This window comes from Castor canadensis, chromosome 1 (genome assembly GCF_047511655.1).
Source record: "Castor canadensis chromosome 1, mCasCan1.hap1v2, whole genome shotgun sequence".
Classification (NCBI taxonomy): Eukaryota; Metazoa; Chordata; class Mammalia; order Rodentia; family Castoridae; genus Castor; species Castor canadensis.
The window spans coordinates 132,701,563-132,836,591 of record NC_133386.1 but is presented as its reverse complement, the minus strand read 5'-3'; the positions used below and the strand labels follow the sequence as shown (position 1 = coordinate 132,836,591).

Genomic DNA, 135,029 nt, shown 5'->3' with positions numbered 1-135,029 from the left:
GTCCCCACCCTCCACCCCCCTTTCTGGAGAGATAACACCAGACAACCCAACAAGGGACAGGAAGAAGAGGTGGAGGTCCAGCAGATTGCGACTATAGGAGATTGATGAGTATGGGAAGGGTAGCAAAGGCCAGCAGGGGCAGTGAGTAGCGGTCAGAAAGAGGAAGCTGTGAGAAGAGGAGATAAGGAAGGGGACAGAGAGCTGGCCGGCTGTGGCCCTGGGAGTGTGACTTGGCCCGCAGCATCCTGGAAAGGAAAGCACCCAGGCCAAGCTCCACAGAGCTGCACGACCTGCTGCAGGTGGCCCCGGACGTCAGCCACCTCAGAGCCAATTTGCAAACCTGTGAAGCCTGGGTACTGATTGATAACCAGCCTCAAACCTAGACACAGTTTGAAAGGACTTACTTGTGGTTGCTAGGCCCTTCCAGGGTGCCTGCGCACAGGAGTGCCCGGCAGAGGTTACCCCTCCCTCGTCAGGCTTCTCGGTGTCCTTGGAAATCCTGGCCCCTCTTAAGATCCTGAGCCCTGTTATAAGCAGCAGGTGGCTTTCTCTCCTTTTTCAGTGGGGATGAGGGTGATACCCAGAGGCTGAGAAGGGGCTGCTGTGGGTTCTGGGTCTTACTCCATTCTCTCCTACCTCCTAGCAGGATCTTTTTGTTGTTTGTTGTTTGTGGTACTGGGGCTTGAACTCAGGGCCTACACCTTGAACCACTCCACCAGCCGTATTTTTGTGAAGGGTCTTTGAGATAGGGTCTTGAGAACTATTTGCCCAGGCTGGCTTCAAATCACAATCCTCCTGATTTCTGCCTCCTGAGTTGTTAGCATTACAGGCAACCGGCACCTAGGATCTTGAGCGGCCCTGCTTTGTCCAAGATCCCTTCTTGCTTTGCAGATAGTGGAAGAGTGCTAATTGGCCTGATAGGTCCCTAATACTAGAGTATTAATAGGAGGAAAGGAAACTATTATTTACTCTGATGCAATTGTGGGTCTAGAGAAATCTCCTGTAATTATGTTCCAAAGCAGTTACCTATGCTGTTTATGTAGAGTTGATAATAATATCCCACTATAATTACTATAATTATGTCCAGATTGGGGGGCGGTGGAGGCAGATTAGGCAGGCAGGGTGGTCCATGTCTGTGCAATGTTAAGAGCTAGGAAAAGGTGGATTAAGGCTCAGAACCCCAACCTCCTCTTCTTAGCCTTAGGGGCTCTCCCCTCACTCTTTCCAGGAAAGGAGAGAAAACTACCTGCTGCTTCTGCAGAATAAGGGATGTTGAGAGGAAAGGACTAGAGTCCTCCTTGATGGCAGGAAGCTTACTTTGTTAGCCAGAAAGGCCCCTTGACAGGGTGGAAAGCTGGATCCTGCCTCTCTTCACATCAGTTTCTCCACCTAGAAAACAAAACAGGGGTTCTACCAAACCAGGTGGTCTCCAACGGTGCTCCTGGTGCTGATGCCCAGAGCACCTGAATTTTAAATTTCAGGCAAATTCTTCATTCTACTCATAAATATTTGTGTTTATTTTGTCGTAACAAATAATGTTTTAGATTACTTCTGAGTAAAACAATCCAGAAAGATGTACCAGATGGTTCCAGGTACCCCGCCCCCACACCTCCTCATAGCTCTTCCCATTCCAGTTTGGAAAGCATGGCTCCAACAGTTAGGGACACTGAACAGATTGGTGGAGTCAACTTGCAAGATGTCAAGTACATCCCCACTAGCCTGTAAACTTCACGAGGGGGTGTGTGGCATGTCTGGCGCTCTGTGATGCCTACAAGTCTAGAAGATAAATGCTCTTTTCCCTTTTTAAAAAAATAAATGAACATAGCCACTTGGGAGGCTGCAATTGAGAGGACTGAGGTTCGGGGTCAGCCTGGGCAAATAGTTTGTGAGACTCCACATCCAAAATAACCAGAGCAAAACGCACTGGTGGTATGGCTTAAGCAGTAGAATGCCTGCTTTGCAAGCGCAAAGCCCTGAGTTCAAACTATGTTCCCAACAACAAACAAAGTGATACTTAAGGAAGCTAAGTAGTTTGCCCAAATCCATAGCTTCCTCTTGACCTTGGCCTCTGAACTCCCATCCTCTAGCTCTCCCCAAAGGGAAGTTAATACAGAGTAGAACCAGAATTTGACCCTTGATTTAACTGTTTATTCAATAACTGTTTAGTTGATGTGCAACAGGTAGTTCTAGGACTTTACAAATCAGTAGATAATCGTAAAGCTAGAGTGTTTGTTCCAGAGAGGGATCTAGGTGGGGGAAGAGGAGTTGGGAAGGGATCTTTGCTTTACCTGTCAGACTTTATGAAAAACATAGTTATGTATTCTTTTTTTTTTTAGTCAAAATTATAAAAACACAAAAATAGTAATATTGAGGCGAACTCCGTATGTCAACAGTGTAATTTCAGACAGTAGTAAGTGTTAGGAAGGAAATAAAACAGCAATAAGGAGGCATATACTTAGAAAAGGCTCTCCAAGGAGGTGACCTTTGGGCTGAGACCTACAGACAAGGTGCCAATGATGTGAGGGGCATGTCCCAGGAAGACTGCCCAGGCTGAAGGATCAACAAGAAACAATGTGGCTAGGTTTGGTGCACTGGGAAGGCAGGTGCAGGTGAGACAGGCAGGGGCCAGATTACAAGGGGCTTGATGTCAGGGCTGGGCAGTGTAGGCACCCAGTTTAGGGAAAGGGCTGATGAGTTGCAGTCTCTGCTTCACATTTCCCAAGGTCACACATCCATTGTTGGATGGGGATAATTTGTACAAGACAAGAAAAGGGCCAGATGTGTCATTAGTACAGTAACCACAGTGGTGGCTTGGACTAGGATGGTAGCCCCAGAAATGAAGACAACAAAGGGCTCCCTGCTGTATTGGAGGTACAGCCAGCAGCACCTGCTGAGGGACTAGCTGTGGGTAATGGATCCAGGGCCACTCTGAGGTTTGGGGCAGAGTCCATTCTACTCTGCACATAGGCCACCTCCTTGTGGGTGTCTCTAAGGGAAATCATGTTTGAAAGGACTAGAGAGTTCTGTCCTTCCTGTCTCAACTCACTTCTAGCACATCCTCTGCCATGACACCGGAGTGACTGTACTAAAAGCAAATGGCTTCCACTACCAAGGCCCATAGGAGATGGTGGTCTCCAACCATGCACTAAATCAGATCTGTCATGTGTCTGAAATTTACCATTCATGATAAAAATGTATTATGTTAAAAAAATAAGAAAGCCCCAGCACTCAAGAGACCGACGCAGGAGGATCGTAAGTTCAATGCCAGCCTGTGATACACACACACACACACAGAGAGAGAGAGAGAGAGAGAGAGAGAGAAAGGAAACATGATTCTTGCTTTATAGACTGAAAAATAAAAACAATAAAAGGCTCTAAGAGGAGAAGTGGCAAAGTCGAGGACATAGCAAATGAAAGACCGAAATGAAAACCTAAAGCTTGTGCTTAGCTGGTCAGATACTTGAGTGTCAGACTGCAGCAGAGGAATGAGTGGGTGGGTGAGTGGGTGGTGAGTGCTGAGCTCTCCATTGAAGAAAGAATTTGTGCTGACTGATGTGCTTGTGATATTAGAGGTTAAAACCAAGGTGCTTCCCTGCCTCTGCCCACCCAGAAATCTAAGCGCCATCTTTGACTCACCCATCCCTTGCCCACATCTATCTACATCAATCCAGTCCTGGACTTCTACCTACCATCTCCTGATCAGGCCAGGGAAACCAACAGGCATCAGGACTGCTGGGCCTGGAGGGTCCGGTAAGGAATTTGGTCATCCTGCAGAGGTGAATGAAGAGGTGTTAAAGGATTTAAGCAGAGGTGACATGCGCAGACATGTGTTTTGAGAAGATCTCTCTGGTTGTTACGTGAAGAATGGATTGGACATGGACCAGAGGGGGTGCAGAGCGGAAGATCAATTAGGTGTCAACGGTTCAAGAGAAGAATGATAACTGCATTCCAGGAAGAGGACACACAACAGCTGCAAAGCCAGAGAGGAAAGAAAGGGCATGACATTTGGGAGGAATTCAGGTGGACCTGTGGCCAAAGCATAGGATGGGGAGAAGACTAGAAAGGAAAATAAAGGAGGATTGGCATATCCTGAGGAATAGGCTCAGAAACGGGGCAGTTCTTCAACATGGCAGGGCTGTTTTAGGTTTGTTTGAGAACTCTAAGCCAGGTGCTAGTGGCTCACAACTGTAATCCAACTACTCAGGAGGTAGAGATTAGGAGGATCAAATTCAGAGTCAGCCTGGACAAACAGTTTGAAAGACACTATCTCAAAAATACCCAACCCAAAAAAAGGGCTGCCTCAAGTGGTAAAGTCCCTGCGTAGCAAGTGTGAAGCCCTACATTCAAACCCCAGTACTGCCAAAAAAAGAACTCCAGTCTTGTCACATAGCCCACTGGCCTCAAACTTGAGATCCTCCTGCCTCAGCCTTCTAAGTGCTGGAATTACAGATGTGTGTCACCACACCTGACTCATATGGAAAAATGTTTAATGTTTTCTTGATTTGACATACTGACATTGATGAAGATAATATAGAACTCATGAAAGGACAGTATAGTGAGACTTTCAATGACAAACTAGTTAAAGAGTAAAATATTGTTTAAGAGCTAGTAGGGTGGCTCAAGTAGTAGAGTGCCTGCCTAGCAAGTTTGTGTCTCTGAGTTCAAACCTTAGCACTACCAAAAAAAAAAAAAAAATGCAAGAAGAGCAAAGATAAGTTAACATATATAGTCAACAGACAGATAGATCTGAAATCTTTTTTTGGTAGAACCGGGGTTTGAACTCAGGGCTTTGGGTCTGCAAAGCAGCTGCCCTATCACCTGAGCCACACCTCCACTCCGGAGATCTGAAATCTTTTTACAGCTCATATACAAAAGAAACTTATTAAAGATTTGTTCCAAATTTGACAACCTTCAAAGTTTATGACATTGACAATAGCACATTTTTAAACTGAAAGAAACCTTTATAAACTATTAATAATAATAATAATAATAAATAAGCCAGGTGCCATTGGCTCGTGCCTGTAATCCTAACTACTTGGGAGGCTGAGATCAGGAGGATCAAGGTTTAAGGCCAGCCTGGGCTAATAGTTCACAAGACCCTGTCTCCCAAATAATCAGAGCAAAGTGGACCGGAGTTGCAGCTTCAGCGGTAGAATGCCTGCTTTGTAGCTTTAAGCTCTGAGTTCAAACCTCAGTCCCACCAAAAATAAATAAATTAATTAAATTCCACAAATTCAAGATGACCACACAGTAACTTAACTGCCTGTTCGAGAACAAACCTCAACACTTTCAGCCAGGGTTGGTGGAGCATGATGGTACTCCTCGCTTCTCCAAAGGCAGAGATAGCAGGATTGAGATTCAAGGCCAGCTGGGGCAAAACATTAACCAAACCAAACCAACAAACAAGCCAGCTATGGTTATACACATCTGTAGTCCCAGCTACACTGAGGCATAAGTAGGAGGATCTCAGTCCAAAACCAGCCCTGGGCAAAAACTGATATACCTTTTCTGAAAAATAACTAAAGCAAAAAAGGGCTGGGCACTTCTCTAGCAAGCAGAAAAGCCTGAGTTCAAATCCTAGTGCTGCAAAAAAACAAAACCAAAAACCAAAAAAAAAAAAAAACCCTCCAAAGAAAGATGAGAAATTTTTCAGTTATATCCAAAGTGCAATAACAAAATAGAGCGTCATATAATCCATAATGTCCAGAATAAAATTAAAATTGGCCAGGCATGGTGGCACAATCTGTAATCCCAGCACTTGGAAAGCTGAGGTGGGAAGATGCATAGTATGAAGCTATCCTGGGCTACAAATTGAGACACTGTCAAAAATAAATAAATAAAAATTACTATGGTGGGTACCAGTGACACATGCTTGTAACCCTAACTACTCAGGAGGCAGACATCAGGAGGATTGAAGCCAGACCCTGTCTCAAAAGTATCTATCACAAAACATGGCTTATGGAATGGTTCAAGGGGTAGGCCCTGGGTACAAATCCCAACACTGCAAAACAAAACAAAACAAAAAATTACTAGACCCGTGAAAAAACAAAACAGAATAGGAAAATGTAGCCCATAGTTAAGCAAAAACTAAAAATAAAAAAACAGTCAATATAAATGGCTCCAAGATAATCCAGATGTTAAAATTATTACACAAGAAATTTAAACCCAAGTATTATATGTGTGCTCAAAGTTTTAAAAGAAAATACATTCACTCATTCTTTTTGGGGGGGGATGCGGTTGAACTCAGAGCCTCATCCTTGCTAGGCAGGCACTCTACCACTTGAGCCACTCCCCCAGCAGAAAATCACCTTCATTACAAGTAAACAGTCACATAAATTTCAGCACAGAAATCTGGGAAGAAAACTTTTTAAGCAACTAAATAGAAAATTTTGAATTCAAAATGTAGTATTTGAAATGGAAAATTCATTGTTTGGGCCTACTACTAGATTGATGTCTGTAGAAGAATGAGTGACTTTGGAGAAAGTTCTGAATGATCTAATTTGAAGACTAAAGGGAGAAAAAAGATTGTCTAGCCCATTTGAGGGACAAAAGTCATGTAATTTCAATCCCAGAAAAAAGAAATGAGAATGGGATAGAAAAAATACTTCAATAAGTAATGACTGGGAATTTCATAAATTTGATAAAAAACATCACACTCTATCCCCCAAGGAGCTCAGCAAAAGCCAAACAGGATAAACACAAAGAAAAGAAGATCTAAGCACATAGCAGTCAAACTGCTTAACAACCAAAGAGAAAGAGAAAACTCTTGAAAGTGGCACAGAAAAAAGACACATTATAAATAGATTATACACAGAGAAATGGTACAGATGAGGCTCAACTTCTCATGGGAAACCAAAGAGGCCTGAAGACACTGGAATGCCATCTTCAAAGTGCTAAAAGCAAAACCAAACAGAAAACCTGTCAATCCACCAAAGTAAAGATATTTTCAGATAATGAAAGCAGAGAGCATTCAGCAGCAGCAGACCTGCAATACAAAAAATGTTAAATGAAGTTCTTCAGGCTGAAGGAAAAGAACACCAGACAGAAAGTTAGATCTTTGGGATCTGAAGAGCACCAGAAATGATAAATATATGGACAAATATAAGACTCACCCCTGTGTTTTTTGGTTTTTGTTTTCTGAGACAGGGTCTCACTAGATAGCTCAGGTTGGCCTCAAACTCATGATCCTTTTGCCTCTGCCATCCAAGTCATGGGATTATAGGCATGCCACCATGCCTAGCTTTTCTTCACTTTCAACTAACTGTCAAATGCAAAAATAGTAACATTTTATTGTGGAGTTTTTAATGCATGTACAAGTAAATGTATGAGGACAATAGCACACGGGGCAGGGGACAGGTGGGAATCCATTGTTGCAGGTTCACATATTTCATTTTAAGTAGACTGTAATAGGATGCACACCTTAGAGCAAACCATTTAAAAATATAACAAGTTACCTAGACAGTGGCTTACACTTGTAAGCCTAGCTTCTTGGGAGGTTGAGATCAGGAGAATGGTGGTTGGAGGCCAGTCTGGGGAAATAGTTCCTGAGACCCCCATCTCCAAAACAACCAGAACAAAATGTACTAGAGGTATAGTTCAAACAGTAAAACACCTGATGTGCAAGCTCAAAGCCCTGAGTTCAAACCCCAGTCCCACCAAAATTTTAAAAAATGAAATATCAAAAATATTTGAGTAACCAGAACGAGGACAGGAAAGGAGAAACAAAGGAACAAAAACCTGATGGAATAAAAACATAACACCAAAACATACATAGATGATAGAACTAAATCTTGCCTTATAAAAATGACATGAAACAGAAATAAACTATGGCATGCTTAGCTTCTATCTCCAGCATCCACCCCCAAAAGAAATGGACTGACATTCCTATTAAAAGAATTTAAAAAACTCAACCTAACTATATAGTGCCTTCAACTGATGTGCATTGAATAGGAAGATTGCTAGAAAACAAAAGGGTGAAGAAAGATATAACATGAAAATGTGACATAAGAAAGCTGGAATGTTTATATTAATGTCACAGAAGGCAGACTTCAAGACAAAGATTACTGTCTGAGATAAAGAGGGTCAGCTAGTCAGGAAGTCATAGCAGCCATAACTGAGTATGCATTGAAAGGAGCTCCAAAATACACCAAGGAAAAACTGACAGAGTTGAAGGAGAAATAAGCCCAAAACCATGTTGGAAATTTTAACATTGCTCTCTTGGTAAGAACATTTAGACAAGTATAAATAAAATGACAAAAGATGCAGCCAGTACCATCAAGTACCTTTACCTAACTGATATTTATAGGAAACTACAAACACAGAAAATTCACCACGATAAGCTGTACACTGCCTGCCCCCCAAATAAACTGAAATCTTACAGACTACATTCTATGAATACAACAGAATTAAGTTAGCAACCAATAAAATTAAGATTTGTAGGGCTTCACATGAATCAAAGAAGAAATCACAAGAAAAATGAGAATTATTTTAACATAGAAAAATATACTAATCTATATTAATAGAGATTGTGAGTAAGGGAAAATTGAAGTCTCATTCCACCTCATCCCACAGTGCCCTATATCCCCCGGCCTCTAAAACAAAAAAGTTTTTGGTTTTGGTTTTTCCCCCCACAGTATTAGGGTTTAAACTCAGTGTGTTAGCTGGGCACCAGTGGCTCACACCTGTAATCCTCCTAGCTACTCAGGAGGCAGAGATCAGGAGGATCACAGTTTGAAGCCAGCCCTGGCAAATAGTTTCATGAAACCCTATCTCAAAAATCCCTTCACAAAAATAAGGCTGGTGGAGTGGCTCAAGGTGTAGGACCTGAGTTCAAGCCCCAGTACCACAAAAATAAATAAATAAATAAATAAACAAACTCAGAGTGTCGAGCTTCTAGGGAGGTGCTCTACCACTTGAGCCACTCTTCCAGCCTTTTTTTCTGTTGGATATTTTTAAGATAGGGTCTCCTGAACTGTTTACCCAGGCTGGCTTCAAATAGCAATCCTCCTGATCTCTGCCTCTCAAGTAGCTAGGATTACAGACGTCAGCCACCAGACCTGGCTTGCATTGGCTATTTTTGAGATAGGGTCTCAATTTATTCCCCAGGCTGGCCAACCCACCATCATATTTATGCTTCCTGAGTAACTGGGATTGCAGGCTTCTGCCACTGGCAGAATTAAACATTCATTTTTTTACTGAAAGAAACTAATTTAAACTTGAGATTATAGTAGATCCATAAAACAAGAAAGAACTGCTAAAAAAAAGAATTGATCAATAAACAAGAGTTCAGAGAAATGAAAAACACAATTCCCAAAGAAAAAGTATAATTAAAAAGTGTAACAAGGTATGGTGTCACACACCTGTAAATCCAGCACTTGGGAGGCAGAGGCAGGAGGATCAAGAGTTCAAGGCCAGCCTGAGTTACATAGTGAAACTCAAAAAAGAAAAGAAAAAAAGATGAGGCATGTCAATGGGATTCAGGAACCAACTGGGAAAAACTCTGAAGAGTCAAATCTGGAACTATTTGAGTAATAAAATGAAGAATGTCTTATTGGAGTAGCACCCAAAGTCTAAAATAAACAATCATGAGTTCATCCTGACCTAATAAATAAATACTCTGGAGAGACAGGACCAGTCTTCCTTACAGAACGCAGACTAAAATATGCAGATCCTCTCCCTTGCAGAGGGCCCTGCTGGCCCTCCCCTGTGAATGTGTACAGGACTGAGTGACTCACTTCCAAATAATACAGAAGGGGAAAAAAAATAGAAAGTCTAACTTGGAGAAATCTGACAATGACTGTTTTAGTCAAGTGACTGAGACTACTGTTTGATACGACAGGATAAGTTGGGCAGTCACCTTTGTTGGGGGTGTTTGCCTACAAACCTAACCCAGGTGTCAGTCATGAGAAAAATTCCTAACTGAGTGACTGACATTCTACAAAACACCTGATGGTACTCTTTAAAACTGCCCAAAGTGATCTTAAAATACAGAAACAAAAAACATGGGAAAGGATGAGATTCTGGCTCAGTAGTAAAGTGTCTGCCTGGCAAGCACCAGGCCCTGAGTGCAAAGTGAAGTACCACCCAAAACAAAGAAGAAAGAAAAGAAGAGAAAAACAAGACATGGAAAGACTGAGACACTGTCACAGAGGAGACCAAGGAGACACTAGGACTGAAAATCCCGTAATACCCTGTATTGAATCCTGGAACAGAAAAAAGGGACATTATTGGAAAAACTAGTGGAATCTGAATAAAATCTGGAGTTTAGTTAATAACAATGTATGTAATGTTGATAACATGAGAGCAAACTAGGCAGAGATTGTACGAGAACTTTGTGCATTATTTTGTAACTTTTCTATAAATCTAAAATTATTCTAAAATTTAAAAAACTATTAAAAAGTCTAGAAGCAAAAATCATAATTCTGCAAAAATAGAGACAAAAAATAATTTTTTGTGTATCTTTTTTTTGTTTTGTTTTGGTGGTACTAGGGTTTGAACTCAAAGCCTCACCCTTTCTAGGCAGGCACTCTACCACTTGAGCCACTTCACCAGCCCAAAAAAGAATTTTTTAAATGAAGAGGGGGAAAATTGAATCATGAAGGGTCAAGAGGCTTGATATCTGTCTAATGAGAACTACAGAAATAAAAATGTAAAGGCAAGGAAATGAAGAAGTAATAGAAGAAAAAAATTCCAAGTAATCAAAATAAAAGTAGTAAGTCTTTAGATTGAAAGTGTCCTCTGAATGCTGAGCAGATTTTAAAACTATCCCCAGGGATTCATGAAATTTCAGAAAGTCTAACACCTGGTGGAAATTAAAATCAAAACAAACCGATTATCTATATGTGAACAAAGATCAAATTAGCATCAGGCTTCTTGGAAGCTAGGCTCTATTGCATAATGGTGTGCTAAATTCTGAGGGGAAATGTTTTTGAACAGTCAAACTATGAAACAAGCGTAGGCGCAAAGCAGGCTTGTGAGAACTAACAAACCTACCTCCCATGCACTCTTTTTGTTTGTTTTTTCTATGTTTTTCTTTTTTTTTTTATTTGAGACACCCTACTAAGGCTGTCCTCAAACTTGTGCTCCTCCTGCCTCAGCCTCCCAAGTGCTGAGATTATAGATTTACACCACCACACCTGGCCTTCCATGTACCATGCACTCTTGCTGAAAAAAAGTTATTAAAGTTTGTACTCCCAGCATATGAAGGGAAGATATGCTGTAGTCCTTTGGTCCTCAAAGGATAGTTCTAGAAGCAGTGTCTGGGAACATGGTAGAAATCCAAATGCTCAAGCCCTACCCTGACCTACTGTATCAGAAACTCTGGGAATATGTGCAGCTGAATGCTTTAACAAGCCCTCCAGGTGATCATGGTGCATGTCAGGTTCAAGAACCCCTGGAGTTGTGGATGGTGCTGGCATTCCACTTAAACCCCCCTCACCAGTCCTGTACCCATTGCCTAGCTGCTGTGAATTGCTGCCCCTGCCTCAGGGTGAGACAAGCTCCAGAGTTTCAGTGGGCTGAAGCTAGACTCCCTGCTTAGCTGTCTCCGTCCTTGCTTAGCTGTCTTCCCCACTGGATCCTTCTTTCCTCCCTCCTCTTCTTCTGGGGTCACTTCTCCAGGTGACCTATATCATCAGACTGCCTGCTATGCTTTGGATATGGTTTGAGTGTATCCCCCAAAGATTCCTGTGTTGGAAGCTTGGTCCCTGGTTTGGTGACGTTGGGAGGTAGTAGGGCCTTATGGGGGAAGGGGATGGAGTTTAGGTCATTGTCCTCAGAAGGGATTAAGGAAGTCTCTTAGGTCCCTAGCTTAGTTCTCTAAAGAGCAAGTTGTTATAAAAGCTTGAGCCTGATCCCTGAGTCATTCTTTGGCTTCCTATGTTTCTGTGTGCTCTCTCCCTTTCACATGCAGTCCTGCCATTGTGAGGCCCTCACCAGAGCCAAACTTACACCAGCACCATGCCCTTGAATCTCCAGAACTGTAAGCTAACTGAACCGCTTTTATTTATTAAGGACACCGCTTCAGTATTTTGTTATAATAACAAAACTCAGACTTATATACTGTCTAAGGCATTGTTTCTGGAGATTTTGATCTCAGACACATAGTTACTAAAAAACAGTAAAACAAATTCACACATTCTCACTATCTGTGGTAAGAACTATTTACCTAGAAATGTTTGATTTAAATTAGAACCAGAAAAGAGAAGGCTCCCGTAATGATGTCTTAAAGAAAAAAGTGAATTTCAGTCACTGGATAATACAATTGAGAAGCTAGAAGCTCTTAGTCATGGGTAAAGAAGGCACCTGTTTTTTCTTTCAAAGAGGAATAGGAAAAGTGCCGAGATACTACAGGAAGGATAAAACTGTCCTGTGAAATTGTGATTCAGATATGAAAGTGTGGCAAGATTTTAAGCAATCGATGACATATAAGGAAAGAGAAGTATTTGATCTGAACATTTGAAGTTGTCCATTAGTTCTTTTTTTTTTTCTTGGCCTTATTTTATTTTATTATAGAAAAATTCAAACTTATGTAGAAGTAGAAAAAAAATAGCAAAATGAACCCCCACGGGTCCCTCACTCAGTTTCAATGGTTGTCAAGATCTGGGTAATCCCAACTGTCTAGACAGCTTTCAGATTCCCCTAAAGGCTCTGTGTGTGTGTGTGTGTGTGTGTGTGTGTGTGTGTCCTTTTTTTTTTCACAGTTGGTTTGTTGGAATCTAGATCTAGGTCTGTGGGTTACACTGGGTTGTCACGTTTGTTTTTTCTTTTTTTTAAATGATGCTGGGGTTTGAACTCAGGGTTTCCCATTCGCTAGACAGATGTCTACCACTTGCACCACACCTCCAGCCCTTGTCTGTCTCTTCATCTCAGGCTGTAGGATACTCCATTTGGGGACCACCAGGTTGGGGGTTTGAAACTATATTTCCTTCTCTTCTGATGCAGTCACCGTCCAAAATCTGCAGATACTGTTTTGTTTCTGCTTGAAGGTCAAACCTTCTTTCTTAGTTTCTATTGTCTCCTGAAATAACCATTGCATAGCCTTCAAGTTCAGGGTGCTTCAGCAGCTCTAGATCTTCAGTTTCTTTGGAGTCAAAAGAATCTCCAGTTTATTTATGTCTCAAGGACCTTCCCTTGGTGGTCCAGTCAATATGGGAACTTGGAATCCCCTGTTCCAGCATAAACACAGGGGCAGGTGTCCAATGTCTAGAAGTCCTCTGTACTATTTACCTAAGTTTATTACGAGCTCCCCTGGTTACACATGCTATGGATACTTGAGTGCCAGATGGGATTACAAACACTCCAACAGTGCTCTGATTTATTTATATCTGGACCTCTCAGAAAGTCCAGGAAGTTTAGTTTGGGAGCAAAAAGGCGTTTGGAGCAACAGCCACAACAGATCCTCAGAAATAATCTACAGTCATGGATCCCAGGTTTTGCTGTAGAGCCCTCTGGACCAAGAAGATGAAGGAGGTAGCTGGCCTGGGCCCCCAGACTACTACTATGGAAGTGCTGCTTCCTGCCCAACTTTGAGTCATGGGCTCTGGACGTTACCCTTCCCTCTCTTTATTGGGGTGATTGTTGTGGGGGTTGGAGGGGAAGAAGAGGAGGTGAGATGAGCACAAGATGAAAGGAGCATTAGACTAAGATGCCTGAGATTTACTAAGTTGACAGGGCAGAATTTGAATCCAGGTCAGTTTGGCTCCAAACTTTAACCCCTTCTTCTTCTTCTACCCCCATGGAAACTGGAAGCCAGGAGAAGCCCTAGTGGTGTCTTGGGTGCTCACTGAGGACCTCAGAGACAAATGCCTGGAGTCAGAATGGCTGATTCCAGCAGCCAAATGGTTGACTCAGACAAATATCAACAGACACATCCAGAAACACAAAACCCAAAGTCAATCAACCAACAGCAGTCCTTTTGATAGGTGATGAAAATCAAAGAATTATTTGGGTCAACCTCTCTATTTCCCAAGATGCCTGAAGGACTTAAATCTTAACCAGGTAATTTTGGGGACAGGAATGAGGAGAGCAAGTAGATGTCTTAAAAATGCCATATACTGCACTAAAAACCAGGGACTCCAAGAGAAGTAGATAATGCCTTGTCTTCAAGAAAACAGTCCCTGGGTGTTGTCTTCTGGTGAGAGAACTCTCTCCACAGACAGAGTTTTCATCAAGTCTCTGACCTCACTGCCAACACTCCATGGATGAGTTTCTTTTTGAAAATTATCCCACTTTTTCTGTCACCTGACAAATCTTTAAGTCTTTACTGGTTGTGCGGGTTTTAGAGAAGGGGAAATCGTAGTCAGGAAGGGAACTTAGAGGAGAAATGATGCATGATGCTGGTTAGTAGATTTTTTTTAATGCCTTCCTGGGTGAAGTAAGGGAAGCAGAGGAAGAGAATAAGCAGAATTACCTTAGAATCTTCTCTAGAAACAGGGTTGCAACCTTGGAAGAGGTGATGGTACCAGGCAGGGAGGATCTGAAGCCTTCAAAGATCTTTAAGTATCCCTAACCCTATAGGAAGGAGGCCAAGTTCAAACAGTTGTTAGGAGCATGTGTCCAGGCTCCAAGGGCTCATTCATTCTTTCCACATGTATTTCTTGGATGCCTGCACTGTGCAAGGCTTATCTGAAGCACTCGGAGACACTGCAAGAATAAAAGTTTAAAAATTCCTTCAGGGAGGGGTACTTTTGGGAGGGGGAAGGTGAATGGAAGAGATGAAGGTGAGGGAATATGGTTGATGGGCTTTGTGTTCATATATGAAACAGAATGGTGAAACCGCTTGCAATGGCTTTAAGTGGGGCAGGGAGGGGGTTGCAGGAGGAAGATGGTGGTGGCAATCTAACCAATGTATCACGTAAGGCTATTGGGAATTGGCACAATGAACCCCCCCATACACAAATATATTAATAAAAATGAAAAAAATCCTGCTCTCTTATGAAGCTTACATACCAGTCAGGAAATAACAAAAATTAATAAGATGAAATATAAATGCACTTACTCTTGCCCCAGCAATCCCATTGATGGGACGTTAGCACAGACCTTTGTCTGCACAATAAAAATTATCCTGACCAAAATGTCCATGGTACCAAGGTTGAGAAACTCTGCCCTGGTGTGCTAGAGCACACAGAACCCTCCCCATGCCCCCTCATGCCCCCTTCCCACCCCCAAGCCATGGAGAGACTTGTGCACCTGTCACAGGTGGTAATCAATGCCAAGCTAGGAAGTTAATGGGAAAATAGTATACAAACTTTTGTGAACCTTCTCAACCCTGCACAGGGGCAAACTATGTATTAAAAAATATAATGGAGTCAGTGGCAGTGTCTCACATCTGTAATCCTAGCTACTTGGGAGGCTGAGATCAGGAGAATTGTTTCCAGGCTAATCAGGGCAAAAAAGTTAATGAGACCCCATCTCAACCAACAGCTGGGTATGGTGGCATGTGCCTATTGTCCCGGCTATGGCAGGGAGCATAAAATAGGAGCATCTCAGTTAAGGCTGGGCTGGGCAAAAAGAAAAAGTGAGATCTTATCTCAAAACTAACCCAAACAACAAGGGCTGGAGGGGTACGAGCACCTGCCTAACAAGTATGAAGCCCTGAGTTCAAACCCCAGGACCACCACCAAAAAAAAAAAAACAAAAACAAAAAAACCCTAGACTTAGAGGAAGGAGGTTAAGCTCCAAATGATGTTAGGAGTATATCCATGTTTGCAAACATTTCTAAAGTTTTAAATCTTTAAGTATAAAAGTAATGAATGAATGAGTACGAGTGTATTCCTTAGTATTAAAAAAAAAAACTTTTAAAACTTGGAAATATTTTGCAAGACCCCATCTCCAAAATAACCAGAGCAAAATAGACCAGAGGTGTGGCTCAAGCAATAGAGTACCTGCTTTTCAAGAGAGAAGCCCTGAGTTCAAACCCCAGTTTCCCCCTCCAATATACAAAATTATATATATATAAAATTTGCATTTCCCTTATGATGCTGGAGATTGACTATCTCCAGAGGCTCATTTTTATTCTTTTGTGGTATTCAGGATGCAACCCAGGATCTTGCACATGCTAGGCAAGTGCTCTACCACTGAGCTACATCCCCAGCCCTATTTTTATTTTTAAATGTTTTAAAATTTTAATCAATATATATGCACATGATACATCATTCAAAAGGGTAGTTAGTTAGTTCAGGGAAGAGCTGGGAATACACTGGAACACATAGGCATAGGCAATGACTTCCCAAACAGAACTCCAATGGCTCAGCAACCAAAAGAACAGATTGACAGATGGGACTACATGAAACTAAAAAGTTTCTGCACAGCAAAGGAAATGGTCACCAGATTGAAGAGGCAACCCACAGAATGGGAGAAAATCTTTGCTTGCTGTACATCTGACAAAGGATTAATAACCAGAATTTACAGGGAGCTCAGAAAATAAACTCCAAAAAAAATCAATGACCCAATGAAGAATGAGCAAATGAACTTTCAAAGGAAGAAGTACAAATAGCCAAAGAACGCACAAAGAAATGCTCACCATCCCTGACCATAAAGGAAATGCAAATCAAAACCATGTTAAGATTCCACCTCACTCCTGTGAGAATAGCTAACATCAAGAGCAGAAACAACAACATACGTTGGCGAGGATGTGGGAGAAAAAGGACCCTCATGGAATGAGGGAATGTAAATTAGTACAACCACTATGGAAACAGTATGGAGGCTGTCAAAAAACTAAAAATAGAACTGCCATATGATCAGCAATACCACTCTCAGGAATACACCCGAAGGAATGTAAGTCAGGTTACAGTAAAGACACCTGCACACCCATGTTTATTGCAGCACTGTTCACAGTAGCTAAGCTATGGAAACATAATATGGATTGAGAAAATATGATATATTTGTACATAATGGAATATTATTCAGGCATAAAGAAGAATGAAATTTTGTCATTTACAGGTAAGTGGATGGAACTAGAGAACACCATGTTAAGTGAAGTCAGCCACGTTCAGGCTGAAGTATGTTTTTGTTTGTTTGTTTGCAGTGTGGAGGTTTGAACTCAGGGCCTCACGCTTGTAAGCCACATTCAGAAAGACAAAGGTCACGTGTTTTTTTCTTATTTGTGGATGATAGATTGAATACAAATACAAGTATCATCATATATACATGTAAATATATCCAAATGTTTCCAGACTAAGGGAGGAGGAAAAGAAAAAAATGCTAGAGAGTAAATACATCACATCTGTGTAGGGACAAAACACACTGAAAACAATACAGGGAAGGAGGAAAGGTGTGAGGAAGAACACTGGAGGGTTAGACTGAGTTAAACACAACATATTTACAGGTAAAATACCAAGGCACAATCTTCACTGAAAACAGACACCTAAGCAATGAAGAACAGAAATGTGTAACAGGTCATGTTAAAGAGAGGGCAAGGGGAAATGAAGGAGTAAAAGAAGGTGAACATGTTGGATGCACTTTCTACAAAAGTGTGAGTATGGAACATTGAAACCTGTCAAAGTCACCTTAAGAAGGGAAATGGGATAGGAAGGAGAATAATGGAGGGGATGAACCAATTTGGGGTATAATATGCATATGTATGGAAATGTCACAAGGAAACATATAGCTATCATGTACTATATATACTATGCTGTGTAACTATCATATACTCACAATTTTCTTCTTTTTTTTTTTTTTTTGGTGGTTGAACTCAGGGCCTATACCTGGAGCCACTCCACCAGCCCTTTTTGTGTTAGGTATTTTCAAGATAGGGTCTCATGAACTATTTGCCTGGGCTGGCTTTGAACCACGATCCTCCTGATCTCTGCCTCCTGAGTATAGCTAGGATTACAGGCATGAACCACCAGCACCTGGCTACAATTTTGTTTTTCAAAAAAAGGAAGGTAAAATAGGTCCTGTCTGGAGGTGGGTACCAGTGGGAGAGGAAAAGGGATACGGAGAGGGTGAAGGAGGGTGAATATGGTGTATATATTTTGTATTCATGTATGAAAATAGAACAATGAAACCTACTGAAACTGTTCTAAGAGGGGAAAAGGGGGATGAGGGAGAAAGATGGAGGGGGTGAATCTAATTAATATATATTGTAAGCATATTTGTAAATGTCACAATGTAACTATACAACTATAACATGCTTAAAAAAAAAAAGGTACTTAGTGAAAAATCTGACTCCTTCCCGTCGGTCTGAAGCCCAGCCCTGCTCCACGCCACAACCCCATACAGAGACCAGAGACCATGTCTAAGCAGTTACTAGAGTTTCCTTCCAGAGATATTCATATGCATAACTTTTCAGTTTTTACACAAATTGTAGCATTTTCTATACCATTCTGCACTTTACTCTTTCATTTTAATCCTGGAAAATAGTGTAACCCACTGCCCATGGACCCATCTCTTCTCATTCATGGTTTCACAGTATGCAGATCAATAGACATTTTACAATTTGTTTCAACAGTTCCCTAGCATTGGAGATTTTGGTGGCCTCCAATCTTTTGCTACATATATAATTTCTTACATAGGGGAATGTATGTGTAAGATAATTTCCTAGAAGTAGAATTTCTGGTTTAAAGGGGACCAAATTGCTTTCCATATCAATCTGCTGATTATGTCATGTTATGATTATAAAGAAACTCTTTTTTCTTTTTTTTTCCAGGCAGTCTTGCTATGTACCCCAAGCTGGCCTCAAACTAATGATCCTCCTGCCTTAGCCTCCAAAGTGCTGGGATTATAGATGTGTGCCACAACACCATCTACTACCTTTTTTCTTTTTAATTCAGAGAAAATTATAACATAGTCATTGTTTTTAATAATAAGAAATCATCATTTTTGCACATATTGCCAAAAATACTCTTGACACACTGAGGCACAATGAACAAAGCTTTTTTTTTAAGGCACACACAAAGTAGGTAGCAGAGCCAGAAACCAAGCTTTGACCTACCAGGCTCCAGCTTAGGCCTGGTCCTGGTCCTTGTCACCATGCAGAAAGCTGACAGCCTGGTATAAGGAAGCAGATTCCAGCTTAATTCACTGGTAATGTCACATGACTGATGCCTGGGAACAGGCCAGAGCATGCAGGATAGATCAGGGCAGTGGCTCAAAGGGCTTCACAGAGGTGAGAGCCTTTCAGATGATACCGAAGAGCTGAAGGAAGAGATTTTGCTCATAAGAAGTAGGAAAGGGTGCTCAGGGGAGCAGGACCAACGTCCACAAAGACATAGAATGCTGCAAACCAGCCAGGGAGAGGAGCACAGTTGTGCACAGTGGGGAGGCTGGTCTGGGGCTGAGACCAGTAGTGAAGGACTCAGAAGCTTGGCTCTGCCGTGGGAGGCTGAACCCTTGAGAGGTGGCACAGGGTGGAGCTCAGACTCTGGAGCATGACAGTCTGGATGTCAGTCTCACCTCTGCCCCTTCGTAACTGATGATCTGTCTCCTCCTCTGGACAACAGAGAGTGCATTTCTTAAAGTTGTTAGGAGGATTACGTGTTTAAAGCACTAGAAGAAAACAAAGCAGGAAAATCTCTGATGTTTGACAAGTACTTGGCAAGTGGTAGCCACTTATGAGCAAGCAACTAAATTGTTTTACAGAGGGTGTTTTTTTCATTGATAATCTTTTTTTTTTATGCTATTAAAAAATTTTAGTTGGCGGTTCACACCTATAATCCCAGCACTCAGGAGGCTGAGGAAGGAGGATCGTGAGTTTCAGGCTGACCTGGGCTGCATAACAAGACTCTATCTCAAAACAACAACAACAAACAATTTTTGGTTGGCAGAGAGTGGTGATGATAGGCTCCTCTTGGCTGGCGGTAACAGGAGATGCTGTTGTCACAGCCCAGTGCAACCGCCACAGACAAAGGTTTGCTGAGAGCGATGCCAGCCCATCTCAGTGGCTGGCAGTTTCCAGTCGTTTGCATATATTGCCAAACAGTAATTGTTGTAGTGTTGAAATGCAGTTATGCAATCATAGACTTTTTAAGTTAACATTTACTTCACTCTTACTTAATCCTCACAACAGTCTTACTGGATTTCATAGGTGTGGAAACAGAGAAAGCCACACAACTAGGACCCCTGCCCCCTGCCCTCCAGGCTTCACGAGTCTACACCTTCTCCCACCTCTCTGCCTTCTCCACAGGAAACTGGATCAAGAATCCAAGAATACAGTTACTGTTGATGTTGCCTTCCCAATCACTATGCTTTTTTTTTTTTTTTTGGTGGGACTGGGGTTTGAACTCAGGGCTTTATGATTGCAGGTAATCTATGGCTTGAGCCACACCTCAAGATGATCTAAAATCTCCAACATCCTGAATCCTGCTCTGGTCTTAGATCTGAGGAAGCAGAGGGCTGAAGGAGCTATAGAAATTAACGTGGGCTCAGTTGCATTCTAGAAAACAGTTGTGGTGTAACAAGAAGGAGGCCTGAGGGGTGAGGAGAGAGACTGCAATGCCTCCTGGAAGCATTTGTGCAGGTGTGGGAAGCCAAGGCTGCAGGCAGCACGGGAGGATCCTTCACAAGCCCTTTGTTTCCTGATGAAAATTAACTATCTATAGCTACAAGTGGCTACTGAACCCTTGAAGTGTGACAGCCCTAATTAAGAGCTGTAATACAAAACACATAACCAATTTCAAAGACTTAATATCAAAAAAAGTAAAATATCTGATAACTAATAATAACTAATTATAACGTTTTGAATATATGGGGTTAAATAAATATATTAAATTGCCATCATCACGTGCTCCTTTTAAAATCTTTCTGGAGTGACTACTAGAAAACTTGAAGTTGCAGAGTGGTTCACGTTACATTTCCATCAGTCAGCGCTGGTCCTTAACCCGCTTCTAGACGATCTGCGCCCCCCACCCCCCACTTTCCTAGATGAGAAGCTGTGGGCTGGTCAAGCAGGCTTGGCAGGTGAAAGTGTCCCCAGCCAGGCTTTTGAAAGTGGGGTCTCTCCTGCAGCAGCGAGCGCCCAGGGTTCTGCGCCGGGTCCGCTTCGGTCGTGTTTTGCCGCCCCCTGGCGGCTGCGCTTCCAAGCTGCCCTTCCGCTCGGCGTGGACTTGCTGCCTTCATTGGTGGGACTGTGCTAGAATTGGTATCCTGAAACACTTTGAGGTCTCCAGCCATTTATCTCACTTACCTACTATCCTGTTTTGATTTTAGTTCATTAAAATGGCATGATAAAAGTAATTTGGGTCATTTCCTCGTCCTTATCTTTCTTTTCCTATTTACTGTCTTGGCCAATCACCTCCAAAGGTGTAAGTACAATGAAGAAGTCTTAGCCGGGCACCAGTGGCTCACGCCTGTAATCCCAGCTACTCAGGGGGCAGAGATCAGAAGGATCGCAGTTCGAAGCCATCTTGGGCAAATAGTTTGCGAGATCCTATCTCAAAAAAAACCCAACACAAAAATAGGGCTGGTGGAGTGGCTCAAGGTAAAGGCCCTGAGTTCAAGCCCCAGTATCACAAGAACAAAACAAAACAAAAACGAAGAAGTCTTAGTTATCTCATAACCTGTCATCTATGCCTTCTGGTTGGTGGAAAGTTAACACTTAGGTGTGAAAAACGATGCTACCTACCCCTTTAAATTCCTAGATGTCAATACTGTAAGTAGTTGGATTTGGGGAGCTGGAGTTTGGGTCTGGGAAGAGTTTCCTTTTGTTGGTAAATGGGTTAATAGTGTGATAACAGGTTAAACTTCATTGTAAGGACTATGGAGATTGTATATGAGAAGTATATAATGTACACAAGTTTTAGCACAATGGCCCATTATAAACACACAACAAATGTACCTATTAATATGTGAGATTGTTATCTGTATAAGCTGTCATTTTTGAGAGTGTTATTTGTTCCAGTATGCTAGAGTCCTGATTCAGAAGGTTCTCTTTTGTGAGATGGGGTCTCACTATGTAGTCTAGGCTGGCCTCAAACTCACAAACTTCTTGCCTTAGCCTCTCCAGTGTTGGGATTACAGTGTGCACCACCATGCTCAGCTAGACTCTTCATGATGAGTAAATAATGGGAATGGAAATGAATTAAATCTCAACAGGTCACTATGCTGGGAAAACACCAGCTTGTCAAGATCTTCCTAGAAATTACCCAGCTAGACCAAACCAGAGTCAACTCAGCCAACTGGGGCAAGGAGAACGGACAGGGAGGAGGTCACAGATCAACTCCACAGAGAAGTCCTCATTTTCCAGGGTGCTCAAAGATATTCCCAGGGTTGTGTGGAATGGAAATGGAAGTTCAAGACGCAAATGAAATAACATAAAATCTGCAACTGTTCAGGGAAAATTTATTTGTATCTTTCTAAGTGGATAATTGTGAGTATCAAATTATCATTCCTATGGCTACAGGACATTTAAAAAGAGTGACTAAATGCTTTATTTTAAAATGTTGACATATGATCATGCTGAAAATGATAGTTTTTGCAAGTTTAATTAATTACACTTCTGGTGAAAAGTTACACCTGAAGTTCTGCATAACTTGGGCTGGGGTGTGACTCTGTGGTAGGACACTAGCCTGGCATGCACAAGGATCTGGTTCAGTCTTCAGCACTGCAAGAGGGGAAAAAAGTTCTTCAGAATTTCAAACACACAAAAGAAAACAGAATCCTTAGGAGGAGAATGTGAGCACCAAGTTTTGAGTGCTCACATTTCTGGGTTGTAGGGTTATACAATCAACATTCCTCAATGACATCTAATTTCCAAAGCACTTGTGCTGTCTTACAGTCCCCTGCAGAACAGGAGAGATGCACTGCACGCCATCTTCCCCAAGGTGTGGTGACTATGTGGAGGTCTGCAGCTTTCCCATCATCTCTCTGCAGGAACCCAAGGCTAAACAGAAGTTACTGGAAGCCAGAATCCCAGCACTTTCCAGCCTGTGAAGTCAGGGTCTGGAGAATTTGATTAGCTGGATCTAATGGCTTTCATCTAAGAAAAAACCCCCTCTGTGCTGAGCCACCCCTGTCCTTCTTAAGACCTGATTCCCAGTCCCAGGTAGCATTGGCAATGTGCCATCCTTGGCTCTGGCCTCTATTTAACCAGCTGCCCATTCACAAAGACTTCCTCTGGGCAGGAAGCTGAACAACTGTAGTGCTGGCTTGTTATCATCTTGTTCCTGTCCTCTGGACACCTCAGTGAAGTCACACCCTGCATTCAGTCCCTTGGAGGCACAGGTTTCCAGGTCTCTCACTAGGTTACCAATATCAGCGGTGAGGAATAGATGTGCCTCTGCACTATCAACACACCTGGAGGTACCGCAATGCACAGGTGTGCTGAAGGACTTACGTATGGATTTCACAGGCAACTCTTGGAAGCCAGCCTCTTGCTTCCTGCTTCCATAGAGCCATCCACCCCACAGTTATGTGCTATTGCACATCCTCAGACTCTTCAATGTGGTACCCACCAAAAATGCCCACTTGGTTAGGGGCTGAGGTGAAGGGGTGAAAGGTACAAATTGGGGACAATGGTATCCCATTCCTTTCCTGGAAAATAAACTGACATCATTGCCAGTTCTGACTGCCAGCAGATGTGGTATGCACAGTGTTAGGGAGCCAGGGTTGGAAAGGTGGCGTTTTTCACCTTCTAAAATTAAAGTGGACAGCTTCCCATCTCTGGGTTCTCCAACTGTGTTCCCAGTCCTTGTTAAAGTCACGAAAAGACAGCTTGTCTTACCTGCCTGGCTCTGAGACTGTCCCCCCATCCTAACCTTTGCTGGCCTCCTGGCAGGTCCTTCCTGCAACTGTCCTTGATCCCCATCTCTCCAGACTAGATGCTGGTCCCCCAGTGCTGGTCTCTCCCTTGGCCATGCCTTTCTGCTCCAGCAGTCTGATTTCTGACTACCTATTCCCACCTCTTTCCTTTGGAAGAACTTTCTTTGCCATATACATCATAGTAATACGGTCCTTTTGCTTATAGTCAAATAGTGTGTGTCCCATGTGTGCTAAATGAAAGGTACTGGATTCTTGGTCTTGTACAAAGAGCAGAGGTGACCCATTTGCTAGTGGCAGGTAATACTTGTTGAAACAGACTCACCGAAACCACTACAGAGTAATGTAAACCTAAATCCCAAATTGTTTGTTTGCATTAAAAGCAATAGTAATCTGTCTCTCCAACAAATACTCTCCAAGTGCTGGTACTATGCCAAGAAATATTTAATTCAATCATAGAAAGCCTGTAAGGTTAATGATAATTTCCCCACTTTCCAGGGGAAGAATCCAAGGCTCAGCAAGTTTGAGTCACTTGCTTGAGATCACAGAACTTGAAGTGGCAGCACTGGGAGGCTTCACACATCCAGCTGACTGCAAATGTCCCCACTTCCCACCTCCCGCTGAGCAGCCACTCCCTCTCCACCCTCCTGGCATGGCACCAGCCTCCTTCAGCACACCTGTGCTGTGTTGCAGAGTCCCCAGGTGTGTGATATTGTAGGGCATGTCCTTTCCTCACTGTGACTTCTAGGGAGAGATCTGGAAACTTGTGTCCCAAAGGTAACACTATTCTGCCATTTGCTCGCCTCACACTAGTACCCAAGAACGGTGATTTTGCTGCTGAAAAGGGAGATTTGTGTAGGACAACCACTCAACCTTGCTGACTTAGGTGTTTAGCCAGAGTGAAGGGATGGCATTCCAGATTCTTGTCTCCCAAAGTCAAAGAAGGGTCTTTGCAGACAACAAAGGGTGAGCATAGAGGCAGGAAAGTTTATTTTGGGAGAGAATGAAAGCTCCCATGGGACGGGAAGGGTCCCTGAGTGGGTTGCCAGAGAAGTCAGAGATTTTTATCCATTTTCTCCAGGGCTGTGTTCTTTCTCTATGCTAATTAGGTATGCAGAAAGCAGCATTCTGGTTAGCTGTGCCTGCAACATTCTGATTGGTCACACACTGGTCCTCACACCTTCCTTAGTCTGGTCCCTCCTGCTTTTCCTTCTTTCCAAACTTTAAGATCATAATGAAAGTTTCCAGGCATCCCCGCTGTCTCACTGCTACCCGCTGCCACAGCGCACTGGTACTGAAAGCCAGGATTAAAATAGCTGCCAATGCCAGGGTGCTGGTTGTCAAAGTCCAGATCAATGAGCCTCCTACTGAAGTGCTTAGAGCTGTACATCTCTGGCTTCTGAGGACTGGAGCAATACTAGGCCCTAGTTCTCGTGTCTGCCACTCCAGCCCCTAGCCTTGGGCACTCAGGGCACAGGACTACTAAGTCCAGAAGAACCTTCTCCTCATCCATCCACGATTCCTTTCTAGGTACAGCAAGGGATCTCAGCCGCCTGGTTGGTAACATATGGAAAGAGGTGCTGTGATGGTCTGTCTCATTTCTCTGGCTCTAGGGCTCCAGATAGAATCCTGAATTCGCCTTAATCTGCCTCCTCTGTCCTTCTAGAGCTGATCTTCTGGGCCAGCCTGGTGTCCTAAGAACTCAACTGATCATAAAACTTAACTGTGGGTTTCCCAGTGCCTCAGGGAAACAGGGTAACAAGATTGATTTTTTTTTTTTTTTTAAGCAGTACTGGGGTTTGAGCTCAGGGCTTCAGGTTTGCTAGGCAGGTGCTCTACCACTTGAGCCACACCTCTACCCCACAAGATTGAGTTTTACTATCCCTCATAAACCATTTATTTGTTCATTAAGTTTGTGAAAACTTACTAATTGCCCACCATCTTCCAATCACTGTGCCAAAGCTCCTAGAAACAAAATCAAGTAAAACACCATTGATCTCTGTGGTTGAAAAGACTGTAGAAGTACTGTCCAACAAAATGTAAGGAAAGCCTCAAATGTGACCACATATGTAATTGTAAATTTTCTAGTAGTCATGTGAAAAACGAGCAAAAAGAAAGAGGTGACCTCAACTTTAGTAACATTTTATTTACCCAATAGATCTAAGATATTATTGTTTCAACATATAATCAATATAAAAATTATATATTTTATATTTTTTCACACTCAAAGCTTGGCAATTTTCTTTCTTTCTTTCTTTCTTTGCATTAGTGGGGTTTGAACTCAGGGCCTACACCTTGAGCCACTCCACCAGCCCTATTTTTGTGATTTTATTTTTTTCAAGACAGGGTCTCACGAACTATTTGCCTGGGCTGGCTTCAAACCATGATCCTCCTGATCTCTGCCTCCTGAGTAGCTAGGATTACAGGCGTGAGCCACCAGCACCCGGCTTGGTTTTTCTTATAATGAAAAATTTTTTCGCATATTACTTGTGAGATGAAAACAGGAAAAGAAACAAAATGGAAGGAGTCACAATCATCCAGATTTCTGATCACATGGCCACTTGTGAAACTGTGGTGTCTCTGCCCAGAACACCAAATCCTGGAGGTAAGCATAGCTCTCTCTCAGGTGGTATAGCTTCTCCTATCCATTTACGTTCAGACATATTTTATTTTACTTAAATATTATATAGTACACGTTGTTCTCCAACTTGGTTTTTCACGTAATGATATTTCTTTGTGCTCCTTTCATTTGAGAACTTAGTTCTACTTCATTCTTTCAATCACTACGTAAGTTCCTGTTTCCCTACTGCAGGGCTTTTTACTATAATTTATTGTTTCAGTACTATTAATAATGCTATAAAGAGCACTCTTGCAGCCATCTCCAGGTATATTTGTGTAAGCAGTTTTCTGGGATGGATAGAGGAATGTATTTTTCTGGGTCAAAGGGAATCCACATCTGAAATTTCAGTGGTTCCGGTCAAGCAACAATTCAAAAAGGAGGCATCAATTTACATTCCACCAGCAGAATGAGGATTCTGATTTTCTCCCCCTTCCATATCCTATAACTTTTTTGTTGTTCTATTGGAATTTGAACTCAAGTCCTCACTTTTGCTAGGCAGGCGCTCTACCACTTGAGCTACTCCACCAGCCTCCGGAGCTTATTTTTATTGTGAGTACAGGAGTGAGTCTTTTAACAATGATATAAAAGCAGTAAAAAAAAAAAAACTTTCAAAACTTATACTATAGTATTCTTTTATTCATACCCAAAGACTCTGGCTGGTGGAGTGGCTCAAGTGGTAGAGTTGCCTGCCTAGCAAGCATGAGGCCCTGACTTCAAATCCCATTCTGAAAAAAAATAAGAAATAAATAAAATATCAATATACATATCCAGAGACTCAATTTGAGGCCCACTGATCAATTTTAATTAACTTAATGAGAATGCAATGATGTCATTGTGACTCACTGGGGCGTTAGATTCAAAAGTAACTGACAATCAAATATGGTCAGTATTACCCTGGCACGGCAATCCCTTACGAGTTGCTCTAATGGGACCAGATGTATCTTCTCTCGGTGAATCAGGTTTGGCAGGAGTTTGTGGTTCTTTGGTTGAACACCAGATAAAGTAGTTAGCTTGTTCAGGGGTCTTTCAGGGAAAAACGTAAATGTCTGAACCCTAAGCCCATGGGGGAACAAGGCTAAACTGCCTGTGACAACACACGAAACACCTCTGAGTCAGGCCATCTTGGAGTGGGAGACAAGCATGCCCACCCTCCCACACACCGTTTAAACTCTTTCTTCTTTATTGCCAGGCTCCTCCAGCTGGGTAAGTCAGATAAGTTCAATGCTTTCTAAGAGGCTCCGCTTTACTGGTCTTGCAGTGACTATTCTCAGAAACTGTGGGCTAGACTGGCAGAGTTGCTCAATTGATAGAGTGCCTGCCTAGCAAGCATAAAGCCCTGAGTTCAAACCCCAGTACCAGAACAACAACAACAACAAACTATGGGCTATATTCATTTGACTATGGTGAATCTCATCTTTGATTTTTAGGAATTTCTGGAAGGTACATTTGCAGTGTTCATAGCCTAAGCATGGCCCAAGTGTGGCCACAAGCCATGCATGTTCTCAGACACAGTCTTCTTCACAAATGTAGGGACAGTTCTATGACACCATTCACTAACCAGGTAAAGCCTTTTTTACATTTTGGCTACCTAGGAGAGATTAAGACACTTCTACAGTCCCTGCTTCTAATTATAACTCAGTGCTCTTTTATAGCATTATTTTGAATAGAATATTTTTTCCTTACCATAGTCTTACGTAAGACAAAGAGGCTAATGATAAAGACAAAGTCTTTCTTTTCAGGCTTTCTCCTAGGACCAGAAGACAATACTGAAACAGGCAGCCTCCTGGTATTGCTGGGGGAAGGACAGCAAACAAGCTTAAGAGATGGCAACTGGTATGGGGATACGGTCCAAGTGGTAGAGCACCTGCCTAGCAAGATTGGGGTCCCAAACTCCAGTATTGTGAAAAAACAAACAAAAAACCCTAGAAGTGACATCTGACTCAGGAACTTGTCACTGTCTAATCTTCAACGTTGAGGCTCTAGAATTTGGTTTTGTGAACATCCCAGAAAAGACACTGCTTACAAGCAAATTCATAGAATCATGCTACCAGAAACAGATCTAAAAACTAGAATCCATGCATGGATTTGTTTGCTCATCAAACTTCTACCGACACTGGGCTGGGCCTGGCCTACATTCTGGATGCAATGAACAAAATGGGATTAGTCCAGGCTCTTACAGAGCTGAGTCTATTGGGAGAAACAGATCTTCTAACTAGTGAGATGAATGTTATGGTAGGGGACATACAGAAGCCACTAGCAGAGGCACAACCCTGGAGGAAGTAGCACATTCAACATGGGGGATGGTTGGGAAGAAGGGCCAGGAACATCTGGGGTATAGGATTGATGGAAGGCAGTTCTTGCTTGTACAAGCTACTGGGGAGAGGGTGGGTTAGAAAGGAGGTTGACTGCTGAGAATGAGAAGGAAATTCTGGGTTCAAACTTCGACAAAATGTTAGGTACTGTGGGAGAATGAAAGGCATATCAGAACGAGGAAACACAGGCTGTTCACCTAGAAAGACTGAAGTGGGCCACTGTGACTCTTGCACACAAGCTGGGGTGCTCTCCTGCAGTGCTCACTTCCCTAGTGAAGACAGAAGTCAGGCTGGCAGTCACCAGTCATGGTTTCAGCAACCTGGCGCTACTGAATTTACCAATCAGAGAGCTGAAGGGGAGATGAGTGAAGAACAGAAGGAGATGACAGATGGAAGGGGAGAAAACCCTCACCAAGAACTATCACCAGGCATCCACCAGTGAAGCCAGAAACTGTGGCATCATCTTCAGTTGTCCCTCAGCCTCAATCCTACAATCAGGATGTAGCAGATCCACAGTTTATCTGTCCCTTTGGTTCATCCACTTCTCTTCCTCTTCCTTCATCCCTCTGCTCCGCTCTCACAGAACTCTATTAATTCCGTGTTGATAGAATAGGTTACTTTACATCAGAGTTGTCTTAGTGCTGGAGTTAAACGCAAATGGCTTGGAAGACCAGAAAATAATTGAGAAGCTGCCAGGGACTTCAATCAAGCGAAGTGAGCGAACACATCAGTGGCACATTGAACAGCTCTTTTTCAACTAACAGGGAAGGAGAGTGCTGCCATTTGGAAATGCGGACCCATTATTTTGCCAGATCTTCCTATATTCTAAAGAAAAACGTAAAATTGTTTGATAGGCAAATATCCTGATTTTTAAATGAAGGAAAAACACATCAAAAATAAAATTGTTGGTGAAGTGCTTAAGAGTGAAGTGCACTGATGCCTGCAATTTAACTTTGAAATGCATCAAAAGATGCATTGGTGGGTGGATAGAGGAATGGGTAGATTTCATAAAGCAAATGCTGCAAAGTTTTGTCACTCCTACATGATGCATATATGAGTGTACACTCTACAGTTTAAAAAAAAACTTTTCTGTATGCTTATAAATTTTCATAATAAAGTTAAAGGAAATTTTTTTTGAGCTAGGGTCTTTCTGTGTAACTAAGGTTGGCCTCGAGCTCATGATCCTTCAGCCTCAGTCTCCTGAGTGCTGGGATTACAGGTGTGCACCACCATGCCCAATGGGAAATTTTCTTTTTTTGGTAGGACTGGGGTTTGAACTTAGGGTTCGTGCTCACAAAGCAGGTGCTGTACCTCTTGAGACACACCTCCAGTCCATTTTCCTCTGACTTGGGGATGGGGGGGGGGTCTCATGAACTATTCGCCTGATCTCAGCCTCCTAAATAGGTAGGATTTACAGGTGTGAGTCACGGGCGCTCAGCTGGGAATTTTTTTTTTAATTGTAAAATAATTAGAGCACATGAACCTCTACTAAGGCTTTACAAATTCAAACGCACTTAGAGGCACAGGTAAATAAGTAATAATTTTTTACTCATATATGAAGGGCACAGACTAGTCCCGAGGACAATTAATAAATATTAGGTACTATTATTATCGTTTGGAACAGAGGAAATGGACACATATTGGAGGTGATGCGGAAGCCTAAATGATTTCATTGAAGGCTTCCAGAAGATTTTCATTAATGAGTACAGTCTTAAAGGTGTAGGAACCGGGGCTCCATGCTGGGTAAACTATGTTATAGATGCAAATCTCCATGTCACAGCCTCACGTCGATCGTTTTTAAACTTGAATTACACTGCAGAGTTCTCTGCAGCTCCTCCTCTGCCTCCAGGAGTCTATATTGCGCTTCTTCCCTTTACGCCTACTATACGTAAAACTACATTTCCCATGAGCACGCGCAGGCGTCGACGTCGCGCAGCTCTTTGTCGTCATTCCGCGCCCTTTATACTCACTTCCGCCCGCGCGTTACTTCCTTTCCTTTGGGCTGCGTGCGGCGGCAAGATGGCGGTGCAGATTTCCAAGAAGAGGAAGGTAAGACTCTTGGCCTGGGCCTGGGAACTGTGGCGCTGCGCGGGTCCGGGACTTCTCGAGGTTCCTCTGTGAGACCGGCGGCCCCGTGCCCTGCCCCGAAAAGCTGCTTCGGCCTCCTGGCGTTGCTGCGGGCCACGGATGGCAGTGGATTGAATGCGAGGCCGGCGCCTGGCGGCGCAGTGCGGCCAGAAAAGGGGGAGACAGATTCTGCCGGTTCTGGATGGAGATGGGCACCGGAGAAGGAGTTTATGAGCAATTTTGGTTCTCCAAAATTAGCAAACGCGTGGCTTTTGGAGGGCGCGAGCCATCAGATCTTATCCCAGGGTTTTGGAGAGCGGAGGCAGCAGTTTATGTCTTAGCGCCTGCGTGCCGCTTTCTGACCCCAGACGCTTCATTGGAAAGCTTGCTTCGGCCGGAGACCTGGGGACTTACCGGGTTTAGCTTCTCATGGCATTGGAGAGAACTGTGTTATTAAAACTATTACCCTTAGAAATAGACAGTTTGCAACTGTGCGTCTTACATAGACATTAAGATTAAGCCCTTACTCTGTTCTTGGTTGGGATTTAACTCAGTTCTCAGGTATGTTAAGGTAGGATAACATAGCACGGATTCTTACGGTGGTTCAAGTTGTGTGTACACAGCTGCACTCACCTCCTTTGACAAGTTGCTTCTGTGTCAAATAAAATGTAAATGTGTCACTTCGGGTAGCTTTTCGTTTTACATGTGTAAATACAAATTTTTAGACCCTTCGATGAAGAGATGATGACGAGTCTGACTTGGGGGTGTTACCTTTGGCCAGGCAGCCCCACTCTGTGCTGCGTTCTGTGGTACAGTTTGAAGGGCCATGGTCAAAGAAACTTCTAAAGATGACCTAGAGGCATTTGTCTGAGAAGGGTTACTTCATTCCTGTTGGAATGTGGGTACTAGAACATTGATTGGAGGTGTTGAGTTTTGATGGGGGATGCCGGTTTGACGGAAAGTAACCCTGCATACATCTCCTAATTTTGAACTAACTTTTTTGACCAGTTTGTTGCTGATGGCATCTTCAAAGCAGAACTGAATGAATTTCTTACTCGGGAGCTGGCTGAAGATGGTTATTCTGGAGTTGAAGTCCGAGTTACACCAACCAGGACAGAAATCATTATTTTAGCTACCAGGTAAAAGCTCACTTGACTCTCATCAATAATTTTTGTATATACTAAGGTGGCTTGTTCTGTATAAACTTAAAGGGAACAGAAGGCCAGTGACTCCTGCCTTAGAAATTAGTTTTTTATTAAAGCTGCATTTAAAGATTTTACCTTAGTTTTTGGTTTGTATTAGAAGAAATTTGTGAGTCATGAATTGTCATTTACCCCCGCAGGACACAGAATGTTCTGGGTGAGAAGGGTCGTCGGATTCGGGAATTAACTGCAGTAGTTCAGAAGAGATTTGGCTTCCCTGAGGGCAGTGTAGAGGTGAGTGATCCTGATTAACATCAGAGATTATTGTGGATTTGGAAGTGGCTCTTTAGAATGGTACTTCTAAAAACCTATCAACATGACCTTGGAGAGTTTCATTGTGAGTCGATTGTTGCAAATGTATTGCTATCTTGCTAGGCATTTTGGTACATGCCTCTGACTCCAGCACTGGAGAGACAGAGGCAGGGTAATCACAAGTTCGAGGCCAGCCTAGATTACATAGCAAGACCCTGTCCAAAAAAAAAAATTAAGCAGTTTGCCTGATTTTACAGGGGTTAAGATTTCTGGTAGTTAAAGGATTTTACATACTAGAGTATAGACTGTTACACGGGATAGATTGACTATCATATTGTTCCCCCTGGTGTGAATGAGCCGGGGATGGGAAGGTAATAAGGAATGGTTCAGCCTGTGTTATTACGTACCATGTGGTGTAGTAGAAGTGCTTCAGCCTCTAAGGGATACTATACATGCCACATATAATAAGGTGGGGTAGAGAAAGATGCTTGTGTGATGAATGTGCTGGCTTTTAGTTGAAAACAGTGGTGAAACTAACACGATGTGCCTTGCTTCGTTTTAAGCTTTATGCTGAAAAGGTGGCCACAAGAGGTCTGTGTGCCATTGCCCAGGCAGAGTCCCTTCGCTACAAACTCCTAGGAGGACTTGCTGTGCGGAGGTAAGTATCCTGAGCCCTTGTAATCTTACACTTCATAGGGATTAGAATATGGTGTGCCTGCCATTTTATTAGCACAGGAACTCTTTATGTGATACAGTCATCTAGCTTTTGCCCCTACTGAACTGGTGATCTAACGCTACTAGTAAAGATGTAAAGACTAATGGGTGGGCAATGTCGTTATAGAGAAGTGTGTGTGCGTTGAGAGTGGAACAAGTTGCAGGGAGAGGACCGACTGCTTTTGATCCCCGTGATGAGCCTTTCAAAAGGACTCTGGCAGCCAGGCAATAAGGAATAATTCAGCCTGTTACTATGCTTGGGTTATCTATCTATAGGTAGAAGATGTGCCTTAGCACTTGTGGACTGCCATGAAATTTCAAAGCCAGCTAGAAGTCACTCAGATCCATTAATGCATTCACTCTTATGGGAAAGGTAGGGAGATACAGTTTGATGGGAGAGATCTTAAAATCTAGACACTAAAATTTCTGTAAATTGTATGCGGATAGTAAGTACTATGAGTGATATTATACACATGGGGGGATTGCCCTTTGGACTGGGCCTACTTGTAGGGTTTCAGTAGGAAGTTTGTTGTGCGGTTTACTCATTGTAAAGTGAAATGAATGCCTTGTATGGATAAAGAACTTAGCACTTAATATGGAATCTATAAGGGTATGGGGGGTGTCGGTCAACTGAGGGATGACTTGAGTGTTGTGCTATAGAAAGTTGACCTGGTGGAGGTAGTCTTGTAGGGAAGAACATGCAAAAAAGGCCTTATCTGGTTTGAATGTCAGTTCACTGCTTAGGACAGTGTCAAAACTGGTTTCTGGGCTGGCATCACTGCATAACTAGGACATTTTTAGACATTAAATCTCAGTTTCCACTGAGGAACCCACTAAATGAGAGACTAGAGGTGTGGCTTACCAAACCCTCCGTGATTTTTGTAAACAGTAAAGTTAGATTTGGAAATTCTGAGGCCTAAGCAAATTACTGAACTTCTGACACTTGGGTCTCCCCTCTGTGGAGAATCAAAGGGTCAAAAGTTAGCTGTTCATGTAGGGTCTCTTGGGTAAACTAGTGCGTGAGTTGAACTGTCACTTATTGGACCATACTCTAGTCAAATGTGTTCTCCATTAAAGGACTATCAAAAACAGTGAATACCAAGTCTTGTTTTTTTAAACTTGGTGGAGTAGGTAGATAAATTCTTTCTTTGGTAATAACACAGCTCCACCTCTTGTTCTTCCAAAGGGCCTGCTATGGTGTGTTGCGATTCATCATGGAGAGTGGTGCTAAGGGCTGTGAGGTTGTGGTGTCTGGAAAACTTAGAGGACAGAGGGCTAAATCCATGAAGTTTGTGGATGGCCTGATGATCCACAGTGGAGACCCTGTTAACTACTACGTTGACACAGCTGTGCGCCATGTGCTTCTCAGACAGGGTGAGTAGTTGGGCACGTTTGTACTCCTTGGGTTGTAGTTTAGGCTCCTGGACTGTAGGGATTGCATTGCAGAGATAGTCAAGTCAGTAGTTGGTTTGTCCTTGCCTTAGACATTGGTGTACCCTTCAGTGATGACACGATGACGAGTCAGAAAGGTCACATCCTGCTCTTGGTCCCTGTCAGTGCTATGTTCTGTGGTGCTGTTCATGGCTTCCTTTTGCAGAAGTGTCCTATTCATTGATTGATTTAGAGGCATTTGTCTGAGAAGGGACTAAGTCCAGTGGTGCTTGAGTAGACTACTGTTCTCTTTTGTCTTACTTTATGGTGGGTACCAGGAAACTCTAGCTAGGTCCTAACTCTGATGCTGTTTAGGTGTATTGGGCATCAAAGTGAAGATCATGCTGCCCTGGGACCCAAGTGGTAAGATTGGCCCCAAGAAGCCCTTACCTGACCATGTCAGCATTGTGGAGCCCAAAGATGAGATCCTGCCAACCACCCCCATCTCTGAACAGAAGGGCGGGAAGCCAGAGCCTCCTGCTATGCCCCAGCCAGTCCCTACAGCATAACAGGTATGCTACTGTGTTTGAAATCTTTTTCTTTCGTTACCTTATTTAATGAGGATTTTCAAGGCACTCATTACTAATTAGCTATTCTATCCTTTTGGACCTCTGTTGAAATAGTAATATCAGTCCCTCTGCCCAATACTTCTGAGGGTTTTGTTTCATTCACTCTGTTGTATTTATCAAAGTAGGAATATGTACTCAGGCAAATTTTTTCTTACTATGTGCTTTATTTGGTTTCAGGGTCTCCGACAGCTGTCCCTGGAGTCTGGATGAGGCTCCATTAAAGACATTTAATAAAATCTTGTACAAAGACATTAGGTCTGACTAGACTGTCTGTCCACTGTTCAGACTGAGTTAATGTTGGCCCATGGAACATTGCTTATCCTCTTGGTATAAGCTATATTTGTGGTATTTGCAAGGACTAGACGTGGAAGAGAGGACCCAAGCACAGCTAACGAGAGAAATAACTTGTGGGACCTCGAAGGCTCCTGGCTACAGAGCAACACCTTGACTAATTGTCCTGTAGTTCAGGATTACAGGTTTAGAAGAAGTATTTGATTTCAGAGGTTCTGGGGATTGAACCCAGGTTTCTTGGCACATGGTAAGCATGTACTGTACCACCGAGCTAAGCAACAACCTCAAGATTACATTTTGTCACACTGTGCTACAAGTATGTTGTTTATCTGTAGTCATTTACACAACTAAAGTATAAAGGGAATTTGCCTGTGTCATTGAGCTTAAAGCTCAGAAGTAAATTTACCTAAGCAATATAAAGCCATCATTAGAATCTACATTTCTAGATCTTGTACTCTTAGCCATTATACTTTAGAAAACAAAAAATACCAAAAATACTCAGTGTATCTGTCTTAATGTTTTGAAGTTGCTATTTTTATCTTTATTTTGTAAGAAATACGGTTCTTTTAGTTTATGTATTTGAAACTAGAGGACAAGTTGGCTTGAAAATCCTACAAGACTGGTAAAATGTTAGGGTTGCTTGCAAAGAGAGGACTTCTTTTTTGTAATGATAGTCATTATGGGCCTGGGATGCAGCCTGGATGGTAATTAAAAACCCTGGCTCCACACATCACCTAATACATGCTGTTTGATTGTTCAGTGTTGTCTCAACTAGACTGAGCTGCATCAGGGCAGACTTAACTGTACAGTGTTGTTTGTACTGCTTTGCATATGGTAAGGGCTTAATATTTCATTGAATGAGTAAGTTAGGTTGGGAAGCACACTGACAAAAGTTTCTGTGCTCCCTGTCAACTATATTAAAAAGTTCATATGTGTTCAATCTGTGGTTGATTAAATCCACAGAACTCATGGATAGGAAGAGTTATTTATAATACCTGTGGCTAGAAATATGTATTAAACTGTTTTTCATCACTCATCGCTTCCCCCACTCTGGGATGATGCTTCCCAGGAATGATGTTTTTGTCAAATGGAAGGTTTCTTGGTTGTTGGGCCTCAGTAACTAAATGCATGCATAAGTTAAGTGACTGATTCTGTGTGCCCACCCCCAGATAGGCAATTCTTAGGTTTGTGCCTACAGTGGTAACTGGGGACATTTACAAGATTTTATTTATCTAAGGGCAAGGGGTTAGAGTTTGGCTCAGTGGAACAGGGTTTGCCTAGCAAATGTAAGGCCATGTTCGGTCTCCAGCCCCCACACACAAATACAGCACCCTACCACTGAGCCCAGCCCAAGTGTTGCTGTTTTAACTAAGCTGCTTTATTTTTGTATGTGTTGTTTGAATTTGTGATGGCACAGTTCAGTTAAGACAGGATTATTTGTAGTGAAACTAGTTAAAACTAATTTAAACATTCACAGTCTCCTGGGTACTAGACATAAAATGATCATGGTAATTTGGTTAGGTGATCTTTTAAATTCCTTCCCTAATGAGTTTCTGTAAACTTTGGTCCACTTGAACTTTGAGTCTATGGGACAAAGTAGTAGTGTTCACTTCCCACCACGTGGCTTGCAAAAGGAAATTGTTGTGCAGTAGCAGTTTGGAGAGGAAGAAATAAATTTGCTGAACTGTGACACAAAAGTAAGCAAATTGTCTATACAGCACAATACCCCTCTCCCCTAGTTGGTAAGCTGAGTAGCCAGTGCTATAAAATTGTCTTTAGAAACCATGGTGGAAATAACAGCTGCCGAAGCCTTTAATGGACTTTGCACCAAAAGGTTACTGTTAGGCTCTTAGCAGTTAGGTTTTTGGTCATTAGGATTACTGGAAGGAGACCCAGAGGGCAACTGAGAATTGGGGAACTGTTCACTGGAGAACTAGTAGAAACACAGATGAGTAGGCAGTGGTAATGGAGGGATCTGTTTGTGTGTAGGTGGGGAAAGATTTGAACTCAGTCAGAATCAGGTGTTGGAAAACTTTATCACATAGGTTGTGGAGCCTGCAGTGGAGTAATGAACATTCCCCCGAACTATGATCACATTACCAAGGGGAAGTCCAAGAGGTTTCTGGCACAAACCTCTAATATTTCACTTCACTTCTAGCTGAGAAATTAGACAAAGGCAATGAAGATGTCAGCTTCAGTGAAGGGGTTGACACCTTTTTCTGCTAGAGCCACTACTAAGACCCCTGAGAGGATGGAGAAGCTGAGTTTTGCAGTCAGACCTGGTGACACTGGGCCTTTCTAACCCTGATAATCTCACTGGGATATTCAATGTTTCTTCTGTAGTATATCTGGACATCTAACAGATTGAAACCCAGTTCTTCAAGCCAGTGTAGATACAACAGACTTAACCAGTGCTTAGCATAGTATGAGCAGGGCTCACCTCAGTTGTACTTTCCTATTTCCCATAGCTCATCTGCCTATAGCTAATAGCACAGCACCTGACTCAGCAAGCACCAGCTGTTACATAGAGTTAACCCTTATGCAACATGGGGATTAAGGGCACTGACGCCCAAATTTTTACTAACAGCCTCTGTTGGCCTTACAGGCTGTTCCACTATACACTGCTACTTCTCTGATGTTCTGCCTCACCTCAGGTTCAAACAATGGATCCAGTAGGTCCTAGGCTGAGCAGTCAAAAATCAAGAGCCAAAATTTTTCCTTTAAGTAGTTTCATTTGGTTATTTTGTCACAGCGATGGAAACTGACTAATAGAGTATATATACCCCAAATGAGCACGGTCCCACAAATAAGATTTTATTTTGCCTATCATGTATGAAGCTGGAATTCATCTTGTAATGGTACCGGTTTTCAAATAACATCTCTAACAGGCTCCAGCTTATCACTGCTTCTGTTTTGTTTTTTGCACTTGCATTGTCAACACAATGCTTTTGAAGTTTTTGATGGCTCATAATTTTGTTGAGGACAGCTATTTTTTCTTTTTTGGTGGTAGTAGGATTTGCACACTCTACCACTTGAGCAACTCTCCTGCCCAGGCTGGCTTCAAACTGCCATCCTGATCTCTAACTCCTGAGTAGTGAGAATTACTAGCACCTATCTGCTATTACCTTTACTCCATACTTTTTTTACTCCAGACATTTTTTATTTTTAGGTATTTAAAGATCAGGGGCTGAGGTTGTAGCTCAGTGCTCACTTTCCTAGATATTTAAAGATCAGTTATGGGCCTTGGTGTGACTGAAGTGGTAAAGGGCCTGCCTAGCGAGCACGATGAGGCTTTGAGTTCAAACCACAGTACCGCCATAAAGAAAAACTATAAAATATGACCAGTCCATAGATTTAAAAAATTTCTAGGGTTAGTGTGGCTCAGTGGGAGAGTGCTTATTTGGCATGGGCAAGGCCCTGGGTTCAACTCCCAATACCACAAAAACTACAGCATCCATTTCTTGCAAGTCACTTTTGTGCACAACTACCTTTAGCATGTGTGCCTACAAACTAAACCAAGTAACCTTTGGTGCATAAGCACCATAAAGATGAAAGTGTTGTCACAGCACTTTTGTCACAAAATACTGTAATAATCCTGCTGAATTATTTCATTGGATAAAAGACCATACCGTCTTTTCCATCTGGTTTTAAATTTTTTTTTTTTTTAATCTTTTTGGCAGTGCTAGGGCTTGAATTCAGGGCCTTGGACTTGTTAGGCAGGTGCCACTTGAAGCCACACTCCAGCCCTCTTTGTCTTTGGAAATGTTCTCTCACCAACTTGTTTGAGAAAACGAATCTGTTTATGTGACTTGACTTCACTATCCTTACAGACTAGAATGCTACTGTTTGCTTTCATTTTCTGGTTTGTCTGATAAGTGAACTGTCCTCTGTCAATTTTCTTTTTGTCGTTATGGGTGGAAAATGAGAAATCCTGGGTCTCAACTGATATATCCAGACTTCTGAAAGATGATACAATACTTTGGGAGATGCACCAAGTATGACGTAATAGTTACTGTTTAGGCACTACTGCATCTTCAATCTAGACAACACCATTTTACATTTTAGTTTTTTCTAGGATAATTGAGAATAATTGATAATGAAATATTTTTCTAGGATGATGAAATAGTTTAGACACAGGAAAAATACAAGATCTCAAAATGGTGTTTTGGATTTATAAGAGTCCAATGACTAGCGAAGCCCTGACTTCAAACCCCAGTACCACCAAAAAAAAAAAAAAGAATCCAACGAATCCATATGGTAATTGCAAGACAGACTGAATTATATTCTATTTTTTAAGATACAAGTAAGTTTTCTTACTGTTACTTGGAAGATCACTAATAGTCATAAAGCATCAAATCTTAGAACTCACTAGCACTTACTACTCAATAAAGAAACTTGAACTAGATTTGTTGATGCTATACCACAACTTAAACCTGTTCTTAGCTAGGGAGTCGGACAACCTGTGTGGCTAAAGGATTTGCACTCTGGATTGGTACAAGGTCTGGCTTCCTAGAGTATAATAGAAGGCATTCAGAAGGTAGCCTGGAGGGCCAAGGGACCGAGGACTAGGAGCAAGGAAGGCCCTCCAGACATGGTCTCTTTCTAGGAGATTACGATGAATGGGTGTTACACTTGATGTTTCTGTGGATCTCACTTGAGAGACTTAAAACCGTGTCTCCCCTCAGCCAGTTGGAGGTCCCTAAGGGCAGGGACAGTATCTCATCCGGCCATGACTTCCCTTGGTGGAAATCTCCCATAGAACAGTGCTGTGCTCAACACGGATTAACAGCCTGAGTGAGGTAGCATGGAGAAAGGCATTGGAGGTGCCTGAACCCAGGTTTGAATCCTGGCTCTGCTACCACTTACCATCCCAGTGACAAGCAAGTCACTTCACGACTTCTTATTTGTGGAGGCAGAGGCAGGCAGCAGTAGTGCCTATCTCACAAATTTGAGATTCAGTTTCATTTATTCAGCAAGTGGCTTTGTTTCAGGCACTGGAGGACACAGGTGAAGCTGACACTTTTCCTGCCTTAAAGGGACATCCTACGTGTGTTGGAAATTAAGAGATGTCATACAGGAAGGCTTGGCCATCTGCTGGGTGATAGAAAAGGCATAGCAGATGAGAGAGTGGAAAATTACGGGGTACAGCGTACCAGGTATGCCTAGACAGATAAAGCAAGAAAAGAATTTTGGCATGTGCTTTGGGAATGTGAATGGTCAGCATGGACATCACTGTGCCTGGCACACAGGAACTGTGATGCCCACATCCTAGGGAAGAACTTGCCCTGTATGTGCCCCTATCTTTTTCCGGGTAGGTTAGGAATATGGTACCAAAGCTTTGTTCTGAGTGTTACTGGTCGGGTGGGGACAGGCAGGCTCAATGGTGCTGGGCCTCCATCCCATTCCCTTCCCCTGCTGCCATTATCAGATGTGTCCAGATGGTCACAGGCTTCCTAATCTGGGGTAATTGGTGGGTCGGAGCTCAGCTGGGACCCTGGCCTTTGTGCCTGGTTGTGATGGGCCAGCCCCAGCTGGAGAGATCCTGCAGACAGCCCTGGGGCTTTGCAAGATAGGGAGGGGTGTGACTGGCTTAGTGCTCTAGAGCTTTCCAAACAGATGATGCACCTAGTCAAAAGGCAATTTAAGTGCAAATGAGGGGCTGCAGATGGGCCTGGCCAGCGCCTCCAGCCTCTGAGCCACAGGCACAGACCTAGATGTCTTGACCTCAGCCTCAGCATCTGTCTGTGGTGTATTTTTGTTCACTGTCCTCTAAGCTCACCCCTCTGTCCAGCAGTTTTGTCACTGTCCTTGGAGTCCCAGGACACACCAAGTGTTTATAATGGCAGCAGGGGCTTGCGCCTCACATTGATGTTGCGAATTGGCAGGTTTAGGTGCACAGCCTGGCCTGGGACTGGTGCCCTCCACCCTACATAAAAGGTTTTTTTTTTTTTTCCTAATGTCCACACTGCTGTTAGGAAAGTAAATGAGATAATGAGTGTTCTGTGGGCTGAACTTTGGTGTCCTCCAAAATTCGTAAGCTGGAATTTAATACCCAACATGATAGTATTAAGAGGGGGAAAGTGATTAAATCATTTGGGATTAGTGCCCTTATGAGAGGTTGAAACTTTTCATGAAAGAGTTGCCTTGCTGCCTTCACCAGGTGGAGATAGAGTAAGAAAATGCCATCTACAAAGCAGAGCCCTCACCAGATGCTGAATCTGCTGTGCCTAGATCCAAAACTGAAAAATAAATAGTTGTAGTGCCCAAATGGACTAAGATTGTGACAGTGCCCTGTAAACAATAAAAGCAGGAAGCAGATACTCGGGATACCTCCTCTAGACAAAGTTGATTTGAGCTGGAGCATAGACCCAACCTTTGAATGAGGTTTTATTTGTGCAAGAAAATGGGGCAGTAATTTATGAGGCTGTTCATATAAAGGTTCCAGGAGGAGAGCAGAGAGGTGTGCCAGAGTTCTCCCCCTGCCCTTCTGCCTCCTGGCTCAGGCAGTCTCAGTCTGAGTCACTTGACCAGGCTCTGAATAATGGTGACACAGCCATGGGAGCTGGTGCAGCGCTGCAGGGATGGCTGGGCCTCCACTTGTCCACTGCTGGGGTCAAAGGTGAAGACCCTATCAGTGCTCTCCCCATGATCATCCCTCCCCCCAAGGATGTGGACCTTTCCATCGCACACTGTTACGCCACAGCTCTCCTGGAGGGACAACAGAAAAACGGTTAACTGTGGGGTCCAGTTTGGGGCTCCCCTCAGTCCCTAGCTGGTCAGGCCAGGAAACAGCCTTACTCTACAGACCATGAACAGGCAGTCTGGCAGGGAGTCAGAAAGTGGGTGGACCTGAATTTTTGACCCTTTTTAGATGAATGGCCTAGACAAGTCCTGTAACTGCTCTGGGTCTTAATTGTCCTCATCTACAAAGTACAAAGAATAATAGTACCTTCTTCATAGGGTTCTCTTCACAGTTAATGGGGTTAGGTATGTAAAGTATTGTCCATCATGCCTGAAGTAGAGTAAGCACACTAACAGTAATAATCACCATCCCCATCTTAGCATCTCAGACTTGGAGAAGCCAGAAATCTCAGGCTCTTAGGATCACTGAAGGCCAGAAATAGCAGGGACCAACAGTCCAATCATACCTCTACATTGTTTTTTTGGAGTCTCAGGAGAGGGGACAGAAGGTAGGGGAGCCAAGGAACTGTAGGAGCCAGAGCTTCCAGAACCTGGACCTCTATCTGATACACCAGGAGCAGAGGAACTTATAAATATCTACACCCCACTAGCTGGTAGCCTCTGGGCTAGGAGAAACTGCAGGTTCATTTAGACCCAACTCAAGGCCTCAGTACTTGGGGATCCAGGCTCTGCCCTAATATGGCCTAGTTGTGACTTTGGGCCAGCCTCTGTGAAAGGCAAGGTTGATTATCACCAGGAGGATATGCTACAGAACTATGTAAAGCTGCTTAGCATGGAATCATACACGAAACTCACTGTCTCCAAGCTCCAGAGCCTTAGAAGTGAGTCTGCTCTCCTGAATGGACCACGAGAGGTCTGTGCCTAGAAGCCTCCACTTACCACAGGGCTGGGGAGGACAGCTGCCTCCCTCCAGACATCTGTGCTAGGGTCATAGGTGAAGATTTTGCTCATGAGGCCCCCCAAGACATAGATGGTGTCCTCAAGGCAGACAGCCTCGAGACATCGCTGTGAGAAGGGTGCTGGTGACCGCAGGCTCCAATGATCCTCCTTGGGATCAAAGCACTGCACCTGAGGGACAGGAAAACAGTGGTGATTAAGCCTCACCCCCAACTGCTCTGCCGCCCATGTTCTCACCTCCCTAGGGACACTCAGCACACCACCACCAATGTCCACTGGTCCTGAGGTAGTGTCTGAGAGGTAGGAAACCTACTGACCCTGCCCTTAGGTACTCTCAGCCTAGTTCAGTCCCCAGCATCTGCACATCCTTTGTTAAGAGCCGCCTCATCTTTCAAGGTCCAGCTCAAATGACAGCCCATCCTCAAAACCTTCCCCATTGCAGGAACAGTCTCTCCTTTGACGAAAGAGAATTGAGCCACCTTAGGGGATTAATCTTAATGAGTACATCATACCAAGCTGTGAGAACTGTGTGTCCCAGGTGGAGGTACTGACTGCATGTCCCCTGTGGAGATGCAATCTTGGTTGTGTGCCTTTTCAACCTTCCCTTCTGCTCTGGGATCAAGACTTGATTCCAGCTAAGATGTCTTGCAACTCGGTTCCTTGCTACAGCTGTCCACAGGCTTTTGGGCCCAGATTGCTTATGATACCCTAACCCCTTTTTGAAGGTGCATACCTGTACCTGGCTGTCTGCTCACCTTCACCTCGTTTCCTCAATTGCCTCCTCAGAGACTCCCAGAATGGTCTATAGCAAAGCAGTGTTGCATGTTGGGTGCACTCCTGCTGGTGTCCCCACCCAGCTCCACAAATTCCACTGGAGGAATGGGGTCAGGGAATTGGGGGAGGTGTCCCTAATTTGGGAAGGGTTCAGGTTCCAGGACTACAGGATTGTGAGCCTTTGGGAGGGAGAGAGCTGCTACAAAGATTAACTTTCATTCAGAGCGGGCTAAATGTCCAGCAGTAGACCACTGATATACTATGGCTTGTCCACCCAGTGAACTATTAGACACCGAAATGATGGCTGTGGAGTTCTAGGCATGTGGGAAGAGCTCACACTAAAATGAGAATAGGAAGCAGAATGCAAAGTTTTACAGTAAGAACATAAAACTAAAACAGAAAAGTGGAAGTCATGTCAGTGGGAGCCCAGAAGGCAGTGCACCAAAATATTTATGTCAGGACTATGGATGACTTTATTTCTAAAGGTTCAATAAATTCAATAATGCGTATTATTTTTTGAATAGAGGAGAAACATTTTAACGTTTAATCCTACTCCTGCCTTCATTTAATTTTTTTTAATCTACGAAACCATATGGGAGCACCAGCCCAAGAGTCCAGGTGTTCTGCTGACCTACTGTGTGCCCTTGGGGTCATTTCTCTGAATTCTTCCTTGCCTGAAACCTGGGGATGATTGCCGGCTGCTGATAGGATTAAATGAGAAAAGGGACGAACACACCCAGGTCTATAATTGGCCCATGGTAAGTGCTGCTGCTTCCCTGCAGCCTCCAACGTCCCCTCGGCCCCCAGGCACCCACCTTGTCGGTATTGAGACCATCCTTCCCGGCACCCCCGATCACGTAGAGCTGGCCAGCGCAGGGCGCCACTGCGGCAGAGCTCACAGCCTCCAGTAGGGGAGCAGCGGCAGCCCAGGTGTTGGAGAAGGGGTCATAACGCTCCACGCTGTGCAGACGGCAGAGGCCATCGAAACCGCCCACCACAAACAGCTGCGGATGAGAACACAGGTGGGGACAGCTAGAGTAGCAGCCATGGGTGACTCCACCGCCCACTGCTTCAGCCTGTCAGCTTGGAATACTACTCCCACCCCAGTCTTGGAGCCAAACAAAACCCAACCCAGCTGGGGACATCCTAGCACTGCCACCACTGAGCTGCTTCCTCTCCTTAACCTGGGTAACAGGCCAGTCTCAAGCAGATGAGATCTGCAAATACCTGGCACCAAGCTGATGCTTAATAATAACACTGAATAGTTTATTAAGGGTTTATGTCTCCATTTAATTGATTCTCAGAAGCACTTTTGTGTTTTTGAATTCAGGATGTAGTTTACAAAGATAATAGACAGGGTTTTTGGGGGTTTTTGCCTTAAGTAGCAGAGCCACAAAGATTCAAACCTGAACTGTTTGGCCCCAGCGCTTACATCCTTGACCAATAAGCTATACTCCTATAGTGATGGCTGCTATTGTTAGCATTGTGTTATTACGTGATCTTGGGCAAGTTCCTTTTCTTTTTCCGGCCTCAGATCTCAAAGACTTTCCCCCCCAGGACGTTCATAGATGTGTCTTGGGTCCTAGGGCAGCAGCTGCAGTGTGTGTCTACCTGCCCCTGCATTGCTGCCATCTTGTGCCTCCACCTGCCCTTGTGCAGCGAGGCTACCTTGATCCAGGTGTGCAGATGGGAGCTAAACATCCACACGTCACGACTGTTGATGTGGCCTCCTAGGGAGAGAGAAGCAGCTGTTGCCTCCAAGCCCTCTTGCTATTCCCTGCACCCCCACCTAGTCCCCCCAACAAGCCAGAAACACAGGCCCTCAGATCCAAAGGAAGGGTTGGGGCTGGTAGTGTAAGACTGAGCCTATGACCCAGGCAGTATGCTCTGAATGAACGAGAAGGCCTGAGTTAGGGGTCTTGAGGGTGGTCCTAATAGGTTCAGGAAAGTGCTAATCTTAACCAGATGCCTTGTGGTGGGGTGCTAGCTCTGTGCTAAGGGAAGCAAAGGTGGAGGGTATCCAAGATGAGCATTAAGAATGTGCTGGGGAACAAGGAAAAGCAGAGCCACCTGCACAGGGATAGAGGAGGGGAGAGCTGACCCGGTAATCATCCCTTCACCCTCACGATTTCATTTGTTTTCTCCTCGCTCCCTCCATAAGGTGTTGGAATTATTATACCCAGTTTCCATGTACACAGCTGGATAAGCTTAGAGATAAAGAATGAGCTGAAGACCATATGGCCATTTGTCAGAGCAAAGATCAAACCCAAAGCTTACACCTTAACCCCTCCCCCCAACTCTAGCACTGTGCTTCTGGACCCCACACTCTACACCAGTGACAGGCTCTGCTGGACTATGTATCACTTCAGACAGTAACTGTAGGTCATCAGGAAAAATCCCGCTCCCATCTCACAATTGGAGGGAAAAACAAGGGCAGCTTTGTGTGGGGGTCAACAAGCCAATGCCAGGGTTCTTTTGGTCCCAGGTCCCACCCTCACCAGAAACGTAGATGTCATTTCGAAGAGCACAGGCCGCAAACTCTGAGCGGGTGTAGCCAGGCAGGCTGGGCAGTGGAGTCCAGCGCTGGCTTTCTGGATGGTAGGCATCAGCGAAAGGCAGCTTCAGGAGACCCTTGCGGTCGCAACCACCAATGACCACAATCACTTCAGCTAGGTCCATAAATCTGGCATGGGAATAAAGCCAGTGCCTGTTAATTGGCACCCAAGTTGTCATCCTTTCTCACCCTCTTGCTGACCACTCTATACAGTCCTACTTCTCTCCCAAGCTCTTCTCAACCCATCTCTGGCCCCCACTGGACTCTACCACTTCTAAACTTTGCTCTGGTTGCTGATGGGAAGGTCACTAGTTCTTACCTATTATATACCTCTAACTTACAGAAAAAAGATTTTTCTTTTTTTTGCTGTACTGGATCCTGAACTCAGGGCCTACACCTTGAGCTACTCCACCAGCCCTTTTTTGAGATATGGTCTCTCAGAACTATTTGCCCAGGTGGGCTTTGAGTTAAGATCCTCCTGATCTCTGCCTCCTGACTAGCTAGGATTACAGGCGTAAGCCACCTGCGCCCAGCCAGAAAAAGGAATCTTTACAAAGCCCTTTCCTTCCCCTACAAAAACCACTTCTTAAGATAGTTCCTTCAAGTAGGGATTACTGGCCTTTTTACAGAGGAGGAAACTGAGGCTCATGGACTATGGCTTGCCCAAAGTCATGCCCAGTTTGTCTAACAGGAGTCCACCCATTTCACACTCCCTTTCTGACCTCCACTCCCAACTGCTAATTCCGCCTCCCTTCTCCTATACCCCTTATTTAATCACTAATTCCCTTGAACAGTACTATTCACACTTGCCACAAAGCATCCCTTCACTGACCCTTCAGGCTTCTGACCTCATCATATTTTCCTACCCTACGGCCAGTGGTTTCCAAACTCCCTTAACAAATGATGAGCAAGGTATCGGGCCCAGGCCCTGTGTTTTGTGTAAGAGATGCAGTGTAGAAAACTGTCATTCCTGTCTTCTGTTCCATTGCCGATGACTCCACCCATAGTCTCCAGATCTAGAGTTTGAGGGGTTGAGTAGCCCTCTTTCATCTTTTTCCACGCTATTTAGATCCTGTACTACTCTATGGGTTCCCAGAGAGCACGGAGCTGAAGGGTTGGCCTAGAACTGTGGCTCAAGTGGTAGAGCGCCTGCTTTGCAAGCATGAAGCCCTGAATTCAAATCCCAGTCCCAGCAAAAAAAAAAAAAAAAAGGCAGAGAGCACAGCGTGCTTCTAAAATCACTCCCGAGAGGACCTGCACAGGGAACCCACGCAAAGTTATAGACGATGGGCAAGAAAAGGAATGTGCGCCAGGTGTGGGATCCCTGTGTCTCCCTCACTGGACTTACTTCAAGGCAGAATTCCCGGCACCAAGCCTAGGAAACGTTGAACGAATGGCTAAACTTCAACATACACAACTAAGCAAATTAAGGGATAATGAAACGAGTGGGCGACTGAAGACCGGAGGACTGGCGTTGGACGGGAGGCCAGGGGGCAGCGGCCGTACCTCCGCGGCCGGGCCCGCAGCGCGCCGGCCTCTCGACCCAGGATGAAGCAGGCGCGGGCCTCGAGCAGCAGCGGGCGGCACTCGCCGCAGGCCTGCAGCAGCTCGTCGGCCTCCACCTTCTCCAGGAAGTAGGCGGGCGCCAGCAGGGGCAGGCGCACGTGCTCCAGGAGGCGCCGCAGCTGCCCGCGGCGGGCCGGCGCGTCATGGCGCACCCAGCGCATGGCCGCCTCGAACACAGCCTCCTCGCGCGCCACGCCCAGCGCGGGGTCGGCCAGCAGCGCCGCCACCTCGTCCGGCGTGAGCTCCAGGAAGTCGGCGTGGCGCGCCACCTCGGCGAAGGCCTGGCGCAGCACGCGGCCGCAGCGCTCGGCCAGGGAGGCGAGCGAGAAGGCGGCGGCCAAGCGGCGCAGCGCCAGGCTGTTGGCGGCGCGCAGGCGGCCCTCGAGGAAGCGCGCGCACACCTCGCGCAGGCCCGCCACGCCCAGCCGCTCGGCCAGCGCCAGCACGGCGGCCGCCTCGTCCTCGGCGCGCAGCCGCACGCCCGCGCCGTACACGTAGTCAAGCACCACCGCCAGCGCCGCCGCCGTCGCCGTCGCCGTCGCCGCTCCCGCCGGCCCCGAGCCCCGCGCCTCTGGCACCACCGGCACCACGGCCAGCGTACGCTCCGGCCGGCCGGCCGCAAACAGGCCACGGAAGTAGGCGCTACCCGCGCTGAGCGCTGCGCGGTGGCACGGGAAGTCGCGGCCGCCGGCGCGCAGCACCACGTCGGTGAGGGTGCCGCTCCGCCGGTACGCGTTGAGGGTCTGCAGGACGCGCTGCGCGTGGCAGGAGACCGCGCACGGCGCCTCGCAGCCCGGCTCCGAATCCTCCAGCCCCCGGGCCTCCCGCATCCTGCAGGATGAGAACACACACAGCGTCGGGAAATCTGCCTGGCAGGGCAGGCTGCGGGACCCAGGGGGCCAGTTCACACCACTCCCCACCCCGTCCATTTAGTCCCTCGTTCACTGATTTACTCATGCACGCACGAACGTGACGCATATGCTGGCATTCATTCAGCATTCATCCCTTCATCGCCCATTAAACTTACCTGGCTAGAATGATCTCTAGCCCCTGTCTATGCAGACCACCTTCTCCACTGTATCCACTTCCGCCCTTTTCTGTTGTTGCCTTTTTCTGCTCTTCAGACTCGCTAAGTGAGACAGATGGTAGACTCTCAAGTAGGGTAATTTGAGGAGAGTACAATAAAGGAAAGATTTGCAACAGCTTAGGAAGTACTTAGAAGCTCCAAAAGGGATAGGGCGGTGCCATGTGGTGACCAGCAACAGGGAGCCTTTACCACCAAGGCCCGAAGGGGAATGGCAAAGAAGTTACTGGAACCTGGACAAATACTTGTGTAGGGAGGGTCCCATGACAGGAGCTAGTCTTTCGTCAAGGAATTCAGGCTATGCCAGAGGCTCCCCAGCATGTGTGTGCTCGTTCACATTAACTTGACCTCCTCCTCTCCATCCTGTCTCCTCCAGATCTCCTGCAGGTACCCCCATTCACTAAACGCTGATGCTATTCTGTTTAATATCTGCCCCATCCTCCACATCACAGCATCTTAATACCTGTTCAAGGTCCAGCGCATGTATTAAACAAGTGTTTATTGAGAGCATTTTCTGTGCCAGAGAACAAGGTAATGACAGTCTCTGCCTTCCCAGGGCTCACCGCTTGGCAGGGGTCACTTGGGGGAAGTATAGAGAATAAGGGAAGCTAATAGAAGGGACAGTAAAGTCAGTTGGGGTTGAGTTGGAAGGGGTTCTTGAGGGACGAACTTCAAATAGAACTAGCCAGGTGGAGGCAAGGGAGTCAGGGAGGACATCTCCAGTTACAGGGAAGTGAAAAGAATCCGGCTCTGAGGACCAATGGGATTCTAATGCTCCCTTTAGCACTGGGCAAGTCTGTCTCCCTTTCGTGATCTCCACTGAAACAGGATCAGAATGCCTACCCATAGAGGTATTGTGACTGCGTGACTATTGGATTGAGTGTATGAAAAATGCTAAGTCCACACTCAAAGATTTCCTTACCTTGTTTTTAATTACCCAAAAGGGAGCACACCATGTGTGCTGGTTGCTTTTGTGTACATAATTTAATGTGACCCTCACAACCCTGGAAAGTGTCTTTAGTTAGTTTGCCATGAGAAACCTAGCCCAGAGAGATCCTGCCCTTTGGAAGTTTGCTGCAAGGCTTAGAAAAGGAGCGGTGATTGTGAACACACTCCACAGACTGAAAGGTCTTCCATGCTGTTTAGGACTTGGCTCTTACAAACATACAGCCGGTGCTTTCATACTTACTTCCAGGGACAGGGAGCCCTCTCCTTTATGTGACAGCTTTCTCCAGAGGCACTCAGCTCTGCCCTCTGCTCCTTGCCTCTCCCTCCATTCTCCTGATCTCAGATCCTACCCAGTGTCAGTCCCGCTTTTTACCGCTCATGCCCAAATCATCCTGGGTGGATGATCCTCTGCCTCGGCATCAGAAGAATGAGCTCCTAGTGGACAAGAAAGTTAACTCCTTTTGCCCAAGTAGAAGGGGCTGGATCCTGAATCCACAGGGCTCCAGGCTTTGCATACCTATCCTTTCTGCCACACTTACCAGGGTGGGGGCATGTCTCCAAGGAGCAGCTAGGGACCAGTAGAGGGACATGAGACAGTCATCAGCTCATGCTTCCCCTGTCCTCCTCCAGCCCAAGACACAGCCACACTCTGAGCTGAGACCCAAGAGGCCAAGACAGCATACAAGGACTTCCTGCTGCTGAGATGTCCCAGGGCAGAAGGAGCTACCTGGGGGGAGGGAGTCCCTATTTGGGAGTGCACCAGTACTTATGTGAGATCGAGTTTCTACCTGGGAATTCCCAGTCTGGGGGCCAAAGGGCACCCAGTCAGAACATGGAAGGTAGAGGGTCCCAGGCGGAGGTTCCTCAGCATTCTGCCATCTCCACAGACTAAACACATCAGCCCGAGGGTCAGGACACAGACTCTTGAGAGAGATCCGGCTTGTGGAAGTTGGCTCAACCTGTCACCGTCTCTGTCTCTTTTTCATCCCATACCCACTCACGTAACACATCCTCAGACTTGTGGACCCCACACAAGCCAGCAGACCTGCCCTCAGGTACCTGGCACTTACCTGGCCACGCCCACTCTCAGGAGCTCCGAGACTGCTGCTCTTGAAGGGACCACTGCTGACAGTGCCTGCCGGCAGCCCAGACTCTGATATCCCTGTCCCTGCCGCTCCGCCTAGACTCCTGCTTAGCTGCAGGAGGACAAAGGGGCTGGACGCCAGGGAGAGAGAGGAGAGAGGGGAGGGGGAGGGGTGGACGCTGGGCTTTTGTTCCAATCTTGGATCAGACTCAGGAGGAAGGGGGCAGGTGGAAGCATGGAATTAACTGTGTGTAACTTCAGGATCTGGTGTGCTTGGGATTGGGGGTGACCTGGTGCTGACTTTGTCTCTGAATGATACACAGGTGTGTGTGGGGAGGGGATCTGTTCGGGTAGATGGGGTAGTTGTCAGCATGTATGTGTTCCAGGTACCTATATGTGAGTGTGGAAATGCATGGAACATAATGACTGTGCAGTTGAGAATGTGTGGATATGTGACCGTAGAGCTGCAGATGTCACCAGGAATGTGACTGTCACAGTTATGGATCAAGGTACCTCTTCTGGTGACTCTCGTGTCTATATCCCTGCTTCACATGTCATTGTAGGACTTTGCCTGACCCTGTTTCTTTGTGTCTGGGTGATCATTTCTGTGTGTATTAGGGGTTTGTGTCTGTGGATTGTGTGTGTCATGGTGTGTATACCTATGGACCAGGTGTGTCTGTGTGGACATATGTGCATGAGTCAGAGATCTGTCTGTGTGCACATAGTGTGTCTCTGGTGTTGTGTGAGTGGACTGGGTATGACCCCTTAGGGGTACACGGTGTGATGGCACTGGGCAGGCTGAGCTGTGATGGAGGAGAGAATGAGGCTGATCTGGGTGAGCCTGGTGTCCTGGAGCCAGAGGAAGGGGACCTAGAGCTTGTGCTGGATCATTACTGACCGTGTAAAGGGCAGCAGGACCTGGCATCGGTAGAGCAGTGAAGGGACTTTCCTTTATGGAAAGAGCAGAATTTGGAGAGGAGGTTGCCTTGACAAGAACCTGAGTGGGCTCTAGGCACCTTGGCCTATCCTGACACTGCTGTAATGTGCTATGCAACCCTGGCCGGATTGCTTCCTCCCCTTGGCTTTGCTATTAACCTCAGCAGGAGGGGAATAGAGTCCTGCTCTGCCCATTGTATTGGGTTGCTGAGATACTTGGGAGAGGGATGTGAAGATGCCCTCTCTGGGTGTGGTAAGAGCCTGCTCCAGCCAGGCTCAGGCAGGCTCAGAGTTTGTGGAGGTGCCAGGATGGGGGTGCTATGGTTTGGATATGACATGTTCCCCCAAAAAAGGTTTAAGGTGCCTGGCTGGTGGTGCAATTAAGAGGTAATTGAGTTGGGTGCCTCTGGCTGTAATCGTAGCTACTCAGGAGGCAGAGATCAGGAAGATCATAGTTCGGAGCCAGCCCAAGCAAATAGTTCACGAAACCCTATATGGAAAAAAAATTGCTAAAAAAGGGTTGGTGGAATGGCTCTGGGTGAATTCAAACCCCAGAACTGCAAAATAAATAAATAAATAAATATATATATATAGAGAGAGAGAGAGAGAGAGAGAGAGACAGAGAGAGAGAGAGAGAGAGATAATTGGAGGGTGCTATTTTCACCAATGGACTAATCCATTGATGGATTTATAACTTGATGGCATTATTGGGAAGTGGTAGAGAATATGAGTTAGGCCCTAGTTGGAGGAAGTAAGTCATGGTGGAGGGTGTACCCTGGCTGCTTCTGTCTCTTTGCTTCCTGTCTCCCATAAGGTGAGGCACCTTGTTCCCACCACATGCTCCCCACCATGACGTTCTGCCTCATCATGCACAAGCCTAGAAGCAAGAGCCAAGTGACCATGGACTGAAACTTCCAAAACTGTGAGCCAAAGTAAGTCTTTCCTTCTTTAAGTTGTTTTTCTTAGGTATTTTGTCACAATGACAAAAAACTAAAACAAGAGTGTTATGATTTTGACCAAGCATGTGTCCTGAAGTCTGGCTGGGTCATGTCCACAGACCCTGCTCCAGGGAATGGTGAGCTTCCCTTATACATCCCCCCTAAAAAAACATATTTTCTGTATGGCTGTTTGTTAAAGGATGTGAGAGGTTTGGGCACCTTTATTCTGGGGAAGAAGGTGCTGAGGGTACACAGAGAGTCGAGGAGGTGGTGGTTGGGAAAGAGGCCTTGCCCTCTGAGAAAGGAAGGAGTGATTTTCAGGGAGTGGCCAGAAAGTAAGGGCCACTTTCTGTTTCCCTATGAAATGGCAGTGAGGCTGTCCTCTGCAGTCAAGGGGAGCCACCAGAGGGCTGCAGGAAAACAGGCTATTCAGAAACCCCTCATGTTAGGGGAGAGAAGCCAAGGTGGATGGGCTGCAGCCTCAAATGAGGCTGGAGACTGGCCCAGCTGACTGCCCAGGTGGGAAGGGCATTCCTCTGCTGGGGGGAGAGGAAGGCAGCAGAATTGTCCCTGGATGGGAGGGGGAGCTGCCTCAGCCAGGACCAAAGCTCTGAGAAGTCAGAGTCAACCTCTGCTATGGGGAAGAGGTTAATTTGGGGGAAACAAATTTGTTAAGGAGAAGAGATAAATCCCTTGACTCCTAAGAAGCCTGGGGTCCCACTCCCCAGCCCTGCATCAGACCCAAGACCACTCCTCCCCCAGCCCCATAACTCACTGTGCTATTCTTAATTGGTTATAGAAGGTAGCATGGACTGGAGCCAGAGTCTAGGTGGGGTCCTAGCTTTGCCTATTCTAAGCAATATCTTGGATGGTCACTTTAACTCTCCAAGACTGTCTTCCCCATCCACAATATGGGGATACACCCCAGGGCTGTTGAGTACCTGTGGCATCATGGGTAACCTGTGGTAGGGTCTAACCACCCTGCCACATCTCGGTCATCTGAGAGTGGCTCCTCCTTAAACCCCGGGCCAGAACCAAATCTCACACCTAATATGCTTTGTCCCCACCCTTCTGCTGACAATTCAGAGACAACACACATCAAGATGGCAGCTTTAATCATCTTGGCCAAGGCCCTCAGACTCCCTCCATGCAGGCCTCCTTAACCACAGGCCCACTTGACCATGCCCAGAACACTTTTTCCAGGTGAGTCTTGCCTGTGGCCACCCCTGTGGGAACCTAAGGGTATGTCAGACTGTAGATCTTCTGGGTCTCAGGACCACTTCTTCCCAGAGGCTTGTTGGACACTTAGGTGTGAAATAGAACAGTTCTGAGCCTACCCTTCTGGTCATCTCCAGTTGCTGCTAGGGAACATGGCTCCAGCCCCTCGGGGTCAGGGGCCAGCAGTGGTGGGAGGCTGGTTGGGAGAAGGACATGTCTCCACCATGGTCACTGGCTTTCCTCCTGGGCTGAACCTCCTTGTGCTTTGAGACTGAAGTAGAGAGCAGAGCTGCCAGGGCTGGGGGTAGAGGCCCAGCTCAGGTCCTCGAGGCAGGATAAAAATGGAGATGTCAGTTGCCTCAGACATTGGTGAGCATCCACAGTCTCCATTGCCACAGGGGATGTGGACAGCTTAGTGACCCATCAAAGCTTCCAGACTTGGATGTGAAGGAGGGCCATGAGAGTGGGACCAGGTCCAGGTCCTGTACTTCTCAGAAGGAGGAGCCCCAGACCTGCAGGGGCATCTGAAAGGCTAGAGTCCTGGCCCAGTGGGGCCTCAGAGAGAGGGGAGGGACCCCTCTAAGACAGGCAGTGGTTGACAAGGGTCTGGAGCCCATGAGGAGGCTATGGAGCCGGCTGCCAGAGCCCTTGAAATCCAGAAGCTTCTGGTAGTTCTGCTGTGCTCTCCTGGTTTCTATATCACATACAGGCTGGGACAGACAGGCCTTTAGCTAACACCCACACCGGTCTGTGAGGGGCTTGGCTCGGCTCCCACTCCCTCGAGGGCCAACAGGGGTAGTAGTACTGTTGCCGTATGTGTCATAACTGCTGTCTGAACACACAGAGAACTCATCGGAGACCTCTACGCCATCGCTGATTTCTGTCAGGCCAGAGGAGACAAAAGGTGAGTGAGGAAAACGGGTCTCTGAGAATGGCTGACAGGTGGGGGGAGAAGGGTGCTCTGCAACAACTTCTTGGGTACTTAAGAGACTGATACAACCACTGGTTTTGGTTGGCACTGAACCTGTAGTAATTGAACCTGGCATCCAGGACCCACCTTGGTCTCTGCTGAACTTTCTGAGCTCACCTCAGCCACCTGTCCCCGAGAACTCCACCTTCCAGCTATAGAAAACCCTACACACCATCTTGAGCTTGGTCCCCAGTGTTTACTTCTTAGAGCCTTTGCACATATGGGCCCCTCCTTTAGGAATGACCTCCTTGCCAGCACCTCCTTTTCCTAAAATCTGGCTTATCTTCCCATCTCCATTTTCTTGGTCTTCTAGATGCTTCCCACGAGCTCCCCAGCTGGAATGGAGCTGCCTTGTGGCCACTGCCATTAGGTCAGCCCTGTTTCCCTCAGTCTTGATCACATTCTGTGTGGCTGTTGGACCCACACTGAGCACAGCCCCTCAAGGATGTCTATGTCCTAGAACTGGCAGAGGGCTGGGCACACAGCCAAGGTTAGGAAAGGTCTGCCTAGTGGGCATGGCCCTGTGTAGTGCTGTTTGGTTCCTGGTGGCCCTCCTGCATCTGAGCATGCCTGTTTCCACTGGAGCACTTGCTTTCCTTCCACTCCCCCTGCCCCCACTCCATTACCCAGGCACCTCCTTCCATCTTTCACACTCCAGCTATATCACTACCCAAAACTTGCTCACTGGACTAGAGGCGTGGCTCAAGTGGTAGAGCATCTGCTTTGCTAGTGAAAAGCCCTGAGTCCAAACCACAGTCTCACATACAAAAAACAAAACCAACAAAACCCATTCTGTTTAAAACTTCCTCGCTGCCTCAGGAGCTCTGAGCATGCTCTCTGTCTCAGCTCCCATTGCCAGAGCTCTGTCACTGCCCACTTTCCCATGTCTTTATCTGCATAGCTACTGCCTCAATCAGACTAGGAATGTCAGCTGGGGCAGTCATTATTCATAGGATCAATGGATGAACCAAGCAAAGCAAAGAGATCGGGGCCCTTAAAACAGACTCCTTGTCCCTGTATTGTCACCTTTGCCTACCAACCATGGCACTGACACAGCCCCGGTGTGTGTTTGCCTGTGTGCGGAAATGTGTTTCTATGTGTATGTGCCCCTCCCTGGGACGAACCTGAGGGGGCTCACATATACCTGTCCTAATGAGCTGTGTGTGTGAACATGTGTGTGTGAACATGTGAAGCAAGGCAGCCTTCTGCCTGCCTTGGCTGCTGCAGGCTGCTCACCTGAGAAGATGAGCTTCTCCTTCATGATGCTGACATCCCGGCTGGTCCGGCGCACAGCGGCACTCAGCATGATTTGCTCAGGGTTGTAGCTCCGTATGCTACCCAGGCGCCACCTGCAGAAATGGCCCTTGGGCATCAGGTCCTTCCCTTACCCTTCTTGGAGCAGAGACCCTGTCCATTTCCAGAGCCTCTCTGGATATGGCCTGAGAGACCCACTGTACAAATGGGGAAAGTGAGGCCCAGAGAGAGGGCTTAAATCAGGGTCTCCTGATTCCCAGCCAGGATCTCCTGCCTTCCTTCCTCTCACCTCCAAGGCCGTAAATCAGCAGCCCTGGCCCAGAAAGATGGTTTGTTTAGTTCTGCCTCAGGTGCATCCAGTTATGCACCTGGCTATCTTGAATGGGACAATCTGGGGAGAAAGTAGTTGAGCAGGCAGGATTCTGATCACCTGCAAGGGGGAGGAGGGGGAACACACGCTAATCTTAGGAAATCCCAACTGATGCCTCCTATAGCTCCACCACCATGACAGGCTGGACAAAGCCAGAGGGAGCCCCAGAGAGGAAGGGAGGGATGCAGGTGAGAACAGGTGGCAGTGAGGCCTGGCTCAGAACTGTCCTAACAGGTCCATGAGACAAGGGTGTTAGAGGGATTTGTGGAGGGACCATCTGCTGCTGTGTTCCAGCCACCTTAATGGGACGATGGACTGGAGCATCAATACTTCTGATGGCTGAGGAGGAGGCAGGGTTAGGTAAAATGAATCATGCTGGAAGGAGAGCATCTTTGCACTTGAAGACCAGGACAGAGCAGGGAGGACTCAGGTTCCTGCACCCAGCCTAGGGTGGCACCGTTTTTGCTGTAGTGGTTCCTCCAAACAAGTCTCAAATCCCTTTTTCTAGGATCTAGGTAGAAGGTTCATCACCCCTCATCTCTGCCCCACCAAGAAGAATAGGTGGGCAACTTGGAAATGAGCACCCAACCCACCATGGTACTGAACCCTGCTTGGGTGGTGGAGACAGTCAAGACTCCACAGGAAATCAAATGCAAATTTCTAGATGGGGTCAGCACAGCAGAAATGGGCAGATGGCCGGACAGGGCAGACAGACTGGGGAAAGCAGGGGGCAAAGGGGAAGGCACCTGTGTCCTGATTGGGCTGGCTGCCCTATGCTTCCTTGAGGGTAGAAATCACACCTCTGACTCCTCCCTGAGCCCCCAGCACAAATCTCAATGCCTGCCATATTGGGAGTGCTGGACAAGTATTTGTTGAGTGAATAAATGGAAGAATGAGGCCCACAGGGAAACGATCTCCCCTCTTGCTTCTTCCCCCAGATCCCCTTCTCCATGAGACTGCTCCTGACCCCCAGGAAATAATGACACTGCCCTGGATGTATCTGATGGGCCCTTATGCACACTAGGGAGTGCATATGGTTGTCTGCTGACTCTGAGGACAGAGGAAAGATTGACTGGCTAAATGTCTCTTTGCCAGGCTCATCCCACAGCTAGGGGAGCAGGCTCTCCTAGAAGCTCACACTGAAGCCCCCCAACCCAGCAGGGCCTAAGGCACTAGACCAAGGGGGACTTGAATCCCTATAGCCTAGGTTTCATCTTGGAAATGAATGTTAAAACCTAGCAGGAAAGTGTCAGGTGAGGGTCTCTGCAGCCAGGCATATCCAGGCAGGAAGCCATTGTGGGGCCCTCCCCAAGGGAATGCAAGGGAGAGGGGAGAGGAGCAGGGGTGGGAAGCAGAGACAGAAAGTGAAAAAGAGAAAGATGTGGGAGAGACATAAAGAGAAACAGAGAGAGTGAACCTTGGGAGAGGAAGCCCAGAGAGGCAGAAGCCAATGGAGGAGGACAGAGAGAGAGAAACACAGGTTCTGCATTAGGCAGGTGGTGAAAGCTAGACCCCTGCGTGCTAGATTCAGGGGTCTGGGGGTGCTTAGGCAGGGACCTTTCCCTGAAGAAGAGGTGCTGAGGGGAGGCTGGGTTAGGGACCTATCCAGGAAACACCGGTTCCCACCTGCAAAAGTTGCAGTAGTAACCAGGAGCAAACCCCAGCACTCACGAAGCTGAGGCAGGAGAATTGAGAGTTTGAGGCCACCCTGGGCTACATAGTGAGACCCTATCTCAAAAAAAAAAAAAAAAAAAAAGAAAAAAGAAGAGCAGAAGGAGGATTGCAGGGAGAAGAAGGTGGGGGAAACTGGCGCTTCAGGCAGGGAAGGGAGGCATTGGCGAGGGTGACCCAGGCACAGGGCTTGGTGCACGGCAGGTTTTCAGACAGAACTGGAGAAGGGGATGGCCAGAAAGAGGAACAGGAGGAGGAGGAGGACCACACCAGAATTACCTGATCAAGTGATAGCTGTGAGATGCCAGAGTGCAGCAGAGAGGGGGAGGGGAGAGAGGAGGGACATGCGCCGATCAGAGCAGGATGGGACAGAGAGAGAACGTCAGTCAAGAATCAACCCCAGCCCCTTGGTTCCTGGCTGGGTTGGGGTCCCAGGCTGGCCCTAAACCCTCCCCTGGGCCACCCACCCCACCCACTGCAACCACATCCCAGCTGGCCAGAGGGGTGGGAGGTTTTCAGCCAGCAGAGCTGAGTGCTGCTGGGAGCAAACCCAGGCCCTGGCTAACAGGTGAACAGGCCAAGAGGCAGAGGGCCGACAATGGCCAGAGCCCACACAGCAGGTAAGGGCAGAGCTTGGCTCTGGGCTCCAGGTTGGGTGCTCCTTCCGGAAGCCAGTCAACCTTTGCTGAGGGAGGAGGGGCCCTCTGGGGACCTCTGGTGGTCCTTCCCTGTCTCTTAGCCAGGCATCCTCCTGGCCAAGGGCTTGGGGATGCAGCTAGGCTCACTGGGGTGGGGGCTGGGCCTGCCATGGGGTAGGATGGTCATGGAAGAGTCAGAGCCTACTCACTTCTGGAACACAAAGATGCCAACAATGAGGGTGAAGGAGATCAGGTCGGCGGTGACCCACATGAGACAGTACTCGTCCGGGGGCTGTGAACAGATGGCCCAAGAGTAGTTCCCAGTCATGGCCTACCCAAACCAAGGGTCCATGGGTTGAAAGACCCCATAAGATGGGTGAGGAGGGGCAAAGGAGGATCCTGAGGGGGCTCAGAGGCTTAAGTGCTCTGGGCACTGAGGCCCTAGGGTGTGTGTATGAGTGTGAGTGTGTGCGCGTGTGTGCAGGCACTCATGGTAGCAGTACAGTGTGTTAAACCTAGAAGGGTTTGTGTGCTTAAGGGAGCTCAATAAAAGAGCCAAGTGATGAAAGATGGATAATGTATCTGAATGCAAGGATGTCACAGGACACAAACGGTGGCACCTGTGGGGCAGGAGTACACTATCACTGTGTAAGTAAGGCCAGAAGGTGTCGGGGGGGGGGGGGGGCACTTCCCTAACAGGGAGGCTGGGAGGGCAAAGCCTCAGTCCACCTCCATCTCAGGCAAACTGGGGCAAGGTCGGGGGAAAGCTCCAGGTGCAGTGCTTGCCAAGGGTGGGAGCAGGCCACAGGTCACCCTCTGTCCCCCACAATCTCCAACTCACCATGATCCAGAGAGGGGAAGGCACCTGGGACAGGGTGTGGGAGTTGTCAGAAGTGACAGATGGTACCCCAGCACACCAAAGCAGGGAGAAGAGCCACGGTGCGTTGACAGTGTAGAGGTTCACACTCAGGTTCCAGGACGCATAGTCCCTGGACAGGGGACAGAGGTTGTTCAGTCCCAGGCTCTGACTGCTTCCCAATGGGGGAAGCCTAAAAAGTGCCCCCCCCATCTCCCCTTCACAGCCTCATGACACTCTCATGTCTATCTCTGCAGGAAGGAATGTCAGGCTCCCAGAAGGCCAAGCTCACGGGCAAACTCAGCTCTGTGTGATGCTTTCAACCTCTCATCTCTGAACCATGTGTTGCCTGTGTACCCTGCCCCGTGCTCAGCTGTGTGAGGGGGGCAATAGGACTGGGGGATACCCGGTCCCTCTCTCCTCTGGGTGTCTTGGGCTGTGCAGGTCAGGCACCTGAGCTCCTGGCGGGACACCTGAGTGTAGCGCAGGTTTAGCCGCTGGATGTGGCCTCTCCGCAGGCTGGCGACTGCCTCCTTGGAACCTGAGGTTTGCTGGAAGCCGGGTGCCACCTTTTGTACCAGGGGCCTCTGCCTGTTAGGCAGCCACATGACCTGCAGGCAGGGGAGATGGGCAGGTCAGGTTTCTCTTCTGCAAAATGGAGTGATAGGCCCTAGGCTTCCCAGAGCACGTGTAGGGGTGGACAAGGGGACTGCCTGGCCCCTAGGTAGAATCGTTATCAGAGGTGGCCTGTCCATGGCTGTGAAGCCATCTGGCAATAACTCAGGAAGCTTTTCTTCCCAACGTGAGGAAAACTCAACATCCATCACTCTGCCGGTGGCCACCAGCATCTAGTATGCTGTCACAGAGTGGTGTCTTGTTCCTCTGGTCCCAAAATACTATTCCACAATACTCTGTGTTCTCCAATGTGGGCCATACTCCACTGAAGTGGCTGGAGAACCTGGACTACCGAACATCTGAAAGCACGGGCTGGTTCCCTTCTTGTCCTAGATGACGCAGTCAGGAGGTGAGGGGCACGCAGCCACCATTTTACAAACAGGAAAGCTGAAGTCCGGAGAGGGCACAAGTGTGTTTATGCTGGTTCAGGCCTCCATTAGGGCGAGCCTCGTGGGTGGCTTCAGACCTCACCTGGTGCTGCGGGAAGCCAGAGCGCAGCACGGCCTCCAGTGTGACGTTGAGAAAGCTGCCACGGTAGGGGTGCTCACGGGGTGGGTCACGCAGGTTGAGCAGCAGGGTGGCATTGCCCTTGGCCAGCTCCAGGAGTTCTGCCAGGCTGCAGATGGACTGGTTCTGGGCCTCCCTGTGGTCGGAGGGTGACAGGGAGCTCACTGTCCAGAAGGGGTCACTCTAGCAGAGACAGAAACACACAAGATTGTGTCACCAGCTCTTTGGGACCTTCACATACCTTCCCAAGCATGGAGACCTCTAAGCTGCCAGTGTCTGCTGGTGTATGTCAGGCAATTGATGACTGTGGTACAGTGAGGGTTCCAGGAACCTCCAACCCTCAACTTTCTACCCCCCACCCATGTCTCCAGAGAACAATTTGCTTGGAGCGTCTCCTAGTCTCCAGACTGTTCCACTGTAGAGCTTTTGGAACTGCCCTGTCTCTAGGGTCAAAGTGTCCTCACTAGCTTTTCCTGGTGAGGGAAACAGACCCCAATAAGCAGTGACAGCCCTGAGTCAGGAGCCCAGCTTAGTTGAGGTCATCTAAGCTGACGGTCACCAGCCTCTCTCACTCCTCAGGGTCCCTGCTGTCTCTCCCACGTGTAGGAGGGGCTGGGGGCAGCCAGACCTTCAGGAACCACTGTCCAGCGTTGAGCCTCTGCAGGATGGTCCAGTTGAGCATAGAAGCCGGCCTGCGGGCGAGCTCCGGGAACACCTGCTCCACGTTGGTGGTGCGCCGCAGAGTGGCGTCGTGCATGAGGAAAGGCACACCATCCAGGCTGCAGGGAGAGGGCCACTGTCACTGCCTACCCTGGGCTCTCACCTGCCCATCAACAATCAGTTCTCACTCCTCCCCAACCCCTCTCTGGGCTGCAGGCTCCTCATCTGTATGGAGAGGACAGTAGGCTGGCGGGTGACCTCCAAAGGGTCAGTGCCCTCTGACTGTCTATGGAGGGTCAAGTGGAGGGAGCACTGCTAAGGAAGGCTGTTCTCTTAGCAACCCTGGAAGGCAGGTGCTGCCTCACTTGATAATAGGGAAACTGAGGCTAGGGAGCACCAAGCTCACAGTCCATGGCTACTAAGTGGTGGAACTTTGTTTGTTACCAAGTCCATGCAATGGCATAAATAGAACAGTGCCCATGCAGGCCCTTTTTAAAAATTCCATCCCTACCCCATCCTTATCTACCACACCTGGCTATCAGTAATTCAGAGGCTGCCTGAAACAGTAAAAGGCACCTGTGTTCCCCATTCCTCAAAGCATTTTACCACCATCTGCTGGAAAGGTGTACAACACACAATTCTATGCAGTTTAGACTGGGGACCGCGACCTCGCATATGTGGTACCCTTGTTTAGTGCACAACTATACAACTATGTATGGTAGCCCTGTCCCCTCCCCTTCTCAGAGTAATCTCTGATATCAGATTGATGTGGCTTTTCCCTGCCATTTAAACTAATACATATTTCTATACCTACACATAGAAAAGGTGTGTATCACTTTTGTGTGGTCTTTTAAAGTACAGCTGGCATCGCAGTGATTGTATTCCTCTACAACTTGCTAAGTCCAGTCATCTGAATGCTTGAGCTCCATCATGCAACACATAGATCTAATTTTCCTTTAAGAGAATCTATGGCATGGTCCCAGGTCCCTATCCCACACCTCTGCCTGAAGTAAGAGTCTGTTCTTTCCTCTACCTTGCATCTTGGAGTTTGTTACGAGATTCATTTGCACAAAAAGGGTGCCTGCTCTGCTGTGAGTGGTCCACACTTCCACCCTCCAATCTCCAAGGCTCTGGGACCAGAGGTCCCACCTACAGAGACCCGGATGTAGATGCCACAGGGAGATAAAGAGGTGCACCCCCTCTACACACACACCTACCTGATAGTGATGTCAGCCTGGAGCCCATACAGCTTCTGTTCTAGGGCCTTCCGGAAGGACATCAGTGTGTGCTCTGGGGCCAGCTGGGGAGGAAGGGGGTGGTGAGGACCAGGGTTCCCCTGATGTGCCCCTTCCCAGCCAATGGGAAGTCTCCCATTCTGGGTTACTAGGTCAGCCTGGTTCTCATTCCTCCTCCATGGAGTGGCTGTGTGGCCCTGGGCACCCACAAAGCCTCTCTGAAGTTCAGTTTCCTCACCTGCTAAGTCACATCCATATGGCAGGGTTTGGGGGAAGGGGGAGGCAGGGTGGTAGTGTGGGATGTGGCAGATAGTTAGCACTTAAACTCTGACATTGTATATCCTTGCTACACTTGGACACTGAGCTACATTCTGGAGGCAGGAAGGAGGCCTTTTTCACAGGCCTGCCACTCTGTGGGGTCTGAGTTCCCAGTTCCTTCTTGGTTAGACCCTGAGCCCAGTACTGGTGGAGATCCTGGAGGGGGTAGTGGAGTTTCACGGGGGTGGTGAGTCCTCATTTATACATACACGACAATACTCTCTCCCTCTCTAGATTTGTGTCACCTGTACAGAACATGCTTGCTAAATAGCAGCCCAGTAGCAGACAAATCATAGTTCCAGCCTTGCCTCTGCAGTAGCTAGCTGTGGGGACCTTGAGTGCAGTTCTCCCTCTGGGGGACTTGGTTCCTCGCTGGGTTCCATTAGGACATTGCCGTACCTGTTTCTATCACTAGGGGTCAGCACGAAACCAAGCATTGGGCCAAGACCAGGCACCTGGGACTGGAGGCTAGAGGAAGTGGGGGTGCAAAGAACTCCCATGTCTGCTCTAATCTCCCTCCCCTCTGGCCATGCTGCTCCCTAACTCAACACACGCCCTCTGCTGGGAAGTGGTCATGGAATGCGAGGTGTTTGAAGCTGGTTGAGAAGGAACAATTAATTTCCCTGAGGATGACCTTGGTTTCCTTAGCTATAAAAGGAGCTCATGTTACCCACCTCAAAGGTGAGACAACAGAAATCAGAGACCTGACGCCTGAGCCTGGCCATAATGTGAGTTCCTCTCTTCTGAGATCCCCAAGCTGTTACACAAAGGTCTTCCTGGGGTATGTGCTGGCCTCCTAGAGAAAGGTGCGGAAACCTAGCCCTCCCTTACCAGACTCAGGGTTGCAGGAAGGCCCCCAAGGCATGTGGGAATCCAGGGTGAATTCTTGATCCCCATCTCAGAGTTCCCATCTGCTTCAGGCAAGGCCGGGGGTGGGGGGGGTCTGCTGTTAGGAGTGTTATGTGGGGTGGGGTGGAAAGTTGTAAGCTCAGTGAGTTCTCTGAGAGTCCCAACTCTAGCTCTAGTCCAACCAAATAGCAAAATATACATAGAAACAACACATGGGGCACACAGATAGTCTCCAAGACAGGGGTGTGCACTTGGGCTCATTACACTCAGAACCCCACTGGCAATCATCTGAGGAACCACTGCAAATACACACCGTGCAGCCCTGGTACACAGGCACTCACAGGGATATGGAGGGGGCCCTTCAAAAACCACCACTAAAAAGTTGACTTTATAGAAGTAAAGAGTAGGACAGTGGTAAACAGAGGCTGAGGAGGAGAGGAAGAGGGGATAGGAGAGATTGGTTAATAGGTATGAAATGACAAAGGAACAAGTTTTGGCATTCTAAAGCATGAATGGGGAACTATAGGAAGTGATAATTTACTATATATTTCAAAATAGCCAGAGGAGAGAAATTTGAATGTTCCCAACACAATGAAGTGATGGATATGCTAATCACCCTGATTTGATTATTACACCTTGTATACATGTATGAAAATAACATGCCATGCCCCATAAATGTATACAATTACTATGTATCAGTTAAAACAAAGTATAAAATACACACCACAAGGATGCAGTCAGCCAGATGCACAGTGCGAGAAACTGTATAGGACAAATGACAGCTTCTTCAACAAATGAACAACGTGAAGGAAAATAGGGAGACTGATTATCATATACTAAAAGCCACTTAGGACCTATGTTAGGTGGGCATTGTTTGGATCCTGATTTTTAACAACTGAACAATAAAAAACATGTTTTTCAGACAACAAAATCGAACGTAGATTTGATATTCGATCATATTAAGGAATTGTTGGTAATTTGGATGGATGTAATAACAGCACCGTAGATATGTTTTTTAAAAAAGCCCTTATGTATTAGAGATACATCCTGAAGTATATACAGATGAAGTGGTCTGACATCTAGGATTTGCTTTACTACAGCAGGAAAAAACAATTTAGAGACCAATGAAGCAAGCATGGCAAAATGTTGATAAATGTTGAAGGTGGTACTGGAATCATTACATAACTCTTCATTATCTGATGCATTATATTATTCTCTTCACTTCTGTACCTGTTTGAAATTCATCTAATAAAGGAAAAAAATCCCCACTGGGCTTAACTCATTCCCTGTTTTCCTCCGCTCCTGCTTTTGCACACGGTTTTTGTCCCCTGGCCTCAGAACAAATGAGAGGGCTTCCCGCCCACAAAGCTTAGCGCCTGCCTACCTGGGGAGCCACACAGCACAACAGCAGCAGCATGGGCACCTTCACTTCAGGCTCGGAGGGGACTGGTGACCCCCTCATGCCCTCAACACACACAGCAAAGTGGACTCCAAATCCATATTCCAGCTGGCTGCCTCTGGGAGGTGCCAAGGTCACAGTCAGTGTGGGGTGTGATGAGAGGGTACCAGAGTCCTGCTCAGGGGTGCAGGTCTATGAGTGTTAGCTAGAAAATTACACTCCTCTCATGTGTAGGGAGACTACTGGGGGGATGGGGGGATTTGAAGCTCTGACCTTTTTTTTGTGATGCTTGGATGAAACCTGGGCTTCACACATACTAGGCAAACTCTCTATCACTGAGCCACACCCCAGCCCAGACACATTCTTTTAACACAAGGATTTGGTGTGGCCCAGCAAATTCAGTGGCACAGCAAAACTCTAGCACAGAGCCAGTGTCAGGAAGTCCCCAGGTGCCTCCTGGAGGTGAGGGTTAGTACTGTCCCTACCTAGAAGCCTGGGTTCACAAAAGGGACCTTCCATAGGTTAAAATAATGCCTTTTCCTTCCTGCGGGACACTTTGCCTGTGCTGCCTCCTGCTTCTCACACCCCGCAGCAGGCACTCTTGCTGTCACCATGGCACAGGAGAGAACCAGGTATAGGGAAGACAGAATCCATCCATCTCTCACAACTAGCCAGCAGCCAGGCCCAGCTCCTGCCCAGGCAGCTAGGCTCTGAAGTCTGTCCTCTCAGCATCTCAGTGGCAGGACCCAGAGCTGACTTTGACTTTGTCCTCTCCCTCCTCTTCTGTCCGGCTCAACTGCTTTGCCTTGGACAGTTTTCTCTGAGCTGTGTCCCAGCTCTCTCCCCAACTGCTTGGTGGGTCTCCTGCCACCTGGCCACAGCCCCAGGCCTCTTGCCCAGCAGCTCTCTCCTGGCCTTTCCGACCCAGAGAACTGACAGTGGCGGGGTGGGGCCAAAAACCCTCCTGAACCTCCAGTGCTTCAGAATGAGTTAAATCTTTCTAGCAAGATGACTCGGGGCTCTTTGGGATCTGGTCCCATCCAGGCTCTCTGCACACCAGTCCTTCACACCAGGCCTTCCCAAACCTCCCCCAAAAGCAAAGAACTATTCTTATTACTACACTACACGTATTACATCCACTTACCAGTAAAGACCTTCCCCTGGAACAGAAGCTGTACCCACCCCTACCCGGGCTGTGAAGACCCTTGTGTGACACTTACCATAGGAGCACCACGATGGCCAATGAGGGCAGGCTTGGGGCCCAGATCCTTTTTCTCCATGATGCAGGGAGAGGAGATGCTAAGAGGAGCCAAGTAGAGGGCAAAGACCACGGCGAAGAAGGTACAGAGAATGGTTGCCTGGGAGGCTGTAGACACAGGCCATGAGCACCTCCCGTGAGCCATTCAGCTCTGGCCAGGCCCAACCTCAAGTCCTGGGTGGCCAGGGTGGGATGCAGGACCCCTGTGCTTGGAGGGGTGGCCCGTGTTTCAGCACATATGCCCACACAGACATGGGGATTGGAGCAGGAATACAGTGCAAGACTGACCGAGGTACAAGCCACAGGAGCATCTCTCTGAGGCAGGCCCCCATGTGGAGTGTGAGCCTCACCTCATCCCCAGGCCACCCAGGTAGTGTCCAGGTGGGGGCAGCCCAAACTGGCTAGTCAGGAGGGGTGAGCCCTGAGCAGTAGTACTCACGGGATCGCTCTGCACGGGCGAACTGTCCAGCCACGATCCAGGAGAGCGCAGTTATGGCTGCCAGAGCCCCTATGTGCAGGAATGGTGCTGTGCCCTGTGTATGTGGGGAGAGGTAAGAGGGTCCTGGGACTCTCAACCATGCCTAGACCCCCAGGTCACCAGTGTGCTGACCTCCTCCTACAGGACAGTCAACCCTATCTCCATTTGTAGCAGCTGAAGATACTGGGAACCCAGAGACCCTGGGTTGTAGCACTCTCCCCACTTCTGACCTGCTGTGTGACCTGGGACCCCTCCCTATCCCTCTCTGGGCCCTGGAATGCAAATACAGGAGCAATAAGAAAAAAAAAAAGTGTTGCCTGGGGGTTGAGGGTGTAGCTCAGTGGTAGAACACTTGTCTAACAGTGCAAAGCACTGGGTTTGATCCCCAGAAAAATAATAACAATATTACTACTAATAATAAGATTCTTATCTGACACATCAGCTGATAATTTGCATGAATTTTTTTTTAAGTGCTGCCTGATGTAAGGTTGCTGGGGAAGCAGCCTACCCCACTCACCTGCAGGGAGATCAGCAGCACCTCCCACTCGTCCTCCCACAGCTGGGCCACTGCTGACATGGCCACTACTGTGGAGGTCAGGATGACCACCAGCCCAATCTGGAAGAGGGAAGCACCAGACAGAGGATTAGAGTGGGGTGAGGGGCCCCAGTGTGCCTGAGAGGGAGGACAGAAGGGGAGCCTGTGAGACAGACACAGGAGAGGTGGAGGGAGCAGGAGAGACATATGAAGCAGGGAAGAGGGAGGAAGGAAAAACTGGCCCATGGACTGAAAGTAGCCAGGGACAGGCAGAGGGCAAGGAGCACAGGAGGGGCAGACAGACCCCACAAGGAAGTGACAGCAAGAAATAGAAGGGAGGGTGGAGAGAAGACAAAAGGAGGCTGGCAAGACACCCTGCTAAGGGACTCCCTGGGTCTGTCCAACCTGGTACAGCAGATGAGGAAACTACCTTGCCTAGACTGTAGGGCAGGAACCTGGTGCACAGGGGGCTACACTCACAGTGACACTTCTATTAGGAATGAGCAGTGGGCAAGGCCCTGCCCGCTGCCCCAGCTCCAAGACTTGCCAACCCTGGTCCCCCAACATCTAGCTTCTAATGTGTTCTGCAGAAAGTAAGGAAGGCAAGGGGCACCTTCATGAGGCCAAGATATGTGGGGGTGGATGGCATCTGAGACCCCAAAACCAAGTGAAACTAAGTTGACGTGTCCTGCTACTTCCACCTTTGTGCGTGCACCCTCCTCAAAGTGCCAGGCCTTTCTGCATAGCCCTCTCATCTCAACTCCAACCTCTGTGGGCCCCACTCCCTGAAAGGTCACTACATCCTGTCCTCTGACTTCTTAGAGGGTTTCCCATGGCACTTCTGGGCCTTGCTGCCTCCCTTGGGCTTTCTTTCTGTTATCAGGATCCTCAGGCAGGCACTAGCAGCACTCTGAGACTCTCAACCACTAAGCAAGGGCAGAGGGGACTTTCTAGAAGTGACGGCAGAGACAGAGGCCTGCCTGACTTTGCTCCCTGCTACCCTGGGGGTAAGTTTTCCTTTGGAGATTTGTTATTCACCATTAGCCTGGAAACAAATATCCCCCTAAGAAACAGTAACAGCCCTCAGATAGGTGAGGGCCTTTACAGGTTGCCATATGCAGGCTTGGAGACCAGGGCAGATGAGGGAACACAGGTGTGCCTGGGTCTGTGCGGGCACTTCAGGAGGTCTTCAGGTGTTCTCTCCCAACTTCCTGGGTGAGGCCTTATCATTTCCATTTTACACAGTGGGACATGGGCTCTGCTTGTTAGGTCTCATAGCTTTGATGGGGCAGATCCAGAAACAGACCCCTCTGCCTGTCTCAGAGATCAGACTGCTATCACAGATGCTGAGGAGCCTCTGGGGGGCTCAGGGAGTTCCTAACAGTGCCCAAAAGCCCCTTCCTTAGCACCCAGGCTGCCTCTCGAGGCACATATCTACCACTTTGTGCTTGTGGGAGAGAGTGGGCACCTCGGAAGGACTGTTTCTGAGAGCATCTTATTACAGCATGTAACTGCCAGTGGAAATACTTGCAATAAAACTGATTCCTCATAATCCTAATACAATTAAAATTTCATCACCTCTGAGTTTTATAGTTGCTGCAGTGGTACCCATCATGCTCTGCAGTATTATTGAGAGTTCAGTGTGGCACTTCCTCCCCATTGTGTCCTTCAGCCACAGAAACAGCATTGGCTGGCAACAGTGTGACCCCCCCCCCACACTCCTTAATTAGGAGATGGATCTACAGGGAGGCCTGAGGCAGACCATTGTCCTCTAAGAACATGGTCTTGAGTTCTCTGTCCTGCTGAGCTGTGGGATGTGATGTCAATGGAGGGATGTAGGATGTAGAGGGATGTGTGTTCATTTACTCATTCATTCATTCATTCATTCGGTGACTTTCACCTGGGCACTAAGGGCCAGGGAGGGGTTGGAACCCAGTCTTGCAGAGATGCAACAGGTGGGCTTCTTGGGGGGGCGGGTGGCTTCTGGGTCAGCTGGCCCAGGGGGAAGAGCCACACTCCTGGTCAAATCTGCTACATAAGGGGAGAGTACCATCTCCAGGGGTCTTCCCTGAGCAGGCACACGGGGATAGTGAGTGCCTATGGAGGGGTTTGGGGCTCATTAATGAGAAAATGCAAGTGCATTGCTTAGCACTATGGCTGCCATCATAAGGAAATGCTTCCTAGATATGACCACAACAAAACAGGATAATGGTGAGGAGTGAGTAATATGCAGTGCCAATGCATACAGTCAGTGCCCAGTAAGTGCTGGTTAATGCTGTTGTGATGAATACAGGCTTGGCATGCAGGAGGCACTAAAATGTGCCTTCCATGAGCATAGCTGAAGGGACAGAGGTACAAGCCAGAAAGAACTGTTGCCTGGGCCAGCTGCTGGAGAGAAGACAGAATTCACCCAGATGCTCTGACTGGGGTCCCCACCCAGCCTGGGCACCCCCTGTGGCTGTGAGGACCCTGGTGCTCTCTCCAGCCCTCAGGCTGAGTCTCTGACAGAGCTCTCCTCCTCCATGCAGTCCCTGGGCCACTGCTGCTGTCCCTGTGGTGAGGTACACACTGGGAACACACTGCTGGGTAAGCTCAGGCTACAACGGATTGGCTGGGGAGGTGGGAGCTGTGAGCAGCCCCTCTCAGTTGTAGCATCTGAGCAGGTTCTGGGTAGGGGGTAAGGCAGGAGACACATCTCAGGGAGAGGCTACCTGTTTATCACAAAGCCCCACACCCTAGCCTCTAGACTTCTCCTAGAGATCACCTGGCAGGGTTTTCTGGGAGACAAGACAGTCCCTAAGGGGGTCCCCGAATCCACTCACAGCACTAGGCCCAATTTAGGTGGTTCCCTCCTACCCAGTCTTGAGCTCTTCTCTCATCCCCTCCTCACTACTTAGGGAAGACAGGGCCTCAAAATACAGGTCATGGCAAAAACATGCCATGAAAGTGTGGCCCTCAAAGCAACATGATACCGGTATAAGACCAGGAGACTAGTGAAAGTAAGCAAAAAGTTCAGGAATACATCTGAATACATTTAAAAATATGGCATATGACAAAGCAGCATCTCTGTCATATTTGAGGGGAAAAGATGGATTGCTCAGTGTGGACAGCTGGTTACGTTGGAAGTCATCTAAAAAAGAGCTAAGTAAGATCACACCATGTCCTAAAATAACTTCCAGAAAGATAAAGAATTTAAATGCCAAAAAGTAAAAACATAATTACCAAATGATACCACAGAGAAATTTTGTATAATCTTGGAGTGGGAAAGACATTTCCAAGTCTGACACAAAACCCAGAGGCCATGAAAAGAGATGACATATTCAAGTTCTTAGGAATACAAAATTCCCTATGGCACAAATACAATATGCAAAGTCAAAAGGTCAATGACAAACTAGGAAAAATTATCAGCAGTTCACTAGCCAAAGGGCCAATTTCCCAAATCTATAAAGAGCTCTTGCAAATTAATAAGCAGAAAGCAAATCCCATGGTGAAAAGGGCAAAAGATATAAGGAGACAGTTGATAGAAAATAGCAATGACTCAGGTCTGTGAAAAATACCAAATCTAACTCAATGTAAGGGAGATGCAGATTTATATGGTGAGGAACCATTTTTCACCCATCAGATTGGCAAGGGCCAAGAAATCAACTAGCCCTTGTGGGCCATGGTGTGTTTTAGGCTTGGCCACACATTACCCAGTGAGGCCTACCCAGGAAGCCTGGCTGTGACCTCACAGGAGGGGTCAGGGAAAGAGGAAGAATGGCTTGGCCTCCTGGAATGGAGGAATCTGACTTCCTACATTGATCTGCGACCTCCAGTTGGCTCAGGGACTCTATAAGCCTTTCTACTAGATCAAACAGGTGTGACTTGACCTGCTGAGAGCCAGGTATGGCCCCAGGAGGTAACCACAGAGTGTGCCAGCCCCCGCCGTGGGTGCCAGCTGTTGCAGTTCTTTCAAGTACCAGCTTTGCAGCTGGGAGAAGAAAGTGGCTCACAGAGGGGAATGCAGAAGCCCAAATGAAACCTCAGGATATAGTGACCGGCCAGAGGAAAGAGGGATGAGAGCAGGGGCAGCTCCGTGTAAGACTTTAGTCACATGGGTCTGGCCCAGCTCCAGACTTTGTAATTAAATGACCTCGATGCCCCCTGCATACTTACAGGCACTTCCCACTCCACAACCCAACCCAAACTCACCCAGTCCCTCTTCTTCTTTCTGTTCCCTGTCCCCCTTCTAGCTGGAAGTAAATCCTTTGCCTTGAAGTCATTCTGGACCCATCACACTAGCTCATGGTTGTCTCTGGACACTTCTGCCCCTTCCTAAATGCATACCCATTGTGAGCCAGGCTCCAGAGATGTCCCAGCTCCCCTACTATGGCCTGGGTGCTCCTGGAGCTCTGTCTTGGTCAGGTTTGTATCACCCTGTGCCTCTGCTCTTGCAGAACAGGCATCAGAAACCTATACTCAGCACAAGTGTGCAAGGAATGGTGAGTCAGCAAAGGCTCTGGCTTCATATAATGAAGCCTGCTTGCCCTGGGCCCAGCCCTAAGTGCAGCATTGGGATGGTGAGGTCATCAGTGCCAACCTAGCCTGCAAGGAGGTCTAGGCTGGTATAGGTTGGGACAGGAGCCTGATGGAAATTGACAGCACAGATGCCTGGATATGTAGCAGAGGAGGTGTGGGAGCTGGGCAGAAGTCCCTCCCTCTGAGAGAAGGCTGCTTACCTAGGTGAGGTAGCATGGAAGGGGCCAAAAGAGTGAGTAAACAAGGTCAAGAGCAAGGAGCTAAAAGCAGAGAAAAGGCAGGCATACTGGGAGGGCCACAGATGTCTCATGAAGCAGAAACTGAGGGTGACTGTCCCATGACAGGAGCAGAGAGACATTGGAAGGGCCAGATTAAGGCAGGTGGGGGTATCTGGGTCATCCTGGGAGCCATGGGAGTTGGGAAAGAGGCAATGACATCACCCAAACACGGTTTTAAAAAGAGCTCACTGAAGAGCAGAGAGGAAGGTGAGGGCAGCCAGTGGCCAGGGCTCCAATATGAGCTGTGACCTATGTTGGTGAAGCATATGGCTACTGAGCCAGAATCCAGGACCTTCCACTCACAAACTGGGAGACCTTGGGCCTGCTAGTGAACCTCGTTGTACCTAGGGTTTTCCTCCCTCAAAGTGGGATGGTGACTGTGCCTACATTATAGGGTTGTGGTGAAGGCCAAGTGAGTTAAAAGTGGGCCAGGCTGCAGGGATAGTGCCTGGTACAGCCAGTGCTTGGCGAGAACCATTATCATAGTTACAGCCACAATCCAGGATAGGAACACTGTGTTTAAGCTCCTCCTCCTGCTGCATGGCCTCCTCTCTAGTTCCCTCCCCAGCCCTAGCCGAGCAGCCCCCTTACCTTGTGCAACCAGTGGAGGTTCATCTGCTGCCCCACAGCGATGTGACATAATGCCAGGACCTGGGGAGGGCCAGGGTGGCAGTCAGGCTGTGTGGGACTAGAAAGCCTCACCTGCTCCCCAGACACCACTTTGCTTCACACTCTTGCCCTGGGACAAGAAGTCAGCAAGCCTTCCCTGCAGGCAATAGGAATGCCCAGCCTGCCTGGCCTGGCCTCCTTCCAGATTACTTGAGGCTCCTCCCCTGGGGATTTCTCCAAGAGGTCACTAAGTCCTGCTGCACTTGGACTGCCCAACTTAATTCATCAAAGGTTTTGGAAGTTCCATGCTCTGGGATTCTGAAGTAGACTTGACCTCTGTCTGCAAGGAGCCCCTAGCCCAGAATACGGTTGACTTGAGTCTCAATTAGTAGAATATTCAGACCAGGAACCCAAAGCTGAGTTTTGGAAGATGTCTGTGACCCCTAAAAGCCTGGATGGCCCTTGTTGGGCTGGCCGGGGGACTTTCTGGAGGGGGGCAACTGAAGGAGACTGGCAAAACATGATCTCCTGCCTTGGAGGCCCAAGCAGCAGCCTCAGGGGCCATGGGCAGAGCATAGGCCCCTTCACCAGTCAGGCACAGGCCAAGCCTCCCTCTCCCTAGGAGGAGGGCCACCTGCCATCCATGACAACCTTCCATACCAGGAGACCTGCGATGTACGTGAAAGCAGCGGCTGTGGTCATGAGGATAGGCACGGACCAGTCACTCCAGTAGCCCATGCGGTTGTAGAGGTACCTGCCAGGAGGAGAAAAGGCAGGGTCAGACCTCCACCAGGCCACTGCCTGGCCCAGGAGCCAGTCTCAGCTCTCACACAGCCACAGCTGGGCAGACCACAGGCCAGGCTTGGGCAACCAGGCCTTGCTCATACCATAACAGCACTTGGAGTTTCCCTCACCCTCGGTCATGCCCGCTCCTGATAGACACCTAGGGACCAAGAAGCATGAAGAAGAAAAGAACAATTCCCACCATCGTACTGCCCAGAAGTAACTGTTACCAAGACCTCTGGGTTTCCTTCCCATGGGTCCCTGTGTGAACAGCAAAGCCAGGACCTACTGCACACAGGAGAGTGGTCTTGTGGCATTGGGTGAGGAGCCTGGCTGGCTCCAATCTCTATTTGCCTCCTGCTGGGGCCTTGTGGAGATGACAGACTTCACTGATTCCAAAAGCCCTTGGTTGTGACATTCACTTCAATTTCTATGTTAGAATGTGAAAGTATGGGGCCTTGGAACTGATAAACTGTAACACCTGTCTTCTCTGGGCCTTAGTCTCTCCCACGGTAGGACGGGGATAAGGGTTTTGAGAGGATGAAGGAAGGAGAGCCACATGGTAAGAACTCAACAAACTCATCTTAACACAAACACTTAACTGATGTCAATAAAATTGCTGAGGAAATGTGATCTTTTTAAACAGCCACTTGGTCTTCTATTGAGTTCATGTACCATATATAGCCAACTTCCTATTAATGATACCTCATGATTTCCAATGAGTCACTGTTACAAACTGACACAAAAATGAAAAAAAAAAAACATATCTTTTTGTATTTCTGATTATTCCCTTAGCATAGATTCCTATAAGCAGGGATTATAGGGGCAAAGGCAATGACTTCTTAAGGCTCCTGAGGGATATAGCTTAGCTGCTGTCCAGAGAGACAGAACCACTTACATTCTCCTTGTACAGCTAGAAACACTAAGGTTCAAAGGAGGCAACAACTTGCTCGAGGTCATTAGAGAATCAGAGCTGGTGCCAGGCCATTTCAGTCTGCAGCCATCTTGGCCTGGCAGAAGGCTGGGAGGGGATACAAGGAGGACCCCAAGAGTGCCCTCCCTCCCTCATTCCCTGAGGCCTCACTCTCAGAGTCTAGAGGAAGAGTTATTACCTAGAAGGTCAACTAGTGCACTCATCTTATCACACAGTTGGGGAAACTGAGGCCCAAAGAAGGGCAAGACTTGCTCCTGGTAGCTACAACTGAAGCATTCAGGGCCTACTTGTCTGTCAAGCACAGTCATTTTTTAGCTGAGACCTCTAGGACAGCAACAGCCCAGGTGTTTCCCCCACCCCCACCCCGGCCACCTCACCCCTCTTTGTTCAACGCTGATATCCTAAATCTTGTTCACATCCTTTCACAGCATGCAGACAGCTAACAGGCTCTCAAGACCATGAGGGCTGGATCAGGGTCAGGATTTCCTGAACTCCAGGACCAGGCCTCCAAGAAACAGGTGGCAGACAAAGGAGCTGCAAGTCCCAGGTATCCCTGAATCCCAAGCAGGTCACCTCCTCAACATGACAGATGCTTATCTTCTGCCAAGTCTCCCAGGGACAAGGGGATCTTTTGGGAAGAGCAGGGAGGCTCCATGAATAATGTGATACAGTTGGTCACGCTCAAGTCCCCATCACAGGTCCAGCTGTCTCTTTCTGGGTGACCTTGCAAAGGCTCTTTAACCTCCCTGAGTCCAGTCTCCTCAGACTGCCCTCTACATGTGTCCTCAGCACTGACTGGTTCTATGGCCATGGATGAGTCCTGTGCCCCTTTGGGCCTCACTTCCCCATCTTCCAGTTCAGCAGAACCATCTAGGGTCTGCCAGTGAGAGCCAGCAAGGAATGTTCCAATTTACTCACAGTAGTGCCGTGCTACAGACCCCTGCAAGGATGAATAATTGATTTATGACATTTAATAAAGCCCAGAGGCCACCTCTGGGACTTGGCTGGAGCTGTAGGGCAGGAGTGGGACATGGCATATCCTTTATTGTGCTCATTAATAATGGTGGCCAGGATTCTCACAGAATCCCAAAACGCATCAGAGGCCAAATTCTAGGAATCCGTACTCAAATATCTTATCCTTCTCCCAGCTGGCAACTCAGTCTTCTGGGAAGCAGCGCTCATGTTTGGGAGGAGCTCTGAGCCCTTCCATATCCATCAGGCCATCTTATCCTCAGAACAACCTGGTGAGGTCAGAGTTACCCCATCTTACAAAGGAATAAAGTGCTCAGAGAGTGCCACAGGTTTGCTCCAAGTCACACTGACCTGACCTGGTCAGCACAGGGTGGGGAGTGAGTAAGCCCTAACTGCCCCTGATTGGTCACGTGACCTTAGGTCTCAGTTTCCAAACCTGCCCACTAGAAAGAACCCAAGGTCTTCTCTTCCTCCCATGGCCTTTCACTGTGTAGCAAAGGGCCATATGGAGGGGGAGGAGGAAGAAATAGGTGCTCTTCAGCACCCAAGTACCTGCCTCAGACAGTCCTGCCCTTGGACCTGAGATGACCCTAAAGGAGGAGGAGCTGTCCCAGACATGGACCTGCCAGTTGCGCCAGGGCCAGCAACAGGAGTTAGGAGGCCTAACTCCCATGACAGGGCACTGCCTCATCTGCCAAGGCCTTGAAGTGCTTACCTACAAAGGGAGATAAGAACTTTGGGCCTAGCCCCATCTAGATGGTGCCCTGCCTTCCAGTCCTGTCCTCCATGGCCCAGCACCAGGTAGTGTCCCTATCTCCCTGACGGGCTTCAGCTCTGTTGCCCCCATTCTCTCAGGGCCTCTCACACCAATTCAGGCTGTTAATGCAGGCTGTCACCCATATGGGTCCTTTAAGGTCAGCTCCCATGCCATCTCCTGAAGTCTTTAGGAAGCCTTCCTGAATTCCCAGGGGGACATGCTCAGGCTTGGGTCTCTTTCTCTTCATCTGCCTTTGCCAGCTTGTGATTTCTCTACCACCAAATCTTGCAGGTAGGCATGACAGAGGCTGCCAGGGTGGCCTGACTCAAGTCACACGGGTAGTTGGTGACTTAGGCTTTGAAGGCTAACCAGGATGAGAAGTTCAAACTGGAGCCCCCTCCCCACCCACTCCGTTCCAAGCCCCCACTCACCAGTTGAATTCATCGTAGTCGTTGTGGACTTCCCACCAGAAGTAGAGCCAAGTGAGCGTGAGGCCGAAGGTGAAGGTGAGCAGTAGAAACCAGAGGCGCTCCCACTGGAGGCAGGGGAGAAGGAGAGGGTCAGTAGGGCCAGAGGCACCCCTCAGGTTACTTCCCTCCAGGTCTTCCTCCTCCTCCCCAGGCAGGATTATTGCTTGCTTGGCACTGAGGAGGAACCCAGATTCAGGGGAGGAAGTCACCTGTCCAATATCACAGAGCTCTGCTATAGCCTGAGGCCTTTCCAGTATGCATCCATCCCCTGTTCTTGTGATTACTCCTACACACCCATGCACACACTCTCATACACACGCACACACACACACACACACACACACATACACACACACGCTTCTGGCAACAGTCCCTAGAAACAGAGGCTTTGTCCCCTCCAAAATCTTCACATGGATGGTGACCTGTATTCTGTGAAGTCACATACCTCACTTATTTGATCCTCACAAAGCAGTTTTTCTCTACCTCCATCCTACTGATAAAAATACTGAAGCCCAGAAAGGCTAAGCAATTTGCCCAAGTCACACAGCAAGTTAGTGAAGAATTAAGGACCAGTGCCCTAGCCTCTAGACTGGAAGAAGTGCAGTGTCTTCCACTGGGCACTGGTACCTCAAGGCTAGGTCAGGTTGCCCCTCTGTCTCCAGGTGGGAAGGGCTGGGGGAACACAGATCCTACCACCACAACTTCTAGAGGACTGGGCTCGTCCTCAGGCCCTTCCTTTCATCTGAGCCCCCTGGCTTTTCCTTGCTTCTATACCCCTCCCTTGTCTGTCATCAGAACCAATCAGTAGCCTTGGGGAGAGCTCAGCATGGAGAGAATTCTGAGCAGCCTCCCCTGGGGGTTCTCTCTCACTCAGGATAGCCATTCCAGAGCCATTGTGCTGACCAGTCCCAGTTTAACCTCTTCATGGCTTCTCACTGCTCAGTCAAGCAGGGACACCCTTCTGCATGTGGCCCCTGACCTTCCAGTTTCATCCTCCAACCAGTTTCCTTAACTGGGAGGGACCACTGCCCCAGGGTTTGTTCTCTCACATGCCATTTGCTTTTGGAGTAAGCTCAAATGTCACCTCTGGAGAGCCTTTCTGAACTCTGCTCTACACCTTCATGCCCTCTCTGTGCTCCATGGCATTATTGTACCTCTGTCTTTACATTCAAACCTGACTTACTCAAGTGACTGTGCCCTCAGATGACGTGGGTCCAACCAGGACTGAGACTGAGGCTACCTCCACTTCATTAGCATTGATGACTGTGTGCAGGAGGGTGCAAGAAGGGGAGGAGCAGTTTCTGCACTACCCAGAACCTCCATCCATGCTTCCCAGAGAGAGCCACAGCATCTGGAGCCAGACTGCCCTGGAAGCTCACATCCCTATCCACCACTTACAAGTTATGTGACCTCAGGCAGGTTACTTAACCCCTCCGTGTCTGTTTCCTCTTTTGTGAACGAGTATAATCACAGCGCTGATAGCCTGTGGCTGAGGGAAGGATTAAGTGAGATAGTATAGATCAAGCCTCTGAACACAGTGTGGCAAGTAGCCAGGTTTCTGCCTCCCTCCAGAGTGCAGGAGAGGCCCTTAACCCTGAGGACCTGTGACTCCATAATGCTGGCATTCTTCCTGCCCAGGTGACTCACTCAAGTTGGTGACCCATGCTTGGGTGAGTGGCTGCCACAACTCATGGTCATATGCAAGGCTGGGCTGCTTTGCCTGACCCCACTTTGTACATAAACAGAGATGAGGTGACAATCTCCCAAAACCCAGTCTTTCAAGCAAGTTTGGGTTGGGGACAGCTTCTCTGACAGAAGGCTGCTTGTGTCTGTGCATGAGGTCCAGCTCCAGGCACAGTCAGCCCAGTGCTGCTCAGGCATGGGAAACCCCTAGCTCAGCATATGGCAGGCTGGATGCCTCCTGGAGGAACAACCCCGGGAGCCACTGGAAGACAGCTGGACTGAGACAGGGTGTGCTCAGTCCTGCTTGCTGCAACTAGGTTGTGGAGCTGGTCCACAAGACCATGTCAGAGTTGGTGCCATCTCTCCACCACCCCAGGAGAGACACTGGCAAGCACCCCAGGTCCAGTTCTGCTGTCTCTCTTGCTGCCTCAAATTCTTATTTTGTTCCTTATAATAGCCCCCATTTCCTGCAGAGTACAGCTGGCAGGTCTCAGGCCAGCTTTAATATCTGGGTCTCTCACAGAGTGGGCCATGTCCCCAGACTCACTCCCCTTTGGTCATGTCATGCCCCTGTGCGAAGACCCCACTGGCCTGAGCATCTCTGCAGACTCCACAGCCTATCCCAGATGCAGCCCAGGGTAACATCTGTACCCATAGCCCCAAATGTGGACTCACGCGCCATGCACTGAGTCACCTGTAGTTCTCACCAGGTCCCCAGCCTTCACGTGGGTCCCATCCTCCACATCCTTCCTCTGAAGCATAGGAAGCCCCCTCCTCCCTGCAAGGGGCCCTCATCCTGTGTCATAGAGGAACCCCATCTCCCCAGGGTTCCTACCATCCCTGTACTCCCTCAGTCCTGGCACAGAGCCTGCAGGTCCATAACTGTCTCCAGGTGTGGGTCTCCCCGCTGTGCATAAGTGCGTGGAAGAGCCAGGCAGCTTCATACCCAGGTGGTGGAAGAGTTAAAGAAAGATTTGATAACCATCTGATAGGTGAGGAAGCACCTTTCTCCTGCCCTGGCTTGACAATGTCCACCCAGGAGAGATTTCACTTCATACCCCACCCCACCCTTCAAAAGAGTACTTAGTCTTCTATGGATCCAGCCTGGCAGTGCTGGGTGCTATCTGCCCTCAGGGTAGGGCAGGGAAAGGCCTCTGTGCCTCTGACCAGCAGACAAAGATCTTCAAGGGGCCAGGGGCCTAGGCTGAGGGTAACTTTGGCCCAGGATGAGGTTTGTCCCAGGCAAGTAGCCTGGAAGTGGTGAGTATAAAGAGCCTGCAGCAGGTACAGACTTATGTCCAGTGACATAGTGTGACATAGGACCTGGGGCAATGTTGAGAGGTGGCCAGGAAGATCAAGATTATAGATGTTACAAGTGTTGGGCTCCACAGCAGCCAGCAGTCCTGTGCCCACCAGGCTGTTGTCTTCACTTGGCCAGATTCTTACAATGGGACAGAGCACGACAGGGGAAGAATAAGGGGGTACACCCCGGGAACAGCCAAGGTAACAAGATTAGAGTTGGCAGGGAGGAAGCCAGATATCAGCACCAAGGAACTAGGAACCCCATTTTCAGAACTGGAGCTGGGGCTGGGGGACCTAGGGATTAAAGTGCCTAAGAAGCAGCGGCCACCTAGCCACAGCAGCCTGTAGATGGGGATGAAGAGGCCCCAGTGCAGGGAGTCAGTGGGGAAGGGAGGGCAGTAGAGAGGCAGCTGGGCCAACCTAAGAACAATGGGAGGAAAAACTGAGTGGCAGGGGCTGGAAGGAAGGGGAAGGGGGAGGAAAGGAAAGAGGGGAGGAGAGAAGCTGACAGGAGGAAGTGGCCTGTGGAGCAGCTCTGCTGAGAGAGAGGCTCCAAATGGCACTAATGGTCCTTGTCAGGGCACATTATGGAAGACAAAGCCCTGTGCCCACTCTGCCCATTAACAAGCCAATCTGGCCCTGCTCCTGGCTTGTGCAGCAGGTTCACTGCTCCCATAGCCTCTCGAGGCCACTGCCATACCAGAGGGACAGTGGTACCGGCTCTCCCCATCTCTCTCAGCCTGCACGATGCAGAGGTGTATGTTCCAACATCTTGGGGTTCAGTAGGACCCCTGCATATGGCTGAACAAGTCTTGCCCTGCACCACACTCAGAAGCACACTCATCATGGTCTCCATGCATGTGCAGATTTGTGATGACAATTATCTGGTAGATGGCAGTCAAGTGGCAAAAGGGGTGTTTTTTGCTCATTTGTACAAAGGCTCAACATGGGAGAATGGAAGTCACAGAGGTCACCAAGCAGGGGAGGAGGGGGGAACCCAGGAGTTCTGAGCAGAGGCAGCTCTATACTGCCCTTCAAATCTGTTCTTGCCCACTGGGACCCCATAGGGCCCCCAGGCCAAGCTTGGATTTGTCCTTCCCTCTCTGGGCTACACTAGGCCTAACCTCCTGATATTCCAGGAAGTCTCTGTATCCCTGCAGCCCCCAAAGACTTCCTTCCCCTCCTGGACCAAGGCTGCTTTCTTTGTGCCTACCAACTTGACATTCAACCACACTCTCAATTGTGAAGATGGAGAGGGCATAACTGCTAAAGACCAGGCTCTATCGCTTGAATGAGTTGTTCCTCTCTCTGAGCCTTGGGTTCCTCACCAGCAAGATGGGAATGGCTTCCTGGGAGGGATGCCATTAAGCCAGCTGATGGGCCTCCAGTGGCACACAGCAGGTGCATGAGAAGGAACAGTTCACTGGGCCGTGGACACCTCCAGCGCAGGATGGTCTGAGATATGTGGGATGGAGAATCCCAAAGACCCCAGCCCCAGAGGCTGTGACCATTCAGCTCCATAACCCCTGCCTCAGCTACTACCACTATTTTTTTTTCTTTTTGGCAGCACTGGGGTTTGATCTCAGGGCTTCATGCATGGTAGGCAGGTACTCCACCACTTGAGCCACATTTCCAGACCCGCTCCTGCCATTCTTGCCCTAGCCCTCCAGGAGATGAGACCCTCCATCCTAATATGGCCCATACTAGGTTGCTGCTCCTTCTCCCTGCTCCAGCTGATAGCCACATCCTCTCCTCATCCTCCCTGCTGCTGTTCTGTCCCTTTCACCCCAGAGCCCTCTGCACTCAGAGAAGAACGTGTGCATAAAGAGCTTATTAGCAGCCAGGCTCAGACAGCCCCAGTGAACGACTGCAGTCAAAATCTTAACTCCACAGGAAGTATGGGCACTGTGCTGGGTGGGACGAACCTGCTACTGCCAGCTGTCACTCACTGTTGGCTCCTGCCCACCCCAGCCTGCCACCCAGGTCAGGATGCACACAGCTGCTTACCACTGTTGCCTACCACTCTTGTAGGGTGTGGAGTGCCTCCCCTTGATCCCCAAACAGAATCTGGAATCTGAGCTCTGTGGTCTGCTCAGTGCCTTCCAGGAGCTGCCAATACCACCCTGCTGACATCATAGACTCAGAATCAGACACTAGAGCCAGAGCAATCTCACTCAGCTCCTGTCCCCTGCCTGTCTCACAGGCCAGAGACTTCCTCTGCAGTCCCCAGGAGGGATGGGAACTCAACCTCCTCCAGCTCCAGGAGCTCCAGGAAAGGGCCCCTTGGGAGGTGACTTGGTCCTGTGTACCCAAAGGTCTTCCTTCTAAGATCCCCCCCTACATACACACACACACCCTGACAAGGGCAGGTGCGTTCAGGGTTTGAAACCCAGGCTGGCCATTGCTGAGTGATCTTGGAGAAGATGTTCCTGGTCTTGGAATGGAGACAGCAGTTTGGCATGCTGTACAGAGCACGAACTTATATGCACACTGTGTGGTGCTGGCTCCACAGGAAAGCCATTCCCTTCCCTCCACCCACCAAATGAAGCTGAATTCTGCCCCACAGCTGGTTCTCAGATACCACACAGAACAAATTCAGCCAAAAGAGCAAGCAATACCGGGGTCAAATGGCCAAAGAGTACAGAGCTGGGCTTTAATCCGGGCCCTTCTGCCCACTGACTGCATGGCTCTGGGCCAAGCACTCAGTGCCTCAAACCTCAGCTTCCTCCTCTGTTCACAGGGATGACATCACCACCACCTCACAGGAGGACTGCCAGGCCCCAACGCGATTACAGACCGTTCCTATAATTATCATTTGCATCTGGCAGCCCTTTAATTATGTGAAGACAGTGATCAAGTCTTTTCCCTTCCCCCTGCTCTACACCAAGTTTTTCTCTGACTGCTGAGGACAGCAAGCCAGATCACCTGTCTCAAAGGCCAGGGTGGGTGCTGTGAGCAGCAAGACTCAGAGGTCTGGTCTGCTCTGCAGGCTGGGGCCTCAGGAGCTGATACTGGGATAAGGGGGTCTTGGCATGGGGATTCTTAATCCCTTTTCACAGACTGCATCCCTGGCTGCAGGGGACGAAGTCTTGCATGAACTCTTCACAGCACTGGGTGGGGGGGGGGGTGCTCCATCTCTTCCATCTCACAGCTCTGCAAAGCAGGTGGTACAGTCTGAGGAAACTAAGTCCCGGAGAGCAGAAGCAACTGACCTAAGGTCACAAAAGGCAAACATAATGAGTGCAACTAGAATTCACACCCAGGTCTGGGTACCTCCATGTTTCCCAACTGTCTTAAAGCAACAAGGAGCAGGACATGTAATTATCCTTGTCTGGCCACAGAGGAAACAGGATCAGAGGGTCAGGGCCTTGTACAGAGTTACTGTGTTACAAGTCACAGGCAGTGCTGGGGGACCCTGGAATTTCAGAGTTAAACAAGATTCATCATGTCACCTCATCCTCTAGAGGCCCAAAGAAGAAATGGAGAAACTGAGATCCAAAGTAAGAGAATGCCCTGGAAAAATGGACACTGTAAATGAATGTGAAATGATGAAGAATTCAGCAGATGGTTTTGGGAGACCTGGATATGCATGTGGTAAAAAATACAAGTAGACCCCTACCTCACACCCCACACTGAACTAAATCCCAGCATTTCCCTACCACATCCTCACTATTGTCTTTCTCAGGGCCAGCTCAGCCGGGCTTGGCTACTTGGAGCTAAATCAGTTCATCGTGAACAATCCATAGCAGAGACTGAACAACAAGAAGTGACTCCATTCCTGGGAATGGGTGGGAGTGGGGCAAGCAACCTGTGGCTCACTCAGCAAATTGCTCAGGAGTGTGACGGCCAAAGCCTCTTAATATCACATGCTATAGGAAGAGGGAGGTGTGCACAACTTCCTGAAGAAAAGACACCTGCAGCACAACTGGAAGGAAAGGCTTGCTGAGAGAACAAGGCTGGGGAGAAGGCATAAAGGGAGTGAAGATGCAAAGGCACAGAGCATGGCAGGTTTGGCCTGGGGAACTGGCTTCTTCTCTTATGGTCTTATAAAAGCTTTCTCTAGCCAGGCACAGGTGGCTCACGCCTCTAATCCTAGCTACTCAGGAGGCAGAGATCAGGAAGATTGTGGTTCAAAGCCAGTCAGGGCAAATAGTTCATGGGACCCTATCTTGAAAATACCCATCACAAAAAGGGCTGGCGGAGAGACCCAAGGTGAAGGCCCTGAGTTCAAATCCCAGTACTGCAAAAAAAAAGAGAAAAGCTTTCTCCATGTAAGAGTATTAGCCTTCATACATGTAGTATGTTGTTTCTCACTTTATCATTTGGTTTAATTTTGTTGATCATGCCTTTTGTGTAAACATTTAAATTTTCATGTAGTCAAATCTAGCCCCCTTTTCTTTCATCAGTTTTGACTTTGGTGTCACATTTAAGAAAGGTGGTCTAAGTTCAGACATGTCATACTTAACACCAGGGAGTTCTCGGCTTCATGGTTTACCTTAACTCTGTAACCCATCCATCTGTCTACAGCTACATCTTATTGTCACATGTGGTGAAGAGTTTGAAAGCCTGGTCTCTAAGGCACAAAGCCTAGAGATTCTTTCACTGTATATCTTTCCAAGCTGTTTGAACTGTCTCAACAAATGTGTGCTTTCTAAATAGAAAAAAGTTTAAAATAGCAAAAATTACATTTTAATCCATCTGGAATTTATTTTAGTATGAGGTAAGAGGCAAGATCTAATTTTACTTTGGCCACATGGATGCTTCTTTTGTCCCCACCCCGCTGTGATACTTTCAACAATGCCCACATCAGTTTACTTTCAATGCCCACACAGTGTGTCCTCAGATGCCTGCAGACTTGTTTCGAGGTTTTCCCAGCCTGGTCAAGGCAGCCCTCCCCCTGCATGCTGTTTCTGCCTGGCGCAGCTTCTCGCTCAGCTGAGCAGCCTCCAGTGCCTTCCCTGTGGTCTTAGCTCTGCTTTGGGGTTCCAGAGCCTGCCATGCCCTTGGTCCGGGAGGGAGAAATTGGAGGGTACTGATACCCCAAGTTTGCCCACCTGTAGACCCAATCTCAGCACCAGCTCCTTCAACCATCAGCCTGTTCCACACTAACCAAGTTCCAAATGGGGGGACCGACACATGGGAAAGGCCTAGGAAATGTGGGCTGCAACGGGAGCAGGAGCTCCTGGGAGGGAGAGATGGACAGGCCCTGGCAGGATTACCCTGGCCCTGACCTGGGAGATTTTGGGGAGAGGGTGACCCGGGCAGGCTTGAGATATATGGCAGCATTAGGGCCGAGCTGGGAGAGGGATTATTAGAATCCCAACCCCCAGCCAGCTCCTGGCAGCCTAAGAGGCTGGATTTACAGAGTGCCGGGCAATTAGGCCTCTGTCTGCCCTTGCTTCTGCTAGGCTGCACTCAGAACAGCTCATTAGGTGGGAGGATGGGATCAGACCCAGCCTGCAGCAATCAGTCTCTCCCCACCCATCCCTTGGGCACAGAAGAGCTGGGGAGGGTGCGGCTTGAGGACTATCAGAGCCCTTCAAATCCTGCTCTGATCACAGGGTGGGTGGCTGCAATCCCTCCAGTGCTTATGTATACTCCCTAATGGATGCTCAAGGCATTCACTGACAAACTGCTTTCCCTGATGTGGCCAGTCCATACCAGGTACCACTCTTAGCAGATCCCTTCGAAGAGTGGGCTGTGGGGTTCCTCAGGCCAGTGACATGGTTTTATTGCAACCACAAATCCTCAGCTCCCTCCTCTGCCACAGACTGGGCTCTGCAGGCCCCTTCCTCCAGCCCCCACCGCATTGCAACTCTGCAAGAGCTGCTGCCACCTCAGAATGGGGAAATAAAGTCCAGAGGCTCTTCCCTCACCCTTGCTGGGTCCCGTTCCCCACAGCACCGGAGAAGAGAATGTCATCCTTTGAAGGCACGTTTTCCCAGGGTTGCAACAGTGGTCTCTTCTTGTGTATAACAAGAGGCACATCTGTATCAGTTATCTACCATCTCAGGTCAAGGGTCTGTGCCTCCATTTAACCTGCAAGCTGAAGCTGAGAGGGTCTGGGCCTATCTGGAGGTCTGGAGGTCGAAATCACTCTTGGGTGAAGACGGGGCAGAATTTAGGTTGTAGCTCCTTGGCCTGCAGCATGTAGCTGAATCCAATCACACCCTGGAGACTACTTTAAAAGGGCTTCTTTATCATGCCAATCCACATGGTTGACAGGACAGGAAGGGGGTGGGGGGGACACTCCATTTCCCTTCCCTCTTGCTCACCTGCAGTGCCCAATCCTAGCTCCACAGGTGGCCTGGACAGTCCCACGGGCTGAGTCAGCATCCTCCACAGCCAGGGGCCCAGGAGGCAGGGCCAAGATGCAGCATGCACCCATGCACACTGCTTGCCTGCCTTCTCCAGAATCTCCAGCACCTGAGAGCTCCTGGGATTCCATCTCCCCACTGCAGTCAGCAAGATGCAGGCACGTTCCCTAAGCAGCATCCTCATTCACTATTCACCTCACCCACTCCTTCATTCTTCCTGTGGCTCACTCAGCAACCCTGCCAAACCTGAACCAGCACAGCCCTGTAGTGTGTAGGGCCAAGGCCCTGCCTTAGAACACGTAAGAGTCCAGTGAGAGACACAAAAAATCACAATCCTCATGGCCAGCACTGGCCTAAGGTGCTGCGGGAGCCCAGGAAAGAAAGACAGGAAGGGGAGGAGTAGGAAAGAGAGCTGGGGGCATCTGTATTGAGTTAAGAGGCAGAGGACAGAGGGAAGGCAGGAGCAAAGCCACAGGTGCTGTGCAGAGTGAGTGACCTGGGAACAGGGAGAAGCTTGGCATGGTTGGTGAGGAGGTGTGGAGGGCAGGGGCAGAGGAGGTGGGGATGGACTTCTCTCCAGCAGGTGTCTTCCTGCTGTGGCAGGAAGGGCTCCCATCATATCCCATCATAGGAAGGAGCAACTGGGACTGGGGAGGTTGATCTTGGTCTGCTCATTCCCACTGTGCTCTTTCTAGGCAGAGCATGGTCGGCCATCTCCCGGAATGGCTTCCATCTACCCAGGCTGAGCCTTCTTTTTTTTTCAGTCTCCACCAAAGGCAGTGTGTATACCTTCTAGGTGTCTGGAATCCCTCCCCTTGCCTATATCTCTCAGTGACCCTCTCCCTGGAGGCCTTCGCCTCTCTCTTCTGGCTCCCTAGCCCTCCCCATCTTCACTCAAGGGTTCTCAGAGCATTCTCCATGATGTAACCCCAGGGTCTGACCCTGTTGTCCACCAGCCAGGCTGAAGTCCAGGCTGTTCGGCACAGCTGCAAGGCTCAGCACTCCCCTGGCAACACCTTTCTTCTCCTCACATTCGACCACACTGGACCTCAATTGCTTTCTGTTCCCAAACACAAGGCTCTGGTACACAGATATCCTACCTTGGATAGTCCCACTCTGGGGATATGGCGCTAACACTCATTTTTCCCCTGGGCCTATCAATGATCACCCTAGGTGGTGTGGGTGTGTTCATACATGTCTGCTTCCCTGCCAGCCTGAGAGCCTTCAAGAGAGTGGAGAACCAGACCTGTCTAATACACCTGTGACCACAGAGCATGTACCACAATAAGTCTGTTGATTGAATAAGCCACCAGTGCATCCTAGAATTGAGTGGGAACAGCACAGGCTGGGGGTACAAGCAGGGAGCAGTGCAGGCTGTGACTTTACCCCTTGGCTTGAATAAATAAAAGCTTCTTTTTGGAGCTCCACCTATAAGACGGAGGGGATCAATTAAGATCATAACAGAGTATGCTGACTATCTTAATCTGCTCCTTTACTGTTGCTAGGTGGGAAGTTCCTCTGTGCCTCTGACCTATATTCCTCTTGCTACAGGGACACTGTGCTGCCTCTCGCAGACACACAGGCCTCAGGAGGCCTTATGGGGATGGCCTGAGAACAGTCTTCTGTCCTACCAAGTCCTTAATTGGCAGTATTGGAGTAATGAGTCACAGACAACAACCAATTAATTATCCCTGGTTATAAAAAGCTTCACTTCCTTTCCTTGCTGTCGAGTGAGTCGGCCCCCTGCAGCCAGGGTTCTCCATGCTGTCAGCCCAGGGCAAGACAGGAGGTCAATCCACCTCTCTGCTGCCCAGTTCCTGCTTCCGTATCGTCCAGTGTGTGTCCTCTACAGGACACACACTGGCTGCAGCCCCCTCACACGCTGTCCTATGGGAGAGTGTCAGGTGTGGGACAGGCAGGCCAGGAGAGCAGCCAGGATGGAGGGGCCTCCTTCCTGAGCTCACTGACACCCTCCTCATCTCCAGGATCCCAAGCCCCACTTTCAGTCCCTTTCTTTGCCCAGTGAGCTCTCATTTAAACACACAGGTCCTCAAGACACAGGCCATCTCCCCAGCCTCATCCTCCCGAGGGTTCTGAGCTTTCATGACCTCCTGGGTTTCTCCATCCATGAAATGGGCATATAATTAAACATGGCCCACTTAATTAACAACTAACTGGGCAATACACATAAACCACCACACCCTGCATTCAGTAGGTACTCAATAAATGTTAACTTTTACCATGTCTCTCACACTTTAGTTCCTAGCTGGAGGATGAGCAGGAAATGACTTGGTGACTCACCCTCCTGTCTGTCACCCAATTTCACAGGTGAGGCCTAAAGAGGTGGGCTTCTCTAAGTGTGGGGGTGTAGGAGGAAGGGAAGATGTGATTGAGAGGCACCTGGCCCTCAGTGGTCCCCTCCCCTTGCAGAGGCCTCTCCTCCCTGGAAGCTTTTCTCTCCCTACCAGCACCCCCAGAGCCCACTGTGGCTTCTGCTTGTCCAGCAAATTTATGGAGCCCCTTTTCTGCACCAGCTCCATCTCTGAGACACCAGATAGAGCCTGGCTACAGCCCCCTCACTGTCCTGGCCCCAGCTATTGCAGGGGGAGTGGGAAAGAAGAGGGAAGGATGAGAGAAAGGAAGTGCATAAGTCAGGGAAGGGGGGGAGTAGGGGATACTGAGTGACTGCAGTGCGGGGAGCTGAGGATACTCATCCTCAGCTGTGAGTTTCTGGGTCGTCTGAGGTGAGCTCAGCCCCTTCTGCAGAGGGTTGCTACCCTTCCTTTCTCCCAGCCAACCTAGCTTGTGGCCTCCTGCTGCTCTTTCAGCTCAGCCCTACACTGGAATCTTAAACCTCGGCATCCTCACAGCCTGCACCACCTCAGCTCCCAGTCATAGCTCTGCCCACATCCCCTACCCCAAGCCCTGTGTTGGCCACAGCCCAGATCCCCTACTTCCTGATTCCATGGCCTAGGATAAGCCAGCCTAGGCCCACCAAAGAGTGTGAGATTTCCTGGGTGATATGCCTCCAGTGTCTGCCCCAGTGGCCAAGGGGCTTTCTACTTGGGATCTTGGTCCCCCTTCTGTTGTCTCCCTGGTGCTCCAGGTGTCTTCCCAGCCCTATGGCTCTTGAATCAACGACCTGGGGCTAGATCCAGGCTCTGTGTGTCTCAGCTATGTGACCTTGGTCTAGTCACTACTTTCTCTGGCTTGTTTCCCTGTGGCAAGCTGGGAGGGTCAAGAATGGCATATATCAGCACAGTGCTGCTCACAGAGCACATGGGATGGAGGCCTGCTGCCTGCTTCCAGCCCTGGGCAGAACGGAGTGCAGAGCAATCAGTAGCCACAGAATGCTGGTCACTAACCCAGCACTCTCCCATCTCAAAGGTGGAGAAGCTGAGGACTGGGCATCTACAATGACTTGTCCTAATGACTACTCATAGCTGGCACTGTGACAGTCACAACACATCCCTCTCTCTTTGTTGGCCCACAAGAAGGGTGTGTTATGACCTCCAGTGTCCAGGTGAGGCAGCTAATGGGCAACTGGGTACCAGTGGAAAAGATACCACTCACTTTAGTCCATCAATTCAGGCCCCTGGCATCACCCCTGTGGGGAAATCCTGTCTACCTCGGAGGAAATGGCCACAACTTGGTGGTACCCAGAGGGGTCCAGGAGGCTGATGTAGAGTGGGGTCAGAGTGGGAGACCAAACCCCTGCTCCCAGTACTGGCAGGTCCTCTGTGGCCTGGAGCAGGCCTCTTCTTTCACGCCTTGGTTCGGTCATATTGTCCCCTTCATACTGGGAGTGAGACATGGTAAGGAACCAGGCCTCGTTTCCACCTTGGGGCCCTCTGGTTCTCACTATTTGGGGGTCTTAGTCTAGCAGTCTGCCCTATGCAGCATAGGCAGAACAGGGCAGACAGGTGGACAAGGCTCCTGATCTCCCCGTCCAGCCAGTCTGGCCTACTTAGCCTCCAACCTCAGCAGCACCTTCCTTGGCCACACCAGCCTGTTTGGGGGCTGGCTGAATTCGGAGACTGGCTTTTTGTTGAGACAAGCAGGAGGGAGGAGGAAAGTTGTTCTCCAAGCAGCAAAGCCTTTAGATAAACACCATATGGGAATTGAGTTCCTTCAGAGAAGAAACTAGATCCACCGGCCTACAGCGCCTCGGGGACAGGAGTGTGGCTCAGGTCTGGCTGGGGTACCGGCAGCGAGGAGGCCTTCTTTAACCGGCTCACCACCTATTGCCAGCTCTGGCAGAGCAGCAGCTCAGGTGACTGGGCCCTGGTGCCAGGTCCTGGGCCTGCCAGCTCCCAGGCTTCAGGATGGCCGGGTCCACCTCCTCAACCCCCTGCTACCACCTGCCTGCCTGCCTAGCCTTCCAGTTCTGCCAGGAAACTGAAAACTTGTGTTCCCCTTCCATTGATGCTTCCATCCTGGATCGCTCCTTTCTGCCTTGGTCTCGAGCAGCTCAGCCCCATGCTGTCAGAGGACAACTAACAACTAGCCACATCATGGCAGGATGAGCTCCTTCCCTGCCCCCCTGGTCAGGTATCTCCAGGAATTACTATGGATTCATTTTCCTGAAACCCAGAAAGGCCATCCACTGGCCCAGAACCACACAGTAGAGAGGTTGCAGACCCCTGACCTCCCTCGGCCCTCGGACTTGCTGGGCTCTTGGGGTCCCTCTGACTCTATCCCAGAGCAGCTCACCGGCGTGGTGTCATCATGAGAGCGCTGGTAGCGTTTCCAGCGGCAGCCGTAGATGCCCGTGAGGCAGGAGAGGCACAGCTGGGGCTCATAGTACTGTAGCGGCTGGTGTCTCACCATGCTCGTGCCCGCGGCCCTGGCGCCCGGCCCTCAAGCGCCCATGGAGGCCTCTGGCTGGTCCTGCAGGAAGACACACAGAGCTGTGAGCCAGAGGGAAGGGTGAGGAGTCCAGCCTTGTGCTGCAAAAGTTATTGTAGCCTAGGTCAGTGTGTGCCAGCCTCTGCTCAAAGTCCTAAAGTGGGTCCTGTCCTACCTGGAGTGAGGGCCACCCTTGCAGGCCCAGGACCTGTCCCCTGCCAATCACTCATGGCTTCATCCTCCCTACTCTTTCCCTCCGGACATACTGACCTCTTTCACGTTCATCACACTTACCCAGCATGCTGCTGTTGCCTCTGCCTGAAATTCTCTTCCCTTAGGGACCTGCATGGCTCCCTCTTTCCCTCCTCTCGTCATGTCTTTGCTCAAATATCCTTTTTTCAATGAGACTTTTCCCCTCACCCCCCCCACCACCCCCTTTTTCTCACTCACTCTTGCAATACCGGGGTTTGAACTCAGGGCCTTGTGCTTGTGAGGCAGGCACACTCTACCATTAGAACATTAGAGCCATGACTCCAGCCCTGACCTTGAACTCTTGATTCTCCCTGCCTGGGTCTCCTGGGTGCTTGGATTACAGGTAGGTATCACCATGCCTGACCAATAAGGCTTTCTCAGATGATCTACTGCAAAACCGGAACCCCTTTCCACATTCTGTAAACTTCCCCATATTCTCTGTTTTATTTTCTTAGTCATTTCTTAAATATGATTCACTTGCCTGTTTTGTTTGTCTGCCTACCTCATTATGTTTCATGAAACAAGGATTTTTTTTGACTTTTTATTCTCTACTGTATCTCCATAACTGAAACAGAGCCCAATGTGGTAGTAGGCTTTCAAAATAAACATTTAAAAATGCATTATCATAAAAGCTGACAACCACTGAGTGCTTAAAATATAGCAAGCACTGTGTGAAGCTTTACTTCATTGCTCCGTCTCATCAGCACAGCCACCTGCAGTGCCAGGTACTATATCCTAAACCCATTGGAACAAACTGAGGCCGAGAGAGAGAAAGTGACCTGCTGCCCCACTGCTGGCTGTGGCAGACCTGGGAATCTGCTCTAGTGCCCCAAAGTATTTCTTCTTCTCCAGGCCGCAACCTGGTGGGGCCTGACGGTGGCTGATAGATCAACTGGAGGCATCTTGAAGGTGGAACCACTGCTGCCCAGCCCTGCTTGACACCCTGGAGATCCCCTTAGGGAATGCGGACTGCTGGAGGCAGTGCTGGACAGGTGTGACCAGGGGAAAGTGCAGAAGGCTCCATCTGATCCTCAGCCCCACTGTGAGGTAGATGAGGAAATCAGCCCTGCTCTGTGGGCATCCAAACCTCAAACCCACATGTGCTGAGCCAGGCTCTGTCCTGGGCCTGAGACAATGGAAACAGGACAGATACAGTGGCCTCCCAGTGCTCTCCCCGGACCAGCGAGGGAACCGCCAGGCACTGTTCCAAGTGCTTCCTGTGCACTCGAGCTATCAGCGTAACTGGGAGGGAAGTGGCACCATTATTTTTCTATTCAGATATAATTTGCATAGCATCAAATGGAAAGTTTTACATGTGCAATCCCATGTTTAATATATTCATTTTTTTAGCATATTCACAAAGTTGTATCTATTCCTAATCCCTACGAATAATTTCACATTTCTGTCATCCCAAGAACTCCTCTAGACCCACTAGCAGTCACACACCCATTTATGCGAGCCCCTGGGCCCTGGCAACCACAAAGCCACTTCATGATTCTATAGATTTCTTTACTCTAGAGACTTCATATAATATGTGGCCCTTTGTGTGTTGTTCCTTTTTTGTTTGTTTTGTTTTTGGTGGTACTGAGGTTTGAACTCAAGGCCTTGAGCTTACTACACAGGTACTCTACCGCCTGAGCCATACAACCAGTTCTTTTTTGCTTTATTAGTCTTTGCATAGGGCCTCCTGCTTTTTGCCTAGGCCTGGCATTGGACTGCAGTCCTCCTAACTATGCCTCCAGTAGCTGGAACCATAGGTGCTCTCTATTATACTTGGCTTGTTGGAAGAGATGAGGTTTCATGAACTTTTTTCCCTGGCTGGCCTTGAACCACAACCCTCTCCATCTCTGCCTCCTGAGTAGCTGGGGTGTGTACCACAACACCCAGCCTGTGTGTTGCTTTTTTCACTTAGCATAATGTTTTCAAGTTTCATCTGTGTTGTAGCTTCATTTCTTTTTATAACTGAGTGATCCCCATTGTCTGGATAGTCCACATTTTGTTCATCGTTCATCAGTTGATGGATATTTTGGGTTGTTATGAATAAAGCTGCTATGAATGCATTTTTGTGTAGACATATGTTTTCATTTTTCTTGGAGTAGATTTGCTGGGTCATATGACTGACATTTTGGGCAGCACCATTTCCATTCCCAAAGCTTTATCATCACCATCCCCGTTTAGCAGATGAGAAATCTGAAGCAGAGAGAGACTTAGCCAGTTACAAAGGTCACACAGCAGAGCCAGAATTCACACTCAGGCTGTCTGGCTCCAGGGCCCTTGCTCTAACCCAGGGCTTGGCAAACTCAAACCCACAGGTTCATCAAATCTGACCTGCTATCTATTTTTGTACAGTTTGAAAGCTAAGAAGGGATTTTATATTTTTAAACAGTTGGAAAACAAAATCAGAACAAGAATATCTTGTGACATGTGAAAATTATATGCAAGCCAAATTTCAGTGTCCATAAATAAAGCTTCATTGGACATAGCCACAGTCATTTATGTATTGTCTGGCTGCTTTAAGTGTAACTGCAGAGTTGTGTGGTTGCCACAGGGACCATATGGCCTGCAGGGCCCAAAATGCTTCCTGCCTGGCCCTTCAGAGTGAGGGAGCATTTCGAGACTCATGAACTGGGTGGTGGATGGAGGTGAGGAAGGCTATGGGCACTCAGCAGGGTGCAGAGAGGCTCAGGAATGCTCCTCAAGGTGGCACCGCATGGAGACCATAAGATGAGTCCTAGATACAACTCTCTAAGTGCCAGGCCTGCATCGCAGGGGCACACTGCCATCAGATCCATTCACTGCGTCCACCTCAAGGCCTCACCTACCTCCCACTCCTTGTCAGTTTGCTTTCCAGTAGGTGGGGAAACTGTGTTACTTTCATATGAATTCCCGAATTCTCAGCCTTCCAGAAAGGGTGGAAGCCACAGCCCACAGCCAGGGAGTCAGAGCTTGCCTTATACACTCCTAAGATTAGGGCCTCTACTCTCATACCAGCACAGCAGAGCAGGGAAGAGGCAGCTGAAATGTAGAAAGAAGCCTAGATTCATCCCACCATCGTCCCTAACTTGCTCTGTGGGCTCTCTCCAGGGCCTCCCTCTCTCTCTGAATCTATAAATGGGGGTGGGAGCCTTTGCCTTGGATCCTATGGGAGAATGTGTCTGGGGTGCAGTGGAGGAGGGCACCTCACTGTCAAGACCAATGCTCAGCAGGTGGATGGGAGCCCAGCCAGGCTCTGGGCCTTCACATTCCTTTCCCAGGGCTTCCTGATCCTGGCACTGATGCCCACCTGTCCTCTGCCACCCCTTTCCAGTCACCTTATCACACCCCACCCAGGAACGGAAATTCCACTTCTATTAGAAAAGGACATGAAAGTACACACAACACAGAACTCCACCAATTCTGGCTCTGGGCCTCCCCTCTTCCCCAGGCAAGTGTTATTCCTATGTGCCTGTTGGGCTGGGCTCCTCCACAGGCAGACCTCTTCTCTTTCCCCTGCATGGGACTTATCATCCACTCCCACGGCTTCAATTACCAGGCACCACCAAGGCCACCAGTCTCTGCTCTGATGGTTATAGCCAGTGGCGCCTTGCCTTCTCTGGGCTGGAGGGGGAGGGCGTCATTCAGGCCCTGCAGACCCATCTCCACCACACTGAACTCCTCACCACCCCAACCTGCTTCTAACATCCCTCAGGGCCCTCTTTTGGCCATGCCTTTGGCCACTTCCCTGGCCCAGGGCTCCTCTTCCTGGCCTCCCTGCATGCTGACCCCTCTACTCCAAGCTCTCCCCATTGACAGCCCATTTATCAGCCCAATGGCCAGGTCTGGGCCCTGCCGATCTGGCCTCTCCAGACCTGCTGTCCTTTGTCTAGTTAACTCCTCCTGATCCTTCGTACCATGGCTCAGATGCCCTCTCCTTCAGACCTCTCCTGAGCCCTAGGTTGATTAGAGGTCTTCCCAGCCTTAAACAGCCCTGACCTTACCTGAGCACACTGTGCGTGTGCACTGTTGACACGCCTGTCTCCCTGCCTGGGATGGCCTGATTATCTTCCATCTCCCCAGGGACCAGCACAGGGCAGCAAGAAGAGGAAGTACTAGGGGCTTCCTGGAGTGTGCTTCAGGGGAGGACTCAGGAGTTCTGCTAACAGATGTGCAGCTTAGACACTGGGCACCTGACACTCAGACAAGCTATCAGAGACCTGCTCGTCCACTCACACCGCAGCACATCACCACGCCTCCCCTTTCTTCTGGGCACCAGCACTACTTAGCATCAATCAATTTCTCCAAAGCCACCCCCCAGTGCTCTTGGCACTGGCCAAGCTCCTGAGAAATCCCCTGCTGAGATCCTGGGACCAAGGAAGCTGCTCCCCAACCTGCAGTCTGCTTTTTCTGTCTGAGTTCTTGATCCCTATCCTGAACCCATAGCCTCCTATTAGCACAGATCAAGAATTTCCATGCATTCATGCCTGAGATGGAGCGAGTACCTGCTATGCAGCCCAGGCAGAATGGTGGAGACAGCTCCAACCTCCGAGGGCCTCTGCCATCCTGCCCTCCTGGAATGCACCTGACCTGAGTCCCTACTCCTCCTCCCTCCTATGACTGCCAGCTGCTGGACCCTCCTGCCCCTAGACCACACTGCTCTCTTTCCTAAGAGTAGAAATGGTTTCAGACCAGATGTGAGGGTGTAGGTTTCCATCTCCTCTCTCTCATATAACCTTGAATGACTCCACTAGCTCTCTCTCAGCCTTATTTTACACATCAAAGAAATGGGGGCTGGATGGGGTAGCACACAAAAGTGCCCAAGCCTGCGATAAAAAGCAGTAGAACATTGATGCATGCTACAACATGAATGAGTCATGAGAACATTGTGCTAAGTAAAGGAAATCACCTATAAGAGGCTGTTATATGACTCCATTCATAAGCAATATCCAAAATTGGCAGACAAAAAGTAGATAAGTGGTGCCAGGACTGGGAGGACTAGGGAGGAACGGGGCTAACTGATAATAGATGTAGAGTTTCTTTTCAGAGTGATGAAAATGTTCTAGAATTAGACAGTATGTCAGTCGTATGACTGTAAATACACTAGAAACCACTGAATTGCGTGCCTTAAATAGGTAAATTGTATAGGATGTGGATTTTATCTTAATAAAATGTTTGAAGGCAACTGAAGTTTATCTACACTACTGTGGAGATGATCTGAAGCCAGTGGCACCTGCTCCAGAAGAGACAATGGCCTGAGGTCTTTGGCTGTACCTGTACCACCTTCATTCTCACCCAGGCTGGGGTGTCCAGGGCCCCTGGATTTTGGGAACTGCTCTGTTCCCTTTCAAGAATTTGTTCCGCTGAGACTAACCTGAAGTTTTTCTGTTGATTGCAACCAAACCCCCTGATGGTACAAGGATGTCTTTCCAGTTCTTAGCAGATTTAAATGCTCAACAAATGTGTTCCAGGAAGGGTGAACCAACATACGTACAGTGTTACAACTAGTAGTCATGACAGTTACTGCTTTTGTGCTGCCACTTGCCTACTGGGTGGTGTGATGGCACTGGAGGGCTGTGGGTTTGCTGGGCCCCATGCTGGGTATTGCACATGTAACCTCCAGCTAAGTCCCTTTTCAAGTGGAGAGTGACAGTCTTACTCTGCAGATTAAAGCTATGGACCTGAGTAAGTGGACAAACTGTGGTATATCCACACAATGGAATAGTATTCAATGATAAAAGCCACAGAGAGACAGAGGAAAGTTGGAAGCATATTGCTAAGTGATAGAAGCCAATCTGTAAAAGCCACATACTGTGTGACATTCTAGAAAAAGCAAAACTACGGAGGTAGTAGAAAGATTAATGGCTGCTAGGGGCTCAAGGAGAGGGGGTGAGACCACGTGGAGCACAGGCTGGGGGTAGGGGGCAGTTAACCTATTTCTGCATGTATTAGTAATGCTAGACACTGTCATTACACACTTGCCAAGCCCTCTAGAATATGCAACACAGGATGAGCCCTAATGCAAAATATAAGATTTAGTTAGCAATAATATATCAATACCCATTTGTCAATTGTATCAAATATACCACAGTAATACAAAATGGAAAGAACGGGGGAAACCACTGGGACAGGGAGGGGGAGGGAGGGTATGTAGAAACTGTACTTCCAAAGAACTTTTTTGTAAACCTAAACTGATCTTTTAAAAAAAAACTATATTAATTAAGGGCTGGGTACAGTGATTCACATCTATTAATTCCAGATACTCTGGAGGCATAGATTGGGAGGACTGAGGTTTGAGACCAGCTGGGGCAAAAAGTTAGAAAGACTCCATCTCAACCAACAAGCCAGGTGTGCTGGTGCATGCCTGTTATCCCAGCTATGAAGGAGGCAATAGGCAGGAGGATCCTAGTCTGAGATCAGCCCTTGGCAAAAACATGAGACTCTACAGGGAACAATAACTAAAAAAGACTGGGGGTGTGACTCAAGTTGTAGAGTCCCGGCCTAGCAAGCACAAGACCCTGAATTGAAACCAGTACCACAAAAAGTCTATTAATTAAACACACATACATAATCAAGGGATTAAATGATTCTCTGAAGGCCAAACAGCTAATCATGGAAGAGGGAGGATTTGAACCCAGGGTACTGACTGAGGCCCAGATCCCAGGTCAATCTTCATTTCCATTCCCTTCCACATCTCTGCCAGTCATAGCATCCAGTGACCTGCACCTTCTAGGGCAGAGCTCAGTATTTTAGTTGGCAGTAGGGGCATGCAGGCAGGGAGGGATGCCAGGAACCTGGTGGAAGAGGAAAAAACCCTGAGGGATGCCAGGCCTGGGGGTGGCCATGCCTGGCTGTCTCCACAGCCTGCCAGGCTCCCAGGGATGTAGGGAAAAGTGGAGGAAACTCTCCCTTCTCCTTGGTCTTGGCTGCCCTCACTGGGACCTCAACTCCTGCCAGGGCCCAATGGTCTGAGGCTGAGCTCAGCCACAGCAGGCTGCGTGAGCTCCAGAGCCTCTGCTAGGCCCATGGTTTTCCCACTGATATTGTGGGGGAGGGACGGATTTGACTACCTCCAATGATCTCCAAGGGCATTTCTAGCACTCCACTTCTAAAACCCTTTGGCCACCTGCTTGCCCCTCATCCCCAGAGCAGAGCAGAGATGAGGCTATTCAAGGACAGGACATGCCCCACAGTCCCTTCTGCTCTGGGAAGGCCCACTCAGGGAAGGGCCTCCTCCATTCCCAGAGCTAGGTCACCAGGAGTCCTGACAGTGAGTCACCCTCTTGGGGCCCAGTTCAATATTTGCATGGGAACTGCAGTAAGGCCTGCAGCCTGGTTCCATGCCTGGTCAGTCTGCCCAGGGCTCTGTCCCTGCTCAAGGGCCCTGTCATCTTTGGTAGTGGCCAAGGGATAGGGACCATGGCCTGGGTCACTCACAAACAGTAATGACACCACTCCACTTAGAGTAAATTCAAGGCATTTGAGTCACTAAGCCACCAGGACTTCCCAGTGGCCATAGAATGGGACCACTCCTCTGTGTTCTTCCTCATCATTTGTTCAGTGCCTGCTTCTACCCAGTGCCAGTGGAAGCACTTGAGCCTGGAAACTCCTGTGTTCATTTTCATGGCCTGGCACCCCGCCCCACCATCTCATCCTAGGGAGCCCCTCTTCAGGAGGCCTCCCCAATCGATAGGTCAACCTCTCCTCTGGATCCCAGAACTAGCCTTCTCAGGTGGCAGCAGTGACCTCTGGAGAGGTGGGAGCTAAGCAGAACTCAGAAACAAGGTAGGTTTTGTGCACAAAGGGGAGTGGAAAGTGCATGCCAGAGAGGAGAGAGCATGAAGCCTGCCCAGGAAGCCCACAGGAGTGATCAGGGCTTCACCATGGGCAGAGGCATTCCCAGGCTCTAACCAGCAGGTGAAGCTCCATTTGTGGAGGCCGTGGTGGGGCTTCCTGCCAACAGGAGCCCTCCCCCACCCGCCCAAGCAGGGCATCCCCCAAACAGCTCATCAAGTGGACAATTTCCCCAACCAACCAACCCAACCCAAACCTCTACAACTAAGCTCTGGCTCCAGGCTGGGACTGGATGTGGGCACAGCACTGATTCTGGGACTTCCCACTCCTGAAGTACACCCAGATAAACATGGTACCAACCAAACCCAGGCCCCACAGCCTTTTGCAGTTAGCTCTTCAGGATGCTCACAGATTCCATATATTCCCACTGTGTGGCTTCACTCAATGGCCCAAATCGAGAGATCTAGGTGTCACCATCTCATTGTGTGACCTTGGGTAAGTCACTCCACCTCTCTAGACCTCAGAGAAAGCCCTAGATTCTAATGAAATCCTCAGAGAAGGTAAGACCTAGGGCAGGAAGAAGCCTAAGTCCCCAAGGCAGGTGCAGTGGGAGAGGCCAAGGGAGGAGTAGAGATCAGGGACACTGGGAGGCAGGGCAGGAAAAGGCCATCTGGGTCACACCTGTCACACCTGCTCATTGTTTGGGGAAAAGTTACTGGGTGGTGGAGAGCCAAGCTCAAAGAATTAATCATGCCATAATTAGGGTCTTACACAGTAATGGCAGGGCCTCCTATTAATCCAACTCTTCTGTCCCAAGAGGCTCTGATGGCTCTTCCTCCAGGAGAAGACTGGAGGCCAAGGCAGATCAGGCCTTCCCCTTGACCTGTCTGACAGATAGCAGCTCTCCAGTTCCTCCACCTCTTGGCTACTCTCCCTAGGAAATGCTCCCAACTTCTCCCAGCAGGAAGGGCAGCTTCCTCCTCAGACTGCACCTTCAAGGCAACACCTGTCCTGCCCTCCAGTTCCGGAGCTGGCTCAGTAGTGACTCAGAGGCCTCTACTGTGCCCAGGCAGCATTTGGAATGAGGGATTCACTGAGAAGGAAGGCCCTTCCTTCCTTCCTTTCAATGAGACAATCTCATTATACAACAGTAGCTATGATCACAACCACACTGGCAGTGCTTTACAGTTTACAAAATGCTTCCACATGCATCACCCCATTGAAGTGCCACACCAACTCCCCAGGTCATTACCAATATCCTCACTTCACAGACAGGGAAGCTGAAATTGCAGGAAGTCAAGACTTGCCTAGCACCGGGCTGAGAACCAGGTATCTGCTAAGCCTCTCCCTCAGGTAAGGTTCTTGGGGGATAGACCTGTATGATGGGACACATTTGGGGCCATGAGCCAGACAGGAGCTAGACTCAGATGCCTACCCAGGGGTTTTGGGTTCTTTTAAGATTTAAGGACAGAAGCCACATCTCTTTCTAGAAAGGGATACAAGTTTAGGATGAGCAGTCACCAAGAATGACCTGGTCTTGCCTGGAGAGCAGAGCTGAGCATCTCAGAACTCAAAACCTCAGGCTGCAGATGTCCTGAACAGAGTTTAGAATCATGCAGCAGTACACATTTATAATCCCAGCACCCGGGAGGCTGAGACAAGAGGATTGTGAGTTTGCAACCATCCTGGGTTATACAGCAAGACCCTATCTCAAAATAAAAAAAAATTTTAAAAATCACCTCACTCAGGATGAACACAGTCATGGAATCCTGGAGCAATCCACTTGGGATTTTAGGATTATTAAGTCGTAAAATGTCAGTGCCAGGGCTGGGGGTGTGGCTCAAGTGGCAAAGCGCTTACCTAGCAAGAGTGAGCCCTGAGTTCAATCCCAATAATGAAAAAAAAAAAAAAAAGAGATCCCCTAGAACAATTGGTCCCCAAAGTCCTAGCCAGAGGTTTGGATACTGCCATGAAGGCCCTGCATCTCTGGAGGATTTAGGGTCACTCTAAACCACCAGGACTGCAGGGAGGCCCTCCTAGGAGGAGTTCTTCCCCTCCCCCACTGGCACTGCGGGGTACTTTCTGGAATAGGTAGAGCCAGAAAATACCCATAAAGCCTCTGTCTGGGTCATGAGGGCCAGCCAGGGGTCTAGGAGGGAGACTCACCACCCCTTGACCCTCAGTTTAATGCCTGAGGTCTCACTCAGGAGCCCAGCCACAGGCTCAGGATGCTTTTCCTGAGGTCTTTCCCTGGGCCCGGTGGTGAACCAAGGGGGTAACCTGCATGGGGTGGGGAGGAGGAGGAGGAGGAAGAAGTTGAGTCTGGTAGACATTTACTCCAGGCAAACTTGACTCTGCCCAATTTTTGCCCCCTGAAGGAATAGGGAGTAATGATTTATTTTATTTACTTATGTAAACTAGCAAAGCTGTTATATAAACAGGCTTCCCAAGCAGGCCCAGGGGTGAGAAAACAAGCAAGTCCTACCATCTAAGGTTTCCTAGGCCTGACACTTACTTCTCCCACTTCACTTCTCCAACTCCTCCTCTACCCTATGCTCCAAGGATACCATGAGACACCCGTGCCTCTGCTCACACTGGGTCTTCTGCCAGGACAGTCATGCCCACCCCCACCCAAATCCCCTCCACCTGAACAAATGCACCCTGCACAAGGCTCTGTCTGAAGCCCACTGCCTCCTCCCTTTGCACTCACATCAGCTGGCAGAGCTCTTGAGAGCGATCCCAGTGTCGGCCTTGTAGTCATGTTCCCAGGCTGCCTCGTCCCACAGCCTCTGAGCCTCTCCAGGCCCAGGCTTCTAATCCATTTGCCCAGGCCTTTCTGAAGCCCCATAGCATCAACTGCTTGGTGCTAAGCAATGGGAACAAAGTTACCCCAGACCCTTCTCTCTAGAGGAGTCACTGTGTACCCTGCTCTGGGCCTGGCACCAGTGAGATGCCCACGTATTTCTCAACTAGGAAAGCTGGTAAAATGCACCAAGGAAAGAAAGAAGGAGTCAATCAGAGCCTTTTGGACAGAGCAACTAGCTGGATATGGTGGTTCACACCTATAATCCCAGCAGTCTGGAGGCAGAGGTAGGAAGGTAGTGGGTTCCAGGCTAGCCTGGGCTACATAGTGAGACCCTGTCTCAAAATAAATAAACAAACCACAGGATGCAGTGCTACTCCTGAGCCTGGTCTGAATTTTGCCTTTAAATAATAATTAGCTTTTTCTCAATTTATAGAAAAAAATTAACTTACTAAAAAAAGTTTCCATTAGGTATATTTCTCCCACAAGTTTTTCTTAAACAGCTGATATCTGTTTGCCTTTTCTATATCCAATCTAGTGAAGATGACCTCAGGCTGCGCACAGGATCCTAGCTCATCCCTGTCATTAGTGTCTCTCTTCTACACTGCGTTCTGCAGAGAGCAGCAGTTTCTCTGCTTCCAGGCATGTCTCAGAACCTGGGGCCTAGCCTTTAACTCTTTCAATTGTCCAGGTTTCCCTTTGGTGACTGAAGAAAATCAGCCTTGTTGGGTTGCTGAGGAAGAAAGCCCAGGGGTTGGCCAGCACACCTTGAAGGTTCATGCCAATCCATGACTCAAGACCTCCAGTTCTATCATTTGCCATTCATTCATTTGGCAGAAACATCACTTACTCTAGGATTCCTTCTTACTTTACAAATCTTCTCTAGTATTGGGAACCCATAAAACCCCAAGTTGGAGGTCAAGGAAACTTAGTTCACACTTGGCTTTAGAGGGGCAGTGAATCATAGGGGTGTGAATAGGCCATACTGCTGGGGTTTGAAAGCCAGCTCTGCGACTTACTTAAATGAGTAAACTTCTTATTGCCTCTGTGCCTCAGTTTCCTCATTTACAACATGGGAATAATGACACCAACCTCACAGGCTGTTACAAGGATCAAGAGTGCTGCTGTACTTAAGGCCCTTAGACAAGTAGCTGGAACAGACACATGGTACTAAGCAGAGATAACAATGCTCAGAGCTGCAGCTTTTCTTATCCATAAAATGGGGTGATTCCCTGTTCTGTGCCTCCTGCCTTTCCCCATAAACTGAAGAGTGCTTTCCCCATAGGAGAGGGCATTGTTTTAGCCTAGACTGTTCTCTGCAGCCTGTCTACCTCCTTTCTCCCTATCACCTTTCCTTCTTTCTTTTTTTTTTTTTTTTTTTTGGTGGTACTGGGTTTGAACTCAGGGCCTCATGTTTGCTAGATAGGTTCTCTACCAGTTGAGCCATTCCATCAGTCCTCCCTACCACCTTTCTTTCTTCTTTCATTACCTGGATGAAGGTACAGTGGCTGTGAGCTGAGCCTCCGGTTGTATCCTGTCCACAGAGGCGGCGATGTCACTTCACTGGAAGAGCTGAGGGAACAAGGAGACAAACCCAGTGAGCTCCTTCATCTCTCTACCCTACCTTCTACCCTCAAAGCCTGGTCCTTAGCAAGACCCCCTCCTACCCCACCCACCCTGTGCTGGGCATGAGGCCCTCGGGGAATTAGTGAAGTCATTAAGCTAGTGACTGATGTGATCCTAGGCTATGAGACCTGGGACCCACAATCCTGCTCTCACACATGCTGCTCACAAGCCAGTTCCAGGCCCAGACCCAGACAATCTGCTCCCTGAACACTCATCGCCTGGCCAGGGCCTATGGGAATAGGACCCGGTCCCAGCAACCCAGGGCAAAGGACTTTCCTGCTGCCAGGGACCTGCTTCTCTGAGGAGCCACCAGACCAGCTGTTCTCCCAAGGCAGCCGCCAGGGGAGGGGAGAGGGGGGCCGGTGGGCCGGAGGCGGATCTAGGGCACTGCAATTATGTGCCTGAGTTCTGACTCATGCACCGCCTCCCCTATCCCCATCTCCCCAGCTGGCAGGCGGGGCAGCCCCTTATCCCGGAGCTGGGAGGAGAGATGAGACTGACAAGCTATGGCAGAGAAGGGCAGGGGAGTTAGCACTGCAGGCTTCAGAAGACTCTTGCCACCTTGCCTACTCAGGGACACTGAGGCTGGCAGTGCCAGGGCCCTGCCTGTGTCAGCCAGAGAAGCAGAGGCAGAGCCAGGGCAAGAACCCAGAGCAGCAGTGGCTCAGGCCTTGTGTCCAGCCTACGGCCCATGTCAGCACAACTCTCCCAACCAGTCCAGCCTCTGGAGCCAGACACCAGCAAGAAGCACACAGCCAACACAGCGTCAGAGCAGACAGACAGCACTGGGCTCCAAAGGCTTCCACAGACCCTTGAAGTCTCCCGGCCCTGCCTCTGTACCTCCAGTCTCCAGCTGTCCCACAGAGCCCAGAATGCCTGCACTTTAATTCCTTTATCTGCCACAGCAATCCTGAGGCCTAAGTGATGGAAGGATATGAGCAGACCCAGGCTTCTCTAACACTACTCAAATTTGAGTAACAAAGATTTTATTGAGAAGATGATGCTGGGGTCAAACTGCCCAAGTTAGAATCTTGGTTTTTAAAGAGTGACTTTCAGCAAGTTACTTGACCCTGTCTGTGTGCCAATCTCCTGTATAAAACAATAATAATAAAACCTACCCTAAGGGGGGGATGGAGGCATTAAATTAGCTAATATTTGTAAAACACTTAAAGTGACTATTATTATTTTTTAAAATTTAAAACAGAGACATTAAGATGTGGACCTACCTAGCAAGGTGGCAAAATTAAGAGTTCAAAGCCAGATCTTTCTTTTTTTTTTTTTTTTTTGGTGGGACTGGGGTTTGAACCCAGGGCTTTGCACTTGTAAAGCAGGTGCTCTAGTGCTTGAGCCACACTTCCAGTCCATTTTGCTCCAGTTATTTTGGAGATGGGGTCTCTTGAACTATCTGGTTGGGCTGGCCTCAAACCTTAATTCTCAAGATCTTAGCCTCCCAAGAAGCTAGGATGACGGGTGTGAACCACCCATGCCCAGCAACCCCAGATCTCTTAATATAAACCCCTCAACACCATGCTGCATACAATTCACCATCAGCAAGTCCTCCATTGGACATGGATATGGAGGCTCAGAGAGGGGTAGGGAACTGACACAGTCACCAGAAAGTTGGTGTCAGAAATCCCAGTGCATGACTCCTGGGTGCACTTCTCACCACACCTCTCTGCTTTGTAAGGAAGAGAAAGTGCCACAGATCCTCCCTGAGGGGGGTCTCAGCTCTGCTGTCAATCACAACTGGGCCAGCAGGTGTTCTCAAAAGCAGATGTGGAGATGGGTGGATGTGGAGGCCACCCCAACCTCACCATGGCCTCTCTAGAGCCCCTACCCAGCAGGTGAGTTGAGGGAGAATTGTTTAACATCAGCCATCTAAGTCCACCTCTTACCTCCAGCCTGGGCCTCCAGGCTCAGTCTCGTGGCCACACAGCTGGGGTCCAGGCAGAGGGTGACATACCTAAGCCCAGCTCTACCCCCACGTTGGCTTCCCAACATGGGGCCAGTGGGAGCCTGTGAGTCACCTGAAAGAAGTGCTGGGCCCCAAACAGGAAGTGGCTCTTCAAGCTGAAACCCCCTGCAGAATTTCCTAGGACCCTGGGATGGTGGTAGAGGCTGACTGAGGGAGGGGACCTGATGGACACCGCAACACCTCTTCAGACTTTATCCGACACTCAAGTCTGGCACACACCCTCTGCTCTGAGAAAGCTGGCCTGGGGTCTTTCTGCTGGGATCTGGCTGTGTGATCTTAGGTATAGCAGTGTCCTCTGCGCCTCAGTTCCCTCACTGGTAGGATCATGGGCTCTACTGGCGTGCCACATTGAATGCAGGACTGGGGCAATTGGTGAAGATCTTTCCGTGAATGAACATAAGCACACAGGAATGAGTTGAGACACCTACATTTAAACCCCAGCATGACATAAGCTCTACCCTTTATCTATTAGCTGTATGCCTCAGCTCTCCTCATTAGCAAGGAGACCACCCCCTGATCACCCTCAGAGGGGAAAAGGAGCCATCACCCTGAGCGCCACAGGTCACAGACACAAAAGTGGATTCGAGAGCATACAGGAGTCAATCACACAACATCATATGACCTGTAATCGTAAACATTGGCTCCTTGACAACCACCCCTCAGGCCCCAGCCAAACTCTTCTCCCTGTCTTGAACTTGAACAAAAGGTGACTCTGTCCAGATGCATGAAGGTCATCTGCTGAGGGGGATGGGCTCTGCCTCAGAGGTAGGGGGAAGTGGAGGCAGAAGGTGCTGAGTGGCAAAAGTGTTTCCAAGGGAAGACAAATTAACTTGTCAAATCCTTTCTCTCTGATAGCAAAGTGCAATAGCTGCTTGCATAACTAAGTGCCGTTTTCCAGTAATGCTGAGCATACTTTTTTTTTTTTTTGGCATTTCTTCCTATTCCATTTTGTGGTTCTAAAAGTACTCAGGAATTAGTGTGGTATTCACAAAAAATGCACATGGTGGCTAGGAACATCTTACAGTATTTAACAATTCCTATTGCCCTAACATAACATGAAATGTGATACTCTTTTGTTTTGGTTTTGAGATAGGGTTTTATTATGTGTTCCAGGCTGGCCTGGAACTCACTATATAGCTCAATCTAGCCTTGAATTTAAGATCCTCCTAGGGTGGAGACCCCCCCCAAGTGCCAAGTGTTGGGATTACAGGTGTGTACCACGGCACCCAGCTGATACTCTTTAAATTGGAAACTAGATTGTCATTGAACACTAGAGCTGGGAATCATTTTATTTTTAGGAAATCTTCAAAAATCTAAATTAATACTTCATCTCTATTGATTTTATTTTAAAATCTGATATTAACTAAAATGTATATAGTTTTAATTTTTTTTTTGGCAATACTGGAGTTTGAACTCAGGGCCTCACATTTGCTAGGCAGGCACTCTTTACTTGAGCCATGTCCTCTATTGTTTTAATTTTAATAATAATTTTAATTTAATAGGTAATCTTATAAAATAATTTTTAAAAATATAAAATAAATTTTCCTGTTTACATTTACCTTAGCTTACATTTTTGATGGACATATATAATATGTAATAATATATATATAATTAATACATATTAATATATAATATAATAACATACATATATTGGAGATCAAGCCCAGGACCCGCACATACTAGGCAAGTGGGCTATCACCGAGCTACAGCCAGTTCTCAAATTCTATACCCTTTTAAATACATTGCATTTTATTATATTTTAGTATTTTTTTGGCAGTTACTGGGGTTTGAACTGAAGATCTTGACCTTGCTAGGTAGGTACTCTACCTCTTGAGCCAGACCCCCAGCCTTTTTTTGCTTTCATTTATTTTTTAGATAGGGTCTCCCTTTTGCCTGGGGCTGGCCTCAGACCACAATCCTCCTACCTTCACCTTCTGTGCGGCTGGGATTATAGGCTCTTGACACTTGTCCAGATTGTTCTTTGAGATAAAGGCTCACTAACCTGAACTCCAACCTCAATCCTCCCGTCTCTGCCTTCTTAGTAGCTGGGTTTAAAGGTATGTACCACTACACCTGGCCCTGTTGCATTTTATTTTTAATTCTTAGATTACTGCCATCAATTCAACACAAATATGAAAATCTTGATTATAACAATAGAGCTAGTAATCTTGCTAAAATGAAGACAAAATACATTTTATGAAATAAATGAATTTTTGTGAAGAATGAATTTTTTTGGCAGTACTGGAGTTTGAGCTCAGGGCCTCAGCTTGATAGGCAGGTGCTCTCCTGCTTGAGTCACTCCACCAGCCCCAGAATGAAATTTAAATCTTAATTACCTGAATATCACCAGGCCATCAAAAAAAAAAAAAAAAGACAAAAACCACTCAGACATGGGCAATAATTAAATTCAGATATCCTCAATATTTTTTTACTTTCAGTCATATAAAACTATAATGTGACATGTGCGGTAGAATTTACATAAAGCAGGCATGTTTGCCATGGTGGGAAGATCAAACCTGTTTTATTTAACAGACCGAGATGCCTACCACCTTGCTCACTGGTCTGAGCGCAGAAGGGATTCTACAGGTGGTAGATGGAGGCTCAAAGCAGGAAATGCCCTCAATTTATTCTCTCACTCCCAAGCTTGTCTAGACAACCGTAGCTGAAGTGGTCAGTACTCATTTCTGGAGCTCTCCTGAGTGCCAGTGGGCAGACAGGACTCTGGTTGCAGGAATCCATGGTCTAAGGCACCAAGGGTACCGTGGACACAGGCAGCAGGGCTGAGGGGAGAGGGCCTTCTTGGTGGGTCAAAGCTGTCTCCCAGTCCCAGCCTTGCACAGGGCTGGATCTACCTGGGAGTGAACAGGCTTGTTTCCCTGGCACCTACCCACCACCCAGGCAGGTCAGGGCTTTTTAGACCACTTCCTCCTCCAGAGGCACCACCCTATGTGCAGCCTCACGCCTGGGGTCTGCAGGCTCCTCGGGCCTCAGGTGGGTCACAGTTCTGCTGTGTTTAACTGGATGTTAACCACCAGGTAAGAGTAGGGCCTGACCCATTTCAGCACAGACACCCCTCCCTCTTCCACAGCAGGTGTTCCAAAGTGCTTGTAGGATGCTCTAAGAACAGGGCTGCGGCTGGCCACTCCAGCTCAGTTCACCTTTACCGCAGGGGGCTTTAATTTTCCTAATCAAACAGGGACTGAGACTTAGGGGACAGGGCAGAGCTGAGAAACGGTAAGGTGCTCCCTGAACTAGCCATGGTAGTCCTCTCAACAAATCCCTTTTGCTGTGTGGTCACAGGCCAATCACTTCACTTCTCTGGGCATCAGTTGTGTCAAACAGGGATTAGCACTGTGTTGAAATCACCTGATTTTAGGTAAACACATCTAACTTTGCTTAAGAACATGGCAGAGTGTAGAGGTGACTTGGCCAAGGTCACACAGCAGGTAATGGCGTCTGCACTAGAACCTAAGCCCATGGCTCTGCAGGTTTAGACGATCAAAGTCCTGTGATGTCACAGAGGACAAGAGAAGAGTTGGGCAGGTGCCATGGAGGCCAATCCAGGGTGACATCTACAGTTGAAGTCACACACTAAGATTCTGGAATTTGGTGAGAATAGCCTGGAAGTACAACTTCAATTCTTTCCTAGGACGTGCAGACAACATGAGTTCCCCCACGCAATTCAAAGGACCTTCTCTGAGAAAGCCTGGACAAAGACTTTTTCCATGGGGTGGACTGGGAAGAAAAGCCAAGTGTAAAACAGGAGGGATGGGCCACAACTCAACTTGCTCCATGGTGTTTTGAGCCTCCATGGCCCTGCCTGTAGCTCTCTCCCCTCTTCTGCTCTTTACTCATGCCCTCAAACCTGGGAAGGGACAGCCACAGCAGGCCATCCAGGCAGCAGTAGGACTGACTGGGTTGAAGAGATTGCTGGGAACCCATGCATCTGGGAGAATAGGGGCCTCAGGGGCTCTGGGGAGATTACCTCTCAGGCTTGGGAGAGCAACAGGAAGGTTCTCAGAAGGTTCTAGCCCCTGTTAACCTCAGTCCCAGGGCTCTCGGTTCTGCACACCCCCTTCCTAATAGCTGTCACTTCCTATGTCAAGCTCTGGGCAGTCAGTACTTTGCATGCTTTGTGTCATGAAATCCACAGACTAATCTCCTGAAGCAGACTGTCACTGTCATGCTCCATACATATCCCCAAGGATCCCTACATTTTGGGGTTATACTGGGTTGTGTGGCATACTGGCCAGGATGGGTCTGATTGCCCTGAAACTGCTGGAATCCCTTTACCAGAGGGCAGAGCCATCCCCTAAGGCGGCTAAGGTGGAATATAAATTCCCCAGTGTCCTTGCCTGTAAAGGGCCACCACTGGGGTGTGATGCCAGCTCCTCTGCCAGACTGAGCAAAGTTCTCTGCATGGGGTTGGCCTGAAATCACCTCTTGCCTCTCCACCTCTTTCTGCTTCTACTTTCCTGATTCCCTTAGCAGTTTCTGCCTGAAAAACTTCCTATTAAATCACTATCACACAGCAGGAGCCTCAAAGTCTGCTTCCGGGTCACCCGGGAGATTGGTGTCATTCATTCTCTCATTGTAGAGATGAGGAAACTGAGGCTCAGAGACTTAAAGAGTTAAACTTAAAGATTCCCCAATCTGGCAGGCAGCAGAACAAGAACTTGAATTGAGGTCTGCCCAATGACAGCCTGGGCCTGACCTCTCTCCTCACGCCCTGCCCCTCTGTCCATGGTCTGCATCATCTAAGCCTGTTCACATCTCTGAACATTGCCACTGCCCTTCCCTGTCATCCAGGCGAACCTTCTTTCCTTCCTTTTATTACTGGAAGAAAAGGAGGAGAATCTGTGGACAATCCAGGAGAATGACTAAGGCCTGACATTCCTCTTGCTGGCTCTGACTCTGTTTTGGTCAATCCTTGTGAATCAGGGCGGGTCTGACATTCTGGGAATGCAGGGAGATTTCAAACCAACTTCATGAAAACAAGTTGTAAAAACACTGCTGCCACTCAAAGCAGCCCTAGCTGATAGGCTTGGCTCCAGGGAGAGGGTCAAATAAGCTCTCCAGAAGGGAACACACAGCAGGAGTCTTAAGCTAGATCCAAAAGAAGAACTTTGGGAGCTGGACCTAGGAATGGGGTTGAGCATGACCTCTTTGGAAGCAGGCAAATCAGTATCTTGACCTTTCCAGGCCCTTCTTTTTAGAAGACAGAGAAGACATAAAAACTGCCAGAGGCCAGCTCCACCCACCCAGAGTCTTAATTCCTGCCTCAGCCTGGTTTATGAGTCTGTGGGATGTTCACCACACCCTGGCGGGGTTGCTGCCACTCTGTGAACCTGAAGAAAGACAGAGACTCTGGAGCCTGGCACTCTCCCTACCCTGCTGCAGAGGACTAGGCAGGCATTGATGGGGACTGTGTCCTCTGACTCCCTTCTGTATTTCTCTCCCCACAGGCTGGCTCTTTCCATTCAGCAGTCCATCTCCTGCCACCCTCTCCAGCCTGCCTGCCTTTTTTTGCTTCCTTCTCACAGAACTTCTGAAAGTGTAGTCCATGCTCCAGTCTCCATGTCCTCTCTCCCACCCACTGCTAAGCCCACCACCCTCTGCTCCTACCAAGTTCACCAATGACTTCCATGTAGTAAGTTCACGCAACATCTCTCATCCTCAGCTGACCCCGGATCTGGCCTTCCTCTGAGACGTTCTCCTCCCCTGGCTTCCTGGACACCAGTTGCTTGGTTTTCCTCTCTGCTCCCTACTCACCTCAGCTCCCCAGCTCCAACACCACTTCCTATCCCTCACCCTTCTTCCTTCCTTGCCCTTCTTGCTCCCCTTGAGCAATGGCATCCACTCCCCTGGCTTCTACCAGCCCTGCCTCTGCATGCTGGGACTGAGCTCAGGAACCAAAGATGCGACCACACACTAGTCACCTGCTTTGGATCTCATGGGAGCCTGGAACCACACTGACCAAGTGGGAACTCCTCACCTTCCCTTAGACCTGCTCCTCCCCTGTTCTGTTCATCTCATGGCACCTCCATTTTCTACCCTCCCCTCCTCCATCTTCCCCAAACCCCCAAGACCCACGGGACCCCATGGGACTGCTCCTTACCCTCCCAGCAGCTCACCACATCCAGCAGCATGTCCGATGATATCCCAGGCTGGTTCTGAGAAAGATGGGGCATGTCCGCTCTAACCTGGGTCCCTAGCACCTGGTCAAGCTTTTCCCCAGGGCCTGAGAAGAGATCTCTTCAGTCTGTGAACTTGTATTTCTGTTGGATCTTCCCTCCCCACCTCTACAGCTCCAGCCCCACCCCTACCCCAGGGCAAGGGTTGTCTCCTCCCTCTGCTCCCCCTGGGGCTTGAAACACAGGGGCACTTAGCACTCTTTAAAGACATCTGAACTGCCTGCCATTTACAAAGAGCTGTCACATGTGCCCAGAGAGACCAAAGAGGCCCACTTCACACATGCACACATGCACAAAGACACACACCAGGCTGACATTCAAAAATACGTAGAGTATACATACACATACAAACAGGTGACACGAGCGGACGCTGGCACAAAGCATGTAAGCTCATGGAGTACAGCAACAAGCCCATAGGGACAGGAGCATCCTGGACACAGCTGGGACCTGGGCCAGAGCCTCATTTGGAGTCACCAGCCCATGAGGGTAGGCTGGCCTAGTTGGGCTCAGGGCTTTGAAGAGGCATAGCTACCTCTGGATGCCACACCCGTCCCTTTGGACATTGAGTTGTAGTTATAGTGGGGAGGGCTGTAGGAAGAGGAAGGGAGGAGAGATTCAGGAGACCTTCTCCACAGATAGGGCTGGGACAGAGGAAGCCACTGGCTGCCCCTTTTGACCTAGCTGTCAGGCTCCCCCAACCTCTACCAAGACATTCTAAGCAGAGAAAAATCACAGTGTTCAAGCTATTAGAACACTGCCAGGTGTGCTCAGTACACTCAAAACTGATGCAAATGACACAGGACAAACATCTGGTGTGAGCCCCTTCAGTCCCGCCCTCTGCCTACCCCTCCAAATCTAGTACTCCCAAATCCTGCTGAGTCCACTTCAGAAGTAGCTTCCCCATTATGGCACACCCATCCCTCATGCCTTTGTCTGGGAAACAGACAAGAAGTCCCTGGAACCTACAGGGGTAAGTCCAAACCCCATCTGCAAAGTTTTTCTCAATCTGGCCTCAACTCACCTTTCCAGTCTCCCTCTCCACACCTCAAAGGAGCCCCACTCCTCAGAGCTACCTGCTCCTGGGACTCCAGTGTAGATTTATCCCTTCACACAGCTAATTCCCTCTGCACAGAACTCCTCCCTACTTGACTCTGCTTGATAAATTCCTATGAATCCCTCAGTACCCAGATGGGAAATGCTGCTGTTCCATGGACTGGCTCTGGTAGTGGTGCTTAGGTCCTAAAGTCAGCACACATCCCAAGTAAATTGCATATGGCCAAAAAAAAATCACCCTTGGCTAGATACAGCTACAGCTTATAGGCAATGCCAAGGCATTGTTCTAGGCATTTCCTGTTTTGACTCATGCAGCCTCACAACTGTGTAAATTGTATTTCCAAAGGATATCTGCAGCAGTCCCTCCCTCCCATCCATCATGCTTTTTTTTTTTTTGGTGGTACTGGAATTTGAACTCAGGGCCTCATACTTTCTAGAGCCACTCCACTTGCCCTGTTTTGTGTTGAGTGTTTTCGAGATAGGGTCTCATGAACTATTTGCTCCCCCTGGCCTCAAACTGTGATCCTCCTGACCTCTGCCTCCCGAGTAGCTAGGATTACAGGCACAAGCCACTGGTGCCCGACTTCCCATGCTTTTCTCAGTGCCACTCTGACACCCTTCACAGGCGACATGGGGTCTATGGATCCCCACTTGAATTGGAAGAGCTTGGGAGTAATGACTTAGAGAGCATTGTGAGACATCTAGGACCAGGTCATCAAGGGTGATGCAGCTCCTGCCTCACTAGGATGTTCCTGCTGGAGCCCTGAGCCACCAATCTAGCACTGTGACTATTCAGAGGCTGCCATGCCATGCAGAGAGCTCAACAAAGCTCACAGAAAAAGGAAATCCTGAGGCCATGCGAAGAGCAAAAGAGACCACCAATCCTGGCAGCCCAGTTCCTCCCTCCTCAGGCCACCACTTGACTGTGACCATGAGATCCTGAGCCAGAGATGCTTGGCTGAGCCTATATCTCTGACTTATGGAAACAGTAAGCCCATAAAATGATGGTTCTTACCTAAGTCACTACCTTTTGGGGTGGTTTGTGACATGGCAACAACTGTAAAGTAGAAGTGACTGTTCTCCCCACTTCTGAGAAGAAGGATTTGGGGCACAGAGAGATTAGCAAATTGCCAAAGGTCACAGTGGTAGTAACTGGCAGAGCCAGGATTTGAACCTCAGAATCCACACTATTGATGCAATGGCATACTAAGTGCCTTCTAGGTCTGATTGGTCTGAGTGGTCTCTGCCCACAGTAGGTCTCAGCAGCAGTTGCTGAGCAAGTGATGGAAGGAAGGGATAAACCAACTGATGATTGACTAGAGTGAACAAAGCACAGAGTGAGCTCCCAGGTGCAAGGCAAGGACCTCAGACAGCCTGCACCATGCAAATGAGTATGACACAGCCCCTTATTGCTGGAGCAGTTTCACTCTCTGCAGCCCTGGGGGCAGACAGGAGATCAGAGGAGTCTGGAAGACGCCTAGGGTCCTGCTCCCCAAGCTCACCTCCCTGCTTCCCACCTCCCCTTGCCACCCTGAAACTTGCAGGTTTATACTCAGGCCCCTGGGGAGCCAATCCTTCTTAAGGATAAGGCCTGTGGACCCTGGGGACTGCAGGGGAAGGCTGGAGACCTGGGTTTAATCCTCGTGTGGCTGTTGACTGTCTGTGAGAACCTACCCCTCTGTGGGCCCAAGGGCTCTCCAGCTTCAATATATTGAGACATACAAGGAATGGCTAGAGTGCTGGTGAGATGTGGGTATGCAGGTATGTCCTGTAATCCATAAACAAAAAGGATCTGTCCCTAGAAGGAAAGTTGGTAATGGGAATGAATTCTGCCTACCACTCATTATGAGTTGGCTGGGTGCCAGGCCTTTTTCTGCTCCTTGCAACCCCACTGGGTAGGGAGGTCAGTGGGATGAGACTCAGATTCACAGCCAAAGTGATGCTGGATGCACAGTGTTTAACCCAAGCCTATTTAACATCAAAACTCCCACTCTTGATGCAATACCAAAAGGTGGAAGTAACCCGCCATTCATTGTTAGGTGAATGGACAAAATGTGGTATATCCATACAGTGCAGTATTATTCTATCTTAAAAAGGGAGGAAAGCCTGTCATTTGCTATAAAATGGACAAATCTAGAGGGCATATACTAAGTGAAATAAACCAGTCACAAAGAGACAAATACTGTGGGGTTCTACTTATATAAGGTATGTTAAGTAGCCAAATTTATAGAAACAGAAAGCTATCAAGGGCTAAGGGAGGAGAAAATGGGAATTTACTGCTTAATAGGTATGAAGTTTCAGGTTTGCATGATGAAAAAGCTCTGAAGATGAGGGCTGGGAGTGTAGCTCAGTGGCAGAATGTTTGGCTAATGTGGAAGGCCCGGGGTTTGATTCCCAGCATTGAAAACCAAAAACTAAAAAACATCTGTGGAGATCCAGCGCACAATGAATATCATTAACACTACCAAATGATACACTTAAAAATAAGTTAAGATGATAATTTTTGCATTCTGCGTCTTTAACATAACATTTAAAAAATGCTCCCACTCTTGGTCCAGACAGGACTTTGGGAAGGGTACTGGGGAGGAGAGTTCAGGAAAGCTTTGAAGCAGAGGGCATTGGACCTGGGCAGTATTTAGACAAGCATAGCTGGACCTGGGGCAGGACAGGCTGAGGCTGGGACCTCTGGCGCCAGCCTCCCTGCCTGACTCCAGACCTCCTCATCTGAGCCTTCCAGATCCCCTCTACAGGGAAGGTGCTTCAGGGGAGAGGTCTGGAAGGAAGAAGGGATTTCTTTTTTTTTTTAGCAAATGATAAAAGTTTAATGTGATGACTATGCTGGGTTGACCATCAACTAGTATAGTTATGAATAAAAATATTACACTATGCTTCAGAAATATGAAAAAATGTTGTTCATAAAAATAAATTAAAAATTCAGATAAATAATTTATTTATATTTACATGTATAAGAAGAGATTTCTTGAATACCTACTATGTGCTCCCAAGCCCACTTATTGTATGACCTTGGGCCACTCTGTCTGAGGGCCTCAGTCTACCTATGTGTAGAGAGTTACTAGGATTCCTAGGTGTCCTTCCAATTCTCATACTGATAATAATCTCTGAGAGGCAGGGAGGAGTGAGAGGCACCAGAGACCTGCAGAAAAGGAGGGACCAGGACATTTCCTGGAAGCCTTGGCCATGTGATCCTACCTCAAGCAGCCTCTGCCCACTTCACAGAAAGGGAATCCGAGACCCAAGGGGGTTTGATTTAATTCACACTCAACACACATGTGCCTGCCCTTGCTATGCTTGTGACAAGGCCATAATTCCTCCCCAGCCTAATGCAGTTCCTCCTACTCCATGCTGCCAAAATGGAAAAGACTCTAACCTAAGCTAAAGCATGATTCACTGTAGTCACCAAGACAAAAATCCCTCATGCCAGGAGCTGTCTCTAAGATTGACTCTCCCCCTTCGCTTTGACCTTCAGGAATCCCCAGTGTCTCCCCCAGAAGGAACAGATGGGAAAAGCCCTGGCTCCAATCCAGCTCTGCTAAGTTCTATCTGGGCCTATGTCCTCACTGCACCATGAGACAAAAGACCCCTCCCTGCAGCCCTTAGGAGGGTTACATGAGGCATACAGTAGGCGCTTAATAACAGTAGCCACCATCGGTTCTCTCCTTTCAGACAAAGCCATTTTTATTGATCTGTTTGTTCTGCTCAAAGGCTGGTTTGTTTGTTTGAACTTGTCCCAGAACAGCCTTTCCCCCAGGACACCGGGAGATGGCTCCCTGGTCAGCCCTAGGGAGGAAGAGAAGGAGGGATGAGGCTTGCTTGATGGAAAAAGGAAAATCATTGTCCCCCAGGACCAGGGTGAAATCCTGGGGAAGCCTGGTGGCTGCTCTCTACCCAAGAGGACCCAGGGTGGCCCCAGATCCCACTTAATAAGCTCCCTAGGGCCTGGTGGGAGGCTGATGTGATTGGCTGCTACTTAAATCACACAAAGCCTTCTGTTCTTAGCAGGGCCTGGTTTCTTCCCAGCTGCCCAGCAGAACCAACCAGCCCCAGGTGACCACTCATAGCAGTAAGGCCAGGGTCGGTCAGGATCCTATGGGGGGGGGTGGCCCTGTGACCTGACTGGATCCCCAAGCCAAAGGACAGCCTTGTGGGGAGGGGGCAGGGGGTTTCTGAGCTAGACAGAAATTTGGCTCTGATGACCCCAAGGTCACTTCCAAGCCATGATTTCCTAGGGCTAAAATTCTAAAGTTCCATGATCCAATGCTTCCAAGATTTGGGAATAGGAAGACTCCATGGTTCCAAGATGCAAGGTTGACAAAGACGGGACCTCACCCTCTCCTTCCCCTCCCCTAGCTGGCCCACAGTGGAGGCTGGAGCTCTGTCCTGACTCTGGGTTCCCATGCAGTGGAGCAATGTGTACAGCCAGTGGGCTCAGCACTGGGGTCAGAACTGCTCCCCTCCCCCATGTTACCCTGATCTTCTGGGGACCCAGGGTATGGCAGGAGTAGCAGGCAAAGAAGAGAGGAGGGTCAAAACTGTCCTGTGGCCCAACACCAGACATAGCTGGACAAGGTGCCCACATTCAGTGCCTGCATGGTCAGCATACCCCAGTGACACAAGCCCTGTGACCTGTCCAAGGTTACAAACTAGATTTTGGAGTGGGTGAGAACTCCAGGCCCAGAGACTCTAAGATCACCCTCTCCATAAGCCAGGCATCTGTAGCCTACACCCGTAATCACCTGTAATTCTAGCTACTTGGGAGGCTGAGACTGGGGGAGACTAAGGTTCAAGGCCAGCCCAGGCAAATAGTTCAAAAGACCCCATCTCCAAAATAGCCAGAGCAAAATGGACTGGAGGTGAGACTCAAGCAGTAGAGTACGTGTTTTGTAAGCACAAAGCCCTGAGTTCAAACACCAGTCCTACCAAAAAAAAAAAAAAAAAGTCATTCCTCCTCACATGTTGCTTTGATTCCTGCCACAGTTTCCTGGGACTACCTCCTCCAATATCCATCTTTTAGATGGGAAAACAGGCAGAGAGTGGAAGGTTGGTGCTCAAAGTCACACAGGGAGTTGATAGTACAGTCAAGCAAAATCATTTCCAGGTTAGGAGACAATGACTGCCCTATCCTTTGCAGGGTTCCTGTTCTTGATCCTTCTCTGGATTCCTCTTTTCCATCTGCCTAGAAGTGGGGCCCCTCAGTTCCCAACACAGTGACTGCTCCATGAGGTCATTTGAGAGACAAGCTGAGAAGCAAGGGCAGGACAGTGGGTCACAGGCTCATGCCCAAGGCTAGCTGCTGAGCACACTTTCCGTCTGTCAGTCTATCAAGGACTGACCCTGATATGTGCCCCTGGGGCACTCATCAGTAGCACTCTGACGCTAATTAATCAGCTGTCCCATTAAGGAAAGTGAATGATGTTCCACTCCACTGGACACCATAGAGCCTGATCATTACCAGGACCAGAAACCCAGCCTCGGCTGCCTGAGCTCTTGGATCATCCTTCTTCAAGCCACCCCCCCCCCCACACACACACACACACTACCCATCAGTTGCTGCCTTTTTCCCCAATAAGGTTTCATAGTTTATTTCTTTATGAACCTCACATCTGCCCTGAGAGGTCAGTATGTGCTCCTTCCATTTTATAAGGACAGGGAGGACTAGCAACTTACCCAGCTCACTTAACCAGCCTGCAGAGTGAGGACTCACACCCAGGGCTTCTGGCTCCACCACCTTTCCTGGTGCTTGAGAAAGGTAACAGACCCCAGGGTGCTTTGGAACTTCCCTGAAGGAATAACTGGTGTGAGAGCTGCCTAAGCTGTGCTGACATTTCCTGGTTTGGCAGACATGTACTCTTTCTTGCTTAGGGAGACCACAGATCAAGTATCTAAAAACATCCACTTTGTTTGCTCTGGCCTGGAGTTAGATCTTCCCTGCAAATCAGTGGTCTACCATGCACCTGGTACCCTGCTGGGTGTGCCACCCACTGGGTTATTTCCTTTGCCCTCACTGCAGCCTTATGAGGTTGGCCTCATCACTAGCATCTTACAAAAGCCAGCAGAGGCTCAGAAAGGCTGTTACAAATCCAAGGTTTCATAGTGTAGAAGTATAATCAGGACAGGAACCCTGTGCACTCTTGCTTGGCCTTTTTAAGAAAGTTGGTAGGCTGGGGGTGGGGCTCAGTGGTAGAGCACTAGCCTAGCATGAGCAAACCCCTGGGCTCTATCCCTAACCCTGAGAGAGAGAGAGAGAGAGAGAGAGAGAGAGAGAGAGAGAGACAGAGAGAGAGAGAGAGAGAGGGAGAGACAGAGAGACAGAGAGAGAGAGAGAGAGAGGGAGAGACAGAGAGACAGAGAGAGAGAGAGAGAGAGTTGTAAGAGAGTTCTTTTTTTTTTTTTAGTAAACTGCTTAAGTTTCTGTTGATATACACTATATCCTTCTCACTGCCTGCCACACCAAGAGAAACCCCTCCCCACCAACCCAAGCGTAGGGAGCATCTGTGATGCCTCTGGGGCCAACCTCACCAGCTGTCTGCTCCCAACATACCCTGATGGACACCATCTGAGAGCTGCTCAGGCACAAGGGCATTGAGAGGAACCCTTGGAATTCTGGGGAAAGGAATGCTGGGCACATCCAGCCCTGTCCCCCTAAGACCTCATTCTGGGAAGGGTGGCTGTGACCAAGTACCCTATATTGAAAGGCTGTAAGTGGTGCTCTAGGTCCTGCTGAAATAAAGTGATATCTACATCAGAGATCTGAGTTGTCCAAATGACACCTCCTGAAACCAACAGGGAAATGGAAGGGATCTTGTACTATCTATCAGGCCCTATGCCCACCAGCTCCAACCATTGCCTGCCTACCATTTGCCTAGGGACAGAGTCTCACATATGTGGACAGGCCCTGTTAGACCCAGCCTGTGAGCAGGGTAGACAAGTTGGGGGCTGGGAGAGTTCCTGACATGTGTTCCCCACCTTTCCCAGAGGCTAAGATCCACACTCTGCAAGCCTCTGGTTGCAGCAGCCAGGGGTGGGATATGGTCCCTAGGTCCAAGAGACAGAAGGGCAGAGGGGTTTCTATCCCTACCCAGTGCCTGCAGACGCTGGGCTTGCAGATATCTGGCCCCAGCCTGTGTGCTCAACTTGTACATAATTCACAGGTTCCTATTGCTGTGGCCTGGATAAAACCTACCAGCAGGAGAAGCCTGCCTGGGGAGCACTTCCAGAAAAGGGCATGAAGTGGGCCAGGGGAATTATAGAAAATAAACAATTAAATATTATTGGACAGCAGAGCTATTTACCTGTGTGTGAGTTAAGTCAGTTTTTAAGATGTGTTCACAAACTTTATGCCTACTGGAGGGGTTCTTATTATTCCAATTTAAGAGACGAAGAAGCTCAGGATAAGAGACTGAGTAACGTGGCCATTTTCATATTGTAGAATTCCTCCCACAAACCAAGTTGCTGCATGCACACAACCCTTGACTCCAGCCTGGCTCAACCCCTTCTCCACCACTCCACCTTCCTCTCACAGCAAGGTCTGGAGTCTTAGCTGAGCGTGCCAGAGCCTTTCAAATGGGTTCAGCAGGTACTGCTGAAGGAAGAGAGAAGAAAGGAATTCTCCTGGCAGGAGCTGGGCTGCTTACCACCTGGGGAGCCTCTGACCCTCTGCCAGCTCACGCAGCTTAGATGACCTCAAGTCTAGGGGAGAAATCTGTGATCTCAGGGGACCCCCACATGTAGGTGCCCAGGATTCTTGAGAGTTCCTTGGGACTAGACGGATGTGCCAGGGGTCTTGACCACAACAAAAGGAACCCAACGCCTAGAGAAGAAAGGGAATTGTCCAGGTTTAGTCAGTCTATAAACACCTACTGGGTGCTGGGGATACTGGGATGAAAGTGAACTACCTGAGCCCTCAAAGCACTCCCAGTGACCTGGGCACCCACTCAGCTGACATTAGGACCCTTGTGATCTGTCCCAGCAGCGTCTCCATCTACTACCAAAGTCTCCCCTTTACCTTTCTCTACCCCCATTGTCCAGGGGCCCTTATACTGTCCACGTGTGTTGCCACCTCTGCACCTTTGCTCCAGCTGTTGCTCTTCTGAGAATAACCTCCCTTCCCAGCTGCCCAGAGCCTCTCCACCTCTCCTGCTTTCAGGCTTCGCCCAAACCCCTGGTCTTAAGCTCAGGGTGACGGGTCTTGGGAAGAAGTGCTCCTGTCCTTCCTCCACCATCTCACTCTTCAGGGCCTCTCCACACTCTTGACCTCTTGCAGCATCTGTGCACTCTGCTCAGGGCAATTTGTGCTGAGTAGTGTCACTTGTGCCCTGGAAGGATCTGGCACTGAACAGGGGCTCAGTATAGCTCTACTTAAAAGAGTAAATGTGTCACCCACCCACCTACCACTGTGACCTAGAACAATTTAAAAAATCACTTCTTCCTTTTAAGGCTTCTCTCTGTCTTTCTTTAAAAACCTGGGGAAATGAAATGGAAGATTCTTAGTCAGACTTGTCTTGGCATTTCTCACTGCTGGCTCTGTGCCTGACACACACTTGATGCCTGAGATACGTTCATTTGGTGGATGAAGAATAAAAATATCTCTATCTTCCACTTGCCCCTGCTGCCTGCAGTCTCACCCTTATTACCAAGCCTTTCCTGGGACCAAACAGTGCTCCTGGAATGCTCTCCCAAAATGGACTAGAGAATTGGTTTCTGGCTGGAGGCTTCCTGTGCAAAGCAGCAAAGTGAGGGTTTGCATGCTAGCTTGTCCCAGGTCTCCTATCCTGCCTTGTGACAAAGGAGATGCACATTTGAATGGCCAACTGTACATTGTGTCACCTAATTCAGATCAACACATTAAAGGCCATGAGAAGGTTCTGAGTTACATGATCTAGCAAACCCTGGCATTAGGGCTCTGTCCCAGATCACAGCTTGAAAAGTGAGCACTAGAGGAGGGGGCTGACCCAGGTTCACTGCAGAACAAGGTGTGTATGCTGAAGTCTTGCAACTGACATCCAGCTATGGCCACATTTCTTTGCACTGACCATTATGAGGTAGGTAACACAACCTCGGCCACCACCACCAAACCTTGGTGACAGAGGCAGGAAAGAAGATGGAATCAGATATCTTGGAGCCCAGTGTAGGGGAGAGGGCAGGCCAGTGAGCCTGGAGATCTGAGTGAGCTGACCATACTGCAAGGGGATAACACTCTTCTTGGGGATGCTGTGGAGGTTCAATGTGATTCAAGCAGAGTCATAAATGGTGAAGTCCTGTGCCAGCACTAGTGGTGAGCATTATTATCTCGCCATGTGCAGTGCCAGGAGGAGGTGGTCGTGTCTTGGCTGATCACAAGCCACTGCAGAGGTCGCGCAGAGGTCCTCTGTCAGGGTGGATGAATTCCCTGCCACACCCAGACTCACTGAGGGCTGGCTGAATGGGTTTCAACAAGTGAACCAATTCTAATACAGTCAACTGTCCTATTTCTCAGTTCCCAACTGGTAGAAGCAAATTAGGAGGACATCTACACAAGCAGAGGGGAGAAGGAAGTGGTGCCAGGCTGTAGGAGGCTAGTCTGTGGTCAACAGAATGAAGGAACAAAGTAGGAAAAGCCAGAAAGCAGAATTGAACGGTTGCAGCAGCCTCAAGGGTAGGGTATCATCTGGTGCAGGGTCCAGGCAGGCTTAGCTCCCAGCCAAGCAGGCAAGGGCTGTGAGACACATTCCTGCAAGGTTAGCCAGGCCAGCCTTGTACAGTGAAAAGGAACAGATCCATCCTTTTTGACAAAAGTTTCTACCCCAAACTATTCAAGCCGGTTGTGAGGTGAAGAGGATGAGGCAGGTGGATCACGAGTTCGATGCCAGCCTGGGCTACACTTTGCTGGCAGAGTGGTTTAAGTGGTAAGAGCACATGCCTGGCAAGTATGAGCCCTCAGTTCAACCCCCAGTGCCGCAAAAAAAAAGTCTTCCAAACTATTTGAGCTGTTTTTAAAGGTGTCAGTAGCATAGGAAACCTTCAGGGCAGGACATAGGCCTTATCTTCCTGGAAAACTGCATTTTACTTTTTTGGGGAAGGGGCAGTATTGGAGCTTGAACGCAGGGCCTCACACTTGCTAGGCAAATGATTTACCACTTGATCCACAGCCCCCCACCCCCCTATTTTTCAGATAGGGCATGGCACTTTTGCTTGGACCATGATCCTTCTATCTCTGCCTCCTATGTAGCTGGAATTACAGGCATGAGCCACCACACTGGTCTTGCTTCTTACATTTTATACTATTCAACATACACTTGCACAGGACAAACGTTTTTAAAGAGCCTACTATGTGCTGGGCAAGTGTTATTAGGCACTGGGGATTCAATGCCACAACAGACAACATCATGCTTAAAAGATTCTAGATAAATGAGGTGTTTGGTCACTTGAGGACAAGAAGGAAGTATTGTAGAAAAAAAATCCATAGACAGGAAGTCTGGAAGACCAAGCTAAATCACTTGTGTGGCCTCTGGCAAACAACCTTCCTTCTCTGAGCCTCCATCATCCTGTCTGTAAAGTGAGGCTGATGATAAAATCAGAACTACTATAGAGCACCCACAGTCACAGACATCCTCTCATCTAAGGTGCACAGCCAGATAGTCCCTTTCTCAGATGTGCAAACTGAAGACCAAGAGTATATAGGAGTCATAATGTAATCCCAGGTGTGTCTGTTTCCAGAGCCACTCTCGCCTGCCTCCCAAACAAATATTTCTCATGGGTGTCTGAGGATTCAGTGACATCATAGATATGAAAGTCAAACTAGTGTGTGTCCAAAAGCAACAAGAATTAAGTCTTGATTCCTCTGTGAAACCAAACACTCAGGTTCACAGGGTTGCTCAGAACTGGCCAGGCCCAGAACTCCTGGGCTCCTGATCCCTTGACCTTTTATGTTCCTTGGCCAACTGCCTCCCAGGGAAAGCGATCCCAGTCCCAGGGCCCCGCTGAACCCCCATAAGCTGCAGGGCAGGATTCTGTCTGATGCTCACACCCTCTTCCCCTGACCACCTGGCCCCTCCTGCACTTCACCCCATAGAGGACCTAGAGGGCATGGTCTGGCCGGGTGCCACTCCAGGGACCCTCACCAGCCCCACTTACAGGCCAGGCTTCTCACCTCTCTGAGCCTCTGGTTTCCAACCACAAAACAATGGATTAAAGCAGATGGCCTGGGGCAGGTCTACTGCAAGGAGGCCTCCACAAATGAGCTTGACCTAGTTTCATGAGTTAGCTGGGTAGCCAGGCAAAGGATACCGGGCTCTCTATAACTCTGATCTAAGGAGGGAGGTGCTACCCTACTGACCAGGGATCCCCCATCTAACCTTGAACTCACGACTGCCCTGGATCTGAAAGACCACTCTGCTCCTCTACTACCAGCCAGCAGCAAGACCCTCACCTGCTGTTTTCCCATGCTGGCTGGGGTCCAAATTGGGCAGGCTTCAGGCAGAACTATATATGTCTTCACTGAGGAGACCTGGGCCCCAGAACACAGACATCCTCTGAGCTGGCTGTGGCCAAGAGAGGTTGCTAACTAACCTCAGGCAATGGAGGAAGACAGCCAGCTTCTAGGCCTAGTCCAGGGGCCTCTCCAGAGTCACCCCTTTTGGAGCATCCACAAGCACACGAGTAACAGTGTGAATGGTTACACTGCCTCCACCCACACATCTCATCCTCATCAGGAGGCTCTGGCCACTGACAGCTGGGCCTCCAACCCTTAGCTGGAAACCAACACTCAGTTGCTCCATTCCTTGCCTCACTCACTGCAGGTACTGATGGGGCACATTTGGATGGAGGATTAGCTCAGTCTGCTTCTGCAGAGTCCCCAACAAGAGGAAAAGGCTTCCATTTGCAGCATAATGGACTTCAGTTAGATGCAAGAAAGAACTTCCTGGAGAGGCATTAAGAAAGGATGGCACACAGAGAAGGAGGGGTCAGGGTAAGGGTGATAGCACGTCCTTTGAAATTTAAGATGCTATCTCATCCATTATACCATTTTATTTTCAAACAGCCAGGAAGGTAAGTTTTGCTACCCTTTTTTCATGGGTGAGCATCTGAAGCTCAGTGAGGCTAAGTAACCTGTCCAGTGTCTTCTAAATTCAACTCAAAAGAGGCAGAGCTGGGCTCCAATACCTCCCTCCTTAGGACCCTCTAAGGACCAAGACACCACCACAGCCACACAGGCGTCTCGCCGCCTGCCTGATATCTGGGTGAACCACTGGGGATGCCCAGGGCTTGCTGGTGGCAGAGCAGAAGGGCTCTGTGTTCTAGGCCTGCCCAGCTGTGTGCCAGCGGACACCACCCCCCCAGGGTCTCCAAGGGTGTCCTCAACCACCTCTCCTACCCGGTCCCTGGACTGTACCTTCTCCGAGGTCTAGGCTCTGCCCTGCACTAAGATAGAAGCCATATCTTCCCTGCTTGGAAGGAGCCTTGCATGTAACACATACTCCCCCATCCCTGACCCTCAGGTTCTCCATCACGGCCAGCAGGGTCCTCATTCCCCTTGCTGGCCTTCAAAGGCTCCTGGAGAGCCCTGAGCTCAGGGTGGTTATAGCCCATTCACAGGGTCAGAGGCCAAAATGGGCCCAGGGCTGCCCTCAGGGTGGTGATGGAAGCCACCTACAGCCTGATTTGGGGAGAAAGCAGAGGTGGAGGGATGACACCCCAGATCCCTTTTCCTGAGGGGATTCTGACAGTTGAATGCTGTGATTCTTCTTTGAGAAGGGAGTTGGGATCTCTTTGTAACAGATGATCATAAACTGTGTCCTAAGGAGGTGGTATCTGTGGCCTCCAGAGCTTTCAACTGGCAAGTCAGGAATGCCTTCCCCTCACCTTTCCAGGCCTCTCAGCACCTGTGCAGGCACAGAGGAGCAAGGAGGTTCACCCAATCAGGAAGCACTAATACAGGACTGGAGGAAGAAGAAAAGATAGTTGAGGTTTATTCTCCAATGAGGTCTTTGGGCTTGACTGGGTTCCTCTTTGGAGGGCCACACCTCATCCCTAGATCTTCCTCCCTTTGACCCTCTAACCCTGTGGGCTTCAGCTGCTGCTAGCCCTTGGGGACTGCATTTTCCTTCCTTGTATGCCACACTCATCCCACTGCACTCCCCCCCACTCTAGTTGGGCCAGAACAGAAGAGATGAAGCCCTGCCACTAATACCTCTTTGGCAGTCTTCCCCAAGTGGCCCCCAGTGCCTCCTCTAAATCCACATGGAACACACTATTAAAGCTGCCGGAAGGGAGGCCTCTGGTGTCAGCCTAGGCCTGGCTGAGAGCGAGAGCGGGAGCAGAGGGACAGGGAGCTGGAGTTAGAGGAGGGCGCAGCTCTCCCCCCTAGTTCTGAGGGAGGTATGGTGAGCCTTGAGCTTTACCCTCCAAAAACCTCTTAGGTTTCGGACAACCCAAGGCCATACATCCTAGTCATACATCGTACAGGACAGAAAACTGGTGCTTAGAGAGACAAAAATGACTTGCCTATGGTTATCTTGCAGTAAGCGATAAAGCAGAGACTAAAACACAAGGTTTTCTGCCTCTGAAACCTGTTGGGTTTGAACCACACACACTGAAATCATTGTATTGACCTGGCTCACAATGCAGGTGGCTAACTTCAGCGGGGTCAGTTATCGGTAAGGGCTTGCACAGAGGCCTCCAATGTTCCCCGGACACTTTCCCAGAGGTGGAAAACAACCCCCCCCAAAACCCTGACATTCTTCAATTCTCCCAGGTGGGATGGGCCCCAAGAGGGCAGAGCAGTTGGGTGTCCGGGTTGGAAAACAAGCAGATCCACACAAGGGTTCATTGTTCTGGGAAGTCTGACACTTTGACCACTAAAACAAAACCAAGCAACAAAATGCTTGCTGCCTTGTCTTATCCCTTACAGAGAAGGGGGACAGTGGGAAGAGCCCCAAGACTAGGTGTTGATCCCTTACCTCCCCACCCAGCCCCAATCTCAGAAACCTGGCACAGGTGGTTGGGGTAGGGAGTCCAGAATCTGAATCCAGCTTGCTCTGCCACTGTTTCTGTGACCTTTCACTGTATACTAATGACATGCCAGGCATGGCCTCATCTCAGACAGAGATTACTGCTATTCCAATTTTTCAGATGAGGAAACCAAGGCCTGAAATAGACACCCAGGAGCAGAGAACCTCTGGAACCCAGGTTCATTATAGTCTCCCACCTCCCTATTTCTCTGGACAGTGAGGCCCCAGGGAGGGCAGTCCACTGAGGAGGGTAGGGCTGAGGAGGGAATAAACTCCCCATCCTGGGGATGTGCAACAGCATCTTAGGATGCTGTGGGTGGCAGGAGGAGGCCAGCAGCTGGCTCTCAGACTTGGCTACTCTGAAATCATCAGGATGCTGGAGACACCATTAATGATGGCTCACTCAGAGATGTCAGGCTGGGACCTGCATGGGACTTCTAACAGTTTCTCAGAAAGCCATAGGTCTGGATGCCCCTGCACCTGCCCCCACCTCTTTAAGGACCTATTTCCCTGGCTTCATTTTAATAAAGGGATAGAATTCAGAAAAATGTAAGAGTATCTTCAAGGGCCCACAGCCGGTCAAGCAGAGGCAGCACAAGGAGCCCCTGACCTTGTGGTGCCCTTGGGTGAGCTCCTTTAAGACACTGGGGAAGGTTGGTAGGAGCAGGGGAGGGGTTGGCTCCACTGTGGGCTGGAGAGAACTTTCTCTTTGAGCCTTCTGGGTGGGAGGGCAAGATAAGTTTCTTCATGGGATTGTTTTTTTCGGGTCCACTCATTCAAAAGCTAAACAGCTGCAAGATGAAAGCTGGAGACCCCCTCAGCTGCTGGCTACATCAGGAGCAGAAAGATAAAAGAACTCAAAGCAGGCCTGTTGATTCTTTTCCGTAGGAGGTTTGGTCCCCAGCCTGGGAAGAGTTGGGCCTCTCAGGCCTTTGTGGCCCACACTTCCTCCCCACCTGCCTGTTGACCCTCCTCCTGCCCTTAGAGAAGAATGTCACAGATGGAGAGGCAGCATGGGGTGGAGGGAAGAGAGAGGCTGCAGAGTCCAGTAGCCTTGGATCAGTCCTCTTGGTCCTCTCAGTCCTCTGGGAGCTCATTCACCAAGTGGGCCTCACTGTGCCTCCCAGAGCACCACCTCCAGGAAGCCTGCCTGACTCCCTCCCTCCCCTGCTCAGGGCAACTCAGTCCCTGGCCTGCCTTGTCACATTCTGCGTTGTCATTGCTCCTGTGTCTGCCCTTCCCTACCAGGCTGTTCATTCATTCATTCCGCAGAGCATCCACCCTATGCTTGGGATCCATTCCAACATCCTTTCTGAGCACCTGTTCTCCCCTAGCTACCTGACGGTGCTAGAGACACCATTAACGGCTCATGGCACTGAGTGATCATGTGCTGGGTCTTTTGAGAACCTTACCCATATAATCCATTTCATCCCCTCAACAGCCTGTGATTGTAGGTGCTACCAACAGCCCCATTTTTTAGATGGAATAGCTGAGGCCCAAAGCTCTTAGTTAAATCAGTTGCCTAAGTCACTTGAGCCCTACTCTAGAGCATCAGGCTCCCATATCAGTGGGACCAGCCCCTGCCTCAGAAGTTCACTTTTCAGTTGGGAAGTTTTGTATCTGTGAGCTAACTGTTCAAAATCTGCTGCTTCACCCGCCACACACACACACACACACACACACCAGACCAGCATGTGCAATGGTCAATGGTGTCACAGTGTGGTCAAACACGTGGTAGGGTGAGGACAAATGAATGCTACCCACCTTTAAGAAAGGAAACAAACTGTCTGCCCAGCATCTTCTGGCTGGATCCTAGATGGTTCCTCCTAACTGGGTCACCTCTGTTGCACAGGACTGAGAAGAAACACCCAAGTCCCCAGATGTTGCAATCCTGTTCCCTGCCCTGAACCCAGCTTGGATTTCTCCCCCACCGACAGCTGCTCACTCAGGTACTGCTTGCTGTTCACACATGGCACTGCTGCTTGCTGGAGCGCAGCTCAGTGAAGTCCCGTCTAACACTCAGAAGTCCTCTTGTGGGAAGTCCTCCCTGTTGCTACCAAGTCCTGCCTCCTGGCATCACTTGCTAGGCTCTTCTTACCAGGTCACTCGCTGATGAGGCCAAGGAGGAGAAAGGTAAGGGGGACACTGATGGAGTGCCACCTGCATGCCGGACCCCAGCAAACACCCTCTCCTTCATCTCTTTAAATCCTCACGGCACATATCATCAGCCCATTTTATAGGTGAAGAAATATGTAAACAACGTGTCCTGGGGTGGCTTGCATTGCCACCCCAACCTGGGGGTGCCAGCCATACAGCTCGGCACTTGGGACAGCGGGGCAGAGTCTAGTCCTAAGAGGTTTGTGAAAGCTCCACATCTACAGAAGCCCCACTGCCAGGCCAGCAAAGAAGGGCTGGGCCCCACCTGTTCCAGAGGAATCTTAGAGCTTTCAGAGGTGGCATCTCCATGCTTGGGAGGACCTTACAGATCTCTCCCTGAGCTGCCACAGCAGGAGAAAGGGCAAGCCATGACCTACAAAGCTCTGGTTCTGATGTGTGTGTAACTGCTACCACCCTGGAGGTGGCAAAGGGAGGAGAAGCTACTGCTCCTCCAGCTGCCCTGCCAATGACCTCCCAGCGACCAGGCCAACCAGCTTCCAGTCCTGCCAACCTGGCCTGGCCTAGCTGATTCCCAGTCACAGTTAATACCAGGCTGCACCCTACTTTGAGTGACCACAGTGCCTGCTAGCCCAGACAGCGGCCAGGCCAAAATCACAGCTGCCTGTCGCACCACATATTCTGGCCCTGTGCTGTTTTCTCGTCCTGCCAGGGTCATGAAGGACACTGCAGAAGGCAGGAAATGCAGGGCACTCAGACACCACCCTGCTTACCATAGATGGGGCAGACTGGACCACAAAGAGGGGCTGATTCACCGCAGGTCACCAGCCAGCCGGTGCAGGGCCCAGGGACAAGGGTTCCTTCCTGGGCCCCATGCTCAGGCCAGCATTGCCCTTGCCTACCCTTGGGAAGAAGGCTTGTATCCAGGCTCATCACATGCAAAGAATGCTTTCGAGGTACTAGGTGGAGTTGAGACAGGACCTCTCCTAAAAGCTGGCTATCTGTCCATTCACAGAAAGAAGCACAGATTCTTAATTTAAACAGATGCAGGCCTGACTTCCTGCTCCCCACTTGCTAGCTGGGCTAGCTGTGTGACCTTGGGCAAGGCAATGCACTTCTCTGATCCCTATTCTCGGGGGCTGGGGGGGATAACAGTAGCTACCTCTCAGAGTTAGTGCAAATGAGAGGGTCTACAAAGTACGCATTATCTGGTTCATAGAAAGTATTCAAAGGTATTAATAACTGCTAATATCATTGTTATAGTATTATTAAATGCATGGATGCATTGTACAAACTGTAGAATGTTATGGATGGTATGGTATATTGCAATAGCATCGCTAGTATAACTAGTATTGTTGTAAGTGCTAAGGATTTCAGAGGGGGCATGCCTAGGGGGCTGGGCAGTGCAGGAACATTTCTGGGGGAATTTTTATGACCCACGCTGGGCCAGGACAGGTGGGGAGGTGACCTTAGATAAGAGGCAGGATGGAGGTGCTGACAAGAGGCAACCCATAAGCAAAGGGGCAGTGATGGGCAGATGGGGTGTGTTTAGAAGACAGTGGTGAGGACAAGCTTGAAGGCCACACAGTGGCTACGGTAGGCACTGACTGAATGCTACAGCTGAGGGCCTGGTCTGCATCTACAGAGGAACCACAAGGAGCCAAAGTGGGGCTCTAAGTGGGGATCCCCGCTGCTCCCTGAAACCTGAGTTCTGTCCCACACTCCCCTCCCATCTGATCACTCCTCTTTTCCTCACCTCTCACTAACCCCACAAACCCAGCACCACTAGCTTGGAGTTCCCCCCACCTCTGTCTACCATGCCATCCTATATCTCCTACCACTGGTCCACTCCATGGTGAGTGTTCACAGTGAAGTGTCCCCTTACTGAGCACCACCGGTGCCCCGTGTTTTACACGTGACCTCCAGTCTCCCACAATGACCCTGAGAAATGGATACCACTAAGAATTTTACAGAGGGGGAAGTCAGGATCAGGTGCCTTGCCCCTGGAGCCACAGGTGGTATAGCTGGGATTCAGCCTTGAGGACAGGACCCCTACTCTACAGCAAGTGGGCTCTAGTTCTAGACTGACATCTCTTCTCCATCAAGCCTTCCAGTCACTCTAGTCCCTAAGGGTATCACCTATGACCCCTTCACCCTGCATTCTCATCCTTACCTACCCCCTCCTTTGGAATCAGAAGCCCACAGCTTGATCCTAGCTTAGCTAGCTTGGTTCCCATTGTTGCCCGTGGGCCCATCTGGCCCCCAACAGTAGAGAGCCAGGCTGACAATAGGCCACTTGCTTCCTGTCCTATCCTGCCTCTGCCTTACATGTAGTCTATATTCTACACTAACCACATATACAGCAGCCATTCCATGCATCTGGCGGGGGTCAGCAGCTCAGCTGACCACAGCTATTTCCCTAGCCTGCCTTCCAGTGAGGGGAGAAATAAATTATTCACTGCACCTTGTACCTAGGGAGGCCAGACAATGGGCTGAAAGGAATAGACACCAGCTCCTCCTTCCATAACACCCCCACAGGAAGCTATGGGGAGGGGGAGATTTTCAGAATCCAGAGTCCCTTGCCAGTGTCCCTAAGCAGATTCTAGAAGACTATGAAACTAAGGGAGGTAGCACAGAGCAGTCTAACCCATACAGAAGTCTGAGCTCAGCAAATTCAGGTCTCCAAGCCTGCAAGAATAGCCTGCTTTCTAATCTCAGTCAAGTCTGAGAATTTCCCAGACTTCCTGGTCAAAACTCCTGTTTCCTTTTCTTCATAGGGAAGGAAATAGGTATTTGTCCAGGCGCTATCCATTTCCCTCCCTCCCCTCTTTCTCCCCTCACCTCCTCCAGTGCCAGGGTCTTGCACATGCTAGGCAGGCATTCTACCACTGATCTAGCTACATCCCCAGCCTTTTTTTTTTTTTTTTTTTTGTGGGGTTTTTCTGGGGTTTGAACTCATGGTTTTGTGGTTGCTAGGCAGGTGCTCTACCGCTTCAGCCGCTCTGCCACCCTCCCCCTATTTGTGTCTCATTCCTCTTCCCCATGGCCTGATGAAAGAGACGTTCTACTTTTATTGAGAAGCAGAGGGAGCTCAGAGGCTAAAGAGATTTGCCCAGTGAGTGGGAGACAAGAACAGCCCCATCCCCCTGCTCTCTCTCCTCCACCTGGCCTGTCTGACTTAGGACTGTCTGCTGCTCACCAGTCACTTAGGTTCTAGACGCTCATTAGGGTAAATTCCAGGCCACCTAGAAGGCAGTTGATACTCTGAAATAAACTCAGAGGCCCTGGGTAAGTGATTTCACTTCTCTGAGCCTCAGAAGGCAGCCATTAAGAACAAGTCCCCACTCCATCCCCCCCAAAAAATAACCAAGCCCATGCTTCTCAAGCACAACAAACTCCCTAGCACAGTGTGCTGATGAGATCGCCTCATTATCTGAGCAGGTAACACACAGCCAGCCTCGACTCCACTTTACAGATGAGGCATCTGAGAGGTACCAGGCAACTCCCCACTCCTGCTCTGCATCACTCCAGGTTCCAGGCTCTTTCTACCACACCATGAAATGAGATCACAGGTGTGAAATTAGTTCATCAAAGAGGAGCTTTGTTTAGATGCAAGTATTATTATGAGGATTTGTATCTTCAGACAGAGGTGGGGGTGGAGGGGGAATCCCAAGCCCCTTAGTCACCTTCCGGGTTCCCCCAACCCCTCCAACCCCAGAGACAAGCTTCTAGCTTTCACTCCCCTGCTTTACCTGCCAGGGGCTTTCCAAGGTGGTTTCCCCTTGACTCCAGAGAGCTGGGTAGAGGTTAACTAGACCCAGTCAAGGCCACAGGGCCCACACCAAGGCCACATGGCCTCCCCCACCCCACCTAGAACAAGAGCCCACAGAGTCCATGCCAGGACTCTTTCACAACACCCCTCTCCCTCCACAGCCCCAGAGGGCAGCACAAGGAACCCCTGCCTGGGAATCAAGACACCTGGGACTGTGCCCTAGCCCTGGCAGCCTGTCTTAAGACCTGGAGCAAGCCCTGGCCTCCTGGACCAGAGGAGTCTTAGAGGTTCCTCTGCTCAAAAGAGACTGAGGTCACGCCTTTGATCTAGGCCAAAGGCTATGGGATGGCTGGCATGTTTCAGGCCCCAGCACCAATCACATACTCTCTCAGCAGCCTTGTTCATGGTCACCCCAACTTCACATTAGGGATGGGGAGAACCTCAGCCATGTACTAGAAGATGCAAACTGGGGAAAGGAGTGGACATCTGGAAGGCTATTCAGAAAGCTTCTTCAAGTCTACTTTTGGCTTCACCACTCACTAGCTTTAGGATCACAGGCACTCACTAGCTTTAGGATCACAGGCAGTCCTGTGTCCCCACTGAAGGAGGTGAGCTAGGTGAATGCTGAGGGGTCACATCTCCAGCTTCTGCAGGGTGCTGGCTTGGCCCACCACCACTGTGGGTTCCCCAACAGATAAGTGGCATCTCAGGAACTCTGGCACGTCTTGGGGACCCTGGAGTCTGGCAGGCAAGTGCAGGCAGCAGTTGCTCCCTCATCCTGGGCCCCAGAGAGAGAAGCTTTGGAACTGGGAAGCATAGAACCTCTGCCCTCAACTCTGGATCACCTTTTCTGAGAGATGACATACCGAAGGAGTGGGAAGAAAAAAGAAGTCACCTCCTCAACCTTCAGATCAGCGGTCCGAGGAGCCCCACCTTGCCACCCTCCTGCTTGTTGCCTGGCTATCCACTTCCTTTCTTCTCGCCTGGCGTTTTTCTATCTGTTTGCCCAGCCCGGTTCACAGCGCGAAGAGAAGCGGGGTCCCTCAGCCCTGTTGAACCTCAGTTTCCCCATCTGTCAGTGCCAATAACAAGACACAACACCTATCTCGCGGGGTATCAGTGAGCCTTAAATGAGGGACCATTTGTGCAAGGGCGGGGCACGGACCTGCACACAATGGGCGCTCAATAAGTGCCGTTTCCCCTCTTCTCCCTTCAGTGCGCCCTCGCCTAGCTAGTTCCAGCCTTTGCCAGTGCCTCCTCCATGCCTTCAATTGGCGGGGGGGGGGGGGGGGACCCTGCAGCTATGGGTCCGGGACCCACCGCTCCCGCCGCGCATCCGGGGCTCTCACCTGCAGCCTCTGCTGTCGCTGGCGCCAGGGCAGAGGGGTCCCTGTGTTCTCTTCGGGGCAAACACCGAGTGCTTATCCTAGGGCGGAGGAAGGTGGCAGCCTCGGCTCTCAGAACCAGCCCAGTGTTCAGTCCAAACTGTCCTGTCCACGTGAGACCACTCACGGGGCGCTGGACCGGGACCGGGGCTTCCCAGGAGCTCTCACGGTTCCAAGTCCCAAGCAGTCGGTTGGAAGCAGCTGAAGGTTCGGTACTCGTGGAACCGGGGGCTGGGGGTGGCCGGGCTCCTTTGCACTCAGGTCTGAGGGCTGAGGCCACCTTGCGCTAACCCCGGGGCGGAGGGCACACTGATAGAAAGGCTGGGAACGAACCAGCAATGATGGATCCTTATGGTGGGCCAGGGGCGTCCCACCCCGGCGCACCGGATCCAGGCCGGTGCTCAAGCGTCCGGGCAGCCCGCTCTGAGCCACAGGGCTGGGAGAGTCCCGGCGCAGAACCCGGGGCTGGGACGGGCAGGGCAGGGCAGGGCAGGGCAGGAGCCGGCGGGGAGGCGCGGCGGCCGGAGCCCCGCGGGGAAGTCTTCCCAGGTCGGGACGCGGCTCGCTGTGCAAAACGGAGCGCTTGGCGCAGCGGCTGAGTCTGGCCGCTGCTCCACTTCCTCCTCTTCCCCACTCTGGCTTGCCGCTCGCTCAACCCAGCGCCGCAGCCGCAGCCACCGCCGCTGTCATCCTAGCCGCCCACCCCCACCGGAGCTGCAGCCCGAGCGGAGTCGAGCCGAGCCGAGTCGAGCCGAGGCAGGGCCGCCCAGCGCCCGAGCGCTTGCGAGCGCGGCCCCGCCCGAACGAGGGCGGGGTCACAAGAGGCCCCGCCCCCGACGGCCGCGGGCAAGGGCGGGGCGCACGACATCTCTCCAAGGGCCCCCAAGCCGTCCAGCAGCAGGAGCCAATCAGAGAGTGGGGAAAAGGGCGGAGCTTTGCGGAACGTGGACTCTACCTCGGACAGGGCGGGGCAGAACGTGGAGAGGTGCGGCTGGGGACCGGACAATAGACTGGTTGGGGGCGTCTTTAAAAAGCTGATCCCGGGAGGGGGCAACCTGGAGACCCCTAGGATAAAGGGAGAGAA

General features: G+C 48.9%; 3 protein-coding genes and 2 non-coding genes across 9 annotated transcripts; 3 read left to right on the top strand and 2 right to left on the bottom strand.

Moving 5' to 3' along the window:
* Positions 1–30,590: 30,590 nt before the first annotated feature.
* On the top strand, positions 30,591–35,112 carry Rps3 (ribosomal protein S3). The gene is made up of 7 exons (XM_020155475.2): positions 30,591–30,675; positions 31,702–31,832; positions 32,036–32,129; positions 32,711–32,805; positions 34,048–34,235; positions 34,608–34,804; positions 35,039–35,112. The coding sequence occupies exons 1-6, from the start codon at positions 30,646–30,648 to the stop codon at positions 34,799–34,801; spliced, it is 732 nt and encodes a 243-aa protein (XP_020011064.1). The 5' UTR covers positions 30,591–30,645; the 3' UTR covers positions 34,802–34,804; positions 35,039–35,112.
* LOC141416450 (small nucleolar RNA SNORD15) lies at positions 31,422–31,569 on the top strand. Its single transcript, XR_012441176.1, has one exon. It is a non-coding gene; the product is annotated as a small nucleolar RNA SNORD15 (small nucleolar RNA).
* On the top strand, positions 34,359–34,504 carry LOC141416445 (small nucleolar RNA SNORD15). The gene has a single exon (XR_012441169.1). It is a non-coding gene; the product is annotated as a small nucleolar RNA SNORD15 (small nucleolar RNA).
* Positions 35,113–36,038: 926 nt separating the features above from the next.
* On the bottom strand, positions 36,039–48,969 carry Klhl35 (kelch like family member 35). 2 transcript variants are annotated; one of them, XM_074082737.1, is made up of 7 exons: positions 48,673–48,969; positions 47,586–48,476; positions 46,024–46,208; positions 45,137–45,255; positions 44,341–44,529; positions 42,734–42,922; positions 36,039–41,860 (listed from the first exon to the last, which is right to left on the bottom strand). In XM_074082737.1, the coding sequence occupies exons 2-7, from the start codon at positions 48,473–48,475 to the stop codon at positions 41,672–41,674; spliced, it is 1,761 nt and encodes a 586-aa protein (XP_073938838.1). In that variant the 5' UTR covers position 48,476; positions 48,673–48,969; the 3' UTR covers positions 36,039–41,671. The 2 variants fall into 2 exon arrangements, with proteins under 2 accessions (XP_073938838.1, XP_020011007.2); XM_020155418.2 differs by having other exon boundaries at positions 47,586–48,969.
* Positions 48,970–53,733: 4,764 nt separating this feature from the next.
* On the bottom strand, positions 53,734–134,691 carry Gdpd5 (glycerophosphodiester phosphodiesterase domain containing 5). 4 transcript variants are annotated; one of them, XM_074082706.1, is made up of 18 exons: positions 133,910–134,691; positions 103,309–103,391; positions 90,863–91,039; positions 76,809–76,912; positions 73,583–73,685; positions 72,914–72,973; positions 67,509–67,607; positions 66,953–67,046; positions 66,476–66,621; positions 62,672–62,754; positions 61,423–61,573; positions 60,759–60,977; positions 60,066–60,223; positions 59,598–59,745; positions 58,966–59,048; positions 58,398–58,412; positions 56,060–56,172; positions 53,734–54,733 (listed from the first exon to the last, which is right to left on the bottom strand). In XM_074082706.1, the coding sequence occupies exons 3-18, from the start codon at positions 90,977–90,979 to the stop codon at positions 54,585–54,587; spliced, it is 1,842 nt and encodes a 613-aa protein (XP_073938807.1). In that variant the 5' UTR covers positions 90,980–91,039; positions 103,309–103,391; positions 133,910–134,691; the 3' UTR covers positions 53,734–54,584. The 4 variants fall into 4 exon arrangements, with proteins under 4 accessions (XP_073938807.1, XP_073938810.1, XP_073938814.1 ...); XM_074082709.1 differs by having other exon boundaries at positions 73,592–73,685; positions 133,910–134,690; XM_074082713.1 differs by lacking the exon at positions 58,398–58,412 and having other exon boundaries at positions 133,910–134,690.
* Between the last annotated feature and the right edge of the window lie 338 nt (positions 134,692–135,029).

What these genes read in the sequence shown, in the direction of transcription:
- Gdpd5 (XM_074082706.1), bottom strand. Translation starts at nt 90,979, where the DNA reads ATGGTGAGACACCAGCCGCTACAGTACTATGAGCCCCAGCTGTGCCTC. An exon ending in ACCTCCACTGGTTGCACAAG is followed by an intron (nt 67,608 to 72,913) that starts GTAAGGGGGCTG and finishes TCCCTCTTCCAG; the next exon opens with ATTGGGCTGGTGGTCATCCT. An exon ending in CTGGCTTCCCGCAGCACCAG is followed by an intron (nt 60,224 to 60,758) that starts GTGAGGTCTGAA and finishes CCCTGCCTGCAG; the next exon opens with GTCATGTGGCTGCCTAACAG.
- Rps3 (XM_020155475.2), top strand. Translation starts at nt 30,646, where the DNA reads ATGGCGGTGCAGATTTCCAAGAAGAGGAAG. An exon ending in AGATTTCCAAGAAGAGGAAG is followed by an intron (nt 30,676 to 31,701) that starts GTAAGACTCTTG and finishes TTTTTTGACCAG; the next exon opens with TTTGTTGCTGATGGCATCTT. An exon ending in CCATGTGCTTCTCAGACAGG is followed by an intron (nt 34,236 to 34,607) that starts GTGAGTAGTTGG and finishes GATGCTGTTTAG; the next exon opens with GTGTATTGGGCATCAAAGTG.
- Klhl35 (XM_020155418.2), bottom strand. Translation starts at nt 48,574, where the DNA reads ATGGACGGGGTGGGGAGTGGTGTGAACTGGCCCCCTGGGTCCCGCAGC. An exon ending in CTGCGGGCCCGGCCGCGGAG is followed by an intron (nt 46,209 to 47,585) that starts GTACGGCCGCTG and finishes TTCCCATGCCAG; the next exon opens with ATTTATGGACCTAGCTGAAG. An exon ending in CTGTCCTCCCCAGCCCTGTG is followed by an intron (nt 41,861 to 42,733) that starts GTAAGTGGAGGC and finishes TTGTCCCTCCAG; the next exon opens with GAGAGCTGTGGCGTAACAGT.